The sequence below is a fragment of the Ostrea edulis genome, chromosome 6 (assembly GCF_947568905.1).
Source record: "Ostrea edulis chromosome 6, xbOstEdul1.1, whole genome shotgun sequence".
NCBI lineage: Eukaryota > Metazoa > Mollusca > Bivalvia > Ostreida > Ostreidae > Ostrea > Ostrea edulis.
In genome coordinates, this window is record NC_079169.1 from 45751370 (window position 1) to 45877500 (window position 126131).

A 126131-nucleotide genomic window follows, 5' to 3' on the forward strand; every position below is an offset into this window, starting at 1 on the left:
CAAATAAGTATGCAACTTGAAACTCTGTAGAGTACCAGATTAAAGACATTCGTTTATACCGACACACACACACACACACACACACACACACACACACACACACACACACACATATATATATATATATATATATATATATATATACATATACAGTACACGACACGAGTTTTATACACCCCACCGTGGAAAGACCACGGTGGAAAATCCACGGAGATACACCGTGTCCTCCGTGTTCCACGGTGTGTGTTATTTGCGAATACACACAGCTGCTAAAAGCTTTGTTCTAGCCAAGGGCCTTGCGGGAGATGTGAAAATGTGCCGCAGGCCAAATAATCAAGATAAGGGTGGAATTTTAAGAAAAGAAAAAAATGTCATTATTTTCCCTCCTGATACTTATATTGTTTTTCAGCATTTTGAGCAATCTAACGATACCAAACACTATATATTATGTTTTTAAGAAAACCTGGTTTTGAATTTTTTTCTTTAATAATTTTCTTTCTTCATTAAAATATTCTTAAATTCTATGTTTAAATAATGCGTACTTGCAGGCAATTCCTGTTTTGAATGCAAATTAGTATATTCAATAAATGAAAAACATACATGTACAACATGTGATAGGGATATTTAATAATTACCGATGTGCTCTCTCTCTCTCTCTCTCTCTCTCTCTCTCTCTCTCTCTCTGACAAATGCGCTGTTTAACATAATTATTTCCATCATATTGTGTTAATATGCATCTTGACAAATATAACTTGATCCAATATAGAAATTAGAGCATTGTCGATGATTAACAAATTGGAATTAATTTATTACGTAATTAATAGAAAGCAAAAATACAAACCATCGAATGATTTATTTTTAAAATCCCGAGTTAATTACATTTGACCGAGACTTATGTTCGATGTACTTTGATAAGAGGTTTTCATTTAAAAAAAATATTCATCGGGAGTGTCTGGATAATTCAATGATTTTTGTATAACAAGTATATACCATGCAAATTCCTAGGGTCTTTGTCACAGTGTAACTAAATTACGGTTAGCTAGTTTGGTTTTGACTTCTTATGAAAAATGTGAAATATATTGGGTCGGCGCGATATCAGATCTAGTCTAAGATCACGGGTATCTTGCGCCGACCCAATATATTTCACACTTTCCGCAAGCACTTCTGTTGATTTCAAATACACGGATTAGCTGACCCCCATTGTTCTACTGAGGCGAAAACCCCTTCGAATTTGCATGGAATGTACAAGTTATACACAGGTCATTGTTATAGTCATACATCACAGTACCGCAAACCCGACAAACATTTTTTTTTAATTTTGAATAAGTTATTGAATGACGAAGTATGACCAAACTGCAGATTAAACTTTATAGAGCCCCGTGTTAACATTACTTATATTTTTCAATGTATCAGTAGGGGTATGTTGCCGGTTAAGTTGTGTAAATTTCTTGACAAGCAATAAAACAACAACAAAAATGGTGCTTAAATTGTCCGATTACGAAAACCTTAAATTGGGAGAGAGAGAGAGAGAGAGAGAGAGAGAGAGAGAGAGAGAGAGAGAGAGAGAGAGAGAGAGTGTGTGTGGGGGGGGAGGGGGGGGGGGTAGTAGACTGAAACTGTCTCAATTCCCCCTTCCGACTTCAATTTCTTAAATCGTGCAGTGGGTAGGTCGCTACAAACTACAAGGCTAAATCCTTAACTTTCAAGTTTTCAAATTACACCCTCTCCGATTCTACGTGCTTGTAATCAATATTTAAGGATGTAAATCTGCAACTACATGCAGTTCATGAAAAAGACTAATATCAACATAAACAGAAATGACTTACCAATTATTTGCTTTTATTCATATACGCTATCGATTATTAAAATCTTTAATTTAATCTTTAGATGTATTAGATAATGAAAGCAACACACACACACACACACACACACACAGAGAGAGAGAGAGAGAGAGAGAGAGAGAGAGAGAGAGAGAGAGAGCGGGCATTGGCAATCATTGATTATAATATTTATGATTGTATGCAGATACGGGAAGTTTAATACCTTCAATATAAATCTTGAAAGTACAATTTCTTTCTGATTAATTATCCATTCCCTTTCATTCTGATATTGTTTTTTATTTCCCATTTTGTTTTCTTTACATGTTAAATTTTTCGGCTGGTCCGGGTTAGGACTAATGAATGAGACCCCCCCCCCCCTTCCAAAACGATGTTACTTGCTTAGCTGTCTATCTCCCTCTCAGTCAAAAATAAAATAAATACATGCTATATATACTGCAACATCATTGGATTTACTGGATAATTCTTCGATTTCACCTTCATAATACATGTTAATGCAAGCGGACTATCTAGCCCCCCCCCCCCCCCCCCCCCCCAATCTTCGCTAGCCGAGATTATTCGTCCACGAAGGCACAGTTGACTCAAAACCCATTGCTAGCGGAGATTAGATGAATTTTACCCCCGTATTATGTTATAACTGACCAAAACCTAGTACGTTTGTTTTACAACTTTCATTCAGAAGACCCGCAAGTTATTGAGTTACTAAATAAACGAGAAAAGGTCTGCATTTTTATTTTAATGGTTGTAAACTCTATACTTTGTGATATTTCAAGACTTCATGGATTGTACTCAACTCAATTTATTGGATCTCATCACCATTATGCAATGGTATACAAAAATATAAAGACAAAAAGCTGTTATATATACATTTAGTAAATAATACATGCGTGTAATAAAGTATTTTTCAAGTTAGAAAAAAACCCTTAAAAAACCGTGTTGTTATTAATGTGAAGTATGGGCATTCTAGGTAGGGGAGCACATCTTATTTTATTATTTTCTTAATGAAAGTACGGAGTTTTCTAAAGGTTTGTTTAAAAGTAAAGATATTCTTAATTTTATTTGTTTAGGTGATAAAAATTTGATTCTTTGCTCACATTGCTTCACAGTTGAGTACATAATGAAATTCATCTCCAATGTAAACATGTACATGTATATAGCTGACCTTAATCACACATTCCTAATTACAATGAAAACTTTACGTAAAAATAAACCATTGCTTATGGTACACATTTCTTTGAACTGCTATTTATCAAATTGAAATTACTGGCATGTGATTGTCGTTGTTCACGACCCTTCTTTTATTTGGTGAAACTGTGCTGCACGTGCCGTGAAACAATGTACCGACGAGTGGTAGGAATAACACAGGTGTTTATATACAGGATGTCGAGAATTTGGGCGTTTCATAAAAAGGTGTGAACGTCTGCAGGGAAGTCTACAATCGGATATGTACCGAAAACACCAACGTATCATTAAACAACAATTACAAGAATTGAATGATTGATAGCTAATTTCTAAATAAGTAATGGGGTGGGGGCTTGCTTGCTGGCTAAGCGAAAAGGTCTTTGGGGTGAATCATTTCGGAAATTATTTCTTTGTTTTATCACACGGAGGTACACGGTGGCATCGACGGAGGTACAGGTGACATCCACGGAGATGCGCGGTGGCATCCACGGAAATCCTCCGTGGACTTCAATGTCTAGCTCGCGCGGAAAAATAGGACTTCAAAGGTGCCGACAATTTTAAAGGTCCACCGTGTTTGGGGCAAATTTGTTCCACCGCGTTGCGTGGAACACGCATAAAACTCGTGTCATGTACTGTATATATATATATTATAACTATAGCATATGTATATATTGTATGTAAGAAAATATTTTCGTATACCATATTGGCCAATAATAAAGGCAGAAAAAAAAACATATCTATTTCAACGGCAAAAAATACATGATTTACGACAACACATACTGATACACGAATATCATATAGGTAAATATACTTATACATGCTGGTCTTGATTTCACGAATTGGCAATCCTGTAATTAAATATAGAGCTACCATGTGGCTGTTTGTTATAGATGCAAAATATTGCGCAATATGTCACATGGACATAATAAAAAGCAGCTGTACATATTACAACCAACGCAATCCAAATTTAGAAAGAAGGTCATTAGAAAAGGTTGATGTTTTCTTGTTATTCTTTATACAACACCGGGTAATTACATGAATTTGTTCAAGTTTAATTGTTTTAAAAGTATGTTTTACACGACAATGACATATCATGTGGTTCGGCATCACAAATTTGGTAAGAGCTTCTGGTAATTAACATGTTTTGTCGGTACAAGACTACGATTTTCAAAAACTTGACAGGTAGCAATTTTTATGAGTCGTGTCATTTTCATTAAAAGTGTGCATTTATAGCACTGGTTATGAGAAAGGTAATGCTACATTCTCCATAACCAGTTACGCCACTGTATCATTCTTCAAAGCAGGTTAGCGGCTTTCGGTCATGGTTAGTAAAAGCACACACCCCATTTAAAGAATAAGGTATTGGAATCGGTCACAAATACAAGTTTAAAAACTTTTAAACATTTCTCCTGACAATCAAAATTAAGGCGACACTTTTGTGAATACTAGTCCAAAAGACATTTCATACTGAAGTCTGTAGGCGAGAGTCGTGTGTCATGAGGTCAAAGAACTGTATATGATATGGATTACATGTACAGTAAAATATTTCTATCTCGAAGTCCGAGGGACCTCGAAAAAACTTCGAGATATCCGGGGGTTCGAGATATCCAAAATCGATCTGGGATATTTTTTTTGAAGGAGGATATTTGATGCATAGTATGGGATTTGCATTATAAACAAAACCCCGTTGCCGTTTCTTATAGTTTAATACAAGTTGATAAATTAATATTGTGGAATTTCAAAGACAAACATTTTTGGGTTTTTTTAATATATATAAACATCCAATTGAATTCACAATGTGTTTCAAAATTAAGATGATCGTGCCTGTATGCTTATTTTAAGTTTACTGATGTCCAGGCTCGACTGGGATGTATAGTTATTGCGCTGTAATGAAAGAACCTATCACGTAAGAAACAAAACAGACGGATTTTTAAAAAAATCAAACTTTTAAATGTTTATTAAATAAATTTTCGTGTTTTCTCTGTACTAGTTTTAATGATGAAGCGTGTACTATTAAATGCATTATCTATATTAAGAGCATTACCTTCAAGCGTACTTCGACGATTTCGTGCGTTTATCTAACCCACATGTTAATGATAGAGCGTGTGTCATTCAAAACACCACCCCCTGGAATCGGGTGTGTTAGTTCATAATTGGCGGTGAACTTTAGCCGTAATTTTCGAAGGCTTCACTAATCACCCAAGCTGTTGAACCATTTATTGCGACCTGGGTCTACCCGGAAAAGGCGAGCGTGGATTAGCGGTCATTAATTATAATTGATGTAGCCGCGGGTGTGAATGTGTGACTTAACGACGTCAGGTATGGTAAGCAGAGCATAAAATTGACTGCACTTCGAGATAAACCAGGTGAATTTAGGGTATGGGACCTTGAAAATACTTCGACATAAGCGGAGTATTCGAGATTACCGTTTTCGAAATATCAGAAGTTTTTTTTAATCATTTATATAGGGAAAACGGCCGGGACCGGCGGTCGACTTCGACTCAAGCTGGGTATTCGAGATAAACCATATTCGAGATACAGATATTTTACTGTATTTAAACACACACACACACACACACACACACACACACACACACACACACACACACACACACACACGTCATCGGTGTCTTTGTTTAAAACTCATTCAATTTTATTTTGTGAGATCCCTGAATCCTCTAAGGTGATATTCTCAGTTTGACGGCCATTACCTAGAATATTTTCGATATATAAAACATAAAATAGCTAAGCAAAGGTTTGGGGGAAAAGCTTTATACCATGTACAATTTTGTTTATCCAAATTAAGATGTGCTGTATGTTGTGTGGAAAAAATAAACCTTTGCAAAAAATGAACATTTTAAGTAAATTTGCGTCACTTCTGATGTTAGATATTCTAAATGGCCATACACAGTAAGCAAACATTGTGTGACACTCTATCCCTTTTATGAAAATGAGACAAGGTTTTACTTTCTAATTTTAAGTTTAAGGTTTAAATTCTACAGGGTCAAAAGAAAAACCGGTACATGTACCAATCTAATGAAAATAAGATCTGCTCACTTCAGTGTAACGGTTAGAGACGATTTTCTGACTCCAGTGTAACGGTTAGAGAAGATCTTCTCACTCCAGTGTAACGGTTAGAGAAGATTTTCTGACTCCAGTGTAACGGTTAGAGAAGATCTAATTTTAATTAGCTACATGTAGATTGCACTGGTACCTGCATCAAAATGAGTTGCTTCTTTAAAGTTTCTCGAGATCTGGAGGCCCTAATAAAATTAACAAAATACAATGTGTTAGATTATGAACAGTAGGTATACTGAAAATTGCTTTATATCATATTTGATGAAATGTAATACCGTTGAAGATATTAGAATTAAGTGACCATTGACACTCACAAAGCACTCCGGTGTAACATAATGTCCTTCCTCCCACGCCAATCGTTCCGTCCCGGTTATATCATAGTTCTTCCTCTGACTACACAGTGGGATTTTCTCCACGAAAATCTGGCTACTTAGCCCCCTTTTATATGTATAGCCAGGTTACCCCCAGGAAGGGGCCACTATATACACTGTAGTAGATCTACCCCGAGAAAGGATCACTATATAATAGATTTACCTCGTGAAGGGGCCACTATCTACCCCTGGAGGGGGCCACTATATAGTAGATTTACCCCTGGAGGGGGCCACTATAGAGTAGATTTACCCCTGGAGGGGGCCACTATATAGTAGATTTACTCCTGGAGGGGGCCACTATAGAGTAGATTTACCCCTGGAGGGGGCCACTATATAGTAGATTTACTCCTGGAGGGGGCCACTATATAGTAGATTTACTCCTGGAGGGGGCCACTATATAGTAGATCTACCTCGGGAAGGGGCCACTATATAGTAGATCTACCCCGGGAAGGGGCCACTATATAGTAGATCTACCCCGGGAAGGGGCCACTACATGTATATAGTAGATTTACCCCTTCAGGATAAGGTTATTATGTATCTTTCCGCAATAAATACAATACCTGCAAACACACTGCATATATCTGTGCTTCACAGATTCTATGCATTTCGTTCTATATCGTGAATAGAGTGAAACAGAATATGGATTTTCAAAATGCGAACACAAAGATGTTACCATGCCTATAACCGAATTTGACGGATGACATTTTCATATCATCACACTGAAAGTTGTGAAGAAAGTTTGTCGCAATAAGTCAGAGCTATGCATTGTAGTACTTACAAGTACACCCCATTTTCTTTATTTGCAAACGTAAATGGAACATTATACATTTACTTTTCTGTTCTGTCCGTAGGTAAGCTTCCAAGTAATCCTCAAAATGAAATTGGCTATATAACAAACTACAAATGACACGTCAGAGATTTGATAAGAGTACTTTTCTCATGTGGTCTTGAGAATAATAAAGAGAATGGAATGGACCCATGCCAACAGATTCCTTCTAATGAAGAAAAATAATCTGATTAACCAAATAATGGCAAATATGCCTTTCATGGGATTATCCCAACGGAACTTCTTAAAAATTCATTATCCGATTAGCGGTGATACTAGATATACATGGAGATATTGTAATTATGAGACAGAATCTAAAACAGACGTACAATATGATCACCAGTAAAGGCACCAGCAAGTATTGCAAGCTATACTCCCTCTACATATGTTTTATATACCTGGTACTTGTATATTTTGGTTCACTGGATAATGAGGTCAGAAACACCTGAACAGTGAACAACGTCTCGACCCTTCCTCAACAATGTACCTTCTGTTATAATTTGCTTTTGAAATGTAAAAAAGGTTGAATATCTGTTTGGCTTTCCAAATGCTAATTTATAAAATTCAAAACAAAACGTCGTTGGCGAAAGCCTACTGTGGAGGAAAGCGACTATGTAATTAATTCCCCGGGGGAAGAGCTACTATACAACCAGTTTTTCAGGGGATACTTGGGGAAAAGCATGCTATACAACAGTGGTAATATTTGCATGTTCTGTTTGTTTTGTCTGGTATTTTAATGACTTTTTTGTTAGTTTAAAGCTTGAGTAATTGTGCTTTCCACAAGTTTGTCCTTTAAATCTTTATATTAATTCTAAATCTGAAGTTTGCGGGTGAACTAAATATATTTTGATGGATGGAGTAATTTGAATATGTTGCACGGTGTCTCTACGGAAAATCTGGTCAAATGTATTAGAACTCTTTTCAAAATATTAAAGTCAAGACAGGTGGTATTTTGCAAAACAGAAAAAAAAAATGGAAATATTCATGAATTTGATTTATTCATTGTATTCAATTGTCTATAATGTACCTGCGTAATGAATTGTTCGAAAGTCAATAGAGTAAAACTGTCTCAATATGCGTTTATTTCAGCATTAGGGTATTCAAAGTCATTTCCCAGTATCTGTATATGTATTGATATTGATACTGGCTGAATAATGGTATTGATATTGATACTGACTCTAAATACATGATTCGTCATATCAGGCCTAAACTCCAATGTATCAAAACGATCAATAGCCTCCGTTTTTATGACAGCTGTGAAAAGACTATTTCTTGCAAATGGATGTGGTTCAGTCTATAAATTAAAGCAAGGAATTAGCCAGCTTTAGAATGGTTAATGTGTTATACATATTAAATATTCACTACTTTACAAACTACTACTGCAGTCATTGCAGTCAGGTCATTGTAATACCATTTCGTTCCATTGACGCCACCGCTTAACAAATTATTGCAGGTCGTCATTTACTTAGACTTCTCTAAACAATTATGTTAAGTACACAGTCCCGTCATCAGAGGAGAGGTTGTTAATATTCCACAGTGACAGAGGGTTTATAGTTCGTGAAGGATAATTTGTACATCTTTTACATAATGATTTTCTAAGTAGGCACGTTCTTTAAACTTACTGCCATAGTACTTCCTACCCCCCACCCTCCTGCGACAAGTGACATTAGATGACGTGGGTTGGAATATATCAAAAGGCATTGGAACTTCGAATTATATAAAGAATTTTATAGGTAGATACCAAAATTTAAAGATAAGGCACAAATGAAGAAACTAATATTTCTGAGATAGCAGTATAATCCCACTCTATGATCAAACTCTGTCAAACGTGGGGGCGTGGAATGGTGAAGTATCCTATCAGCTCTCATCGTCACAAGTCAAAGAGTTATTGATTCATTACGTCTCACAACCCCTGGACATCAGTCACCATTCACAACTTGGGTTCGAGACGGAGCATATCATTTGTATTGCCGCCTATAGCGTGGAGCCAATCAGAAAACGGTTTACATAGTCGATCGAAAACGAAACGAAACACGCATAACGACGGCAACTTGGTGTAGAATTTGTGGCCAATTACCAGTAGACAGATACTATCGATGGATTTTCGAAAATTTATTTTCTTGGAAGAAACAAACAGACGAAGTTTTAGATGCTTTTTCACTTAATACCTTTCCGTCAATAAACGCCATTTTTTAATTTCTGTATATGTTCTTAACCAAACTTGCATCTGAAACAAGGAATATCACTGGCTGATTTAATTTTAGGGTATTGCGTCATCCTCCGTCTCGACCCCATGTTATGAATGGTGACTGATGTCAAGGGTTATTGCAAGGTAACGAACCAATAACCCTTGACTTGTGAAGATGATCAGCTCTTTAATTGGAGATTGAGTAAATCGACATTTGCAAGAGGACGTCAAACACTAAACAAATACGAAGCCCACTTATACATACGCGCATATTTAAGAAACGCACCCCTTACGCGCGCGCACAACACAAAATCACTAATACATACATACACACACACACACACACACACACACACACACACACACACACACACACACATATACATATATATATATATATATATATATATATATATATATACTAATATCTAATATATAGATACATACACACACGGATATATCAAAACCCACACATACGCACAATTCAAACAAAAACAAGCCCAAACAGACAGACCACGACTCATGTTGAAAACTCATGCTACAATTCCTAGTCATTTATGTCCACAAAATCCTACATCCATAAAGTTTTATTATGTATTTAACATATAATCTATATGGAAGGCTTTGTATCTTTCTCTAAAACACAAAAAGTTAAAATTCAACCGAAAATATCATCTATAGTCAGTTCAGCCTAGAATCAATCGTATGCCTTTCTTCATTTCAGACAAGACTGGTATTTGTGGTGGCATATTTCTGCCATCACTTGTCAGATAATCAAGTCGACTTGTCATATAATTATGTCGACTTGTCAATTGGTTATGTCGACTTGTCGGAAACAAAATCGTCGTTCATATTTTCTCATCATCTTTTAATTCTGAAATGATATGGTGGCATGTTTCAGCCACCACCTGTCAGATAATTTGTTCACATTTTCTTTTAATCCTGATATTTTGGTAATGTCATTTCTTGACATTTACTTTTTACTTTTTGTCTTGATAACTAACAAGTTAGTAAAGTAATTATTTGACAGAAATACGCCACCATACTTCTCAAATACAAAAAAAAAAATTAAAAATCCACAGTTGAACGTTTTCAAAAGACTTAGATTTAAGAAAAAAGAATTTCTGATTATGTTCGTGTACACATAATAATGATACCTTAAATATGAATCTTAAATGATTTTTTTTTAAAAATAACCACTGAAAATTTCCTTGCTGATGAAAACTACTTCATCAGTCAAAAAATTACTATTATGTGTTTTTGCTTTTCGTGACTTTAAACTATGATATAAAATAAGGATTTTTTTCCTCAGTTTTATGGTTCTGCAGAGGAAAAATTTATACCTAAATTCAGCAAAATATTCGTTTGATTCTCCTTTGAATATAGAAGTTAATGTAAAAAAAAAATTCTTATACATTACCAATATCTATAATTGCAGTATTTTTGCCTTAAATACGTATACCTATACATATTGTAATGACAGACATTTCCTCATCAATGTGCTGCAATTAATAACAATGCGAGTATGAATCTTAATAAATATAGTACGTTTGTTTTAACGGCTGAGAATTCCGACAGAAATAAAACTAGAATGTAAATATAAAAATCAATTTCAACACTTTACGCCGGCACTTTTATGAAGCGCTACATGTGTAACAGGCTTCGTGAAATATGCCGGCGTGAAGCGTTGCAGTTCATACCCTCATGTGTTTTCTAAATTGAAATTTATTTTTTAAAATGAAATGTACATACCTGTATTATGTGTACAAACGTAGTTCTAATTCGTATAATTATCTTGTTTTGTGAAAGTTTCATGTAATTCCTATGACATAACATGCCTCGATGCAATTTCTAACAGGTTGCTCGTATTTCTATAAAAGAAGATTTATAGACATGTTAGTTTTTTTTAGTATTCTTTTACTTTTCATTTACATATAAACTGGTCGTTGAAATTCTATGACGGGATTAGGTTTTTAAAGATTTAGAATTGAATGTCAACTTTTTACATGTAATAGAGTGCAGAATCTAAATCTTAAAGATAGGCGCCAGCGCATTCAATTTACTTTTGAAACTTGTGCAACAGACAAGAATTTCATTTGTATTTTAAAATCCAACGAGTAATTGTGAACAATTCATCTTTTTAAGCAAGCATTAAATTCATCAACATTTACATTTCATGTCTCTTTTCAAGAAAGTTTTATTTAATTTCTTAATATTTATTAAAATTTATTCGTGTTTAAAAGATAAACATCATTTCTAATACGCCACGGAGTATAAATGAAGAAGTGAAACCTTTTTTTACAACAATTATGTAAATCCATGGTCTATTTTCATCTAAAGATAGTAGACATTGTCCTCCGACAAAAGATATAAATTTTCATTACCTCTGTGTCAATCCAGAGAGATGGAATTATGTATATCAGATCCGATGTAATGCAAATCCAATGCAATGCAGTCAGAGAACAAAAACTGAAGAATTTGTTTTAAGTCATATGCTGAATCTGCTCTGAAATATCTAACTAAACTAAAAAAAAAACCCCATTAAACAAAAGAAGACACACACACACACAAACTGCATATTTTTCAAACTTAAAAGAATGTAAGTCATATTCCAATTTACACAAGTACTCGTTTTCATTATATTTCATCATCTATATGGCAGATATACTATAGATGTATTTTCAAGTAATTCTGTCATAGATTAATAATGATTAATAGCTCCTTTAAGGTATCCATTTGACCGTCTTCCCAAGTCATAGGTTTGACATCTTATGGTGGATTACAAACAATTGGCTTGAGAACATTTCATTTGACAATCGCTAAGGAATTTAAAGTCTGCATTGTTTTCATTCTAGGTTTTGCAATGCATCTTTTCGCTTTTCAAGAAGTACACCCCCCCCCCCCCCCCGAAATTTCAATATTTTGTTTTGAAACATCCTACACTTTACAGTTATTAACATTTTCCTGGTCAACATGATGCTTTAGCTACATGTACCTGAGAAAGGTTGTGAATATCGCATTGACTGAAGAAATGCCAGTAATTGAATTTAGTACAAAGTAATTCAAAAAAATCGAAATTGGCTGCTAGAGCCCACGAAACGATACCTGGTAGGCCACACAGCTAGATTACAATACCTGTAAACAAAGATGGCCGACCAGGTATTCTGTCGTAGATAGTTTCACTGTTTTAGATTATTCAATAAAATAAGACAATTATTGGCATTTTATCACTTGCAAATGGTTTTTATATCTCTCAACTAACTCGATATGCAAGGGCATGTTCTGCGTATGATCAAGTTTTAAATCGAGGCAGGCTACTGACAAATAATTTGATGTTGCAGGGATTTCATCAGTTTCGTTTAAAGTCGTTATATTGATCTAGTTTGCAAATACAAGCTGTCACTGGATCGAATGTTGTCTGATGTGTTTCATATCAATTGTAAGGCCGTTCTTTACATACTGATTTTGACTACGAATTATTCCGTTTACCTGATCAAGATATAGGGCTCACGGCGGATGTGACCCCTCAACAGGGGATGTTTACTCCTTCCAAGGATCCAATCCCACCTTTGGGATGTCTAGGGGTTCACCCTTCTCTTAATTTTGTATTCTTTACAGACTTTTTCAAAAGGATTATTAAGATTTATGAGATTGATCACTGTTCGTTAAATCTTCACTTGTTCATTTTCTCGGTCAATACGATGCATTACTTGTAGCTACCTTTGAGGTACAATATCCACCTCGTCCTCTGGGTGAATATTGCTTTTTTTCAAGTATCTAAAGTTTATTCTACCATGGTTATTGCAACGATCAAAGGAATCCGCAGTCATTATTCTGTGATATACCTTCATACGTAATAACTAATTATGAGAAAATCGATACACTGTACTCATCTTGCTTGCACTTCGTATTTTGCTAATGCAACAATAAAGTTGATGACTGATAATTCAATATTTTGTAATCATAAAAATCAATCAATATATGTTGTAAAACAAATTCATAAATGACTGAAGAACATTTGTCATTCAATATAAATCAATCGTCTGTATTTCGAGAGCGATACACATGTAAACATGGCGATGTACAGATACGTTTTTCTTGAACTGTGTGTTCAAAGCATTTGATATAATCCGTTAACATCAAACTAAATACTTGAAATATTTTTTTTTCAAACTACATTTAGAATACCCCTACCATCTCACCTGTTTAGTCAGGGGGAAAAAAGTTGGCCGTTTCGGAAACTGCCATGACGTCAGGATGACCTATAATTCGTAGCTATAAAGGAAAACCACCGTCTGTATATTTCTGAGCCGTAGTAGATTCTTGTTTTCGTGTATGTTGCAGGATAAACTCCTTGGTCTCGAAATGTTGTTTGAAATATAAAAGTATCGACTAACGCCTCGGATTTTATATTTCAAAACATGTCTCGACTTCGGAGGTTATGCTACAACACACACGAAAACGCGATCATTATTTCTCAAGTCTGCACCTAAAAATGTCAGTAATTGTATACCATTACAGCTTGTGGATACCGAGTCTATTGCTGATGCAGACCTTGGGGATGTAGTATGTTTCTCAGTGCAAAGGAACTGCATTATTATATGTAAATCGGGTCGTACCAGACAAACCTCTTGGTTCAATGTAATGGTATTCGGTCAAAGCCCTATAAAAAGATCAGAATCATCTCCCTGGCGGTGGATTTTCAGAACTAGGGCAATCATTTACGACAGCTACCTTGTATGAAGTTTAGGGACTTTTAAAAGTCGATATCACTTAATACGTGTATTTCTAGCCTGCTATATAAAATTGAGTACACAAGAGTGCACCTATAATACTTTCTACATCATACATAAGGGGAGGGGGTACCAGGAACATTTCTCACTCCAGCTATCTTGATGGGTTTATAGTCTTTCGGATTGGTGTATATGTATACCGGTATATCTATCATCCATTCTCCTGAGGGATCAAAGCAATGTTCCGGTCCACATAGTTATAATGATTTATGTCCGTATGACAGGGTTTCGGAAAAGACTGACAAGCTAATCATATGGCCACTTTAGAAGACTTCACAATGCCACAGGCTACGTCAACTGCTCCAGATATCCGAGCGTTAAAGACATAACATATATTAAATTGTATCAAATAATGACCCATTTCTCCCCGGTCAGATCTGTGTTAAGGTTAACTTAGCTGCCAAGGGAAGTCAAAAGAACCATGACCGTTCACACGTTTTTGTCCTGCTACAAAATTCATATTTTTGTGGTGAGTTTGGAGATCAACTGTATACAAATGTTAAACACGGTACATGTACGTCTACTAATGTTAAACACGGTACATGTACGTCTACAAATGTTAAACACGGTACATGTACGTCTACTAATGTTAAACACGGTACATGTACGTCTACAAATGTTAAACACGGTACATGTACGTCTACAAATGTTAAACACGGTACATGTACGTCTACAAATGTTAAACACGGTACATGTACGTCTACAAATGTTAAACACGGTACATGTACGTCTACTAATGTTAAACACGGTACATGTACGTCTACAAATGTTAAACACGGTACATGTACGTCTACAAATGTTAAACACGGTACATGTACGTCTACAAATGTTAAACACGGTACATGTACGTCTACAAATGTTAAACACGGTACATGTACGTCTACAAATGTTAAACACGGTACATGTACGTCTACTAATGTTAAACACGGTACATGTACGTCTACAAATGTTAAACACGGTACATGTACGTCTACTAATGTTAAACACGGTACATGTACGTCTACAAATGTTAAACACGGTACATGTACGTCTACTAATGTTAAACACGGTACATGTACGTCTACAAATGTTAAACACGGTACATGTACGTCTACAAATGTTAAACACGGTACATGTACGTCTACAAATGTTAAACACGGTACATGTACGTCTACAAATGTTAAACACGGTACATGTACGTCTACTAATGTTAAACACGGTACATGTACGTCTACAAATGTTAAACACGGTACATGTACGTCTACAAATGTTAAACACGGTACATGTACGTCTACAAATGTTAAACACGGTACATGTACGTCTACAAATGTTAAACACGGTACATGTACGTCTACAAATGTTAAACACGGTACATGTACGTCTACAAATGTTAAACACGGTACATGTACGTCTACAAATGTTAAACACGGTACATGTACGTCTACTAATGTTAAACACGGTACATGTACGTCTACTAATGTTAAACACGGTACATGTACGTCTACAAATGTTAAACACGGTACATGTACGTCTACAAATGTTAAACACGGTACATGTACGTCTACAAATGTTAAACACGGTACATGTACGTCTACTAATGTTAAACACGGTACATGTACGTCTACTAACGTTGTTAACTTTATGTACCGGTATCTCCTAAATCAAACACATTTTGTTTAGTTTTCAATGATGAAGTATTAATGGTGCATTTTTATTTTTGTAAGCTCATACATGTACATGGTATCAAAGACACGTCATCTGTATTTGTTCACTACACACAAACTGCTGTTGTTTTCCTTCTTGTTATTAGCAATGAAGAACAAATGCAATTTTGTTATCACGAGGAAGAACATTTAAAACCTTGTTACTATTCATGTTCATTACAAAATGATTTATTTTTTGGTCATTTCAGCTTTTCCTTCTCGCATTGATTAGACTGTTACTTCCGCTAAAATTTAGACCTAAGAAGAACCTATTAAAAAATGCAAATAAACACCAAAAGTGTATTGATCATGAGATTTACATATTAGTATTTGTTTGATATATCAAAGTAAATTACATTCGGTTTTTTCCCCTTGGAAATCCAGTATTTGTTTGAGAACAAGGTTTAGAGCTTGTTGCTCTCTTATTTGCACAGTGAATTCCCAGCATTTATATCAGTCCTGGAAGAATATACACCTTTTCTTCAATGATAAAAAAGATGTGCCATCCGATGTTACATACATAGATTACGGAAATATCCGCGATCTCTGGAAAGTAAGAAGGATGTCCGTGATCTCTGGAAAGTAAGAAGGCAGCAGTCGTCACAACCGATCAGAATTATGTTCGGAAAGAAAATCGTGACATCAATTATTATTTGCTGCATTGTACAATAGTTTTATCCAACCGCTATAATGTCTGCTTATAAGGAAAAATCAAACAAAAGCTTAAATTTTGTTACATGTCACCTGCATCACATTTCCACGAAATACGATGACTATTCCCCGGCCATGTCTCTGTAAATTTTATTTTCAACTGCGTTCCACACATATACATGTATTTTTACTAGATATACAGAGGTAAATATTAATTTTTCCATAATGGATTTTGATGTATCTGTACATGTGCATGTACATTTCGATTTTTAAACAATTTCTTCACGAGGTTTACACAAGTACAAAACCAAGGCCTCTCAAAAGTGCTAGGCCAAAAACATTTGAATTTTGTTACCTGTCATAATATATAATTAGTAATTAGACAGGTAATAACCTTTTCCACTAATGAATTTCTATGTTGTTGTTAAGGTAGATTTTCATTAGGAGCAACTGGAGCAATCATTTAAAAACGTCAAAAGCTGATTGACAGAATTTTGATGATTCTTGTGGAAGGTATCTCCAGAAACACGTATCGGTAGAGGGCTTCCCTTTCAGTCGTCTAAGGTGCAAACCTTGCCCCAGGGGTTGCGTATGAATACATTAACAATGGAGATGTAACGACTTGAAAAGATTTATCCGACTTCACAATGTTTGCATTTCGTATAAGATCACCGTGAGGTAAGCATCGCTCTTTTCTTGAGTTTTTTTGTTTTACTTAATCATTTATAAAAACATATCATGTTAATAATGTTCTTAATACTAGATTCAAAATTGAATATTTTCAAACAATTTTAAATTTAGGTATTTAAAATTTATTTTTGAAACTCATTCATGTTGATATATTTTTTTATCACTTGCATTACTATATCGAATGTATTAAATTAATCCGAAATATTTTATATATTTTTATTTGTGAGTATCATTGTGCAAATAACAAATATTTGTCTTTGGCAGTTATATCAACATAATTTCTTAACATTTACGTTTAATTTAATCAAATTTTTTGACATCTTTTAATTGCAAATATTTAAGTTCAATTCATTCTTTCATATCATAAATATATATTAATTAAAAAGCAGGAAAATATACACTTCCAAAATATATTTAATATACTGATTTGAATATAATTTGAAACTGTATACTGCATATTTTCCTGCTTTTTATTTCAATTATTTTTTACTGTGATAGATATCAACTCTTTCTTTTATATATATATATATATATATATATATATATATATATATATATATATATATATATATATGTATACATGTATATGCTTATGCAAAGCTCTTTGAAAAGTTTACATTTGATTAGCTCTATCGAATGCTATCTACTCGATTGTTTAATGCTGCTAGGATGCATCAGTAATAAAGTTAAATTCAAAACTTTAAAAAAGATACAGCGCTGAGTTGTAAAAGCGATTTTCTGCAATTCAAATGACAGGTAAAATGAAAAATGAGATATTGCGATGAGGCCTGACAGTTTGCAATTTGGTTTCATAAATCATGGCTTAAAACCACAAAGCTGTTGGTTTCCGCTCTGTTACACGACGTTAACTTGCAGCGGAGAAACACGAGACGTGAAACTTAATAAATCTTAGAATTAATTTACAAATTATGCAAACCACACAAGTACCATTCGCGAGAATTTAAAAAAAAATTTGCTAGCATTCCTGTAAATTTACAGCAAGTTTTCCAATAAATTATATTTATTAGTATTCGTGGGGTAAAATTATCATTAATTTAAACCATTTTAAAAATATGATACCATTTGGTAATGAAACCCAAATCATTTACCATTTTGAGGTCAAACTTAAAAGACAAGATTGTCATCTCTTAGATGTCAAAATGCTAAATTACTGATTAAAATGGAAGAAAGTTCTTATCAGTTAATGATATGGTATTTCGTAATTATGATAATGATTACATATCCAAACGTCAATATAAATACGACATTGGTGTCATCACCGGTCTAAAGCTCATGTGTTACAAATCGTAAAACTTCACATGTTCTCAGTTTAGACTTTGAATTTAGACAGAATTCAAGGCAGTAAACAGTTATGTGACCAAAAGACTAAAATACATAGACAGATGTAGAAGTTCCGTATTGTTGTAAAAGACTAAAATACATAGACAGATGTAGAAGTTCCGTATTGTTGTCCATACGACTGTGAATCCAATGTTCGGCCCAAGCGACTCCACAAAAAGGCCAGGAGTCGCGTTGTCTCGAGCCTTCCGTCTTGAAGAGCAACGTTCACAACTTTCGCTCGAGCAACGTTCACAACTTTCGCTCATTGAAATTTATAATTAACTTGATATGCACCTGCGATTATCAATTGTACAAGATCAAGACCACAAACATTAATTTTTGCGATGAAATATTAATTTTTCTTGTTGCACTTGGCGATATGCCGAAAGTATTGCTTGGTATTGGAAAATGGTTCAATGCAGACGGCATACTAAATCAAATTAATGAACCTTTGAATTCTAATTACCAAAACCTCACGAAGGTGTTCAGGAATTTCAAAAAGAAGTTTACAAGTATCCTTTTCATTAAATCATTTTCACGGCGGCAAACTGTCAAAAGTTCGACTATATTCTTAAAAATTTCAAATAAAAGTTTGGCATATTATTTTAAAAAATGCATATTAAGATACATGTACGTAATATATTGTTCTTGATGTTGAGCAATACCTTTCTCCAAAATATACAGCCATCATATCCTACTAGCGACCACAAGTTGTTGATTATTACAGGGATTTCTACAAGGTCAATTACTATAACAATCACACCCAAGTTATTGATACTGCGGTAATCTATGCAATAAATAAATTAAAAAAAACAAACAACCGGAGTCCTCTGCAATACTTTACAGAAAACCAATCTGTAGGCCACAGACTTAATTAATATTTTTAACCTAGTAAAATAAACAACTCTGTGGTCTATAAATGTCATTCGAACATATCAAAACTCGAGTTTGGTTACTGTGATAAGAAGTTTGATTAGCGATATGACGTATTTTTAAAGGGCTGGAGAATTTCCAATTACTATCAGAAGAACTTCTAAAACCTTTGGTCACAAATATGCAATACTAAAATACTTCCGGCATAATTCCTCCTCCATAAACTATATGTAAAAAAGAAAACAAAGTATATTAGAATTAGAAAGGATGTACCCCTACTCCTACAATGCATTCATTTCCGAATCGCTGTGCTTTGAACAATGAATTACCATATATTTTTGCTCTTAACCAACTGTTTTTCTTTCTTTTAGAAATGTATTCACTCCTTGCATTCAGCTTGGTGCTGACGTCACTAGTACAGTGGAGTAGCCAGCATGGATTGCTCCTGTCCCCTCCTCAAAGAGGAAGTCTGTGGCGATACGGATACGACACGCCCCCAAACTACGACGACAACGGGCTCTTCTGTGGCGGATTAGAGGTACCTTTTCTTTCTTTCACAAAATGAGACCCCATTCACGTCAGAATTCGTGTCTCATCCGACAAGCGTAATCTATGAAATACTATGTAGACACCATTCGTTTAATTATTTACTAACTTCTACTTTTATTCTAGGAATATATAAATACTGGCGGGAAATGCGGAGTGTGTGGAGACGCTTATAATGGTCCCCGTGAACACGAAGCCGGCGGAAAATATGCTAAAGGAATCATCGTAGAACAGATTCCCGCAGGAGCAAGAGAAATGAAAACAATCATTCAGATCACAAGTTATCACAAAGGATACTTCGAGTTCCGGATCTGTTCGCACAATGATATACGTCGTCCTGTCTCCCAGCAATGTCTGGACGAACATCTTATGACCATAAAAGAAGGAACCCCAGAAAGTGGTTTCACTAGATTCTACCCCTTAAATCCCAAGGAGACTGGACAAGACAAGTACGAGATGACTTTAGCGATTCCAGGAGGAATGCGATGTGAACAGTGTGTATTACAGTGGACGTACAACACAGGTATGTTCACGTGTATTGTGACATAATTTTTGCCTGTTACGTGGCACACTCAATTCTATATCTATATAATTCAATTTCATTATATATAGTCATGTACAACTACACTCACGCTTAATCTCTATTTCTTGGTTTTTTAGGGAACAGCTGGGGTACTGACAAAAACGGGACAAGTTGTCTGGGTTGCGGACTGCAGGAAGTTTTCAGGAATTGTGCCGATATTAGTATCGGAGGTACACAAACCGTGGAGGCCGCACAGACGGCCCTCATTAAATCACAGACGAACGGAAGCAAAAGGAAACTAAAACATGAAATTAAACCCGAATTGCTACATCACGTCCACGAGGCCATTGAAAATAGCAAAGTAGCTAAAATCATGCATAAACATGAAAGAAAACCTATCGTGAAAAATAGGCCTCTTCCTTCTCCTGTATTTTCGACAAAAACTCCATCAACAACATCTTCTATCCCACACACGACATTCTCCGCAAAAGCTCTCGTGCAGAACAGGAACTTGTTCATGCCTGCTACAGGGCTGTCCTACCTGTCTCAAATTCAGAACAAATTAAGAAATAAATTCAAATGGTTGAAACAAATTCCATTTCATCACGCCCGATTACTTTCCAGAAAAACACCAGACCCTCGATTCACATTAGCCAGCAAAATAAAGTTCATGCCCGAGACTACAATGCAAGAACAGCGTACAACGGCTCTTGCATTCAACCCGTCACCTGAAATCGGACTCTACTCGTATTATACGACACGGCGAGTACCTGTGCCTCGAATGTACGAAGTCAAATACAATTATCTTCCCAAAAATACTTTCAACCTGTATGCCAATCCGTCTATGTCTTTGTTAGCACCTGGCGGAAAACCCAGAAAGGTCTCCGTACCAGCAGTCGCTCCCACTGCTGCTACAATAGCTTTCACAAAATCATCTCCGAAAACAACGACGCAAAGAGTAGTAACCCCAGGGCCTTCACCGACAACCACCCAGGCCCCCAAACCCACAACGATTGATCCTTTGGATGTTTCGCAATGGGGTAAAGAAACTGTAACCAGACTGCCCAAAAAATATCAAAATTACTACAGAAAATACAAAGCAGCTAAGTCAATGTTCGATCTCTTCAAAAGGAAGCCTGCACAAGTTTTGAGCATGTCAAAATACAGGAGATTTAAAAAACGACGAAATGGACAACGGCGGCTCCACAGGACACTGAGCCGTGATGTAAAACGTCTAACCTCTCGGCTGGAGAGAGCGGGGAAACGGCTACTGAGATCGTAGTGACCGCATCTCGCCACCACTCCATCATTTCATAGAAATCCGTTCATATTATTTATTACTTCCTTGTTAAATGTTATTGTGTATGTTACAAACTGAGAAAACCAGACATAAACATAGTGTTATAACCTCAGGAACGCTGGAGGATTCCTCAGCAGAACAAGACTTGCACACAATTATTGTTGCAAAGTCTGCATGTAATGAATGACCTGTGTATTTTATGTGCCAAAACAACACATCATTGTTGTACATGTATTTACCTATCAGTATTCATGAAGCCACAATTTTGTCCAGCATTGTGCACAAAAAAATGCTGTACAGTAAACAGAGCTTGAACATCCTGCATATTATAGAGAAAGGAACTGCATAGGGGATTTAATGTATCAATTAAATTTCCATAAAAGATTTGTACACTTAAGTTTTTAAAAAATATATTTTCTTGACTTTGATTTGACAAAATTTGTCTCTGTCATATATGTGTATGTACTGATTCCAACTGATTTGTTTAATATTTAAACAGCCACAAGTAACGTGATACTGTTTATTCTGTAAAAAGAATACAAAATATGCAAAATACAAAATAAAACAATATCAAATGGTTTTATTCTTTTATATTGATGAACCAGCAGAAACGAAGGACCTAGAACACAGAGAACACCGTTCTTATATACAATGGCAACTGTCTGTTACCCTGCCCATAATGCCATTTATGAAGTTATGAATTGTTTTCTAACAAGAGGAATCACAAAGCACAAGAAATCCTCACACTTCCATGACATCCATGAGATCAACAAATATTGCGTAGGACAATCTCACTACTTCGATGTGGATATCTTTCCTTCCCAAAGCCGATAACAAGCTGCAAATTCGCAGCTTTGCTTGCAGAGCATTTTCATTTGCTTGATTTAAATGTCCCAGAGCTTCGTCTAGAAGATTGGTTGAACACGTTAGTCGAAACCATTGAAAGTGCTTTAATTTGGCTAGAGATTTGCATATTTGCAGTATGCTTTCCTCTGTAAGCACATTTCCAGCAATGTCTAAGTATTGAAGTCTTTCCAAATTCTGAGGTAGTTTTTCACAGAAACTTGGAATTGAAGCATCCTGAAAGTGATTTTGGGCCAAATTGAGCAGTTTTACTTTCTTGAAACAAAACACAACCTTGAACAAGTTGATGGATGAAATCCGGTCATTATCATATATTGAGAACTGACAAATTTTGCTCAAGTTCAGTTCCTGCAGTGACAATGCATGTTTTGAATTGCCCAAGCATTCTAAGTCGTGGTCATTCAAATCACAATTTCGGAGACTGAGGAATTCCAAAGGAAGTCTTAATGCATCTAAAATCTCTCCCAAACATCCAAGAAGATAATTGAAACTCAGATCCAGTCTGACTAGATTTTCAAAGCCAGACAGAGTCCTCGCCATTATGGCCCTACCAATAGTCCTACTTCTCGTCTTCCCTTCTTGTAAGTATATATTACAGTCCTGAAGGTCAAGTGAACGCAATTTGGAAAATTTCTTTAGATTTTGAGAGACCATGAAAAATATTCCTTCCTCCAACTGCCTGAGTGACAGACCCTCAAGTGTCTAGAAAAAATGTAAAACAAAAAGAAATGGTCAAAAGTCATGTTTTGATCATCATTTAGTCATGAAATCATCTAAAATCCTTATTCCCTTAAGTGACTACAATGAAAATATAAGTACTGCTTAAATGTGATATGTGATGCTGATCACACTTTGTACACTTGATTAGAATCAGACTAATCCATTAGATGTCATTGGGTGACATAGTTCAATCTCATACATGCAATTATCCACCTACACTCTCATTTCCCACAAATATGCACTGACCCTATAAAACATACTTACCATTAAAATATTTTGAATAATTATAATTTAACAACATTCAAAAGTCATGCAATGTCACACAGGCAATTTGCATTTAAATGACATGTCAGTTATTCATATCTCAATATTAAATTTCTCAAGATAAAAATCTAAAAAAGTAAAAGAAACAAAACAAAAAATGCTTACATTAATGTCTTGTCCTTTCAATACAATAAATGGAGCAAGTGAATCCATCACTTCATCGCCTATTCCCAGATCTGACCTGAATAATGAGAAAAACATTGAAACACATATACATGTATGTAAAGCCAAAAATTTCATGACTTTTTGTTTTATGTTAGCAGCCTAACCTCAAACTTAGCAAACCAACCCAAATCTTAGCAACCTAGCCATAAAGTTCAATTCTCCATGGCTTTGTTTTCAAGTTTTTTTCTTTTTTATCCAAATATATGTTACTTACTGGTATTTTCGATATTTATTTCGTTATGAGTGTGTTTTAGAAACTTTACACACTGCTTTTGGAAAACGAAAATGATAGGAAAATACAGGTGTACAAAGTACAAGCATGTATGTATAGTTCATATCAAGTACTCATTTGTATACAAAGAAAGATAACTCCTGAATGGGGTGAATACTGACTTGATATGGATGTTGGAGACGGTGATGACAACAGGGGTCACAGATCTCAGACAATTACAGATTAAGTAGTCCATAAAGAATGTGTTGCTGGCTGTAAACTGTATATTGTCTATTTTCACAACCATCTTCTCTCCTAAAAAATCAAATGAAAAAAAAAACACATCACAAATGTGGAACTATCTGGATATTAAATGTATCTTTAAAGATAACCATTACCATTTGTGCTGAATACTGTCTTCATTATTGATTGAGTAATGTATCTATAAAGATACCCATCAACAAGTACATTGTATTTGTTCTAAATACTGTTTTCATTTTTTATTCGATGCAGTAGGAATGTACGTGCTAGAATATTTCTTAATAATTAATTAAAGGAAACTGGTTTCATTCAAATCTAAAGATAATGCACACAAACAGAGAGGGAGAGCCATAGAATATTCTGCTTAGATTCAATCTTTAAATGTCAAAACGCCTATGTGCCTTATCGGTCACCTGAAACGAACCTTGAAACTATTACGTTTTGTACTCCTGCCTTGAAAATGCTACATAATAATTTTGGTGTGAATTCACCATGACATTTCAGGAAGAAATTCAAAACTTCAAATATTATTATCAATATTATCTTATTTTCATTTCATTTCAAAGTAAACTCTCTCTCTCTCTCTCTCTCTAAAGGAGCAGATATACATGTATTTTGCAAAAACAAAAATATAGCATTTATCATTTTCAAACAAGCATTTCCATGTTGACCATCTTTTTACAAAAGAATCACTACTACATGTACATTTTTCCCCAATAGAATATTAATTATTAATTCAGATATGCTACAATGTCATTGAATAAAATGGTGTCGTTTTTTCTAAATGTTTGATAAGTATATTTCTTGACTAATACAATAATAATGTTTCATCGTACATCTTTCTCCAAAGTTCTGAGTATGATATTTCATTAAAACGAATTCATAAATAAGTTAAGTTAATATCATGTTTAATGTTGAAAAAATAAAATAAAATAAGATATATACCAATAGATATAGTGTTCAAGATCAACAAGAGGTACTGTGAGCAATGCTCACTAAGAATACCCCCCGCTTACCCCAATCTCCCAAAGGGTGTTGGTAATAGGTAAAACTTCAGTATTATGATCCAAAAGGTATCTAGGAACACAGCATCTCCATGCGATGAAAAAAGCCATTAAAGAATTTAAATGGAAACCATATTGCTACTTCGATGTCCAGTGTGCATGACCTTTTGACCCCAAAATTGATAGGGAACATCTTCATCCCATGGGTAGTCCATATGTATGATATGGTGAATGTAGGTGGAAAGGATAACGCTTTAGAGCCCGGAAACCATATTGCTACTTCAATGTCCAGTGCGTTTGACCTTTGACCTTTTCACCCCAAAATCGATAGGGAACATCTTCATCCCATGGGTAGTCCATATGTATGATACGGGGACTGTAGGTGGAAAGGATAACGCTTTAGAGCCTGGAAACCATATTGCTACTTCGATGTCCAGTGCGCTTGACTTTTGACCTTTTGACCCCAAAATCGATAGGGAACATCTTCATCCCATGGGTAGTCCATATGTATGATATGGTGACTGTAGGTGGAAAGGATAACGCTTTAGAGCCCGGAAACCATATTGCTACTTCGATGTCCACTGCGCTTGACCTTTGACCTTTTGACCCCAAAATCGATAGGGAACATCTTCATCCCATGGGTAGTCCATATGTATGATATGGTGACTGTAGGTGGAAAGGATAACCCTTTAGAGCCCGGAAACCATATTACTACTTCGATGTCCAGTGCGCTTGACCTTTGACCTTTTGACCCCAAAATCGATAGGGAACATCTTCATCCCATGGGTAGTCCATATATATGATATGGTGACGGTAGGTGGAAAGGATAATGCTTTAGAGTCCGGAAACCATTGCGTCTACAGACGGACGGACGGACAGACAGACGGACAACCCGATTCCAGTATACCCCCCCCGCAACTTGTTGCGGGGGGTATAATTACCTCACTATCTAACATATTCACTGCTAATTATAATATTAATTAATTCCAATTTATCGACCAATGAAAAAAGGACTATCCCAAAATTATGTCAACTTTCCATCCTCCCATTGCCGATTTTTTATGATTTGAGAAGCAGTAGACAATGTTTGATTATAACCGATAGATGGACTTTATTTGCAGCTCACCACGATGATGTGAGAGGTAATGCCTTTAATACAGAGGGTAAGGATACAATTATCATATCATACCGAACTTCTCGCCAAAAATTGCAAGCGATGCAGCTGATAATAAAGAAAACTAAGACGGTGGCGTGATATACCTTGTCAATATTTTGTTTATAGGAAGATGATTTTTCAAATTAAAGATATTTAAAACATTGAGTGCCTGTGATTGAGTACTGTAGACATATTTAATTGCATGGAGTCATAATTTTGCAGATCAACAGTTTTGGTTTGATCTGTGGGTACGAAATTCTGCTGAGTTGCATATGGCTTACTAATTAGCTTACATACTTCAAGTCCACTGGTATGAAATTACACGGATTTTATGTGACCATGGACTTAGCAAAAATAAATACCACGTATAAAAATGTACAATTACAGTACATCATATAATAGATAAAATCTACCTCTTGGAATATGAATCAGCAGTTGTGAATCTTGCACCATTTCATGTGACAAAATGTCGTTTAGCATTCTTGGGAGCAGTTCTTCCATATATCGACTAAATTCAACATCTGAAGTATAAGAAAATGGCAAACATCAGTTACAGCACGTGCCTATAGAAGTGTCATAATACAAGTGAAAGATACTCAGGTAAATATATGATTCTATTTAAGCCTGATTTTCTTATACAGCTACATCTACACATTTATTATTACTGATTTTAGCTCAACTGAGCTGAAAGTTCAAGTGAGCTTTTGTTCATCGTTCCATCTATCTGTAAACTTTTTGACTTCTCAAGAACCATAAAATCAATTTCAACCAAACTTCAATTTTTTTTAAAAAGAATAATGAACAACACCTCCTTTCAAAGGGGAGATAATTAAAAAAAAATATACTCAAAATATGTTTGGGTGTTAAAAAATCTTCTAAACCATTCACAGAAAAGCCAAAACTTGTACAGAAATTTCCTTATATAATGAAGTTTGTTTGAGTCAGGACAGGGCCACACTAGAGTTTCAAAGTTTTACATACATGTATGAACCTATCATGGAATGATTCATTTAAAATCTTCTCCTCATAAACCACAAGGGTAGTTTGTCAGATTAATATGCATGTAACCTTGTGTAGTGTGAATTCAATGTCGTTCACATCATGTCCCCAGGGTTAGGATGGGGCCACAGAAAGGGTTCAATGTTCTACATAAGAATATCTAAGGAAAACTGGAAAGACATTAAAATCCTCTCAAAAACCACAAGGATACAATATGTCAATCAATATGTAAGCATCCTCATGTAGTCTATATAATTAAGTTTCTGTACATCATGACCTTCTGGAATTTGACTGGGCCAAAGATTTACATAGGAATACAGTAAAACATGTGTATAACAAAATGCTGGGTACAGACAATTCTTACTCATTATTTGTTATATCCAATAACTTCATAATATGTTTTAAAACTACAGGGGTTGGAAATCACTTCATTGTAAGCATGAATTCATTGTAAACATGTTCGCTGAAATCATGTTTTACTGTATATGGGAATTAAAAAAAATAAATCTCAAGAATCAACAAAGTTTTGTATGTTTGATTGATATGCCAGCAGCTTCATGTAGCGTATATGAAAATCTATTCCTATCAGGTTCCCCGGGGTATAAATTTAAAAAGAACTGTTAGAAAATCTGATTCTAAAATTACAAGGGTACAATATATAATGTAGATTCACAATCATTTATGCCATGGATCTAATTCAACCACAGGCTAAGTGGGCGTTGTTAGTAGAAATAATGCTGTTTTCTAGATACAGTCATTCACTACTACAATAAAACACTTTTTCTCTGTAATTCTTTTTTCATGACACCCTAGCTACTTTAAGTTGTATATAGTGTACATCAATTGATTTGAGAAGATAAAAGAAAATGTAATGAATTACTCAATGCTATGGATTGTATTTGGTAATGGAATTACACAATTCATATTTTTTCCACATGGAATATGACATAATCATTTTCTTTCTCCTTTTATTTGTACACATTGTGATCGCACCCTGGTCACAGAAGTCAAATGTGAATACTTGCATTCAAGGTATAAAAATAACTTCTACTCGATTTTTATACGATATTTAAAGTAATCTGGATAAGTTTATGCTTTATAAACCACAAATCAGTTTATCAAAAAAATGTAAACAGTCTCAACTTGTACTTTCAGTTAATTTTTAAAATGCATTCAAAGTAATATTACAAATATTTATAGAAAATCTTTTATTTTTACATAATGTGGACAAATATTGCTTGCAACAAAATAGAACCAAGGGAGCTAAATGCTTGTGACATTAATCCCTGGACTAGATTTTACATGACTTAGTCAACTCAATTCACATGATATCAGAAAAAAAATGTTGATGAAGTGAAATGGACCAATCAAACTTGCTTAAAAGTGAAATTGAACTAGTTGAATTCAACGACATATATCAGGAAAAGTCATATTCCTATAAACGTGTAAACATTTCAACTCTTCCTAATTTTGAGCACCCTATCTCCAGGAGGCATGGAAGGGAGCTGGTCATCTACGCCCTGCCCTAAGCTTGGCTGAATATGGTCATTGGTTCAAAAGTTACCAGATCTAAGAAAAACTCACATTTTTATTTTTAGGATAAGCCACTAAAACAAGCTAAAGTAAGTGAATTTCACGACCCATGTCTTTAGACAATTTGTTGGCCTATTGGGATATGTATACATGTTCATTTGTCAATCTGATGAATATCAGATTTTTTATCTTCTCCGGAAATATTATGTCACTACATAATATTACTGGAGTGGATCAGTCCGATTGGTACATTTGTATAGATCAACATAGAGTTACACAACATACACGTACCTGCTGCTTTCGCTATTATCTTTGCAAGTTTCTTTGGTTTTAACTGATGTTTCTTCAATGATAATATAGGCCACATCTGCACAATCAACTTGCTAAATGTTGCATCTGAAAACATAACATTGAAACATTACCATGAAATTGCATTCATTGCCACTCCCAAGGTTACATCAAGTACAAATATACTGTAAACAAGAATGACTTACATACAATGAGGAACAACTGAGCCACAGTCCTGACCTTTGAACTGCGGTACAACTGATTAAGGCTCCTTCCATACATTAATACACTGAAGATTCATTATAAAAAGCCAGTACTTAATTTCATGAAATAACTTTTCGATGTCAATTTGCAAGAAAGCTAAATTGCAAGTGTTTTACACAAAAGGACTTGAAAATCACACGACTTCTGAATAAATTTCATGCTCTTTTTACTTAATCCAATGTAGCATTGTTTAGTGCGTGTGCCTTCGCTGAACACACATTTAGTGCACTCATAAAAAAAGTGAACATAAGCGTATATATATACACAAAAGTATATAGCTTCCAGTACCCAAATTGAATGAATATGAGTTGCTCTACAATTAAAATACTATTACACAAATCGTCGTTCAAATCGTAGCATCCGCCACATTGAATCGCCTAAAATTTATTGAAACTTTTGGAGAAAGTCAATTTAACTTTTCAAATGAAAATCATATGGTGAAATAATCTGCATCATTTTGACATGACATTGCCTTCTTGTTCATGACATTGCATAAAGTAACATCAAAATAGCATGTTATTGTAAACTTAATTGAGTCTAGAGGTCAGGTGCACTAAATATGTGCTATATATATAGTGTTAAATCTAAAGCAAACTAGCATGGCGCTGCACCATGCCCTTTTTAATTGCACCATGCCCTTTTTTCTCTATAATTTTTTTAAAAATATTTGCTAATATAAACATTTGTTCTTTATTTCACAAGGTTGATTGAAAAGTTTAAAATAAAGGCAGCAGATATTAACTTTTAAGGAGGCTAAATGATTATTCTATCAATACCATAATATGATACAATGAAAGTGCCCCAAAATTGTCTTGTCGCGATGAAAAGTGCCCTTTTGAACTTATGATATGTGTACCCTCTCTAGATTTAACACTAATATACGTACATTCTAATTGCACCAATACAAATCTATTTACGGATTATCATTCCCTAACTACAACATGATGAAATTTCCTCTTACTTAGCTTGAAACCTCGCAAGTCCAGAACTTTTATTCTACAGGCTTTGGTTCTCTCTATTATTCCTTTGAAGACCATGAGATCAAGTCCCATCTCCTCTGTAAAAATGTCTTTGTTTTCTGGATGCACAACATCACCAAAACTAGATCATCGAAAAGAAATTGCTTATTACGGTAAAATTAACTAAAGCTGTCTTAATGAATGAGAAAAATTCATTCCAAGGGTCATTAACTAAAGCATTCTTATGCCTCGTTCACACGAAGAATTTAATTCGCATTAAACGTAAGTTAATGCGAATTAAATCTGAACCGCGTTCACACGGAGATTTTAATGCGCATTAGTTTACTTCAAATTAAAATTGACGTCGCGATTTAATGCGAATTAAATTTACTTCGCATTAGCTCCGTGTGAACGCTAAGCGAAGCTAATTCGAATTAAATGTAGACGCATGCGTAATGGCCAATTTGGGTCGCATGCATCATACCCGTGGTCAGCTATATATATATTAATGTTAGTTTTGTACGAAAAACTAAGCAAAATGATAATAATCACTAAAAACAGGTACAAACAGCATGTCATTAGATAATGTCAGACGTAAATCTGTACTCTGCATAGGCATACTGAGTAATACATGTGGAGGGAATTGTTTTTAAATACGACAACAATGTTTTAAAATAGTGATAATATGACTTTCTTTTTTACATTTTTTTAAAACATATGCCGCTCATTGTTAATTTTTATACCATATGACGTCATAGTAGACTTATAATACGTATTAGTAATTAAAAATTACGTCATAACAGAGTCAGCGGAACGGTGAAAAAGACGTTCCGAAGTTTTAAAATTGGGCCCATGAAGAAACAATATATATTGTCTAGATTGAATGCTGGTTGTCGGAGGAAATAACAAGTAATTTCTTGGGAACATATAAATAAACACGACAAAAAACTCCTTATGTGTAGATCAGAATTATGTATGTAGGCCTAAATTGTAAACATGTAGTATACTACATGTAGGCCTATATATCGTTTTGAACAAAGAATTCTGTATCTACACAATATTCATTAAAATATCTATAAAAATAATTTTCAATAACATAGTCTATTCTTTAATTTATTTCGCACACCCTTTAATAGAGATGCATACGAATTTAATGCGCATTAGTTTACTTCACATTAAATATTACCGCCATGTGAACGCTATTTAATTCGAATTAATTTAATGCACATTATTTTACTTCGCATCAAATTTGATGCGAAGTAAAATTTAATGCGCATCCGTGTGAATGAGGCATTAAATAACCACAGGAAAGGACAAATTTCATACATGTTTTACATTTTCTACTTACATTAATCATGTTAATATAGAATATGGCTCAGGACAAGACACAAATATATCAAAAGCAAACTTTGTCTCAGGAACAAGTTATATTTTTCATGTTTAACATCAAAAATGAAAATTCTTTTTTTCCAAAAAATGTGAACCAGTCTCTGATGCTATAAATAATCATGCATACTTGACAAAAGAATGTTACATGTATGATTGTCTAATGTTACATGTATGATTGTCTAATATGTTACATGTATGATTGTCTAATGTTACATGTATGATTGCCTAATGTTACATGTATGATTGTCTAATGTTATATGTATGATTGTCTAATGTTACATGTATGATTGTCTAATATGTTACATGTATGATTGTCTAATATGTTACATGCATGATTGTCTAATGTTACATGTATGATTGTCTAATATGTTACATGTATGATTGTCTAATGTTACATGTATGATTGTCTAATGTTAGATGTATGATTGTCTAATGTTACATGTATGATTGTCTAATATGTTACATGTATGATTGTCTAATGTTACATGCATGATTGTCTAATGTTACATGTATGATTGTCTAATATGTTACATGCATGATTGTCTAATGTTACATGTATGATTGTCTAATATGTTACATGTATGATTGTCTGTTACATGTATGATTGTCTAATGTTACATGTATGATTGTCTAATGTTACATGTATGATTGTCTAATGTTACATGTATGATTGTCTAATGTTACATGTATGATTGTCTAATATGTTACATGTATGATTGTCTAATATGTTACATGCATGATTGTCTAATGTTACATGTATGATTGTCTAATATGTTACATGTATGATTGTCTAATGTTACATGTATGATTGTCTAATGTTAGATGTATGATTGTCTAATGTTACATGTATGATTGTCTAATATGTTACATGTATGATTGTCTAATGTTACATGCATGATTGTCTAATGTTACATGTATGATTGTCTAATATGTTACATGCATGATTGTCTAATGTTACATGTATGATTGTCTAATATGTTACATGTATGATTGTCTGTTACATGTATGATTGTCTAATGTTACATGTATGATTGTCTAATGTTACATGTATGATTGTCTAATGTTACATGTATGATTGTCTAATATGTTACATGTATGATTGTCTAATGTTACATGCATGATTGTCTAATGTTACATGCATGATTGTCTAATATGTTACATGCATGATTGTCTAATGTTACATGTATGATTGTCTAATATGTTACATGTATGATTGTCTGTTACATGTATGATTGTCTAATGTTACATGTATGATTGTCTAATGTTACATGTATGATTGTCTAATATGTTACATGTATGATTGTCTAATATGTTACATGTATGATTGTCTAATGTTACATGTATGATTGTCTAATGTTACATGTATGATTGTCTAATATGTTACATGCATGATTGTCTAATGTTACATGTATGATTGTCTAATATGTTACATGTACATGTATGATTGTCTGTTACATGTATGATTGTCTAATGTTACATGTATGATTGTCTAATATGTTACATGCATGATTGTCTAATGTTACATGCATGATTGTCTAATGTTACATGTATGATTGTCTAATGTTACATGTATGATTGTCTAATGTTACATGTATGATTGTCTAATGTTACATGTATGACTGTCTAATATGTTACATGCATGATTGTCTAATGTTACATGTATGATTGTCTAATGTTACATGTACATGTATGATTGTCTAATGTTACATGTATGATTGTCTAATATGTTATATGCATGATTGTCTAATGTTACATGTATGATTGTCTAATGTTACATGTATGATTGTCTAATGTTACATGTATGATTGTCTAATATGTTACATGTATGATTGTCTAATGTTACATGTATGATTGTCTGTTACATGTATGATTGTCTAATGTTACATGTATGATAGTCTAATGTTACATGTATGATTGTCTGATGTTACATGTATGATTGTCTAAGGCTTTTTATTCTAAAGATATGGTTCATATAAGAATTTTACACTGTTTATCCCATAGGACATTAGTCATGAATCACATTACAGAATCAAGTCCGAGGCAACCATACATGCATTATTGTTGTTACAAAGTTTTAGCCCTTCTCCTTGATCTTGATCCTAGATCTTGGCTAGGGTCTTGACACCCACCCCCTTCCTCCAAGGTCATAAGCAACATCTACTGCTTCTTTATTCTAAAGTCATGGCCTTCTCATGACTTGCAAAACATATTGTATAATGACAAATACATCTGATAAAGTAAATTATGTGTTTTATAAAATGTAAAGACTAAAAAATCTCTAAACTGATGGATAATACATTAATAATTCAGACCAAACGCATTGCTACTTATAGATGAAAATGCTACTTTAAAAAATATATTAAACATCAAAATGAAAGTTATTGTGGATCTGTTTCTTTGATAAACATTTGAATTGGAAACTTTGCTATTGATAATGAGAACTAATTTACATGTACATGTGCCATGAAAAGCTTTACCATAATACAGGCAAAGGCCAGTTAGACATCAGTGTAATCACAGCATTGGGAGCCACAACATCAATGGCTATTTCCAACAGCAGAGGAGCGAGGTGGTTGGGTATGCATGATAAAGCCTCCTTGATGAGATCTACATGGCAACTGTTAATTTTCTGACAACATAATTTCAATAAAGAAGGTACTCCGAGCTTTTTCTTGGGTTGTCGTAAATGTCTACAAAGATCCAGATTGGCATAGTTGACCCTATCCAAAGCTTTATACATCTTCACTCTGTAAAAGATGAGAATCACTTTGTTCTATCAATACTCAAATTATTTTTTTCATAAATCCAATTGTAATACTTACTTCATTTCCTATTCATAAGTGCCATTATACTGATTTAAATAAACATAAACTTTTCATACATAAACATGAAGCAACATTATTGATGACATTGTAGCAAACATTTCTAAGAAATTTCTTCCTCATAACAGGATATCCTTTCCAGGTCAGGTAATCCTCTTTAGTACTTGTCTTTGGCTTATTACAGAAGAATGGGTATATCAAAGATTTCATGATGTTACTTACAGCAAGCACCATAGTTGCCAACCTTCAACATGTAAAAAGTGGGTCATGATCCTCTTTGGAAAGCAAAAAATCTGGTCATAATGCATAACGGCATTCATGACATATCTACTAGGATTAAGTGTTATATTTCAAAAATATTTACATCAGAAATGTGTGTATTGTGTACTATTTTATTGAAGAGAAGCATTGTAACTGATAGTGGCACATTTTGTGAAGTTTTGGCAACTTTTCTGGCCCAGCTGTGGTTTTTGAGAATATTTTTAAAGATTTTCCCTATATATTTGTATGTAAAACTTTGATCCTCTATTGTGGCCCTACCCTACCCTCGGGGGCCATAATGTTAAAAAAAAACTTGAATCTGCACTATATCAGGAAACTTTCATGTAAATGTAAACTTTTCTGGCCCAGTAGTTCTTGAGAAAAAGATTTTTAAAGATTTTCTCTATATATTCGTATGTAAAACTTTGATCCCCTACTGTGACCCCAATCTTCCCCCGGGGGCCGTGATTTTAACAAACTTGAATTTGCTCTATGTCAGGAAACCTTCATGTAAATTTCAGCTCTTCTGGTCTAGTGGTTCTTGAGAAGATTTTTAAATGACCCACCCTATTTTTGCATTTATGTGATTATCTCCCATTTGAATGGGGAATGGCCCTTCATTTGAACAAACTTGAAAGCTCTTCACCCAAGGATGCTTTTTGTCAAGTTTGGTTGAAATTGGCCCTTTGGTCTGGAGAAGAAGTCGAAAATGTGAAAAGTTTATACAGACAGACGGGTGGACAGACTGATGACGGACAATGGGTGATCAGAAAAGCTCACTTGAGCTAAAAAGACGGGAAGATCTAAAGTGTAGTTAACTTGAATCTATATTTATTTACCATATGTGAATGCTGAAATATTTCAGCATTACGTTAAAGATTAGGATTCTATACAATATGATATTCTTCTAATCATTTCAAAATTTTGGATATCGGTCACTATCTTACTATCAAAAAATCGCTAAAACGCATCAAAGATGTGTATGGCCGAGTTACATTTTGGAAAATTATGCACGCTTGCATTCACAAAGTAAAAACATGCACATATTTAATATAATTTATAAGTATGAAGCTCTGAATGGCCGCAATAGGTATTTAGTGTGATAATGATCTTGACCTTTGGATTTCAAAAGCAACATGAATCTTGAATATCATCAGGATTTCAAGTCTGATAAACATGCACCAGCAAGTACATGTATAAAGGTTAGAGGCAAGCTCAAATCTACAGTATATAGTGAAAAAGAGACCTTCACCTTTGACCTCAAAATAGGAACCTTCCTCTTTTGGATGTGATCAAAATATGCAAGTCTGACAAAGACGCACCAAGTAGTATGAAAGTTAGAGACTGGACAAGCTCAAATCTATGGCATTTAGTGACAATTAAAGTGACCTTGACCTTTTGACCTCAAAATAGATAGGAACCTTCCTCTTTTGGATGTGATTATGTTAGGTAAGTTTCACAAAGATGCACCAAAAAGAGGAGACAAGATTCGCAGTCTAAGACAAGGCTGTGCCCAGTCCTACTAAGACAGCGAATCTTGTTTCAGGGGTGGAATTTTCCTATCCCATAAGTTTATAATGAAGGATAATTTTTCTCACATTTTATCCAGTTTAGTGCATAAATTCATGAGCTTTGAGAAAATTCTAAATTATCAAAATCCTCATTTGAACTCCTGAATCAATGCAAAAACATACAGAAAACCAGAAAACAGCCAGAAAGAGCATACCTGAAGATGGTTTACACTGTAAGTGTAAACTTAAAAACTCAAGGTTGTCCAGCAGAAAGCTATATCAAATTGAAATTTAAAGAAAGCAATACAAAATATTTTACGTCACCATGTTACGTAAATCATAGAAAATATTTGACATCACGATCAATGAGTGACAAAAAAATCTCACATGGCTGTCTGACATGGGTAAACTCGATCTCACACAGGTGATAATGTGAGACAGAAAAATCTCACTGGATTACGAAAGTGTCTCAAATTAGATAAATCATTCTAAGAAACTTGCAGCTGAAGTGACTATGATATACTAACTCGAAACTCCTCCTTTGTGTGAAGTGTAGAGAATTCATCCGAGGATTGTCGATTGTATGCATCGCTAAAGACAATTCCTTCTTACAGACATTTGTGAATTGTGTTACTTCCTAGCGCACCTTAACATAACCAAAACACCCTGGACGCATTTTGAGCCCTGCCCTTAAAATATTGTATGGGGTGGAACCCACTCCGACTTTCTTGGGAAAAAATTCTGGATCCACATATATATATATATATATATATATATGCAGTTGCACTCCCAATAAACAGGTCCAGTCCAAAGACTATTTCTACCTATGTAGCTACTTATAGCTACCTAGGTATTTAAACCTACTCCAGGTAGCTATTTTTACCTACTTTTTCCTTCACTTGCACTTTGTGTGGCCAAACACAGGACCAGCTACCAAATTTCTTGATTCACTTACACTGATGATGAATTCCACAAACATATTGGACAAAAATGATTACTTTCTAACCTTTCAAATTTGCATCAATAACTACACCCAGCTGTTCCATTTTCTAGGAGCTTAGGATCAAAGCTACGTGATAAGATATCTAGAATGTCTTACAAATCTGTATCAATTTTAAAGTTTACCTTCATGCATTTTTACATTAAAGGTTTTTGGGGTGATTTTTTTTATCAATTTCCTCTACATCCTCCACCCTCGTAAAGTATTCAAATTTACACTCCAAATTTTGCCATGCACATGCACAACATGATACATAAAACAACTGACCTGTTTAAAAGTTGCACCTTAATTATTATTGATTTATATTGTAACAGGAAGGGAGAAAATGCAATGGACCAGACCAGAATTCGAACCCGGGCCCCCTGAATCAATAGTCAGGTGCTCTACCAACAGAACTATCTGGCCACCGTCGATCGATCCCAGCTGACCAAAACATTCCTCACTCCTTTAAATTTCTTCACACCTGAAGACTTCAACCCGGTATCTTTATCCCCTGGCAGGCATTTTCACATGTCAGTTCCAGGGGCCGGTCTATGGCACCAAATGTAACAGGAAGGGAGAAAATGTAACGGACCAGACTAGGATTCGAACCCGGGCCCCCTGAATCTCTAGTCAGGTGCTCTACCAACTGAGCTATCTGGCCACTGGCGATCGATCCCGGCTGACCATAACATTCCTCCCTCCTTTAAATTTCTTCACACCTGAAGACTTCAACCCGGTATCTTTATCCCCTGGCAGGCATTTTCATTTGTCAGTTCCTGGGACTGGTCTATGGCACCAAATGTAACAGGAAGGGAAAAAATGTAATGGACCAGACTGGGATTCGAACCCGGGCCCCCAGAATCTCTAGTCAGGTGCTCTACCAACTGAACTATCCAATCTAATTAAAATCAGACTTCTTAGATTCGCGCTGTATACTCTGCGTAACATCTGACATATCCCAACTAGGGGTCATGTTCATCTGAACTTTATGCTAGCCAATCAACGCGTCGCCAATGAAATCGTCAATGTTCACAATTCAAGGAAAATGGATGCGTTTGTTTGGTTTAAAAGAAAACACATCGCAGCTAGATGTGAAGTCACAATGCACCGTTTATGTCGACTGGCGTTATATTCCTCGCATTAATTAAGTGAACCATCTTGAAAACTAATCAAATCGTACCGTACCATCCCTATTCATACATAAATCGCATTTCACAATTAATTTAATTTGAGTGTATTTTACATCGTATGATTTGTTGTTTGAATGAACGGAAAGGATTAGACATTATTGCGAAGAGTTTAAAATTCCTTATGTGAGAATAAACAATTTTTTAGTGTGAAATAAACTTTGTAGTAGAGAGATTATTTACGAAAAGCCGGGAACTGCCTAAATAACCATCATTGTCTGATAATTCTCTTGAATATTCCAAGCATGTGTTTTAGTGTAAGCCTCTTTTGATAACATTTACTACCTTTAGCAGGTTCAGTCCAAAAACTATTTCTATATGTGGACAGGTAGATAGAAATAGTTTTTGGACTGAACCTGTTAAAGGCAGCAAATATTATCAAAAGAGGCTTACACTAAAACACATCACATGTAATGATATGTTTTTTTTAAACCGTGCCCATGCAACATAGTTAGGTTTATACGATACATTTTTTTTTTTTTTTAATGTCATATAAAATATATCAACATGGTCAATAACTTGGAGCGTTAGAGCATTGTTAATTGGTATCATGTCCATTTCAAATTATTTAAAGGGCAAAAGAAAGAAAGGGTATGAAATTCAACACTAGTAATGCTTTAAATCTAGTACACTGAGATAAGTTATATGATGGTGCCTTATTAGTTACAAATCAGAAAGTAAACAAAGAAAGGAAAACAACAGAAGTTGTTGAATTAATTTGATTAATGATTAAAAATAGAATATTTGATACAAAAGTTAATCGACTTACTCTATTTCCCGCGTAACATTTCCATGAAAATGTAGATTTTTTCATTCGCAGTTTCTCGTTCTCTATTTGCAAACTCTTTCGTTTTAGAAGGAAGATTTGGTCGTCTGAGCATAAAAGACAGAACTGTACCCCAAAACATAAATATTCCGGAAAACTTAGACGGGGAATAAATTACGTTTGAACATATATATTTTGGTGTGTAAATACAAAAGGGGGAAAAGAAGAATAAGAGACAAGTTCTGAGCAGTTTACGATTTCTTATCCTAATATAGAAAAAAGTTCTTAGCAGCTTACGATTTTTTATCCCAATATAATTACACACAAAATACCATTATGACGACTACACTACATGATCAGTACATGGATGAACCATCAAAATCTGTCAAAATCAGCAGAAAAAAAATAAATAATAAAATTATAGTCTAAATCCTATGAAAGATTTTTGTTGCCACTGAGAAACAAATGAATATTGTAATATGTAGATAAACCTCTTCTTTCGCTTACTTTGTTATAAAAATAATATTAATACAGTATAATATTGAGGGTAGTGTTCATTACTTTTTATATTGTCCTGCTTTAATTCCGAGTGGAAAAAATGAGCTGCTAAATTGTGTACCATTCAAATATTCTAATTGGAGTATACATTTTTTCATTAGAGGTCGATAATCCACATCCCTCACCCGAGTGACCTTGGTCCATATTTAAAGATTTTCCCTAGATATATTCGCATGTAAAACTTTGATTCCTTATTTTGGCCCCACCCTACACCCCAGGGGCCATAATTTTTACAAATTTGAAATTTGAATCTGCACTATGTCAGGAACCTGCCTTGTAAATTTACAGTTGACTAGCCTAGTTGTTCTTGGGAAGATCAGTGGCGTAGCTTCCATTGAGGCAACCGAGGCAGCTGCCTCGGTAAAAAAAAACAAAAAACCACCACCTTTTACGTTGTTAAAATGTCGATAGCTTCAGCCCAGACCCCCTGCCTCGGTAATATTCGAACCCAAGCTACGCCTATGAAGATTTTTAAAGATTGTTCAGGACTATATATTTACATTTGCCAATGCACTTCCTTCGTAGATGAATGACAATACTAATGTAATTTACATTCAATTTCTTGTAATATGAAGTCAGTCGCGTAATCGGTTGTTGTTGTTGTTGTTTTTACTTGCGTATGAATACAATCACCGCTTCAAAAGTCAAGTACTTTAACCTGACTTTTTCATGCAATGCAGAGGCGGATTTGGAGCCCCCCCCCCCCCCCCCCCCCCAAATTTAAAAAATAAAAATAGTGTGAGTATATTTCAAGATTGGCACCTAAAATACCTGAGTATTTTGGCTAATACTTGACTTGTACATGTGCCCCCTCTCCCTTTTAGGAAATCCTGGATCCGCCACTGCAATGACATCATAACAGAAACAATCCCCTGCATATGGTGTTTATATCGATACGCAAGAGCTTGTCCTGCGTAAGGTCAGTGTTTAAATCGAGGCAAGCTCCTGACAAACAAGTTGATGGTACAGGGGTTTCAACAGTCTCGATTAAAGCACAGGGACTAAGCCCGTTTTGGGCCCGAACTCTGTGATACCATAAATATAGAGTTCGGGCCCAAAACGGGCTTAGCCCCTGTGGATTAAAGTCAGCATTTCGCAAATCTTATGGTCGTTATAACGATCTAGTTTGCCAATACAACCTATCATTGGGTCAAATGCTGTCTGACGTGTTTCATACCGATTGTTAGACCGTTCTTGGCACACTGATTTTGACTACGCATAACTCCGTTTACCTGATCAGGATATATATAGGGCTCACGGCGGGTGTGACCGGTCGACAGGGGATGCCTCCTAAGCACCTGATCCCACCTCTGGTGTGTCCAGGGATCCGTGTTTGCTCAACTATATTTTTTCTATTGCTTATAGGTCTCTGTTCGTTATCTTCACCTTTCATCATAACAGAAACAAACGCATCAGGATGTTTAAATACAGGGTTTATTTTGTAAACAGATTATAATGAAAGGTGAAGATAACGAACAGTGCCCAATCTCATAGAGACCCTGAAGCGTTCTACTTTACCATTTTCCCGTGCGCTCACCATACCATCACCGCGCGCTCACCATACCATCACCGCGCGCTCACCGTTCAAAGTTTTGCGTTCACCTTTCACCAACCGCTTCCGTTCAACATTCACAAAGCGTTAAAATTCACTGTACGTTCAGCGTTCGTTCAGCGTTCAGTCTTTGCAATGTCATTCGGAACACTAAAGTGAAAGGATCGATTTTGATAGAGAGACAAACATGAAAAAAGGTCGCCTGCGTAAGAGTAGAAGGAAACTTTCTTATTTTATCAGAAATTTGATAGTTCAGTACAAAATGTCTGGATTATCAACTGTAAAAATTCAAAGAAAACTCCAAAATAGTTTCCCGAGATAGCGCATTGATGCGTTTGATTCAATATTCATGATTTATTATGAAAAGGCCAAGCATTCTAAATATTATAGAATGTGATTCGAAACATGCATTTTCTCTGCTTTTCTATATATACATGTGCCTGTATCTGTATGTGTAATACTGTACACATGAAAGCTTTTTGTTTGTGTATGATTGCTGCGTGAATTGATGTGAAATTTGCGATCATTCAGTACTTTTACAAAAATGCACTATGCTTTGTTTAGATTGAATAGTTCAGAACTGTAGAACATGTAATTTCCCGACTCTGGTATATTTTATCATTTATCCATTGATTAAATTTATACATGTATATTTTCTTTTTTTTCTTACCTGATTATGAAAAAGTACAATCAAAGGGAAAACATCCGAAACATTCCGAATGAATAGTTTGTATTGCGTTCACCGTTCGCTGGCCGTTCACATTGCGCTACGTTCGCGTTATACGTTCGCTCACCGTTCCCCAAATTGCATTCAGTGTTCGCTCTGCGTGCGTTCACCGTTTGCTCTGTGTGCGTTTACCATTCAAGTGGGAAAGAAGGACGTTTCAGGGACTGTAAACTCCTACAAGCAATACAAAATACAGAGTTGGGCAAACACGGACCCCTGGATATACCAGAGATAGGATTAGGTGATATATTTCATCAATTAATAAAACAGACACATTAAACAAACATGTACCGTTCAGCTGTTTCATTTTAAACAGTTTTAAATACCATCTGCAACTATGCATGGCTTATACTGCAACCTTTGCAACATGGCGAATTTATAAGATACCTTTGATATTGGAGGCGAAAAAAAGAGGCAGAGTAAATTATAAGCCTATTCACTTTATGGTGATAACCTGTTGTTTCTGGGCAACCTCCATCACGACTATGATTCGGCATGTTCGAGGCTCGAAAAATATGTTCATGTCAGTGTACCGGTGCGAGTCTTCATCAAAATCGTAGAACATAAATCTCTCAAGTGAACAAAAAACTTTCAGTTCGTTTTTATTTTATCTTACACACAATAAAAGTAAAAAAAGAAAGAAAAGAAAGAAAAAAAGACGCACCTCACCTGCACTTCGTCTTAATCTGTCCTACTGCCTCGGAGCGTCTCCCACGAGTCCTAACGATGAACAAGCCGTTGTTTCCTTCCAAAAATCTGACTATGAGCTTAACGTTAACTTGACCCATCATATCCTCCATCAATTCTCTCAGATCTTTTGAATTTCAATCGAAATCTGTGTTCAACAATTGTTTTCAATTTCAAGTATATGTAGGCTAAGACAACGGGGAAGTTTCTACATCGCTGATCGCGAACAAATCACACCGCGAATGTACAGTATAGTTTACTCCGCTCTTCTTGTCTTCAATTCAGTTTGACTTTACGCTCTAAATTACCTTTAATTTACACGTGTTTCGTCTTTTTAAAAATCTTCTATATTAAATATTTATACATGTCTCTTTTTTTCAGATATCGTTCCTAATTATTCATTCGATAAAGTTCTAACGAACTGTGTAGTACTATCGTTATTTCGGTCATCTGCTACATAATCATGGAAGTTCAGTAAGAACAAAAATCAACATAGAAAATATGAATATAAGAAATACAATATCATGTTTGAGTGTTATGGAGATATGACATGAAGTTGGTCACGTGATCAAATCCCATATACGCCCTTCGGGCGTTATAGTAGATTTGATCACGAACAGGTACTACCTTTATGTCCTATCCCAATAACACTCAAAAATGATATCTTAATTTCTCAATAAAATTTTGATTCCCTATTGTGGCCCTACCCCACACCCAGGGGTCATGATTTTAACAAAATTGAATTTGCACTATGTCAAAAAGCTGTCAGTATATTTGAACTTTTCTGACCCAGTGGTTCTTGAGAAGAAGATTTTTTAAATGACTCAACCCTTATGGAGCGCCAAATTAACATAAACTCAAATAATTGAAGATATCTTCAATTATTTGAAGATATCATCAATTCATTTGATGCGCGCAACAATTGAATTAAAAATCTCTTCAAATAATTAATGATATCTTCAATTCTGAATTATTGCGCGCATTGATTGAATTGATGATAGCATTAATTCTTCAGCTGAATTGATGCGCGTTTTAATTGAATTAATGATCTCTTCGAATGAATTAATGATATCAACAATTGAATTGATGCGGGCTACAATTCAGTTGAAGAGAACAATAATTGATATAATGCGCGCATTAAATCAATTGATGAGAGCAATAATTGAAAGGATGCGCGCATTAATTCATTTGCGCATTAACTCAATTATTGCTCTCTTCAATTGAATTAATGATATCTTTAATTCATTTGAAGAGAGAATTCTTTTAGAGAGAGCAACTATATAATTAAAAATATCTTCAATTCAACATATCCACAATTGAATTAATGATATCTTTAATTTAATTGTTGCTCTCTTTAAAAGAACTGATGCGCGCATTAATTCCTTATACAAAAGCACTGTAAATGAATTAAAGATATCTTCAATTGAATGAAAGAGATCATCAAATTATTTATACCGAGCTCTAAATTAATTATTGCGAGCAATATTTTTACTAAATTTATGCTCTCAACAAATGAATTGAAGAGAGCAATAATTGTAATAATTAATGCGCGCATCAAATCTATTATTGCTCTCATTAATTGAATTAATGTGCGCATAATTGAATTGAAGAGAGCAATAATTGAATTAATGCGCGCATTAAATCAATTATTGCTCTCATTAATTCAATTGATGCGCGCATTAATTCAATTGATGAGAGCAATAATTGAATTGAAACGCGCATTAATTCATTTGATGAGAGCAATAATTGATTTAATGCGCGCATTAATTCAATTAAAAGAGAGCAATAATAGAATTGATGATATCTTCAAATAATTGAAGATATCTTCAATTATTTGAGTTTATGTTAATTTGGCGCTCCTTAAAGGACACATTGCATGTTTTTAAACTTTTTAATTTTTTCAGCAAAATTAATTCATTTCATGCCTAAAACTACTTTACATGTGTTTTAAATGAAAAAGTTTGCGTAGTTTTCGAGTTTGAAAGCGATGAAATTCAAATCTTGCGATATGCATATTTTCTTCGATATTTTACGCGCCATTATCTGTGACGTCATATGCGACCTCGAGCGAGAAGATTTGAAAACAGTTGATAGCCATTTCATAAACAGATTAGATTTAATTGACAAACAAACAATTATCACATTAACAGCTTATAAATAACACTACATTAGGGTGTTTTGTGCCGTTTAAGGGTGTACTTGTTGTCAGTAGAGAGGATTTGGACGGGGTTTTTTCAATTTTCGAAGGAAGGTATGAGGGACAAGACGTGAATATTTTTTGTCGGCACAACGACTTTGCCATAAAAACCCCCAGTAGAATTTGTCCCTGTACTTTTTCAAACAAGCACTTGGACAAAGACATAGATAAACTGTGAGAAAATTGTTCTATCGAAGCTACGCACTGTTACATATAGGCCTACGGCATATGCTTTCCATTCTGCTCTCGAATTCAATACACACTCGCACCAACTGACCTTCACCTTGTAACAACATATAGGCAGAACTTTGCTAGCAGTGTCTACCAAGTGGTAGTTTTAAAAAAGAAATTTAAAGATAAAAGATAATTGAACTTTCAATTATAAATAATAAAATATAATATTTCCCGACTTTGAATTGAATTATAATGCTTTCATTTTTTTTTTTAAGGAACGCGTACGTGTTTACGACAACAGCACGCCGCGCTCCCACTTCTTAAGTAACAACGTGTTGATAACAAAAATAATGATTAGGCCTAATAAAATTGCTTTAATAAAATAATTTAAAAGTATTGTGATTTTCACAATAAGTTGATCATTATTATTATTATTTTTTTTTTTTTTTCGAAATGCACCCGTGACAGTAAGCCTAGTTGTCAATGATATATAGGCTAATCGTATCATAATTTAGGCCTATCTAACTTCTCCAAAAATAAATTTAATAATTATTGCACTGTTTATTTTAGAAAAGCAACAACGCTAATTACAGTTGTTTACAGAAATGACATTACCAAATTGTGTTTAGACAGTGATCCCATGTAAACACTATTTACTCGCAAATTTATGCAGATTTCATACTCGCTTTTCTCACTACATTTGGGTCGCTATTTGCATGCACTGGTGGCCAAAAGATATAAGACTCAGGAAATTTGTCAGCATCGAAATAAATGTTATCCATGGTAAATAAATTAGGCCCCTAAAACCCGAGTTTTTAAAAATATCTAACACTACTTTTACAACAAGTTGATCGACGAAGGTCGCATATGACGTCACTGTACCACGTGACTACCTATCTAATTAACTAGGCTTTTTGAAATCGGGGCTTAAATTTAAGTCCGTATTGTGGCTAATTATCGCAATACTTCAGCGAACGAACTATTACAATTAATTTCTATAAGCATAAGGAAGACAAAATGCATATAATTCTGTATACTTTGAAAACACGAGATGTGTCCTTTAAACCCTAGTTTTGCATATTTGTTATTATATCCGCTTTAATGGGACATAGTCCTTCATTTCAGCAAACCTGAATCCTCATTACCCAACGATGATTTGTACAAAGTTTGATTGAAATTGATCCTCTGGTTCTGAAGAAGGATTTTTTTTTTTAAATTGTCAGTGTATTTTCGATATTTCGCTATTATCTCCCCTTTAAGAAGGGTACTTCCCCTCATTTGTACAAACTTGAATTCACTTTATCCAAAGATACTTTATGCCAAGTTTGGTTGAAATTGGCCAAGTGGTTATGGAGAAAAAGATGAAAATATGAAAAGTTTAAGACAACGACAGACAACGGAAAGTTTTGATCGGAAAAAACTCCCATGAACCTTCGACTCAGGTCAGGTAAAACTTGTGCAAAATCTGTACTTTTCGTATCAAAAAGTCTTAGTAAATATGATATTTAAATACGATATTGGAATAACTTGACTCCTCTTTGTAATGCACTCTTCTTTAAGTGAGAGAAGCTGAGAGTCAGCGTCATTCCTGAAGCAAGATAAGGCTCTTTCTCGAGCACAGAATATAGAATTACATGCAACAAGTATAAACATAAAAACTGCTTGGGGTCTGCAGCAATACCTAGCCCAGTAGCTCAGTAGGTTAGAACACCGATTGGTGAACTGTAGGTCGCAGGTTCGAGTACAGCAGGGGTTTTAATTTTTTTCCAGATTACCTTCTACTAAAACTGTATTTTTTGACAAAATAAAGTAAATTTGAAAATTTTCAACTTCAAAATATTGTTGTACCTATCCTCCACTTTTCATCTACATCAAATTTCTCTGGTGTAGCATACCTGTAAACAATATTTTACTATTGTATGTCTAAAATTTCGTCTGCTACAACTTCACCTTGGTCATCGGTGATGCGGAATTGTACCTACATGTACTGCTAGACGATGACATTAGGCTTTAGCAAAAAGGTCATTCACAGGATGTCGTCAAAGTGCATTAAATCCTACACACCACACTGCTTCTATGCCACAACATCCATAGGTGATTGATGTCGGTTTCCAAGTTTATGTCGGGACATCGAAGCGAGGCGTCATTAAAAACCTATTACAGAAATTTATCGAGTCAAAAGAAGCGTTCAGTGAGCTCATGTTTGTCAACAATTACATATCCAAATCCAAACCGTACCTTACCTTCGTGCAGTTCCACATTCTCTGTGATGTTCAGTTCTTTCCGGAGATTCATCTGAGCTGCGTCCTCTGTCCTGTCTATAAATGATTTGCCTACACCTGACGAGTGCCGCCCTGTTCTTCATGTTCCTCCATCTCTGTCTTCTGTTAACTCCGTAATATCCACAGAATATCTTTCAAAGTCGGTCTTCAACGTCTTCACTTTTCAAAAGTGAAAGCGCATCACAACTGTAAGTGTAACATTGCGCACCCCCGTTTAAATCATAATTCCCCCACCCCCTATAATTAGACATATGAAAGAGTTTTCCATTATATACTCCCGAGTTAATGTATAAGTACATGTATAAGTTGATATACTTGCTTTCTAGCGTCTTAATAATTAAAACAGTTCTTCATTTTATGGAACTTTGTTTTGTGTTGTCGTCATTTTGAACATCTATGACGCTTCGTTGTGGACGTCAACAATTTGAAATGTATTGAAACGTGTTGTTAACACAATTCAGCAATATTACCGACCAAAAATGTAAATATAAGTAATAAGGTATCATTTTAAATTATTTATCGGGATATAAATACGAGTTGGTACAAGATCAAATTTTCCATAAAGCCGTTCGGGCTTTATGGAATTTGATCACGTGACAAACCCGCATTTAATCCCAATACATATTTTAAAATGATACCTTATTTCTTAATAAAGACATTATTCTATTGCATGTAGATCTAGATCTAAATCGATACGGTATTTGTGATTTCAAAAAATACATAAATTGTTTTAATTAAATTGATAACGTTACAGGTATATAGTACTTGTAATTAGATATCATATGCTCTTTACAGAAAAAAACCCCATAAAGATAATGACCCAAAGGATTATAAAAGTCGATGTTTATTCGTGATTTTTATGTTTACAATATTCACTGAAATCCCCTCGTGTACCCCATTTGTGTTTTCTGGTTGAAACATGAAAATATATCGTATTTGAATTTATTTTCATAAAATAATTTTGCAAAAACGATTTGTAATACTATAAGTATGTAAATAGTACGCTGGACGAAACTAAAAGTGTATCACAATCGAAAGAAATAACAATTTTAACTGTCGTGTGCTATTTACCTCATCGTCCGTTGTGTTGTATCCGGGTCTTCAAATAGCATTCGGGAATTGTCGGAAACGCTCGCGATAAGTAATTAGGTAGGTTGATGGGCATCCAAACGGTAATTTTACCCGTAAAATACCGGTAGAGAACAAGTTATTCGCAATGTTGATGCTTTTTTATTCAGTTTTACAACTGATTGAATGTTCTCATGCAATTTAAAACTTGGAAAATAATATCAAAACCATAGATACTATCACTTTAAATAACTATGGGAAAATCCACAATTTCAATGCTACGAGCGAATGTATGATGTAAATTGTGTATATAAATGCGTGTATTAAAAAAATATTTATGACGAAATCGGCGTGCCATTATCCCGACATTTATGTAAACAAACTTGTCCGATTACTTGACCGTGATTGGATCGTTGACGTACAGTGTTGTAATGTAATTTTTCGGATTTGGGATTCAACAGAATAACTTGAGGTAGGTTTATTGGAAAATATTTTGTTAACATGGTAAGTATCCATTTAGTCGTCCGAATAAATATTATAGTTTTAAGTTTTCAAAAGGTCATCAACAATTGATTAAAGTTCATTTTGGCCGAGGAAGGAAAATATTCCTTACTACTTTTGAAACTTTCAAATTCTTGATAAGAAAAATGTCGAAACATAATTCCCCCAATATTATCATACTTTGAATAGATAGTTTACAATGAAATTTTATTCAAGTCAACTGCTAATCGGCGATAATGTGCGAAGTTCGTGTCATTTTTATACATTTCTTTGTACATGCCTGTACATACCGGTGTTGTATAGTAGCCTTTTCCCCATGCCATCTTTTCCCCGGAAAAATGGCTATATAGTAGTTTTTCCTCCCAGAAAAATGACTATATAGTAGATCTTCCCCCACGGAAATATGGCTATATAGTAGGACCCCCACCCCCACGGAAAACCTACTATATAGTAGATCCCCCCCTTCTTTTCATTCCGGCTACGTTTACGGCGGACCATTCCCATACATATTCTTTCCATAGATGTTTTGCACCCTCGGTGCCGCCATATTTAATTACCATGAGTGTCAACGGTCATAGGGAAAAAAACGACCTAATCATGGAAGCAATCTTTTGACAAATCAACGATGTATTGCTTTTCCCCCTAACGTTTATAATGATTTATCTCTTATATTATGATACAATTTGTTTACATAATAGGTATAAAGAGGATCAAAGGTTTACTTTAGCATATCTTTTATGGAAAAGTTCCTTTCTAGAATTTCTATGATAAACTATTTATTGGCACCAAAGTTGCTTTTCATACCCATGTTTGAAGATTCCATTTCATAATACATGTAAAACAATTATTTTTACACTTAAAAATCTTAATTCTGAATTGCACAAAAATGTGAAATTTCGATAATACCCCTCTACCGACTACTGGACCCATTGTATTGTGATGTTTTAGGGGGGGGGGGAGGTATTTATTATTAGTGGTAATTTTACAAAGAGAATATATTATATGCATTTCAACAAATCGCGGCAGTATTATTCAGGCACGTCGTAGCGTCCCTTTTCAAGGGTGGGGGGGGGGATATAAAATATAAATATTGACAACTACTACGATCTATACAGATAATATTTTTTAAAAGAAAATTTTACAAAAAAAGGGGGCGAGATTATACGCACGGCGGCCGACGACAAATTTTGAAAAACACTTGTAGTCTACATAGTTAGTGAAAGTCAGGAATAATTGAAGACTTAACCACCCCCCTCTCTCCTTACTCGTCAAATACACCCCGATCTCCTTACATTCGTCTAATACAAACCCTCCTTTCTTAGAATCGTCTAATACACCCCCCCCCCCCCCCCCCCATCCTCCTATTCCTTACACTCGTCTTATACACCCCTTTCTCCTTACACTCTTAAAAAGAAGGCAGTGGTTTAAATCAGACTACTGAAAATGGATTGACTAACAGTTGGGTATTGGGTGGTGACCCACCACCTAAATTAACTAAAAGTGAACTTTGAACTGGTCATTTGTCAAAGTTAGAGATAAATTAAATAATTGTGTAGACATCTCGTTTGATTTTTTTTTTAATTGTCAGAAGGCTTCAAGCTTATAAGATTTAAAAGCATACAAATCAAACATATCTCTAACTCTGTCTCATGGGCAAATAGAAGAAATTTATAATTGGGAAAGAGTATCGTGCGGATAGGAGCTCTAATTATAAGTGCGACCGTCGTGCGAATAGTGAAAATTATTGGCACGACAGTCATACTGATAGAAACTTTAAAAAAAACCTCTTAAAACTTTCTTCAATCCAAACTTCAAAATCCTTAATATTGTGTGAGGGGTGACTTAATGCATTGGTTCAAGCTTAATTACATGTACTACTCAGTACTGCATACCACAGGAGAGAGAGAGAGAGAGAGAGAGAGAGAGAGAGAGAGAGATAAGCCGATAAATCAAACCACTTTGTCATTTTAAAAGAAAAGAAAAAAAGACACATTGTCAATAAAACTATTGAACTGTTATCACTTCTCTATGCAATGTACTACTTCACTGGGTTAATTTTAGAGAGCTAATGACTGCATCGCAAGTGAAAGTAGCAAGCAGACATAAACAACCTATACTTCACCAGCTCAAATTAAACAAATGTGAATGAAACATTCTAATCTGCAACTCTTAGTGGTAACTTTAAAGTGTGTTTTTTACGAATGTTATATTTTTATCATCTTACATGCTTAAACAAAGTATGTCTCACCCGTAAAATGTTGGTGAGCAGCCGTCGTCGTTCGCTGTTTCATATTGACAAAGGACCCGGATGTAAGATCCCCCCCCTATGACCTTTTGACCTAGCGTGACGTTAGAGTGTGCAAAACATCATTCTGTTCATTTCTTTTATATCCTAAATGGATATTTAATTTCCGAATTCCCTTGATTGGGATTTTTGGAAATATATATGAATTCAACAAACATCGTTTCATTCAGTCGAATGTTATGTAAAACAATGATTTACGTACATGTATATTTAGAATATAAAATTAGAATAGTTCGTGCTTTTAAAATAGCACATATTTAGGCAACTCAAAATTTGTTAATTAAACGGATTAGTATTTATCGTTCGAGAAATCAAAATTGACTCTCTCCAATTGATTAACACAAAAACCTTTTCATACAGATAGTGGAGTAAACTTAAATTTTACAATTCTCTTGGTTGCCTACCCCTGATTCCAAATTGCCACTACTAAGGAATCAACTCGCTCTCTCGTTAGACATGGTTCTTTACACCTCATTAGGGGGAAGTAGGATTTTTCAATTGAATTAGATGATTTTGAGAGGAAACTTTTCCCCCAACTGTTCTCGGGTCATTGGTGGATTAATAGATGTAAACATGTTATCGATATAATTGTAATTATTCCAGGTGGTGCAACTCAGTCCCAGCTGTACTGTCAGTACATTGATTTATACATATTTGTTTACAAACTTTCTCCATAGATGAATTTATTTTGAATCTGACAGATGGGCAACGTCATTATATTTCATTCCTATACGAAGAATAATCTGGAAAAGTTTTGATTTTTGGTAAGCATTCCTAAATTAAAACGTTTTTAGCTCGCTCAACTGAGCTTTTCTGATCACCTCTTGTCCGTCGTCTGTCCGTCTGTAACCTTCCCACATTTTCGACTTCTTCGGACCAATTTCAACCAAACTTGGCACAAAGCTACTCGGGGTAATGGGGATTCAAGGTTATTCAAATGAAGGGCCACAATAACAGCGAAATAGTAAAAATGCATTGACGACTTTTAAAAATATTCTTTTCCAAAAACCACTTGGCCAATTTCAACCAAACTTGGCACAAAGCATTCTTAGATTAAATCTGTTTAAATGAAGGGTCATAGGGCCCCCACAGGGGAATATAATATTCAAATAATGAATTTTTGTTGTTGTTACCTTTGATTTTTTTCTGAATCAAAGTACTAGGATAATGATAGTTTTGCTCAAGCTTGTTCATTGCTAGGACCTGCTGCTCAGGTGAGTAATGTTGCTTATGGGCCTCTCGTTACTTTTTAAGTTTCATATAACAATTTTATAAAATTGTAAGATAGAATTATTGAAGTGTTAAAACCCCAGCCCTGCACATACATTCATGTGCGTTTCTCTCTGATTTGTGGATTTTATTTTGTTAATATTCTTTTACAAATAAAATGAAAAAGCGATTATTCTTCAATGTTTCAAACTCATTTCTAGAATGCAACTGGAAATTCTATAAATATTCACCTAAAGGTGAATATAAGAGATTCACTAATTTTCTCCCTAATTTGTCTCCTTGTAAAATGCTGATACCTTGCTACTTGAGGAGCCGTTTTTGGAACATAAATTACGTAACTGTTCTCTGATACAGTTTAAAGTCTTAAATGAACTCAGTATAACATCTTATAAATACCATTTATAATAAACATTTTTAGGTCACCTGGGTCACTCAGGTGACCTAATGCTATTGGTCTGCGTCAGTCGTCGTCCATTGTCCATCGTCCGTCCAGCGTTAACAACGTCTCAAAAACCACTGGACCAATCTTTACCCAATTTGATATGTAACATCTGTAGGAGAAGGGAACAAGACAATGTAAATTTCATGACCCATCATCCCAACGGGCCTTAATGTTGGGGGTAAAAACTGTAAAATTTATGCAATTCTTTAAAACTTTTCTCTCTTCCTAGGCATATAGCAGACTAACTGAATATATAGTAATGATGAGCCAGAAAACCTGAGTCTACCAAAATTGTAAATTTCATGACCCCAGGGCAGGGGTTCCTGTGTTAGGGCGTGGCCATATTAGTCATATAGTGACAATTCCTTCAAAAATCTTTACTACTAGGCAAATAATAGACAAACTGAGCATATAGTAATGAAGTAATGATGGGCAAGGAAACCCCTAACAAAATTGTAAATTTCATGATAAAACAAATTTTTTATTTTGTACGTACATGTAAACCAGGTTGCAGTTTCAGGATGGGAGGGGGGGGGGGGGGAGGTAAAAATGGTCAAAGAGAGTTAATGTTTATAATGCTTAAAACCTTATGTCTAGTTCTTTTGATGTTATATGAAAACTAGATAAATAAAAAGATGAAAGATGAGGTGATCAAGATGCTGCCTACCGAATAATACTTCTGGGGAAAGACTTTGCTTTGTCTGAAATTCCGTCTATTAATCTGCCAAAATATATTGAGATATTGAACACTGAATGTTTTTGTAGAGAGGTTACATAATGCAGTCTACCAAATATTTCAATTGTAAAGGCTTTGGGGGATTGTGCATATAAGAGCCTTTTAGACATGTCCATGCTTGGGCTCAGGTGACCGTCAAGGCCTATTGACCTATTGTTAATTCAAGATATCGATACAATTAAGACTGCAGAACATAATTGAACATAAAAATTTATTCTGATACATGGTAAGTGGGCTTACTCTTTGACTTTTTATGAATTTATATATAATTTCGTATGTTTTGTACTTTCACAGTAATACCGTAAAGTATATCTCTAAACTGTATACATGTATCTGTGAAAATACATGTATCTACGTTCAAACTATCGGCAACATACACTCTTCGATATTCAGATCTATGCAATATCAATATTTGTTGTACAAAACCTGATTGACTTTCCATAATCTGTTTTCTAAAATCAAAACCAAAAACGTGAGGGGGTAACCCTGCTATGGGGGAAGATCTACTATATAGTAAACTTTCCCCCTAGGTGGAAAGGCTACTATATAGCCATTTTTCCGGGGGTAAAGCTACTATGGGGGAAAGGCTGCTATACAACACCGGTCGGGATTTGGTCAAGTGACCAACCCAGGGACTGCAAATGTTTTAAAAGTTGATATTATCAAAGTCACATTTGGAACTGACCGAAGCTGACAGTAAATTTCCAGACATGAATTATTATTATTTTTTCAGACATGAATTATTAATAAGCACTGATCCGAGATTTGGTGAAAGAGTTAGTCCAAATATATTCAGCCAAGCCGAATGTCAGTTGATATTATATTAACCTATGCTTTTAAGAATAAAGAGAGATCAAAGAATACATTTAAAAAATATTTTATATACTTTTTTTAAATACTTTTTATTTAACTTTGAAATATACAGTTTCTTTTTTCCGCTAGTATTAATATTTTAGATTCATCTACATGTATATTCATCTTTAACGGTCCGGTTGGTTTTGAAAGTCTTTCTCGAATTCCGCTACCACTGTGTTATCTCAGTCTGCATATGAAATAGCAAATAATTAAAAAAAAAACAAAAAAACATTCAACTTCTGTTCGTACATCTCGGATATAGATGGTAAACCTTCAATATAAATGCATTAAGAAAATCCTGCAGACCATAAAAGTACAAGGCAAACAAAAAGGCTGACATGTCTAACACTATTTTCGCACTGAAAATACTCGGACATTTCATTATCATTAAGAATTCTGGATTTAATTTGTCTGTACATATTTTAAAAAATATCATACCCCTATCCGGGGTTGAACTCACGACCAGGGGAACTAAATCTCCTAGCAGTGCGTGATAAGCGCGCTAGTCCGCTCGACCATCTGCACACGTAGGCAAGGGGGGAAAAAAGACTTGCTTTCGATCACGATGGAATTCGTGACACGCTATACGATCATTGAGAATGGAAATGGTGCATATAATATGAGAGAGAGAGAGAGAGAGAGAGAGAGAGAGAGAGAGAGAGAGAGAGAGAGAGTAATGCTTAGACATGTGACGTACATGTAGCAACATCGTAATGTTCTTTTGTTGAATCAGGAAGATGCTGGGACTGTCCATTGTGAACGTACAGACGGTCTTCGTTGCTTTTGTCGTTGGACTTTTGGTATACTACATCAGAAAATGGGCCCTCTATCGACTACCCCCGGGGCCGTGGTCTTTCCCTCTAGTCGGCAACTATGAAGGTACTTGATCGAATATTCAATTCTTGGAATTTTACGCAACGTATACATGTAGAAACACTATCACTGTATGTACAATACTATTAAGGTAATTCCACCCTTCTAGAATTATAGGTTCATTGAATTGATAAATGCTGTGAACGTGTAGGCCTACTTAATTATTAGTACGTTGTATTTTAACAATTCGATCCTTGTGTACTGATAAAACAAACTTTCACTGAAAGATACAAGTTGTAATGATGAATGTACATGTATAGACTACAATTGGTCCGGTTTTTATTTTCTGAGGCTTTCATTCATTCCCATTACGATTTAATGAACTCGTGGAAATTAAGTTTGGAGATACTTTACAGTGTATATTGATTCTGTTATAAGTACAATACGTGTATCTATCTGCACACAATTTGTTTTTTTAGTACGCAACACAGATCGTGAGCAATTATTTTTTCCCCGAGAAATACGAGTTTATGGGAACCTACAGTACCCTATTAAACACTGCAAATCCCACTTCGTATGCTCTCACTCCCATGTTTTCTTTGTCACAGTGTATTCCAAACCGTTATTGCACAGAACATTTCTCAAACTGTCCAAGAAATACGGCCCAGTATTTCGCTTGTCGTTTGGTAAGTCTTTCAAAAGGATGAAATAGATGGTATTGTTTTGTCAAAATCCAAAAATCTGCTATAATAAATGCTACTGTGTTATAAGTTATGAATTATGTGAGTTTAGTCATTCGGAAAGTGTGGATGAGAGACCTTCCCTATATTAAATGCAATGTATTTTAATTACACAGGTCACGTTCCGTTCGTGATTTTAAACAATTATGAAGTTGTGATGGAGGCAATGGTAAAGAAGAAAACTGATTTTGCAGGACGACCTTCCTCCACAACGTGTGAGTATTTACTATTGTCAAAACAAGAGCGAAAGATCTTCTATCCTTATCTTTTTTATCCTGCATGTTGAGGGGGTCCATATTAAATATCATTTTGTGGGAACTGTTCAATTGTGTGTTTAAATCGTGAATGAAAGGTGGAGATTACGAACAATGAACAGTCTCATAATTCCTATGAGCAATACAAAATAGAGATTCGGGCAAACACGGACCCCTGGATATACCAGAGGTGGGGTCAGCTGCCTAGGAAGAGTATGCATCCCCTGTCGACCGATCACACCCGCCGTGAGACATCTATCTTGATCAGGTAAATGTAATTATCCGTGGTCAAAATCAATGTGTTTAGAACGGCCTAACTGTCGGTATGTTTAGAACGGCCTTACAGTCGGTATGAAACACGTGAATGTAAAACTTCTGTGTAGAGTTTATTTAATGACTGTGATGTTGGGTATTCTGTAGAATCAATGCTTTATCTATTGACTTTCAGTTTCTCTCTTCTCTGAGGGATATAAGGACATTGCTCTGGCTACGTACTCCCCCATGTGGCAGTATCACAGACGGATAGCTACGAAAGCTCTCAGGTACATGCATCATTTATATACTACTCAAAATTTGATAAGGATCATAGATATTTTTCTGTTTAAAAATTAATAACTGCATAACTGGCAATATTGTGTTCAAGTGAAATAAAAAACGTTTTCAACAAACTTGCACGTGCATTTCATGCCATGGGAAATGCGTTTCTCATCACAGTTTATGCTTTTGCTACCATTGCACGATTTTCACTCAGGCATCGATGTCTGATTCTTTCTAAAATTTCAAACTCACTTGAGTGTTTACACTACGTTTATCAACACAATGCCCCCTCAACGTGTAAGGCGTCGCCTGACGACAGAACAACTGGGCAGATGTATTGGAATGCTTGACGCGGGCTATTCACAACGTGACGTTGCAAATGCACTAAACGTCAGCCAGAGCGTTGTAAACAGGGCCTGGAACCGACAGCAAACTTTTGGTACAGCAGCACACCGACATGGGGGTGGTCGTCAGAGGTCGACAACCCAACGCCAAGACCATTTTGTGGCTCTTCAGGCACGACGCCATCCCTTCTGGACAGCAACCATCCTACGTAACGACCTCCTGAACGCCTCGGGGATGAATGTGTCCACTCAGACGATATGGAATCGGCTTCACAATGCAGGTCTTAACTCGAGAAGGGCATGTGTTCGAGTCCCTCTGACTGTACGACACCGGCGGGAGCGATTGGACTGGGCTGAAGATCATGTCACTTGTACACAGAACGATTGGGTTCAAGTTCTGTTCACCGATGAGTCCAGGTATTGTTTGGACTTTACAGACAGGAGACACCGAGTGTGGCGACGACAACTTGAACGTTTCCATGATGCCAACATCAGTGAACATGACCGTTATGGTGGTGGTTCCATCATGGTCTGGGGTGGAATCAGCAGGGATGGAAAAACAGATCTTCATGTCCTGGAGAGAGGAACAATGACGAGGGTGCGGTATCGGGATGAGATCCTCGATGTTTACGTCAGACCCTACGCTGGTGCTGTTGGCCCTGAATTCATCCTGATGGATTATAACGCATGTCCTCATCACGCCAGGGTGGTGGAGCAGTACCTTCAGCAGGAGACAATTGTCCGTATGGACTGGCCAGCGCGCTCGCCGGACTTGAACCCGATTGAGCATGTATGGAACATGCTGCAGGTTGCCCTTTCACGCCGTAGAGCACAACCCACGACTTTGGCAGAGCTCGGAAACGCCCTCGTGGAAGAGTGGAACAACCTTCCCATTGGAAACATCCGGATGCTTATTGACAGCATGGCTCGACGTTGTTAAGCCGTCATTGATGCAAGGGGAGGCCATACCCGGTATTGACACTTCATCGACTAAGTGTAATGATGGACTATCCCCAAAATCTGTGTAATTCTTTCTCTGGTTTGCTGTTTACTTTTTGTAATGAAATGCCTTTTGGTGTTGTTATCAGATTTCAAGCATTCCGTATTGATAAAAGTTCATGCCGTTCATGAATTTTCATTCATAACCTGAGTAAACACGTTTCTGAGTCAAATTTGTCTTTTGTTATGTTAGTGGTAAATTACACACATATAACCTAGTGATCCTTATCAAATTTTGAGTAGTATATGTAGGGCACTCGAAGACCTATTTTCAACAATATAATAATGTTGCTGAGACCATGCCATTTACCTAATTTATACTAACTCATTAATAATTTTTGAAGCAAACTAATTTTACTAATAATTTCAATTAACTCAAATACATGTACCAATCAACTTTGAAAATAGCACTATTGCGATCTTTGTTTTGTTTTGACTAAAGAAATAAGGACTATCGCGATTTTTTGCATCAATAAAAAGAAACTGTGCATTAACTATTATCTGAAAAAAATAATAAACAAGATGTGTTTGTGAAACACAAATATCCCCGATAATGGCCAATTCCAAAGATGGCCAACGTCACAAGGACAAATATCTTGGTACCAGTAAAAAAAGATCTTGTCACAAGAAATGCTCATATACAATATGAAAGCTCTAATATTTACCATTTAGAGGTTATGACCAATGTAAAAATAGAATAAAAGTAGGTCAAATGTCAAGGTCAAAAAGTTTAGTACCAACGGAAAGGTCCTGTCACAAGGAATACTCATGTGAAATATCAAAGCTTCAAAATTTATTAGCAAGGTTAAAGTTTTCAAAAAGTAGGTCAAACTCCAAGGTCAAGGTCACATATATATATTAGCGGAAAAAAAGAAACTGTGAATTATAAAATTTATTATAATTTTTTCTATATTTATTGTTTATATTTATAAAATCTAAACAGTCGATAAAGGAGATAACTCTTAAGGTTGAAATATACTCTCTATTGATTGTAAATCGCTGTGATATTCATTGTTACTATTTTGTCTTTTAGGGCCATTTTTTTATAATGGACATTTTGTAATCAACATTATGTAATCATCGTCATCATCCTTATTCGTTTTACCATGCAATAAATGACTGCATTGTGAACCCTAAGCCAGGAGTTGGTTATTTCTATCTTACAACCACCACACCTGCAACATATATATATATATATATATACATTATATATATATATATATATCTTCTCTATGTATCTAATAGTATTTATTTTTGCCATGACGATATGTTCAATTCAGATCCTGCAGACCTTTGTGTGAGAGAGAACGTTCGCAAAACTCAATATGTTTTGTAGATAAATTCGAAAGTCAATATTGCTGAATCAAAGTCTCTCTCGAGATATACGTTATTCACTCACATATCATCTATTCCAGAAATTACCTACAAGGCGACCTCCTGGAGAAACTCACACAAGATAACATGACAAAAGTGATGAACATGATGGCAGCAGAGAAAGGGCCATTTGAACCCAAGTCTCACCTAGACAACATAGTCTTCTACCAACTCTATACATTCTGCTTTGGAGAAAAGTAAGGTTTTTTTTAGCTCACCTGAGCTGAAAGTTCAAGTGAGCTATTCTGATCGCCTGTTGTCCGTCGTCTCTCCGTCTGTAAACTTTTTACATTTTCGACTTCTTCTCCAGAACCACTGGGCCAATTACAACTAAACTTGGTCAAAAGCATCCCTGTGGGTGCAGGGCTTTTAAATTTGTTCAAATGAAGGGCCATGCCCCTTTCAAAGGGGAGATAATCACAAAAGTGGATTGGGGTCATTTAAAAATCTTCTTCTCAAGAACCACAAGACCAAAAGAGCTGGAATTTACATGAAAGCTTCCTGACAATGCAGATTCATGTTTGTGGACATCATGGCCCCCGGGGGTTGGATGGGCCACAATAGGGGATCAAAGTTTTACATAAAAATATATATAGGGAAAATCTTTAAAAATCTTCTCAAAAACCACTGGGCCACAAGAGCTGAAATATACCTGAAAGCTTCCTGACATAGTACTGATTCAAGTTTGTTAAAATCATGGCCCCGGGGGTATGACGAGGCGACAATAGGGGATCAAACTTTTACATAGAAATATTTTGGGAAAATCTTTAAAAATCTTCTCAAAACCTACTTGGCCAGGGAAGTGAAAATTTACATGAACGCTTCCTGACGTAGTGCAGCTTCAATGTATTAAAATCATGACCCCGAGAGTAAGATGAGGTGACAATATGGGATCAAAGTTTTACATACAAATAAATAGAGAAACTTTTGAAAAATCTTCTTCTCAAGAACCACTGAGTCAGAAAAGCTGAGATTTGCATGAAAGCTTCCTGACATAGTGCAGATTCAAGTTTGTTAAACTTATGACCCCTGGGGTCCTTTCATAAGGATGGGGCCACAATAGGGGATCAAAGTTTTACATAAATAATGAATAGAAACAAATCTTAAAAAAATTTTCTCCTTAAGAACCATTGGGCTAAAGAAGTTTACATTTGCACAAAAGCTTCCTGACGTGGTGCAGATTGAAGTTTGTAAACATCATGTTCCCCGGGGGTACGATGTGGCCACAGTAGGGGATCAAAATTTTACATACAAATATATAGAAAAAATCATTAAAAATCTTCTGAAACATCACGGGCCAGAAAAGTTTACATTTACATGAAAGCTTCATGACATAGGTGCAGATTCAATTTTGTAAAAAAAAAAAAAAAAAAAAAAAAAAAAAAAAAAATTAAAAATAAAAAAAAATCATGGCCCACGGGAGTAGATTGGGGCCACAATAGGGATAAAAGTTTTACATGCGAATATATAGGAAAAATCTTTAAATATGAGCCAAGGTGACTCAGGAGAGCGATGTGGCACACGAGCCTCTTGTTTATATTTCTTGTTTAATCTACATGGTTTTAAATTTCTTGTTTAATCTACATGGTTTTAAATTCATGATTAAATGTGTTTTAGGTATATTGTTTTTCAGTGTAATAACTATTAAATCTTTGTAATCCTGGCAAAATGTTGGCGAATTCGCTGCTTTACCGCATGGAGTCCTTAGAATTAGAAGACTATTTATAGATAATTGTGCATTTACAAAGATCGCTTCATTGTATAGATTCTTATTTCAAAGTTTACATCATATATAAACACTTACGAGTGTATCTAAAAATATTATTTCAAAGCTGTTCAGAAATGCTCTATTCTGTCAGTTTATAGAGAGCATCAAAGTTCCTTACATTATTCCCTTATATATCTCTTATTATGTAATCAATAACCATTTTCTGCAAAACGTTAAAAAAAAAAAAACCAACAACTTTGCTTCAATAATGCCAACGAATTCTATTTAGTTTTTGAGATATTTCTAAAAAAAAAAAAAATAATAATACTTTTTGACTCCTTTTTGAGATCGTCAGATGCGTGTTGCACTTATTTACATGTGTTATCCTACATCGTTAAACAAAATGTTGATAGGTTTACAGATAATTGGAGTATTTAATTTTAAGGATCAACCCTTCAATTCCATGAAAAAGGTCGCAAGAAAAAAAAAAGATAGCACATTGTTAAGAATAACCTTCTGAGCTAGGTCTATAATACAAACTATTTGTGTTTAAGAGATAAAGAACATAAATTAAACTGACTTCCGGACATTTTCCCCAATAAACCCCTTATTATTGCAGATCGTCACAACAAATGTCTTTGTCTGAGTAATGCTTAATAAATTATTCTAAGTTTTTTTAAATTTTTTTTTATTTATTTATTTATTTTTTTATTTTTAGATATTTAGAAAGTACTTTTGACCCCCCCCCCCCTCGGTCCCTTATTTGAAGGGAAAAACCCTTAAATCTTATATTGTCGAATAAACCTCGTCATTATCTACAAATTCTGATCTACTAGTATATGACTTTTTTAATTATTTCTATATAAAACGATATTGAGAAACAAGTGTTTTAAAATCTGTAAAAATTGTGGCGCTTTTTCAAGCCCTACCGAGACCTTACCGTTAATTTTTTTTCTTTTCTTTTTTTCTTTCTGCATTAGAAAGTTGGTATTCAATTCGGCACACCTATGAACTCAACTGTACAGTCGCTGTAAATTCCAACTTGATATCTTGAATGATTTCCGAGAACACCTGGGAACAAACTGACCCTCTACATATTTTAAACACGCCAATATCTTACGTAATAAGTGGTGTAATCAAAATCGAAATAATTCCTATTGAGTTCAAATGAATATCTACATGTATCATCCCTTAAAATTTTACGAAAACCGGCCAACGCATATCCGATAAATCTTGTTCATCAATACTGTATTCATTGTTTGATTGTATATTGTGTAAAGTCCCCCTCGAGAATTTTTAACTCATATGGAGATGTCCACAAATATTGTAAGGAAAAAACAACAAAAAACTTTACAGTAACAAGATAGTCTTCCGTTGGAAACTGGAGACCTTACTTAATAACTTACTTAATAATAAACGGAGCAAAACAATACGTCCTCCGACAATATTTATATTGGAGCTTGATAATAATGATAAGAAGAAGAAAGTAAATACAATGTTTTCAAACTTCATTTGGGGAACATAACGAGGAAGTGAAGGGACCCACACCTGATTTCATTACAACATAACGAGGAAGTGAAGGGACCCACACCTGATTTCATTACAACATAACGAGGAAGTGAAGGGACCCACACCTGATTTCATTACAACATAACGAGGAAGTGAAGGGACCCACACCTGATTTCAGTACAACATAACGAGGAGGTGAAGGGACCCACACCTGATTTCTTTACAACATAACGAGGAAGTGAAGGGACCCACACCTGAATTCTTTACAACATAACGAGGAAGTGAAGGGACCCACACCTGAATTCTTTACAACAAAACGAGGAGGTGAAGGGACCCACACCTGAATTCTTTACAATATATTCGTTCGCCGGTGCGTGATGGCCTAGGGAAGTTGAACAAAGTGTAACAACTAAATATGAAATACGCAATTTTTTTCAAGCGTATGAGAATTTAACTACATTCTCTATCCGTGGCAGAGTGGTTAGAGTATCGCGCTCAAAATCACACGGCCTCTCACCTCTGTCGGCGCGGGTTCGAATGGTAAGTGAGAAAGTTTCCCAGTTTACTTACAAAAGGTCGGTGGTCTCTTCCCAGTTACATTGTATCTGGGTTCTCTCTTCCACCAATAAAAACTGGACGCCACCAGATAACTGAAAAATTGTTCTGTGTGGCGGAAAACATCAATCAATCAATGTATCCTTGAAACGACTAGTATATTCTTATTCATGTTTTTAAATGATAGAATTTTTTTTGTTTCTTAAAAGGAAGGACATAGGTGATCCAGAAGTTAGGTTTCTGATAAGAGAGCGAGACTTGGTGAACAAAACTGTGGGAAATGGTATCCGAGAGGATTTGTTGCCATTCCTAAAGGATATATATCCGTCTAAACGTTACACTATCCTAAAAAAAGCAGCCAACAAAATTTTTGATTTTCTCTACATGAAGTTTGAGGAACACAAGGACACATTTGATTCCAGTAAGTTCTGTAAAATCATTTATTTTCGTGGACTTTTGACGTGTTGTTGTTGTTGTTGTTGTTGTTTTTTGTTTTTGGTTGCTGAATTGTCGTTTTTTGGTTTTGCCGTCTTTTTGCGAAGGGTTGAATTTAGTGGTCATCAAATAAAAATAGAATCAATTAAAAAAAAACCCACAAAATTAAGTGATTCCATATAAGCAATGATTAGAGTAAGGAGGAAGGTAATCTTTAGAAATTTAGAAAATAAAAAGTAAAAAAAAAACAAAAAAAAAAAACAAAGAAAAAAAAAAACCGCGTTATTTTTTTTTTCCCTTTCATTTCTTCATTTCAAAAGACAACATCCGTGACCTGACGGACCATCTACTGATGGCGAGATCTGAGGTAGAACGGACAGGCGATGAAGAATCCCTGCAGAAGTTAACAGACACCTACCTGTTACAGACTATATCCGACATATTTTTCGGTAAGTTACAATTAACAGATGTAAATATACAGGAATGTAAAGCTCCGTTTCTATATCCGAAGTATTATTGTTCAATTGACCATCCACAATGTACGTTTGTTGTGTATTTGCATATTTTGAAATAGAGGAAAAGTTACATCAGAAATTCAGATTTTGTCTAGCCATGCGTTGTTAGAATGCATTCGATATTGAAAATACTGTTATCTTTAACATTTCAAGTTCATGTGTACAGTTATCAGTTCTCTGAATGTTAATCTCATTTCTGTATGTTGTTATAGCCGGTGTAGACACAACCAGAATAACACTAGAATGGTTCCTATGTTTCATATCTGGACTTCCAGAAATACAGGCCAAATGTCAAAAGGAAATCGAACAAAATATAGGTATAAAATGCATTCATTTCTCTATTTAATCAATATCTCAAATTCCTTCTGTTTAATTATACATGTATGTATTCATTTTACAAGGAGCAAAATGTCATTAGTTTTCATTTAAGAAATAAGATATCATTTTTGAATGTTGTTGGGATATGACATGAAGTTGGTCACGTGATCAAATCCTATAACGCCCGAAGGGCGTTATAGTAGATTTGATCACGTACCAACTTCATGTCATGTCCCAATAACATTCAAAAATGATATCTTATTTCTTATATTTATATTTTCTATTTTGATTTGTGTTCTTACCGAGCTTCCATGATTATGTAGCAGATGACCAAAATAACGATCGTGGAACACAAAATATAGTTCGTAAGAGTTTTAGCGAATAAAAAATTAGGAACAATATCAAAGAGAATATAAGATATAGATATTTAATTGAAAATGTTAAAAAAAGACGAAACATGTGTAAAAATAAAGGTAATTTAGAGCGTAAAGTTAACTGAAATGACAAGAAGATCGGAGTACACTACATCCGTGGTGTGATTTGGTCGCGATCAGCGATGGAGAAACTGGCGTCGGTCTAGCTTACTAAGTTGAAAACGCGCAATTGTTGATCACAGATTTCGATAGAAATTCAAAGGATCTGAGAGAATTGATGGTGGATATGATGAGTCAAGTTAACGTTACGTTAAGCTCTTAGTCAGGTTTTTGGAAAGAAAAAAACGGTATGTTCATCGTTAGGACTCGCGGTTGTAGCCATGCAGGAGACGATTCAAGACAGTAGGACAGATTTAGACCAAGTACAGGTAGGTTGCGTCTTTTATTTACCTTCAGTGTGTGTAAAATAAAATAAAAACGAACTGACTGAGTTTTTGTTCACTTGAGAGATTTCTGTTGTAGGATTTTAATAAAGACTCGCACCGGTACCCTGACATGAACATGTAAAATTTTCGAGCCTCGAAACCAGCCTCGCTTATAATCATGCCGAGTCATAGCCGTGATGGAAGTTGCCAGGAAACAACAGGTTAACTTATCATCATGAAGAAAATACATGTAGTAGCAACAACCACCCATTTTTTAAAAATTACCCAAAACAATAAACATCAGGTGTAATTACCAATTTTGAGTATGCTGATTTCAAATCTGGATTCCTTTTACTCCAATTTCTTATAGAAAATGAGGTATAGTGTCTTAAACACCCCTACCGTCAGGTTGCCTAAAACGGAAAATGTTTCATTTCGCATCAAAAAGTGACCCAACTTTATTTCTTGAAACCCCATTACCCAAAACAATAAAAAGCAGGTGTAATTACCAATTTTGAGTATGCTGAATCCAATTCTAAATTCCTTTTACTCCACTTCCTTACAGAAAATGAGGTATAGTGTCTTAAACACCCCTACCGTCAGGTTGTCAAAAATTGAAAATGTTCCATTTCACATTAAAAAGTGACCTGAAAGTTATTTCTTGAAATAAGGCATACAACAGAAAATGAAAACAATTAATACTGAATTGTTCCATGAACATTCTTAGTTGTTTTGGAAAGAATATATCTCACCTCTGGACTTCACAGATACAGGAAAGGAAGAGGAATACGGAGCGGATCAACGATCTTAAATTTAATCAGATTGGGCCATAGCCTAATGAACTGATGAACAGGAGCAAAACTAAAATTAATAGGAAAACTGATTTATTAAACATCAGCAAGTCTTTTCCGAGAACTTCTGGTAGAGCTGTCGGGAGGGGGTGGTGGGGGCTGAGTTGCATCATTATCAGAATTTACCGAAACAGTGGACTCTCTGGCCAGTCTGAGGGCTGAGCTAGTTGCATCAGAACTGACAGAAGCAGAACTCGCTGGCCAGTCGGGGGGCTGAGTGGTATCAGAATCTATTATTTATTTATTTTTATTTTTTCAAAATTCAGAAATTTAAAAACTGCATGATCAGATTTTTTTGTAACACTAATAATTAATGTCCCTTTATTGCGATGACTCTTCAAGTACAAACCATGATATTAAAAAAAAATGAAATGAAATGATAGATAAATAAATAAATAAAATATTTGTAAGTTACTTTATTTATCTGTAAGTAAGCCACTAATTAAGTGTAACTGGTGGCAGTGCAACTTGCAAGTGAAAATTGCATCATCTGTAGCTTATGACCCCTTTTGCCTTGCCTTGTAATTAATATTGTTGAAAATTTGGCAAATAGCACTTTTAACCCCCCAGTCCATACCCCACTTTTCTTTAAACGTTAAAAATCCAGCTAATTCAGTGAGGAAGAAATGTCACCACCATATTTCGAATTTCCTCTAGACTATATCAAATTAAATACCGCACTGCCATCAGTCACAGATTGACACTGGTAGGGGTATGGGGACCTGGTCTGTGAGTGTGATGGAAAAGATTCTGATGAAAATAAAGATTCACTCATCATTAAGAAATGTATAAACATTGTATTATTGTATACCACCGGTACGTTGTGAGTACGTTAATAATGGGAGTTATCTTTCCTTGGATATCTAAATCAATCAAATACTATATGAACACGGGCAATTATCGTCCATGTTTGACCTCAGTATAATTTATTTATGCATAAAATGTATTAATATGTCACTCTTTGTTGCGTATTTCACCGTTAAGTAAATGTTTACATATATTCGCTCTGCTTAATCGCTTCAATCTCAAAGGGATTTTCTGGAATGTGCCTAATCACGTGAGATACGCTAAATATAGCTATTTTAGATCCGAACGATCAACTTCGCATCATTCGTAGGCTCTAGGTTTATCCATACTAGCCCGTAAAAAATAGGGTGGAACCTCGTCCCACTTTTCCTGTAGAAATAAAAATAGAACATGACGCGCCACCTAGCGAACGTGGTTGTTGCTACATCATGTAGGCTTATAACTCTGCCTACATGTTTTCGCTTTCAATATCATAGAACTTTATTTTATGAATTCGCCATGCAGAAGTTGCAGACGGTATTTAAAACTGTATAAAATGAAACAACAGAACGATATATGTTTAATGTTTCCCTTTTATAAATTGATGAAATTCTTGTTTGCTTACAAAAATAAACTGTATAAATATCCTGCTGCGTTTATTTCTGTTATGATGTCATTGAAGTGGCGGATCTAGGGTTTACCTAAGGGTGTGTGTGAATGTCAAGTATTAGCCAAAATGCTTAGCCATTTTGGGTGCCAATCTGGAATTTTACTCACAATATTTCTATTATTTAAATTTGTGGCGAGAGGGGGGGGGGTCTAAATCCCCCATTGCATTGCATAAGCAAGAAGCCAGGTGAAAATACAAGGAACTGACTTTTGAAGCGGTGATTGTATTCATACGCAAGAACAAACTGATCACATGACCAATTTCATATCACACGAAATTGAACATCAATTTCATTAGTACTGTCATATAAGGAAGTGCATTGGCAAATGTAAATATTGGTTCTTGAATAAATGACTGACCCCACTGATCCGGGTGAAAACTCTCCAGCTTGAGATCATATAATTCTAGTTCGGAAAAGCAAGAAATCCACCCCAAATGCAGATAAAAATATCTAAAACCCCAGGCTGTTTTGTGTACATGCTTTGTTATACAAAATGTCATTGGACACTGGTTAGAGGAAAATGACCAATGGCACAAAAGTCAAAACGCTTGATTAAAAGAAGTCACGGACTGTGAGATTCTTGGGGCTCAATACTACGGTTTTGCGACTAAATATGGATTTCTTTAGAATGCTTTATCAGGATCAGTAGGATGTGTTGAATCCATGAGTTTAGACAGTTCAAACGATATCAGGCTAGACAAGTTCAAAATAAATGCGACTTCATTTCACATATCCTATTCTGTAATAACACAGCAGCGGTCGACCTTTTGAATAATTAGTACGAAGCTCGGTGCAATTTGACTACAGAATTAGAAATTAATATTGATAATGAAGAGAAAGAGAGAAAAAACCAACAATCGCAAATTGATTTTGTTGGGGAAACACTGCACTGAAGGAATTTGGGTTACCTGACATAGCGCACACAGGCGGCTATTATACGTTCATCTGTGGTATATGTTTAAAGTCAGAAGAGGGTAATCTGCTTCAAGAATTCCACGGTTATGATACTTTATAACCCCAATATACTTTTCATATACTTCCCATGTTTATGCAGCAGTATTCCACTATCACCTACATATGATGTTTATATCTCTCATTTTGTTCGATACCCAAGAGCTTGTTCTACGTATGACCGGTTTCTAAATCGAGGCAGGTTACTGATCAATAGACTCGTTTAAAGTAAGCTTTTCGCAAATTCTATGGTCCTTATAATGATATAATTCACCAACATAACCTGTCATTGGGTGAAATGTTGTCTGACGTGTTTCATACCTATTGATAGACCATTCTTTACATGCTGAATTTGACTACGGATAACTCCGTTTACTTGAACAAGATATAGGGCTCACGGCGGGTGTGACAGGTCGACAGGGGATGCTCACTCCTTTTAGGCACCTTTTCCCACCTGTGATCGGTGTTTGCCCTAAGCTACTCCTAATGTTGTATTCTTTGTGGGAGTTATAATGAGATTGATCACTGTTTGTTATGTTCACCGCTTCATATTTCAAAATCTATCCACACAATTTTTTATTTTGGAATTAACCACATTTTCCTTAAAGGGAGACGTTGTCCATCAATAGTGGACAGACAGTGTTTGCCTTACACTGAGGCGTGTCTATACGAAACAATGAGAGCAGGAGTGATAATTGGACTAGGTCTTCCTCATCTTACCATATGCGATACCAACGTTGGTATGTATAGTCGATAACGTCAATTCATAGACGTGTCTCTGGTGTATTTTAGATATATATATTTAAATCGATTTTAATCTTTCTATATACATGTATATCAAAGAATTGATTTGATACTAGTGTGCTTTCATAGTAAACTGAATTCATTATATTAAGTTTTATTGGGAGTAAGAAGTAGATTCTTTCGATTTGTAAAAGGTGGATATGACGTTCCCAAAGACACAGTAGTTTTTATCAACCATTATGCTCTGCATCAGGATCAGAGTTACTGGAAAGATCCAGAGAAATTTGATCCACTTCGATACTTAGACGAAAATGGTAAAATGGATCCCAAAAAACTTGACAGTTGGCTGCCTTTTTCTGCCGGAAGAAGGGCGTGTCTAGGAGAGTCTGTGGCAAAACCGGAAATCCTGATGATGTGTGTGCATCTTCTACAACGCTTCCACATTTCATTACCGGAGGGTGTAAAACCAAATTTCGTTGGTGAACATCGTAATATATTTGGAACAGAAAGTCCTGGTGACTTTAAAATTGTTGTTACAGAACGTTCTTAGATTTAAACAAAATATTCCTCTGTTAGAACTTTCTTTAACAGATTGTTTAATATCAACTGTTATAGGGTTAGTTTTCTCGTTTCTTTTTTATGAATATATATATATATATATATATATATATATATATATATATTACAGGAATGACTCAAATTTACATTGCTGTTTTATGTGAAAATTGTGGATCAGTTGATTTGATAGAGCCTTTTCAAATTCTTCATAATATATAGCTTATGATAAAGAATAATTTAATTTTCATAAATCTAGTGCAATCTTACATGGAGCAAATTCATGGAATTATTTTGAATAACGAAATACAATGTATCCCATTAAAGGAAGTTTAAAGTTTGAAATATCCGCTTTTGTTTCAAGATGTGTGTACATCTACACTGTATAGTTTCAGTCACTCATGGACTCAATAACTTGAACATTCATCTATATTGATAAATTACAGCGTTAAAAGAAAATTTATCCTTTTTTGAATTTTGAAAAGGATAAAAAGACTGATATAGGATCTCCCATGGTTTGTAGTTTGATATGATTTATATTAAATTAGTTGTGGGCTTTCTATCCCAGAGCCTTGACAAGGGGATGGAAAACACACAACGATCAAATGAAACCTCATACCATGTACCATAGGAGATTCTTTTTATCACATGTTAACCCCCTCCTGGTATTCATTTACGTTACTGTACTGTTAGGAATTTTACTTCCTGAAATACTGTAAACAAACTATATATAATTGACGTTTTTGTGACGTCACAAACGGCGTAGGTCACTAGGAAAATAGTGTGATGTGATGAAAGTTTATGTAATGGGTGATATCCACTGGATAATTGAGTAAACATAAACATGTGATAATATATAAATATTGCATGTAGTTAAGGGTAACATTGAAAATTTTCACCACGAGAAAACCATTGTCAACCGAAGCATGTCATATTTCAATAGAGGTGTTTCGCGATGTACCCATTTCCTTTTATGACACCGGATTATGTATCAATGATAGGGTATTTGTAGCAAATGTTTTCATAGCAATACTGGGTCTGGTGATTTTATTTGATATTCATTTTATTACTATTTCTGCAGATTTTCTTTATATCAAGGACCTGGGTCTATCCAATTGAAAAAAAAGAAGATAAATTTGCTTGAAATCAGGAAAAGTGTTTTATACAAAGAAGTAGGGAAAACAGTGCAGTAAGGTATAATTGGACTTGTTATGACTTTCAATTTGTCAAAGCTTACCCCATTTACATAATTAGAGAAAGAAATTATGTTTACTTAACGATTTTGAGGGAAATTTCAATATGTGGGCCCTTGGAGGAGAATTATGAAAAATAAGGCTACCTAAATTGTTTCTATGTTTTCATTGTTGGGGAATTGTAGGACAAACAATTCGGAGAAATACCTGCCTTTCAGCATTGGAAATGACCATGGGTCTTATTTCGGTCCCGCACAGACCCCAAAAAATATAACATTACTGTAATATTTTTGCTGACTTAAATATCAATATATTTTTCACAAACTTTTGAAGTTTGCTAGTTTTTTGTTTCCATGGAGCAAAGAGTGATTACCCCGCATGTGTTAAACTTTCCAACGTTGTATAGACGCGATATGGATTAATTAACTTGTTATTTTACTCTTGCATATTATCAAAATGGCTAAAATTCAATTTCCGTGTCAACTGAATGCAAGAACAAGGTTTCTTTATAATGGAGTTATATTCGTTGGTGGTAATTTGGTTGAAATATATCATTCATCTTAAAGTAGTGTAGTAGTTCCGTGGCCAAAATGAATAGCACGTTCGGTGGACATGAACATAGAACTGTGATGAAGACAAAACTTCGGCGACCATTTTTCTGCATTTGCTTTGCTTTACTTTAAATGAAAAGTTTTGACAAGGCAAAAAGTAAAAACACACACAAGAAATAGCGTTACTAATATAATACATGTTTATAGATAGCACTGTACTATGCGAAAAAAGCAAGTATTCAAAGTGTACAAAGGTAACAGGAAGTATAGTGATTTACATTGTTGTTGTATGATCCAATGATTGCATACTTTGTGATTCACTGAGATTCAACAATCTAGGAAAATTAAACATAATGTTCACCTGCACATACATTTGAGGTGAATTTAATATTTGATTTCTTCATCATCGGCAAAACGGATCAAGTACAGTGTATGGTAAGATTTAATGTTGGTTTTCGATGTTTTAATGATAAACAGACTCTCACATCTTTGATTATGGTCACTTTCGACTAGTTGCTGCAGTCTAGCTGTATATAAAGATGGCGGACCAGGTGCATGTCTAGGTTCATGGATTTTTTTTAATCATTCAATCAAATAATTAAACAATTTTAGTTACCCCCAAAGTACAACATGCACATTATCCTTCGGTCGCTATGAATATTATATTTTTCAGGTAGCGAACGCATCATACTGACCTTAAAACGTCAAATATTGCATGATACACATTAATGATTTTTACATTCATCAAGTAAATGTATATGATACATGTACAATGAATGTATATGATACATGTACAAACTTCACTATAAAACTCGAGCATATAATGTTAAATCATTATGTATACATTCTCTCTAAACTGCTATTAATGAAGGTACCTGCAATTTGATACCGGATTTTCCCATGCAAAGAAATAACAGTCCTTAAAACATTATGTTGACACAAGCATCACTCGAAACATCCGTGCATGCAAAGCGAAATTCTTCAAGAAGGGACAACTCTCAGATTGTAAAAATCGAGGTAAGCTCCCGACAAACAAGTTGATGGTACAGGGGTTTCAACAGTCTCGATTGAAGTCAGCATTTCGCAAATTCTAGGGTCGTTATAACGATCTAGTTCGTCAATACAACCTCGCATTGGGTCAAATGCTATCTGACGTGTTTCATACCGATTGTTAAGCCGTTCTTGGCACACTGATTTTGACTGCGGATAACTCCGTTTACCTGATCAGGATATAGGGCTCACGGCGGGTGTGACCGGTCAACAGGGATGCTTATTCCTCCTAGGCACCTGATCCCACCTCTGGTGTGTTCAGGGGTCCGTGTATGTCCAACTATCAATTTTGTATTGCTTATAGGAGTTATGAGATTGATCACTGTTCCTTATCTTCACCTTGCATTGTAAAATGCCAATAATCTGAACGGAAGTAGGTATAACCAGAAACCATGCTCAAGTAATCTCTCTTTAATGTTAAATACCAAACAAAAACAACAAAAGCAAAACAAGTAAGTGACCGATGTCAATAAAGCTATGTTGAATTTTCATATACAAAGTCCGTTTCCCCTTTTGTTGATAAACTTTGTCGTATCCTTTATATTCACACCTGTGCTGAGTTCTTTCCATCTGTAAAATTCAAAATAATAGAATAATAGTGTATATTGTATTAGGATGGAAATGAATCTTTGCATAGAAACAGCTGAACCTTTAGTATAGTATTAGTAGTTGTATTTTTGCATGTATTTTTTCTGCTCAGGTAGAAAATGGGTCTAAGAAGCAATTGACAAACAGTGCCCTCCGCACACAAAAAGTTTGCTTAAGGTATTCGATCCAGAAAATCCCCATATTTCGCCCAATAATTAATTGTTATGTAATACATATGGGTATCATAGTGAAAGATAATTAACATACACAGTGTTATTTTGCAATTTCAAAATTGACAAAACAGATAAGAAATATTTGTTATAGAGATTAACATTAATCCCTATGAGAAAAACACATTTCTGACATATAAAGTCAATTATAAAAAAACATTCCTATTACCATGGTCTTTCTAAATATGCAAAGAAAAGTAAATGTCACCCTACAAATTATGAAAATATTTAAATTTTTCTATATTTCTACAAGGGAAGATAACTCTGACAAAAACAAGAGATGTTTGTAAAACACATATCCCCCCCCCCATGGTGCAAAATTGAAAAGGGTTATACACACACCTCATTTAATTGATAGTATTATCATCAATTCAAAATATTGAGCAGACAATATCTTCCTATGTCAAGAGTGAATTGACCATGTGACCTAAAATTCAATAGGGGTCATCTACTCCTTATGCTGTACCAGTGTACCAAGTTTGGTATGTGTCAATCAAGCAAATAATTCTTAAAATATAGGAGACAATATATTACTATGTCCAGTTCAACTATTGACTTTTGACGTCAAAATCAATATGGGTCATCCTCTCCTGAAGATGTACCAGTGTACTAAGTTTGATGTCTGTCAAGTAAAAGGGTTATCAAGATATTGAGTGGACAGTATATTACTATGTCCAGTTTGATCCTTGACCTTTGACCATGTGACCTCAAAATCAATAGGGGTCATCTTCTCTTGGATATACACCAGTGTACTATTTAAACTTTGATGTCTGTCAAGCAAAGGGTTCTGAAGATATTGAGCAGACAGTATACTCTAATGTCCAGGTTGACCCTTGACCTTTAAACATGTGACCTCAAAATCAATAGGGATCATCTTCTCCTGAAGATGTACCAGTGTACTAAGTTTGATGTCTGTCAAGCAAAGGGTTCTCAAGATATTGAATGGACAGTATATTTCTATGTCCAGTTTGACCCTTGCACATATGACCTCAAAATCATTAGGGGTCATCTTCTCCTGAAGACGTACCAGTGTAACAAGTTTGATGTCTGTCAGGCAAAGGGTTCTCAAGATATTGAACGGACAATATATTCCTATGTCCAGTGTGACCCTTGACCTTTGCCCATGTGACCTCAAAATATATAGGGGTCATCTTCTACTGAAGATGTATAAGTGTACCAAGTTTGATGTTTGTCAAGAAGAGGGTTCTCAAGATACTGAGCAGACAGTATATTCCCACGTCTAGTTTGACCCTTGACCTTTGACAATGTGACCTCAAAATCAATAAGAGTCATCTTCTCCTGCAGATCTACCAGTGTACTAAGTTTGATGTCTGTCAAGAAAAGGGTTCTCAAGATATTGAGCAGACATTATATTCCTATGTCCAGTTTGACCCTTGACCTTTGACCATGTGACCTCAAAATCAATAAGGGTCATCTTCTTCTGAAGACATACTGGTGTACAAGTTTGACGTCTGTCAAGCAAAGGTTTCTCAAGATATTGAACGGACAGTATATTCCTATTTCCAGTTTGACCCTTGACCTTTGACCATGTGACCTCAAAATCAATAGGGGTCAACTTCTCCTGAAGACGTACCAGTGTAACAAGTTTGATGTCTGTCAGGCAAAGGATTCTCAAGATATTGAACGGACAATATATTCCTATGTCCAGTGTGACCCTTGACCTTTGTCCACGTGACCTCAAAATCAATAGGGGTCATCTTCTCTTGAAGACATACTAGTGTACCAAGTTTGATGTCTGTCAAGCAAAGGTTTCTCAAGATATTGAACGGACAGTATATTCCTATGTCCAGTTTGACCCTTGACCTTTGACCATGTGACCTCAAAATCAATAGGGGTCAACTTCTCCTGAAGATGTACTGGTGTACCAAGTTTGATGTCTGTCAAGCAAAGGGTTCTCTAGACATTGAATGGTCAGTATATTCCTATGCCCAGTTTGACCCTTGACCTTTGACCATATGGCCTCAAAATCAATAGGGGTTATCTACTCCTTAGGATGTACCAGTGTGCCAAGTTTGATGTCTTTCAAGCAAAGGGTTCTCGAGATATTGAGCGGACATTATATTCCTATGTCCAGAGTATATTTACCCTTGACCTTTTGACCTGAAAAACAATAGGGGTCATCTTCCACTCATAACCAACCCACATATGAAATATCATTATCATCAAGTGAATGGTTCTCAAGATATTGAGCGGACAACATGTGGTCTACAGACCGACCGACCGACAGTTGCAAAACAATATGCCCCCTCTTTTTCAAAGGGGGGCATAAAAATAATTCACTATAAATAAATATGCCACCATGTACTCTCTCTCTCTCTCTCTCTCTCTCTCTCTCTCTCTCTCTGCCATCTTTATCGCACTAAAAATTCAGGAAGAATAATAATGTTCATGATAATGTTAACCATCGTCAAATGACATTTACCGTTCCTGTAGATAGTGCTATACTGGAGGACGTGGTTTTAAAAAACATAGAGAAATAATCATGATATTTAAATCGTTTCTTGGCGGTCAATCACATTCAAATATCGCATATGATGTCAAGCACAATCACTTAACATAGACCGGATATATAAAATTACATAATAGCATGACAGGGGTTTTGAGAACGTTATGAAGAATGCTTCTCATCCAATCATACATAGCCTTGTATATGTTCCAACCTTTTTTCATCTTTAACAATGTGCATGGCATTTAGCATGCAGTTGTATCACAATTCAGTGTGTCCCGTACATGTAAACACCGAGCATGGGCCTAAATTTTGAAGCCCTTCACCGGCAATGGTGACGTCTCCATATGAGTGAAATATTCTTGAGAAGGACGTTAAACAATATTCAGTCAATCAATCAATTAATAAAGGAGAAGGTACGCTCAGCATATTTTGGCCTAGTAAAATCAAGAAAAATAAAGTAGATGATACACTTTTACCTATCGAAATCCTTTGGGGACAAAACACTCTTTAAATATTCAAACGAAATGGCGCCAAAACGTCACATAGTAGAATAATACACTCCCGATTTTACCCGGATCGCTATTTTGTAACGAAAACTTCAAAATTTTAATAAAAATTATTACATTTGTCAATAATTTAATTCTTATTGTATCCTTGTCTCTGATTGGTCAAATTCCAATTGAGGAACACAGGTTATTTTTGTATAACCTGGTTTGGTCAGCTGGTTTGGTATGGGGACACACCCCCTTGACAACCAGATGTCAGAACTATTTTTTTTTTCTCTCTCTAAACTTCTATGGAATAGAAAGTCAACGTGCACAATAAGATACTTCGGTTTGATACACATGTTGTTTTCTCGTTGTCAATATTAGCATCTAGGCCTACTTGTACGCAAATCACTTTTGTTAAACATCTTTCTCTGTATGTATGGTCGAATAATACTATTGATAGATTAAAACAAATATATTATATTCGAATTAATGATTTTCCAAGTAAGCATTACCCTGTTCATTTTGAAATACATTTCTCACTGGGGGAAAAGAAGGGGGGTGCGTTGTTTCATTCCTTGATCCGTCTTTCAACAAAGCAAGCAAAAATTCATACGTCACATTTTATCACATGACGTCAGACACATTGACATGTGGATGCTATATTTGTTACTTGCTTACATATTTTCTTGTGTCGGATTTACTATTAGCGATAACATTATGTACAAGTATTTATTTCGATTTACTGTGGAGATTAGGCGCGTTAACTGTATATTTTCATTTGCCTCAAAATGAGCAATCGAGCTCGAGTCTACGAAATCTCCAACGGTATAGAAAAACTACTTACAACAAATGCTCATTTTTATACAAACCTTAATATTGCATACAAGGGTAAGTTTTCATTTTGTAGAAGTTTTCACAGAGTTGAAAGCCGTAAATTATTGCATTTTCTGATATTTGAAGATTTATTTTGGGTAGGCCTAAACAATGCAATTTCCCGTATTTTCTCAATCTGTCGGAGATGAGCGACTTCAAAGTCGATCTCTATCTCTAAAGGGCAGCGAAATACTCATTACATGGATAGTCTACACATATTTTCTATCATGATAAACTTCACTTTCGATACAATATTTTGATAAATGGCTAGGCTCCGTAGAACTAAGATTAAAGATGGCGACCTTTGGCTTCGCAGCTAGATCTAGACGCTTCGTGTCGCTGTTGCTAAGTAAATCATTGCGCGGCTTGGTTGACTTGTATTTTTCCGAGTGTATGTACATTTTGATAAACGAAGGTTAGCATCTTTGTCTCTTGCATTAAATTATAAGGAATGACTTTAATTCTGGGGCAAGTTATACAAGTATAACCTGGTTTGGGTCAGTTTACGCTTTTTTATAATCCGCTTCGCGGATTATAAAGCGTAAACTGACCCAAACCAGGTTATACTCGTATAACTTGCCCCAGAATTAAAGTCATTCCTTAAATATTTTGATATGTACACATACAAGGCGATGGTTGATATCTGTGCGTGTTAAAAGGAATACTTTGATTAATAATATTAAAAAGGGTCTTTCATCAATCGCTTTCCCTGTGCACATGATGAAATTTTAAAATCTAATATTTAATTCCGGAAAAAAAATCCGCATCACACACATTTGATACTAAGATTACATATATGCGCGACAAATAATAAATTAAGGTTTGTGTTACCTTTTTTTAGTACATATATTATATAAAGAAGTATAAAACTGTATAATAACCTTTTTAGTAATACGGGACTTTCGAGATACGGATCCACTCTGACTTTTATAGGGCATGTCACTTCCGGATTACAATAACAACTAAGTAAACAAACATGGACTATTTCAATTGCTATCAATTTCCTGCATTTAAATGCTATCTTTGAAAGAAAGGAATCACTACAACCATTTTATAGGAAAATACAATTGATTAAATTATGCGAGTCGGCGCGGGAAATAAATTTAGGGAATATCTTGAGGATATCGGTAAAACTTCACGCCTTGCATCCAATGGTACGCGTCTAAATGCGCCTTTTCCCTTTCATCTAATTTACACCCAGGTACTAAGCACCAATAATGACTTGGATCGTCATCGTGGGACTGCGCATAGCTCTTTACGGACCGTCTGTTAGCGAAACACCATATGTATCGATGTCAACTTTGCCCTACAATTGGCTATTATCACGTGACCGTGGTGTATAAACGTCAAATATAATTGGTCGTTCCGGCATATCCCGAAAGTTCCGTATTCGTGTGATCATTATAACATGTAATTCGGATTTTCAATTTTCTTAATGTTTTTATCTAAAACGATAGTGACATATAGTCGACTGTAAAAATATCGCTTGTTACATGAACAACACTCATGTAAAAATTTTTTGTAATACGACAAGGATAATTATTCTCGACCAACAAAAGTTATATTTATATCAATACCATGTAAAAGGTCCTCTAGATAAGTATTTACGAGTCAAAATCAGTAAGCATCAAACATTTTGTAAAAAATGAGGAAAATGACAAAAATGAATTTTGATGAAACTCATACAAAATGTTCATAATGCATACTCAAATAAAAAAATTCAACCCAAAATTCATTTTTCACATTGTTACCATGGACACCACGTGCCTTTTAGACAGCATGTTATGTATTTAAGTGTAACTCTAGTATTTCTCTTTATGCAAACACATATTTATTACTGGTGATCGTGAAACACTTTTGATTGAATTTTTTATTCAAACATACACTGATTTATGTAAATCAACATTGGCAATTGAAATTCATTTCACCCCTTGATAATTATATTGGTTTTCTGGGGCTAATTTTGCTTTCAAAAAGCAGTGAATTTCATAGACGTTTAAAAAAATATACAACCATGTCAAGGTGTACTAACTTATTTTACATATAATATTGCATTTGTTCTACAATTATCAAGAAAAAAATCTGTTGGCAAGTTACAAGTTTATCCATAAAAACAGTTTATTCCCGTGATATATTGCCAATTTTACTGTCAAATTACCTCCCCTGATAACTCTTCAGATTCAGGAGGTAAAAACAGTATTGTTTACATTATCTCAAAATTTAATGACCCTTCCTATATTTGCATTTTTTCTTTTTATTACGGTGAATAGCAACTAATACAGGTTATTTATATTCAGATATATTTTTTTTTTCACTATTGGTTAATTTATTCAATTAATATACTTTTAGAATACAACTGAATTAATTAGACCCAGTGTATTATGCAGTGACAGTCTTGAGTAGTGAAACGATTGAAATGAGCTAGTTAGCTATTTTGTGATGAAAAATATAATTTAGGCCTATATGCAAGATCTATAGTGAATTCACATGCTGTAGCACATGAAAGGAATAATATTAAATATTTTGGGGAAGGGGTGTTTTACAATTTTAAACAATATGGCAGTTGACTTAAAGCTAAGTGCATGTGGATATACAATCTTTTTCTGGAGTAGTTATTATCACATGCTAGTATCTTAGATCTGGAAGTGCATAAGAATAGGTAAGTATACTTATTTTCTACCAAGTTGGGGGTGGTGGTGGTGGTGTCCGGACCCATTCCCTAGGCTTCTAACATAGCCTCTTCCAATGAAATAAGGGTGTTTAAAAGAACAACAATGGAAATGTTTTGCACTTTTACGAAGATCACACAACAAAATGAAAAACAAATCATATATACAATATTCTTAGTTTTATGTTATAATCCCCATATTGAACAAAATCCCTATTTTTAACGTTTACAAGGATTAAATATATCGGCGCCTTGTAAATGAAATAATTAATGTATATTCAAGTTTGATACACGTTACCCCTTTTTATTGAAAATTAACAATACATTGCATGACATCCATTGAAAAACTGATCATAATTATTTGATGTCAAGCCTACTACTGTATCTTTTCATAACCATAAGTACAATTTCCCTATCCTTGTGAGTAAAGAAGCTGCATTGATTTAATAGATTAGTTGATTTATCATACATTCTTCATACTAAATGAAAAAAGGAAATATTCATATCTAGGCTAGTAATCAGTCATAAAAAATAATACTTTGTTAAATACCACTCTGATTCCACGCACAAGTACTCTGAAGTTGAAATGAAAAATATGCTAGAGTTCCTCATTGACAATATCTTCGTGGTCTTTGGTAATCAGATCTTCCAACAGTATGTTGGTCCCATGGGCACGAATTGTGCCCCTTTGTCAGCTGACCTGTTTTTATATTCCTATGAAGCAGAATTTATTCAAAAACTTCTACGTGAGAAGAAACAAGAGGCCCACAGGTCTTATCGATCACCTGGATACTAGTGAAAAAGTATCACTACTTTCATGGGCTATGAAATCTAGAAAAGTTCCTGTTTTGAATATCTAAGTTAAATTCTAATGTTCAACAACAGTATAAAACAAGGTGTGTTCTTAAAACTTCACTGCCCTCAAAAGTGCATACACTCAGTCTGATGAAAGGCTTTAAATAATAGGTGTATTAACATTAAAACATCAAAATATATGACTAATTTGGGCTCATCCTAAAGTCATAACCCTGGGTTGTGTAATTCACCATTTTTGTACATCCTTTTCTGCTATTTCTAAGTATGCATTTAAATTTTATACAATATCAGCAAACTTACACATAAATAATATATATATACTAAGTTTGCCCCCACCCTGGGGTCAAAACTCTTACTCTAGGGAAAATAAAATTTACAATTTCGGTAAAAGAGTAACTGCTCTATCCATTTAGTTTCAATTTAGTATCAAAAGCACTAAAGAAAATGTTATTTAAGTGTTTTACACATGAACACTATATAACAAGTTTGACCCCGCCTTGGGGTAAGAACCCCTACCCCGGGGAGCATGAAATTTACAATTTTGGAAGGGGCCTTCCTGCTCCACATCACTATGCATTTATTTAGTTTTTCTTACATGTGTGTGGTCATTGAGAAGAAGATTTTTGAAAAGTGGTCAATTTTGGGGCAGTTTTTACCCTGCTCCAAAGGCCCCAGGGGTGCAGGAATTCTAAAATTTACGATTTATGTTCCCTTTGTTCCAAATATGTTTCATACCAAATTTGAAAAGAATTGGAATGATAGTTATCAAAAAGTTAAAAATGTCTATTGTTCACAGATTTAATAACTGACCATTTTGGCCCCACCCTGGTACCAAAACCCCTACCCCTGGAATAATCAAATTTACAATTTTGTTAAAGGAATACCTGTTCTTCCTAAACATCTATTTACTTTCAATTTAGTATCAATAGTATTAAAGAAGATGTAATTTAAGTGTTTTCCACATAAACACTATATCACAAGTTTGGCCCCTACCCCGGGGATCATGAAATTTACAATTGTGGTAGAGGCCGTCCTGTTCTACATCACTATGCATTGTTTTTCTTACATGTGTGTGGTTCTTGAGAAGAAGGTTTTTGAAAATTGGTCAATTTTAGGTAGTTTTTGCCCCGCTCCTAGGGCCCCAGGGGTGCTAGAGTCCTGAAATTTACAATTTATGCCCCCCCTGTCCCATTGATGCTTGATACCAAATTTGAAAAGAATTGGACTGGTAGTTATTAAGAAGTTAAAAATGTTCAATTGTTAACGCACGACGGAGGAAAAACCAATTGCAATAGGTCACCTGAGTTTACCTAAAAATATCTTGCTGTGTCCTTCAATTCGACATTTAGATATATCATATGTCGATTCGATATATCCCTGTGAGCTCGAAATAAAAAAAAAACACCACAGAGTCGTCCACTTCTGCTTCATAATACATATTTTATTGAAAAAAGATATTAACGGCAAACTGATAACTCAACTGTATGACAAACGGGATGATTTCAGCTTCTCCATCGTCCACTTCCCATATATATGTAGTAATATTCCATTATCACCTGCATATGGTGTTTATATTTCCCAACTGATTCGATATACAAGAGCTTGTTCTGCTTATGGTCAGTTTTTAAATCGAGGCAAGCTACTGATAAACAAGTTGATGATACAGGATATTCAACAGTAAGTCTCGATTAAATTCAATATTTCGCATATTCTATGGTTGTTATAACGATCTAGTTCGTCAATACCACCTATCATTGGGTCAAATGCTGTCTGACGTACTTCATACCGATTGTTAAACCGTTCTTGTCACACTGATTTAGACTACGGATAACTCTGTTTACCTGATCAGGATATAGGGCTCACAGCAGGTGTGACCTGTCGACAGGGGATGCTTACTCATCCTAGGAACCTGATCCCACCTTTGGTGTGTCCAGGGGTCCGTGTTTGCCCAACTATCTATTTTGTATTCCTTATAGGAGTTATGAGATTGATCACTGTTCGTTATCTTCACCTTTCATAGTAAGGCGTGAAACAATATTGTTTACATACGGGAGTGGGACAAATATACATCACTACGTAAGAGAATCTGCTCAATAAGTTTATCTTACGCTGTTTGATCACCCTAATTCAGCTGATACACAAACTAAGTAAGTGGTAAGTATTTAGGGAGTAATTAAATATATGGAATTCTTATTATATCACGTTATTTCGTTGGTCGTAAGTATCATTGGATATTATTTGCAAATATGACATTGTTTTTATGTTTTCACTTCAGTAAACATTTCTTTCGATAGTATTTTGTATTTCCCACATTCGAATACTAGTATTTAAACAGAAGCCGCTTTTAATACACTGTCTTCCTCACTGACTGTGGAGCCATTGTTCTACTTAGGCATTCAAAGTTCCACTAAATGCACCTCCTACACAGAAGAGCTCGTATCTCGAAACTGGCGTATTGTCATTTCTTGAATCTCTTAATTGCAAATCAGATTGTGTCAACTCCCACATTAATTGTTCATTTCTTGTAAATCATGAAGTATGTTAACTCTTGAATTATTCAATTTCTGCAAATCTTGTTAATTAATATTCCATGCCTTGCCTTATTCAACTCTTGCAAATCATGGTAGTGATTCATTTCTTAATTTTTTTCAACTCTCGCAAATGACCAATGATTCATCTGTTGAATTCACTCATGTTTTCAATCCACTTTCCCCTAATAATCAATAACTGTGTGCACCTCTCAATATTAATTTTAGGTCACCTGTGTCACTCAACTGACCTATTGCTATTCTGCGTCCGTCGTCGTGACACTTACGTTGTGCGATAACAAATACATGTATATGAACATTTTAAACTTCTTGATAACTAGCTTTCCAGTTCTTTTCAAATTGATATACAGCATCGTTGGGACGTACAAGGAGAAATACATTGTAAATCTCAGGATTCGGATACCCACAGCACCTCAGGAGAGTGGCAAAAACTGTAAAATTGACCATTTTTCAACAACCTTCTTTTCTGCAACCGTACATGTAAGAAAAACCTGAATGCAGGGTCGTGTAAAGCAGGAAGGTTTCTACCAACATGGTAAATTTCATGATCCCCGGGATAGAGGTACTGACTCTAGGACGGAACCAAACGTGACATATAGTGTTTATTTGTAAGACATGTGAATAACAACTTCTTTAAAGGGACTGATTTACGATTTTCCGCAAAATTTAGTTTTTCACTTTTAATGATCAAAATTTACTGTCTAATGTGTTGAAAATGTTCCACAAAAAGCCACTAAGGTTATATTTACATTAATTATCACAGAAGCTCATTTTAGAGAGTTTATCATTTGTTTTCCAATCAAATATTGGGGTATTTTAATTGTTTACAAAGTTTTCAAAAAGAAAAATGGATCTCTATCTAAGTTTATCATAAATATCACATCTCAAGTATTCTTTAGTTAAAATGTTTCATCTCAAAGTTAAAATGACTGTGCTTCTTATTACAAAATTAATATTTCAGTGGTTTGTTTGTAAATATAAACAGACTCGAGTCTTTGTTTCCATAATATAGAGTTAAGGCTAAATTATTGCTTTTATTTTTGCATTCAGAAGGTGAAAATTGTGGCTGTCAAAATTAAATGAGTTATATTTTTAATATTTAACATAAAAAATGAAAAATAATTGTTTTAAAAAATCATGAACTAGTCCCTTTAATGCTTTATGTATTGTTTTTAAATGGACACTTAGAAGGAGAAGGTAACACGATAACAAAATTGTAAAGAACAAGGGATGTTATTGGCTATATACCGCCGAATTTTTTCGCATTTACAACTTTCATACCATGCTTAAGGATAAGCCACTCGGATCACCTCGGTCGATTCCATCATGTCTTGATGTAGGGCACCGGAATCTGCCGAACTTTGCCAAATGAGGATATACGGGACGATGGTCACGTGATGGTTGCGAATTTATTATAAATTTTGAACCGGACGCAGCGTAGTTAAAGTTTCCCGAGAAAAATCCCAATGCTGTATAAACTGGTACCCTGTTGACCTCGCTTCTGTCGTCAATCGTAACTACTCGGCTATTTCCGTAACCGAAAATTACCGGTTACGGAAAAAGACGAGCGCGTGATCCGATTGTTCTGTCGTGTGTAGCACTATTCTCCTTCAACTAGACACTCGGCTGTCTCCGCAAATCTCCGACGAGATATTTACGGAGAAAGCAGAGCGTCTGGTTGCTAGTCAGGTTCCCGAGACCACTCTGCATTTATTATATTTATAATAAATGCAGAGGGGTCTCGGAAACCTGACTACTGGTTGCACGAGACTAGTGCAGCACCAATCAGCGGAGAACCAGTTTAAATGCTGTACAGACACACTATAGGACGTCACAATAAAAAAGTACGTCACGACTTTGTATCGCGGGGAAAATGTCATCATATCTTGTAGTAATTTGCTACCGCTACTGTCATGTGTAAATCTGTTGATTGAATTCTTGTCGATTGGTAATTTTTATTTCTATTTGATATTAATTACAAGGCTCCCTTTTCATATATACATTGTATATATTATGCATTTAGTATGCACTACAGTAATTTTGATAGTATAGCCTATAAGTCACCGAAATCGCCCAGGAAGTTCTACATGTATGCAATTTGCATCTAGGCATTTACAAAAAGAAAGTCAATCGTGCGTAAACAATTACTCGGTGCAAGTGTAAGATGATCGTTTGCTGATATTTACTAGAACTGGACACACATTTCTCCGAATATTGCTTGGGAATATTCGCACTATTCTGGTGCTTTTATAATCGATCGCTGTTTGCGAACAAAAAAATACCCCCATAACGAAAATCGACACTTTTGGTCAAATATTAACGTCCATGCTAGGAATGTTTAATTTTCCCAGGCATTTTCATGTAAATCTAAGTACGCTTTATCTCTTTAAATATTTTATATTTCAAATCATTTTTACTAACTTTACGAAACACTGCTACGGAAATGGTAACTGATGTAAAAAACATGACACACGTCCGAATGTATGCGAGAAGCAGACGTGAAAAAGGTGCAAAGTCACAACATTTGTAAAATTCACAATATAGGTCTTACTTTAGTCTGATTGAATTTGGTATAAAGCATCTTTGGAACAAGAGGGACATAAATGTAAACTACAGGACTCATGCAGCCTTAGGGGCGGTGCAAATACTGGCAATAATTGCCAATTTTTCAAAAATCTTTTTTACAACCTCACATGTGTAAGAAAAATTAAATGCATAGAGATATCGAGCAGGAAGGCCCCTATCAAAATTGTAAATTTCATGATCCCCGGGGTAGACGTTCTGACTCCAGGGTGGGGCCAAAGTTGTTATATAAGTGTATATGTGCAAAACATGTAAATTATATCTGCTTTAATGCTATTGATACTAAATTGAAAATAGATATTTAGGAGTAGGTATTCCTTTACCAAAATTGTAACTTTCATGGTTCAGGGGGATAAGGGTTTGGTTTTTGGAGCCCACATTATTATAGTATAAAAACTAAACGCAGTTTTAGGAAAAGCAGAAAAGGGTGTACCAAACACAGGTGAATTTCGCCATTCCAGGGCTTTGATTCTAGATTGGGTCCAAATTAGTCATAGTCATTTAATTTTAATACATATACATGTATATCATGTAAAACCTTTCATCAGTATATGCATTTAAGTTTTAAGAACACATGTTGTTTTATACTGTTGCTGAATATCAGAATTTAAATTAGATATTCAGAATTTTAAAAATAGATTCCATAGCTCTTTGGACTAGTGATAATTTTGACGAATTCTCAGATGACCAATAAGTCCTGTCTCTTATAGGAAATTCCAACGTTCTTTATTGTGAAGTAGAATAAATACAAGGGACACAATGATCCTGAAACGATTACATTAGATACATCAATGGACTTTACTCAGTATTTGTCCCAAACTATAACTAAACGAATTGAGTTTCAGAAAGAAGAAAAGATAAATCACAAAAAGTTTCTAACAATTTCAGCCTGTATTAGGATGGAATCCACTTAGATAATGCGTTATCTCGTGTCCAACTGAAACGACTGATGGAAAATATCATTTTATGTCTTTTAAGTTTTGACATTATATTGTGTTGGGACATCATATGTGAGAAAAATCTCTGTAGGTACTACTAGGTAGGGGTAGACCCAATCAAAGAGTCTATACCTAGTTCTAGTAGATGAAAAGGTAATGACAACGAACAGTGATCAATCTCACAACTCCTATAAAAAAAATCAAAATTAAGAGTAGGGCAAACACGAACCCCTGGTCATACCTGAGGTGGGATCAGGTGCCTATGAGGAGTAAGCATGGAGCGATTACACATGCTGTGAGTTCTATATCTTGATCAGGTAAACGGAGTAATCAGCAGTCAAATTCAGTGTGTAAAAAAAGGCCTAACCATTGGTATGAAACAAGCCGAACGGCGATGACCCGATGACAGGTTGTATTGTTAAATTAGATAGCTGATAACAACTATAGAACTTGGAAAATCTTTATTTCAAACGAGATTGATGAAATCCCCGTAAAATCAACTTATTCATCAGTAGCTTGCCTGATTTAAAACTGATCATACGCAAAACAAGGTCTTGTGTATCGAATCAATGGGATAATGCTACATATGTATTGGAAGTTGACGATGGAGAAGGTGAAGTCATCCTGTTTGTCATAAAGTTGAATTACTAGTTTACCGTTATAGCATCTATGTTCAATGAAAATATCTAAAGTACGAAGCAGATGTGGAGATTTCCGTGGTGTCTTTTATGTCGAGTTCGCTATGATATATCAAATCGACATATGAATGAAAATGAGTATTGTTAATAGATAAAATGTCATCGATATATCTAAATATCGAATTGAAGGGCAGAGGATTTTCTTCTGCTTTTGAATAAACTCTTCATCGTAAGAATATAAAAAAGGTCAGCTTATAAAGGAGAACAATTCGTGCCCATGGGAATTTCAACAGACTGTTTGAAGACCGGGCCCAGTTTCATAAAACTAGCTTAAGACTAAGATCTGTCTTAAAGTAATTCCACTCTCCTGTGATGTCATCAGATTTTGCAAAATCAATGATTTATTTAGATTTATGCATGACAAGAACATGAATTTTGTTGGAGTCTTTTCCAATAGTTATTGTAAAAAACCTTGTTAAAAATGAAACATTTCAAAAGTCTAAGTTATAGATGAATAATCAATGATACGTTTCAAAATATTGAATCCAAGGACAATAACTCTGTTTCAATTGATTTCTTTATCAAGTCTGTTATGCGATAGATTTCCTTTATTTTTCACAGACATTTTGCATATTTTTGTGAAGATACAGTTCCATGAAATTGTTATGAATGCTACTATATCCTCATAACAAGTTTGTATGAAATTTTAATAACGCTGCTTAAGGAAAATTGCAATTTTCTGATGGTGATATATGATTCTGTTTATGTACGTCTCACATCTTAAAAAGTGTGATGACCTATGTATTTCATTTGATAATTTGTTAGTTTTAACTCTAATGAATGGAAATAAATAAGTATTTTAAACTTGTATCAGATAAAACTGCGAGTATGGAGTTACCTTAAGACCAAAATTTGTCATAATTAGATCCATCATAGCTGTTTCACAAAACTGTCATATCTTAAGATAATCTTAGATTGTAGAGTTCAAATTTTAGGGAAAAAATTAAAAAAATTGAAAACGTTATTTATTAATATTTTTTAAATCTACAGATAAAATCTTCAAAACACATCACAGTTAGAAAAGAAATATATTATAAATTTAAATTGAAACGAAATAACAATTTTTTTTTTTTTTTTTTTTTTTTTTTTTTTTTTTTTTTTTTTTTTTAGATATAATCATTATATTCAAACTGGAGAGAAAAAAGTACTGACCCCGATCAAAATTGAAAGAAATGACTAAAATAATCATATTGTTGCTAATTGTATGCACGAAATTAGTTTTCTTTATAAAGTTGCTTTATTTGTAAACCATTTTTAAAAAAATAATCTCATAATTTTTTAGAAAACATACATATTATTATTTGGAATAAAATATCCTCGGATACTCCCGCATAATTCTCACCAATGGTGCCAGGGGCCCATTGGATTGAATGTATTCTATTATGATTATTATTTTATATAAGACATAAATTTAATTTATATGAAAATACATAATATTGCTAAATGTATGATAACAAATATTTTTCGAAGTCATAGAAATATCATATACAACGTTGATGTAGATATATCAACAGTAGAATAACATAGAAATTACTCAAGGAATAATATATAAACAATGTAGTCCTAAGTTGACCGTATAGTTATAATGATGAATATTTAAGGATAGTATATACTGGTCTCTTCACATTTGTAAACCATTTTACATCAAGAGAATGTAGTATTATAAATACAATGTTCTCTATGGCTACTTTTTTATAATTCCGATCGAGCCTGGTTCAAATTAGAAAATTTCTAATATTTCGGAATTTTTACTATTTCATTTCAATTTCTTTTTAAAATATATTTTTCTGATATATCGTTTTTCTAAATGACATGTTTTTCGAAGATTTTATCCGCAAATTTAAAAAAAATACTAGCAAATAACGTTTTAAATTTTCATAAATATTTTCTTATTTAAAATATCAGAATGTCTATCTGAGTCGTTTAGGCATGTTTTCTTAAATATTCATATTATGCATCAAATCACAGTGAAATTTGGACTCTAGAGTATCTTATTTGCAAACAAAGTACCTTTATTATCATTTCGGGATAAATCACAACAATTCATATAAAATACTTGAGAGCTAGTATCACTTTTTAAATGGTGAAATCATACTTCATAAGAGTTTTTTTTAACAAGACATTAAATACAAATTTAGTGTAATGAGCAACCTTAAAAGCCAATCAACAACAGCAGTCAGAAATTTGTAGGAAAACACAGAATGTCAACAAGTCATGTGAGTTTTATTTTTATTTTATTATTCAATATGAATTTTCAAACTATCAAAAAATATTCTGTGCTTTGGTGCTCATGGTTTGATTTTCATAAAACTGCAAACTATTCTAACGATTGGGTCTCTTGTTAACGCTTATTACGAAGGGGTACTACACTCCATTGCACTTTTTATTACGTAAAATACCTCTTCATAATCAATAGTTGACATGAAAGTATTATGGTTGTCCCCTACGATATAGAATACATATCATTTGGTTTTACTTACATCTGATCATTAATATTTCCTGTACAGTGAGAAAATTAAATGAAGGTTTTTCATCAGATCAATGTCAATAACATATCAATTAAGTAATAGAAAATTAAAATGAATGAATATTGTCCATTTTTGTAGATTTCCCAGATGATCTGAGGAAGCAAAGACTATGGTATGCAGGGAATAATAACTTAATCGGACCTACATCAGCCAATGTCCCTTTCATTGTGGTTGGTTCCTGTGATTTATCTTGTTTTCATGGAAAAACAACGCACAAAACACCACAAAAGGTCATTTTCTGTAGTTATTCCATCCATGGAATTCACAAACGGGAAGTCAATCAACACATGGATTGTTTGCAATGTAAATGATTACCGTCAGCAAGTAGACTCAAGTACATTATTTATTTAAACTCATCAAGTAAAGAAGAGTATTTAATTACACGCTTACATATCTCTAGAAATCAGTTAACCATAAGTACAGCAGAAAGAGAAAGAGAAAGCAGCCAACACAAAAGCAAAATTGTACTTCCAAATTTGTGATTCAAGAAGTTGTCCTATTTAAAGATTTTACGGTTTGCATTAATGTTTCACGTAGGAAGTGACATTAAACTTCCTGTCGACAGGGGATGCTTTCTCCTCCTAGGCACTTGATACCACCTCTGGTGTGTCCAAGGGTCTGTGTTTGCCCAACTATCTATTTTGTATTTGCTTATGGGAGTTCTGAGATTGATCGCAGTTCATTATCTTCACCTTTCATTATTAGTCAAACATAGGTATTTTCTGTTGGGGATCCGAATTAGAATAGGTCCTCAGTACCCCTTGCTTGTTGAAAGAGGCGACTAAATGGGGCGGTCGTTCGGATGATTATGCAAAAGCGAAGTCCCCTGTTACGACAGGTGTGGCACGATAAAGATCCCTTACTGCTCAAATATGCCGTAAGCGCCGGGCATAGGCATTAATTTTACAAGTTATTAGATAACCTTATCAGGGCTGTGTTTTACATAAGAAAACAATAAAACATTGAAAATTTAAAGGATAGAGAACATATAGATATTTTAATGCGATCAAGATGAGCTCAGAACGTATAATAGGTATGTATACATGCGTGTGGATTATAGCAAGTGCAAATATTGTGTTTACAAAAGAGTTTGCTAATCATTGTGCAGCTATTGTTCCAAAATCTTTAAGTGTATTCTGACAAAATCATTATTCATTACAGGAACCCCAGTCCAAACACAGTGTGTAAAACTTTCAAATATTATCAAGGAGCCAGGAAATGTTCATTCAACAGAATTCATTCTTCACCAACAAAATGAACATCAACATCACCTTATGGGACCGGTATAATTTAATGTAATAAGATGATGATTTAATCCTATTATTATTGCCATTCACGGTGAAGGTACAGTGCCATATTTTACGCTCATCAGTCTTGTCCCGTTGACTTTGTTTACATTTGTTTTAGCGAGCCATTTTTCAACGTGATCATCGTTTAAATGATGACTTTGTTTATTTGATCACTTATAAGGGTTTTTATAATTACCGAGTGAATCTCATCCATCTTTCTGTGGACTCTGTATGCCGTATTTCTGCTGTAAATCATTATTTACCGCTCTCAAACTTTCTCGTGTGCTGCCTGTATTGACGTCCGACAGGCTGATTCACTCCGGACTCTGACTGCCTGCATTGTGTTCCGGTGCTTGATTTTAATATATTACTACTTATTGTGTATTATTTATATATAAAAAGTAGTAAGCAGATGCTGACCAACCTTTTTGTATGAATTTTATCCCGATAAAACCGCTTATCTGTCTTATTTTTTCATGTAATCCGAGTCCTAAATTTTTGTATCTCACTTTCGTTTTCTTCGATATTCCTACGCGCATTATTCACAGGGCGATTAAATTCGAAATGTTAGAAGTCTAATAAATACTACGATAGTGCACAATTTCCAAATGTGAATTTTAGTTATCAATTATGGCTTTATTTAATTAATTACATCCGGACAAGGCTTTGTATATATCTTATATGGTTTTATTGTCATTAAAATTCACATGTCCGGAATTTATGATAGTCCTGTCTGGAATGTCCGTATCCGAACAATTATTTGATTGGATAACTTTTGTCCGGACAATAAGGACACACAGTGATTGGTTGGACAAGTCTATATAAGGAAGCTCAGTCTCAGTATCCATCATCTTTTCCTATACAACACATCTCATTAAGCAGAACAATCAAGGTAGATAAAAAATGAACTTGGTAGTTGATGACACTAATTTCTATAAGGACTTTATTCGTCCGGACAGTCCGTATCATTATTCAGTCATGAATTTAGATTTCACTAAGTAGGAAATTATTATAGTTCTTAATAATATTTTAGTCTATTGAAGACTTTGTGTTACGAAGTTTAACTTGGATGATTAGTTGTCCGTAATGTTGTCCGGAACGTTTTACAGCGTTTAAGAATCACTTGTTTGGATTCTAGTTCATAAGAGTCAAGTTGTATAGATTAGATGTCAGAGTTTATGACCGCAGGAGTAGTAAGGGGTTCAAGTCTGTTATATCACAGTTAAACTTTTGACTGTCCGGATCGACACTTTTAATATTTCCTTTTGATAAACTATTTAAAGTATCTATAGTAAATAACCAAAGAATAATTTCAGTCTGCATGTTTATTAAGCTGAGAGCGTTAGTCCGCGGAGATACACGTTTTAGGATTTCTCAGCCTAGATGTCACGAGTCATTCCCCTTTGGTCATGCATTGTTGAAGGGTCAGCATCTCGGTCTATGTGTTGTTGTTCTATCCTGACATATTGTTATTTGGAGTTGTGAGCCATCTTGAATAAATTGTTGGTTGTTTTAATTTGTATATGGTGTTTATTTCTTTCTTTCTTTGTGACAAGGAACCGCTCGACTTGTTACAAACTGGTGTCAGAAGTGGGATTTTACATATATTTGTAATTTCCAGGATACGGACTCTCGTCTGATTATTGGGGATCTTGGTTTCTGGTTGATTTTCTAAGTTGATGGTGTTTGTTCTCTCTTATAAGTGTCTACTTGTGTTGAGAGTTCTTTGATGTAAAGTATGGCATCCCCTGATCCTGAAGTTATGGCTAACAAACTGGTGGACTATGAAGATGCAGACAACTCTATTGTTGATCATGAAGATGACATTGATATTGAATTTAATAGACGTGGCTCAGGTGATTGGAGACCACATGGAACCCGAGGTTTGAACTTGAAACCAGAGCCTTTCAACGGCAGTGACGATTGGCAGGAGTATATCTCCCATTTTGAAGTGTGTGCTGAACTTGGAAGATGGAATGATCACGAGAAGGTCCTGGTCCTAGCAGTATGTTTACGAGGCCCTGCCCGCACATTCTACATAAGTCTCCCTGCAGAGTTCAGACAGCCGTACAATATATTAATTACCAAGCTTGAGCAGAGATTTGGGAGCTCTCGACAGCAGAACCGGTGGCTCTCCAAATTTGAATCCAGGCGACGTAAACCAACAGAATCTATAGCTACCTTGGCTGATGATATTCGACAGATGTCCCAGAAAGCTTACCCAAACCTCGATGCTTTGGCTCAGGAACCTCTTTCCATTAACCAACTTTACAAAAGCATATCCCTCGAGATGAAATGCCGTTGCATTGACAAAGATTGTCAAACGATTGCTGACGCAGTAGAAGTCATTGAGCGATATGAAGCTGATTTGGAGGACGGAGAAAAACGTAAACAACCTGTCAGAGCCCTAGGTAGCGATGATAAGGCACCCAGGAAGACACAGGGCAGTCCCAGTGTGTCCCAGACAGAGATATCGGAAACCTTGAAAGCTATACTGTCAAGGCTTGAGAAATTAGAGTCTGGTCAGTCATCGAGATTTAATGGCAGACAGAATCCACATACGAGAGCCTGTTTCATTTGCCAAGCCCCAGATCATTTTATGAGGGAATGTCCTAGGAATCAGCAAAATCAGAATACTGGCAAATCGCGTTGCTCCAATATGCCTGGCTCATACAACCAGGGAAACTTCAGACCGTCGACTCAATAGGTCGGAGTTCGATGGACGGAGTACATAAACGACCTACGGAATTTATTGAATGGGATGAATTAATCAGATTAGGTCATGTTGGTACATGCAATAAAAAATGGGATGATGGTCTTTATGTAACGGGGTTGGTGGGTGGATTACAAATTAATTTTCTAGTAGAAACAGGATCAACAGCAACTATCCTTTCTAAAACCTTATTCGACTCTCTTGATCCTCAACAGGAACTATCCTTGAGAAGAGATGACCGAACTTTGGTTGATGTCAATAACCATGAAATTACCATTTACGGACTTGTAGAAGTTCCAGTTAAATTCGATTCCCTGCAGTTTTCCATCTCTTGTGTTGTCTGTGACATCTTGAACGAGGGCATTCTTGGACAGGACTTTCTGATGAAGTATGTGCTACGACTTGACCTGAAAAAGATGACTCTTTGCACGAGTAAAGGCGACATCCAGTGTTGGCTTGGTGGAGAGGCTTGCATGGTCTGCAGGGTCACAGTAAAGGAGACTGTTACCATTCAACCTGAAACAGCATCCATTGTTCCTATCACAGTGCCTCAGAGAGCATTTATCAGAGTTTGGTCTTGTCGAAACACCTGAAACCAGTTCCTTGCACCAAAGACACCTTGCACTTATTTCCGGCATTATCAACAACCACTCTAAGAACCAGTTTGCAGTTGTACAAAATTTCAATGATTTTCCAGTTACTCTTTACCCAAATATGAGCCTTGGCACTTGCGAATCATACTACGAGAGACATCATGCCAACTCGTGTTGCAGGATAAGTCAACATCCTGAGAGTACCAATGATGATATCCCAGCCAAACTACCTGAAAACCTTACTGACCTTCTGGAACGCAGCTCTCAACATCTAACGAAAGAGGAAGCAAAGGAACTGGAGACTCTCCTGATGAAATATAAAGGTGTCTTCTCTCAGTCCTCGGATGACATAGGCAGAACAGACCTTGTCCAGCACATAATCAATACAGGCCTATTCGACAGCCCCGACGACTTCCCTTTGGTAAACGCGAGATTGAGAAACAAGAACTAGAAAAGATGCTGCACAGAAATGTTATTGAACCTTCAAACAGTGCATGGTCCTCCCCTATTGTTTTAGTAACCAAGATGGTTCTACAAGATTTTGTGTCGATTATCGCAAACTGAACGACGTCACTGTTAAAGATGCTTACCCCCTTCCACGTATTGACGAGTGTCTGGATTCGTTGTCTGGTTCAAAATGGTTCAGTTGTATGGACCTGAATTCTGGTTTTTTGGTAAATTGGTATGGCTCCTGAAGACAAACACAAGACTGCTTTCTCCACCAGTCAAGGTCTCTATCAATTTACTGTTATGCCCTTTGGTCTTGCCAATTCTCCTTCAACTTTCGAAAGACTTTATGGAAGATGTGTTCCGTGGACTTCAATGGCGCGAATGCCTTATCTATATAGATGATATCATTGTACCTGGAAAAACAGTAGCAGATGCCCTGCAGAGATTAGAACGTGTTTTCGTGAGGCTCCAAACAGCCAATCTCAAGTTAAAACCCTTTAAATGTAACCTGTTTCAAAAGAAAATCAACGTATTAGGACACATTGTTTCCGAGGAGGGAGTTCACACTGACCCTGACAAAACAAAAGCAGTTCAAGAATGGCCTGAGCCAACCAGTGTCAAGGAGATACGAAGTTTTTTAGGATTATGCTCGTACTATAGGAGATTCGTCAAATCATTTGCAGACATCGCAAGAGCTTGTCAGAAAAACAAGAAGTTTGAGTGAACAGCAAATTGTGCCAAAGCTTTTCAGAGACTCAAAGAGGCTCCCATGTCACCACCAATCCTAACCTATCCAGTTCCTAATCAAAACTTCATTTTAGACACAGATGCTAGAAACATGGCTGTTGGTGCAGTACTATCACAATTGGATGATGGCTTGGAGAGAGTTGTAGCTTACTATAGTAAAGCGCTGAGTAGACAAGAGCAATCCTATTGCATTACACGGAAGGAGCTGTTGGCCGTCATAAGTGCACTTAAGCATTTTCATCCCTACCTTTATGGTCAACCTGTATTGCTTCGAACAGATAATGCTGCAGTCAACTGGATGAGGAATCTAAAGATCCCTACAGGCCAGGTTGCCAGATGGTTGCAAGAACTCGGAACATATAACCTCACAGTTGTCCATCGCCCTGGTGCCAAACACAACAATGCAGATGCCTTGTCCAGAAAACCATGTACAGCATGTAAACGCCAACAGGACATAAATACAGAAACAGACCAAGAAGAAAATTTAGCCAGTGGAGTAGACCATGAGTTAAATCATGTGTGCATTATTACCAGAAACCAAACTAAGAAATCTGTACCAATCCCCTATCAGAATACAGTGGTACTATCGGGTTGGGAACCAAGTGAGATACGCCTGTTGCAGCTTCAAGACCAGAATATTTCGCCAATCATGACTCCTCTCGATGATTCTTCTGAACGGCCTGCCTGGAATGATATTTCACACCTATCTGGCACTGCGAAAACATTGTGGAGACAATGGGACAGATTGGAAATCCATGATGGAATGCTATACAGAAAATGGGAATCTGATGACAAAGAAACCAGAACTCATTTAGCTGTACCATTAACAAAGCAGTCTGAAGTAATCAAGTATTACCACGACATTCCGTCTGCTGGTCATCTTGGCATTGAGAAGACCCTGGAAAGAATCAAAAATAAATTTTATTGGTCCAACCTTAAAGAATCTGTAGAAAAATACATAAGAACCTGTTCTAGATGTTCTGCCAGAAAGAACCCTGTTGACAAAAGACTTGCACCCCTTAGACAGTATTTAGTTGGTGAGCCGATGGAAAGGATTGAAATTGACATCATGGGTCCTCTTCCTCTATCCCTCAAAGGCAGCAAGTATGTACTAGTTGTCTGCGACTGTTTCACCAAGTGGACAGAGGCCTATGCAATACCAAACCAGGAGGCAAAGACAGTTGTTAAAGCCTTAGTCAATGAATTCCTTTGTCGCTTTGCCACTCCCCTCCAGATTCATTCTGACCAAGGGCGCAACTTTGAATCTCGGCTTTTCCAGCAGATGTGTCAACTTTTTCATATAGACAAAACCAGAACCACAAGTATGAGGCCCCAGAGTAATGGAAATATTGAACGTTTTAACCGTACCTTAGCAACAATGCTTACCATGTATTGTGAAAAAGAACAGAACAAATGGGACGAGTATCTACCCCAAGTAATGATGGCGTACCGTTCCTCAGTTCACAGTAGTACACACTTTACGCCAAATATGATGGTATTCGGTAGGAATATCACCATGCCTCTTGAAGCTGTAACATGTTGCCCAACCAAAGAAACAGAGTCTGACACCCATGAGTACATATCTGATCTTCAAGCAAAACTTCACTCTGTCCATGAACTTGCAAGACAGAACCTGAAAACAAGTGCAGAACATCAGAAACGTTATTATGACATGAAAACAAGTAAAAAGTCCCTTGACATTGGTCAGCTGGTGTGGTTATATGAACCTTTACAGAAAAAGGGAGTTTGCAAGAAGTTGTCTTGTCCTTGGAGTGGTCCCTGCATTGTCCTTGAGAAAATTGATGATACAACGTATCGGGTCAAAATAAGTCCTAGAAAAGAAGCAAAATTATATCATATAGATCGCCTATCGGTATACAGGGGGAGGGATGTGCCAGCATGGATAAGGAGGTTGCAGAGTGAAAATGGGATCTCATCTGTGCAGTAATAGCGTAATGTTCTGGAAGGAATGTTTAGTATCCATTGTACCTGTGGGAGAAATTGTGTTTCTCTGCTACCGGGGCTTTGTGTAATTCCTGTTGAGTCATTACAAGGGTAGATTTGGGAGCAGATCTTTTCTTTAAGTTTTGTGTTTCTATTATTATGAGGTGAGGAGGATGCTTGTGTCTATGGTGGCACTGTGTGAAGGGTCGCGCCCTTGGTGTTGATGATGTTGTTGTTGTTGTGTGAGGATGCATAACTGGCCTCACAGCGGGGTTAAGGTGTCCCGAGTAAAATAACAAGTAACTAGTACTTATTGTAACGGGGACCGTTACAGATGTTCCCCAAACATTCCCCCATTTAGTAAGTGGTGACATTTATATCAGTACAAGTTGTTTTGACCATTGCAAAGTGTGTAGCATGTGAATATATAATTATCTTATAACGTTCAGTCCATTTCATACTAGTTCAAATCAGTTATAAAGATCTGAGAGTTTTGTGCACGTACGTGCATGCACGTGCAGATAAATAATTCGACCATCTCGATACATCAGAAGTCATACTATATGTGTACAAGAGAAGTTTCACAACTGTTCAATGAAAAAGGAGAAATTAACGGCAACTCAAAACTACAAAGACCGAAATCGATGCACGTGCATACACGTGCGCGTGAGTACCACACAGCAATTTTGTTGATGCTATTCAATAGACATTTGAACAATATACTTACTATATGAATTTGGTATCGATTGCTTCACTCATAAGAAAGTTATTGGGATTTCAAAATCGTCCAATCAGAATTAAGCGCACGTGCATGCGCGTGCAGGGAAGTTATTTTGAGACTATTAATAAATTGAGAGGCCCGAAACATACCTGCAACCTAATTTTCAAACCTATTCATTCCAATCTCAAAATGTTATAGACCAATAATTAAATTTAGACGTCAAAAATTACAATGCACGCGCATTCACGCGCACGCGATTTTGATAATGGAAAATTTGTTGACACCATTTCATAGACATTCATATCATAGATCCTCAGGGTAAATTTGAATTCATTTCAGTTTTTAATTCAATAGTTATGACCATTTTAGTACCCGAAAAATGAAAGAAAAGATATGCACGTGCATACACGGGCACGTGAGTATGACTCAGCATCAATGTTGATGCCATTCAATAGACATTTGATAGATATACTTACAGTATGAATTTCATATTGTTTCCATCATTTATAAGAAAGTTATGGCGATTTGAAAATCGTCCAATCAGAATTAAGCACACGTGCATGCACGTGCCGGATAGTTATTATGACTGTTTTCTTTTGTTAAGAATATCAAGATACATATACAATACAAGTTTGAAAAGATTTTGACAAAAAACAAAAAAGTTATGGTCATTGAAAGAATTGAATATTCAAATGTCAATGCACGTGCGTGCGCATGCGCGTTTTCAATTTTTTTAACACAGATTTGTAGATTTTTCTAATCTTCACCTATCCTGTAAATATCATCAAATTGTCTTAATTGACATGAAAGTTATAAATGGTTTTGTATTATCCAATCAAATTGAAGCACACGTGCATGCGCGTGCAGAATTGAAATTTTGACGATGTGAAACGGTTAAAGGTCTCAAGTTATAGCTGCAATATAAATATCAAACGATTTCATTGAAAAATAAAAAAGTTAGACGCATTCCAAAGTTTGTAAACAAAAAATCCAATGCACGTGCATGCACATGCATGCATTTTCAGACAAAAGGACGTTCGTTCCGCACATCTACAAAGAGTATTCTATCATCCTAAAAAGGTTTCGTCTTGATCCCTTGAGTAGTTTCTGAGAACACTCGTGGACAAAAAAGGGTGACAAGAATAAAGAAAGAATAATAATAATAATAACTAGTACTGATTGTAACGGGGACCGTTACAGATGTTCCCCAAACATTCCCCCATTTAGCAAGTGGTGTCATTTATTTCAGTACAAGTGGTTTTGACCTTTGCAAACTGTGAAACATGTGAATATATAACTATCTTATAACGTTCAGTCCTTTTCATGCTAATACAAATCAGTTGTAAAGATCTGAGAGTTTTGTGCACGTACACGTACGTGCATGCACGTGCATATACATAATTCGACCATCTCGATACATTAGAAGTCTGACTATATGAGTACAAGAGAAGTTTCACAACTGTTCAATGAAAAACGAGAAATTAACGGCAACTCAAAACTACAAAGACCGAAATCAATACACGTGCATACACATGCGCGTGAGTACCACACAACAATTTTGTTGATGCTAATCAATAGAGATTTCAACAATATACTTACTATATGAATTTGGTATCGATTGCTTCACTCATAAGAGAGTTATTGGGATTTCAAAATCGTCCAATCAGAATTAAGCACACGTGCATGCGCGTGCAGGGAAGTGATTTTGAGACTATTAGTAAATTGAGAGGCCCAAAACATACCTACAACCTAATTTTCAAGCCTATTCATTGCAATCTCAAAATGTTATAGACCAATACTTAAATTTAGACGTCAAAAATTACAATGCACGCGCATTCACGCACACGCGATTTTGATAATGGAAAATTTGTTGACAACATTTCATAGACATTCATATCATAGATCCTCAGGGTAAATTTGAATTCATTTCAGTTTTTAATTCAATAGTTATGACCATTTTAGTACCCGAAAAATGAAAGAAAAGCTATGCACGTGCATACACGCGCACGTGAGTATGACTCAGCATCAATGTTGATGTCATTCAATAGACATTTGATAGATATACTTACAGTATAAATTTCATATTGTTTCCATCATTTATAAGAAAGTTATGGCGATTTGAAAATCGTCCAATCACAATTTAGCACACGTGCATGCACGTGCCGGATGGTAATTATGACTGTACACTTTTGTTAAGAATATCAAGATACATATACAATGCAAGTTTGAAAAGATTTTGACAAAAAACAAAAAAGTTATGGTCATTGAAAGAATTGAACATTTAAAAGACAATACACGTGCGTGCGCATGCGCGTTTTCAATTTTTATTACATCGAGCTGTAGGTATTTTGCATGTCTACCAATCCTGTAAATATCATTAAATTTCCTTAATTGGTATGAATGTTATAAACGGTTTTGTATTATCCAATCAAATTGAAGCACACGTGCATGCGCGTGCAGAATTGAAATTTTGACGATCCCAAACAGTTAAGGGTCTCAAGTTATACCTACCATATAAATAGGAAACGATTTCATCGAAAAATAAAAAAGTTAGACTGATTCCAAAGTTGGTAAACAAAAAATCCAATGCACATGCATGCACATGCATGCATTTTCAGACAAAATGACATTCGTTCCGCACATCTACATATGTTATACTATCATCCTAAAAAGGTTTCATATTGATCCCTTGAGTAGTTTCTGAGAACACTCGTGGACAAAAAAGTCCCAAGAAGAAAGAAAGAATAATAATAATAATAACTAGTACTTATTGTAACGGGAACCGTTACACATGTTCCCCAAACATTACCCCATTAAGGAAGCGGTGCCATTTATTTCAGTACAAGTGGTTTTGACCATGGCAAACTGTCTAGCATGTGACTATATAACTATTTCATAACGTACAGTCCATTTCATGCTAGTACATATCAGTTATAAAGATCTGAAAATTTTGTGCACGTGCACGTACGTGCATGCACGTGCTGATAAGTAATTTGACCATCTCGATACATTACAAGTCTTACCATATGAGTACAAGAGAAGTTTCACAACAGTTCAATGAAAATCGAGAAATTAACAACAACTCAAAACTACAAAGACCGAGATCAATGCACGTGCATACACGTGCGCGTGAGTACCACACAACAATTTTGTTGATGCTATTCAATAGACATTTGAACAATATACTTACTATATGAATTTGGTATCGATTGCTTCACTCTTAAGAAAGTTATTGGGATTTCAAAATCGTCCAATCAGAATTAAGCGCACGTGCATGCGCGTGCAGGGAAGTGATTTTGAGACTATTAATAAATTGATAGGCCCAAAACATACCTGCAACCTAATTTTCAAACCTATTCATTGCAATCTCAAAATGTTATAGACCAATACTCAAATTTAGACGTCAAAAATTACAATCCACGCGCATTCACGCGCACGCGATTTTGATAATGGAAAATTTGTTGACACCATTTCACAGACATTCATATCATAGATCCTCAGGGTAAATTTGAATTCATTTCAGTTTTTAATTCAATAGTTATGACCATTTTAGTACCCGAAAAATGAAAGAAAAGCTATGCACGTGCATACACGGGCACGTGGGTATGACTCGGCATCAATGTTGATGTCATTCAATAGACATTTGATAGATATACATACAGTATAAATTTCATATTGTTTCCATCATTTATAAGAAAGTTATGGCGATTTGAAAATCGTCCAATCAGAATTTAGCACACGTGCATGCACGTGCCGGATGGTAATTATGACTATAAACTTTTGTTAAGAATATCAAGATACATATACAATACAAGTTTGAAAAGATTTTGACAAAAAACAAAAAAGTTAGGGCCATTGAAAGAATTGAACCTTCAAAAGACAATGCACCTGCGTGCGCATGCGCGTTTGCAATTTTTATTACATCGATCTGTAGATATTTAAAATGTCTACCTATCCTGTAAATATCATTAAATTTCCTTAATTGGTATGAATGTTATAAACGGTTTTGTATTATCCAATCAAATTGAAGCACACGTGCATGCGCGTGCAAAATTGAAATTTTGACGATGCCAAACAGTTAAGGGTCCCAAGTTATACCTACGATATAAATAGCAAACGATTTCATTGAAAAATAAAAAAGTTAGACTCATTCCAAAGTTTGTAAACAAAAAATCCAATGCACGTGCATGCACATGCATGCATTTTCATGCAAAATGACATTCGTTCCGCACATCTACATATGCTATACTATCATCCTAAAAAGGTTTCATATTGATCCCTTGAGTAGTTTCTGAGAACACTCGTGGACAAAAAAGTCCCAAGAAGAAAGAAAGAATAATAATAATAACTAGTTCTAATTGTAACGGGGACCGTTACAGATGTTCCCCAAACCTCCCCCAATTCAAAAGTGATGTCCTTGTGAATCTATAGCAAAAAATCATTTTATTTTAGCCTTTAATTACATGTAGTACGTTCAATATGGTCATTTCAGTACCAAGAAATGAAAGAAAGCGTTGCACGTGCATACACGCGCACGCGTGTATGATTTCGAATTTTTGTTGATGTCGTTCAACAGGCATTTGTATCATATACCCACAGTATGAATTTCATAACGTTTCCACCAAATATAAGGAAGTTATAGCGATTTTAAAATCGTCCAATCAGAAATCAGCACACGTGCATGCACGTGCTGAGCAGTAATTCTAACCACAGCAATTTGTAAGGAGTACCAAGATACATCTAAACCCCTAATATGAATAGAATTTGATGAAAAACAAAAACGTTATCGTCCTTTAAAAATTGAACATTTAAAAAACGTTGCACGCGCATGCGCGTGTGCGTTGGCATTTTTTGTTACACCAACATATAGATACACATATTGTCTACATATGCTGTGAATATCATCTCATTCGCTTCATAAATAAGATAGTTACAAACGTTTTAGCATTATCCAATCAAAATGAAGCGCACGTGCATGCGCGTGCAAATTGGTAATTTTGACCATGTAAATCAGTTAAGGGTCTCAATATCTACCTATGATATGAATTTCAAGCCATTTCAATGAACAACAAAAAAGTTAGACTGATTCCAAAGTTAGCGTACAAATTTTGTAATGCACGTGCACGCGCATGCGTGCGCGTGCTGGCAAAATAACTATTATTTTTCATATGTACAAATGATATACTATCATCCTATTTAGGTTTTATATCGCTTCCTTCAATATTCTGATTTTCCATTTTTTGTACCAAAATTGCAATGCACGTGCGCGCGCGTGCATGCACGTGCAAACAAAATGACTATCACTATGCACATCTACAAACGCTATACTATCATCCTGGAAAGTTTCATATCGATCCCTTTTGTAGTTTCTGAGAACACTACCGGACAAAAAAGTACCGGAGAAAAAGAATAATAACTAGTTCTAATTGTAACGGGGACCGTTACATATGTTCCCCAAACTTCCCCCAATTAAAAAGCGATGTCCTTGTGAATCTATAGCAAAAAATCATTTTATTTTAGCCTTTAATTACATGTAGTACGTTCAGTATGGTCATTTCAGTACCAAAAAAATGAAAGAAAGCGTTGCACGCGCATACACGCGCACGCGTGTATTATTCCGAATTTTGGTTGATGTCGTTCAACAGGCATGTGTATCATATGCCCACAGTGTGAATTTCATAACGTTTCCACCAAATATAAGGAAGTTATAGCGATTTTAAAATCGTCCAATCAGAATTCAGCACACGTGCATGCACGTGCTGAGCAGTAATTCTAACCACAGCAATTTGTAAGGAGTACCAAGACACATCTAAACCATTAATATCAATAGAATTTGATGAAAAACAAAAACGTTATTGTCCTTTAAAAACTGAACATTTGAAAAACATTGCACGCGCATGCACGTGTTAGTTGGCCTTTTTTATTACACCAATATATAGATACACGTATTGTCTACATATGCTGTGAATATCATCTCATTCGCTTCATAAATAAGATAGTTACAAACGTTTTAGCATTATCCAATCAAAATGAAGCGCACGTGCATGCGCGTGCAAATTGGTAATTTTGACCATGAAAATCAGTTAAGGGTCTCAATATCTACCTATGATATGAATATCAAGCCATTTCAATGAACAACAAAAAAGTTAGACTGATTCCAAAGTTAGTGTACAAATTTTGTAATGCACGTGCACGCGCATGCGTGCGCGTGAAGACAAAATAACTATCATTTTTCATATCTACAAATGATATACTATCATCCTATTTAGGTTTCATATCGATCCCTTTAATATTCTGATTTTCCATTTTTTGTACCAAAATTGCAGTGCGCGTGCGCGCGCGTGCATGCACGTGCAGACAAAATGACTATCACTATGCACATCTACAAACGCTATACTATTATCCTGGAAAGTTTCATATCGATCCCTTTTGTAGTTTTTGAGAACACTACCGGACAAAAAAGTACCGGAGAAAAAGAATAATAAAAATAATAATAATAATAATAATAATAATAATAAGAAACAGAGTAAAAACAATATGTTCCCAAACTTTGTTTGGGGAACATAATAATAACTAGAAACTCATTACTAGTAATGAGTAGGTCTTCCGTTAGACCACTTCCGGTAAAGAGCTTTCTATTCCTACGAAAACCATTTAAATGTATCAGAAAATGTGCCTTAACAATGAATGAGAAATGTATTATCGAATTTTTTACTCCTTTCTCGTCACTTCCGGTGACGACCGGAAGTACTATTCAGATGCGTTTTCCTATAAATGACAGCGACTCTTTACTTCTATATTCTCTGAAAATTTCACGTCTCTATCTGAAAGAGTTCTCAACAAAAAGAAGTAGACTAAAGAAAGAAAAAGTAGTAAGTTACTACCGACCGGAAGTCAATTTTGAAAAACAAAATTATTAAAACTTTAGAAGTTGATACTTTTATTGTGACATGTGAAAATCATATGAAAGACTTCAAATATGAGCGAGATTTTAGGGGACAAAGAGATGAAATGTAAAACGGTATTTTATCAAGAAACCGGAAGTAGTTATTTTGACTACCGACGGAGTCAATATTCTTTTGACACTTTCAAAAAGACTTAATAAACTAGTATAGGTTTCAATTTAAAAGAAAAAGTTTGAAATTTGCAATTCTTTCAATCACTTCCGGTGACGACAGGAAGTGACGGTCGACATGTTCAACCCTCTACTGCACGCCTGCAAACGGAGATTTATCATCCCTGATTAATTGATGAACCTATATTTTACCTTTTCCAAGAAAAATGCTGGATAAAATTCCTTTTGAGAAACAGAAAATCGGCCATATTATCCGACCGGAAGTGAATTTTGTAAAAAAAAAAATAATTATAGCAAGGTCATTTCATAAGACATTATTCCTGAAAGTGACAAGAAAATATATCCAGCCATCTCTGAGAAATCACTCGAAGAAATCGGAAAATCGACAATTTTTCAAATACTTCCGGTATAGACCGGAAGTGACGGACAAAAACATTGAATGTATGTGTACAATGGACTAATGTTAGTTGATCAACTCTACAAGTTTCAAGCGTCTATCTATATTCATTATTGAGAAACTGAAATAACAAGGTTTGAATATGTCCACCCCATATCTCACGACCGGAAGTGAGATTTACAAAAATATTTAAATATACTCTAGACATTTATAGTGTCTATAACATATGTAAAATTCAAATCAGTAACTTCTTTTATGACCGAAATTTATGGAACTGAAAAATGAGAGAATGAATAGTCTTTCTTTGATATAACCGGAAGTTGGAGATTCAACTTCCGGTGGGGTCAACATTTTTTGAGAATTAGAACGAGACCTAGTAAACCGATATAGCTTTCAATTTGAAAGAAAAAAGTTTGAAATTTATGATTCCTTAATCACTTCCGGTGACGACCGGAAGTGACGGCCGATATTCTTAACCCCCTACTGCACGCCTACAAAGTGAGATCTATTCACTCTGAAAATTTGGTGACTCTATCTTTTACTGTTTCTGAGAAAAACGCTAGACAACGAAAACAGCTAATAAGCCGTATTTGCCGACCGGAAGTGAATTTTACAAAAATATTTGACGTTCCTCTAGACATTTATAGTGACTATAATATCTGTAAAACTCAACTCATTACCTAGTTTCATGTCCGAGATTTATGGCACTGAAAAATGAGAGAATGAATAGTCTTTCTTTGATATAACCGGAAGTTGGAGATTCAACTTCCGGTGGGGTCAACATTTTTTGACAATTAGTACGAGATATAGTAAACCGAAATAGGTTTCAATTTGAAAGAAAAAAGTTTGAAATTTATGATTCCTTTAATCACTTCCGGTGACGACCGGAAGTGACGGCGACAAAAAATATTACGTGCATGCACCATAGAGAATATAGATTTATCATCACTGAAAGTTTCATTCGATTATCTTTAGTGGTTTTCAAGTTTACCCCCGGACAAAGTTTCTTTCAAAAACCGGAAAATCGGACGTATCTGACGAACGGAAGTGAATTTTGAAAAAATGAAAAAAGTGCCTCGAGGTACCATCGTTGTCTATAATCTGTGAAAGTTTCAGGAAAATCCATCCAACGGTCTCGGAGACGAAAGGGAAAAAAAATAAATAATAATAACTAGTACTTATTGTAACGGGGACCGTTACAGATGTTCCCCAAACATTCCCCCATTTAGTAAGTGGTGACATTTCTTTCAGTACAAGTTGTTTTGACCATTGCAAACTGTGTAGCATGTGAATATATAACTATCTTATAACGTTCAGTCCATTTCATACTAGTTCAAATCAGTTATAAAGATCTGAGAGTTTTGTGCACGTGCACGTACGTGCATACACGTGCAGATAAATAATTCGACCATTTCGATACATCAGAAGTCATACTATATGTGTACAAGAGAAGTTTCACAACTGTTCAATGAAAAAGGAGAAATTAATGGCAACTCAAAACTACAAAGACCGAAATCAATGCACGTGCATACACGTGCGCGTGAGTACCACACAGCAATTTTGTTGATGCTATTCAATAGACATTTGAACAATATACTTACTATATGAATTTGGTATCGATTGCTTCACTCATAAGAAAGTTATTGGGATTTCAAAATCGTCCAATCAGAATTAAGCGCACGTGCATGCGCGTGCAGGGAAGTGATTTTGAGACTATTAATAAATTGAGAGGCCCGAAACATACCTGCAACCTAATTTTCAAACCTATTCATTGCAATCTCAAAATGTTATAGACCAATAATTAAATTTAGACGTCAAAAGTTACAATGCACGCGCATTCACGCGCACGCAAGTTTGATAATGGAGAATTTGTTGACACCATTTCATAGACATTCATATCATAGATCCTCAGGGTAAATTTGAATTCATTTCCGTTTTTAATTCAATAATTATGACCATTTTAGTACCCGAAAAATGAAAGAAAAGATATGCACGTGCATACACGGGCACGTGAGTATGACTCAGCATCAATGTTGATGTCATTCAATAGACATTTGATAGATATACTTACAGTATGAATTTCATATTGTTTCCATTATTTACAAGAATGTTACGGCGATTTGAAAATCGTCCAATCAGAATTAAGCACACGTGCATGCACGTGCCGGATAGTTATTTTGACTCCTTTCGTTTGTTAAGAATATGAAGATACATACGCAATACAAGTTTGAAAAGACTTTGACAAAAAACAAAAAAGTTATGGTCATTGAAAGAATTGAATATTCAAATGTCAATGCACGTGCGTGCGCATGCGCGTTTTCAAATTTTATAACACAGATTTGTAGATATTTATAATCTTTAAATATCCTGCAAATATCATTGAATTGTCTTAATTTACATGAAAGTTATAAACGGTTTTGTCTTATCCAATCAAATTGAAGCACACGTGCATGCGCGTGCAGAATTGAAATTTTGACGATGCCAAACGGTTAAGGGTCTCAAGTTATACCTGCAACATAAATATCAAACGATTTCATTGAAAAATAAAAAAGTTAGACGCATTCAAAAATTTGTAAACAAAAAATCCAATGCACGTGCATGCAGATGCATGCATTTTCAGACAAAATGACGTTCGTTCCGCACATCTACATAGAGTATTCTATCATCCTAAATAGGTTTCGTCTTGATCCCTTCAGTAGTTTCTGAGAACACTCGTGGACAAAAAAGTGTGACAAGAATAAAGAAAGAATAATAATAATAATAAGAAACAGAGTAAAACCAATATGTTCCCAAACTTTGTTTGGGGAACATAACTAGTACTTATTGTAACGGGGACCGTTACAGATGTTCCCCAAACATTCCCCCATTTAGTAAGTGGTGACATTTATTTCAGTACAAGTGGTTTTGACCATTGCAAACTGTGAAACATGTGAATATATAACTATCTTATAACGTTCAGTCCATTTCATACTAGTTCAAATCAGTTATAAAGATCTGAGAGTTTTGTGCACGTGCACGTACGTGCATATAAATAATTCGACCATCTCGATACATTCAAGTCTGACTATATGAGTACAAAAGAAGTTTCACAACTGTTCAATGAAAAACGAGAAATTAACGGCAACTCAAAACTACAAAGACCGAAATCAATGCACGTGCATACACGTGCGCGTGAATACCACACAACAATTTTGTTGATGCTATTCAATAGACATTTGAACAATATACTTGCTATATGAATTTGGTATCGATTGCTTCACTCATAAGAGAGTTATTGGGATTTCAAAATCGTCCAATCAGAATTAAACGCACGTGCATGCGCGTGCAGGGAAGTGATTTTGAGACTATTAGTAAATTGAGAGGCCCAAAACATACCTACAACCTAATTTTCAAACCTATTCATTGCAATCTAAAAATGTTATAGACCAATACTTAAATTTTGACGTCAAAAATTACAATGCACGCGCATTCACGCGCACGCGATTTTGATAATGGAAAATTTGTTGACATCATTTCATAGACATTCATATCATAGATCCTCAGGGTAAATTTGAATTCATTTCAGTTTTTAATTCAATAGTTATGACCATTTTAGTACCCGAAAAATGAAAGAAAAGCTATGCACGTGCATACACGCGCACGTGAGTATGACTCAGCATCAATGTTGATGTCATTCAATAGACATTTGATAGATATACTTACAGTATAAATTTCATATTGTTTCCATCATTTATAAGAAAGTTATGGCGATTTGAAAATCGTCCAATCAGAATTTACCACATGTGCATGCACGTGCCGGATGGTAATTATGACTGTACACTTTTGTTAAGAATATCAAGATACATATACAATACAAGTTTGAAAAGATTTTGACAAAAAACAAAAAAGTTAGGGTCATTGAAAGAATTGAACCTTCAAAAAACAATGCACGTGCGTGCGCATGCGCGTTTGCAATTTTTATTACATTGAGCTGTAGATATCTGGCATGTCTACCTATCCTGTAAATATCATTAAATTTCCTTAATTGGTATGAATGTTATAAACGGTTTTGTATTATGCAATCAAATTGAAGCACACGTGCATGCGCGTGCAGAATTGAAATTTTGACGATGCCAAACAGTTAAGGGTCCCAAGTTATACCTACGATATAAATAGCAAACGATTTCATTGAAAAGTAAAAAAGTTAGACTCATTCCAAAGTTTGTAAACAAAAAATCCAATGCACGTGCATGCACATGCATGCATTTTCAGACAAAATGACATTCGTTCCGCACATCTACATATGCTATACTATCATCCTAAAAAGGTTTCATATTGATCCCTTGAGTAGTTTCTGAGAACACTCGTGGACAAAAAAGTCCCAAGAAGAAAGAAAGAAGAATAATAATAATAATAATAAGAAACCGAGTAAAACCAATATGTTCCCAAACTTCGTTTGGGGAACATAATAAGAAACAGAGTAAAACCAATATGTTCCCAAACTTCGTTTGGGGAACATAATAATAAGAAACAGAGTAAAACCAATATGTTCCCAAACTTCGTTTGGGGAACATAATAACTAGTACTTATTGTAACGAGGACCGTTACAGATGTTCCCCAAACTTTCCCCCATTCAGCAAGTGGTGTCATTTATTTCAGTACAAGTGGTTTTGACCATTGCAAACTGTGAAACATGTGAATATATAACTATTTTATAACGTTCAGTCCATTTCATGCTAATACAAATCAGTTATAAAGATCTGAGAGTTTTATGCACGTGCACATACGTGCATATAAATAATTCGACCATCTCGATACATCAGAAGTCATACTATATGTGTAGAAGAGAAGTTTCACAACTGTTCAATGAAAAAGGAGAAATTAACGCAACTCAAAACTACAAAGACCGAAATCAATGCACGTGCATACACGTGCGCGTGAGTATCACACAGCAATTTTGTTAATGCTATTCAATAGACATTTGAACAATATACTTACTATATGAATTTGGTATCGATTGTTTCACTCATAAGAAAGTTATTGGGATTTCAAAATCGTCCAATCAGAATTAAGCGCACGTGCATGCGCGTGCAGGGAAGTTATTTTGAGACTATTAATAAATTGAGAGGCCCGAAACATACCTGCAACCTAATTTTCAAACCTATTCATTGCAATCTCAAAATGTTATAGACCAATAATTAAATTTAGACGTCAAAAATTACAATGCACGCGCATTCACGCGCACGCAATTTTGATAATGGAGAATTTGTTGACACCATTTCATAGACATTCATATCATAGATCCTCAGGGTAAATTTGAATTCATTTCCGTTTTTAATTCAATTGTTAAGACCATTTTAGTACCCGAAAAATGAAAGAAAAGATATGCACGTGCATACACGGGCACGTGAGTATGACTCAGCATCAATGTTGATGTCATTCAATAGACATTTGATAGATATACTTACAGTATGAATTTCATATTGTTTCCATCACTTATAAGAAAGTTATGGCGATTTGAAAATCGTCCAATCAGAATTAGGTACACGTGCATGCACGTGCCGGATAGTTATTTTGACTGTTTTCCTTTGTTAAGAATATCAAGATACATATACAATACAAGTTTGAAAAGATTTTGACAAAAAACAAAAAAGTTATTGTCATTGAAAGAATTCAATATTCAAATGTCAATGCACGTGCGTGCGCATGCGTGTTTTCAAATGTTATAACCTAGATTTGTAGATATTTATAATCTTTACATATCCTGCAAATATCATTAAATTGTCTTAATTTACATGAAAGTTATAAACGGTTTTGTATTATCGAATCAAATTGAAGCACACGTGCATGCGCGTACAGAATTGAATTTTTGACGATGCCAAACGCTTAAGGGTCTCAAGTTATACTTGCAATATAAATATCAAACGATTTCATTGAAAAATAAAAAAGTTAGACGAATTCCAAAGTTTGTAAACAAAAAATCCAATGCACGTGCATGCACATGCATGCATTTTCAGACAAAATGACCTTCGTTCCGCACATCTACATAGAGTATTCTATCATCCTAAAAATATTTCATCTTGATCCCTTCAGTAGTTTCTGAGAACACTCGTGGACAAAAAAGTGTGACAAGAATAAAGAAAGAATAATAATAATAATAATAACTAGTACTGATTGTAACGGGGACCGTTACAGATGTTCCCCAAACATTCCCCCATTTAGCAAGTGGTGTCATTTATTTCAGTACAAGTGGTTTTGACCATGGCAAACTGTCTAGCATGTGAATATATAACTATTTCATAACGTACAGTCCATTTCATGCTAGTACATATCAGTTATAAAGATCTGAGAATTTTGTGCACGTGCACGTACGGCATGCACGTTCTGATAAGTAATTTGACCATCTCGATACATTAGAAGTCTTACCATATGAGTACAAGAGAAGTTTCACAACAGTTCAATGAAAATCGAGAAATTAACAACAACTCAAAACTACAAAGACCGAGATCAATGCACGTGCATACACGTGCGCGTGAGTACCACACAACAATTTTGTTGATGCTATTCAATAGACATTTGAACAATATACTTACTATATGAATTTGGTATCGATCGCTTCACTCTTAAGAAAGTTATTGGGATTTCAAAATCGTCCAATCAGAATTAAGCGCACGTGCATGCGCGTGCAGGGAAGTGATTTTGAGACTATTAATAAATTGACAGGCCCAAAACATACCTGCAACCTAATTTTCAAACCTATTCATTGCAATCTCAAAATGTTATAGACAAATACTCAAATTTAGACGTCAAAAATTACAATGCACGCGCATTCACGCGCACACGATTTTGATAATGGAAAATTTGTTGACACCATTTCACAGACATTCATATCATAGATCCTCAGGGTAAATTTGAATTCATTTCAGTTTTTAATTCAATAGTTATGACCATTTTAGTACCCGAAAAATGAAAGAAAAGCTATGCACGTGCATACATGCGCACGTGAGTATGACTGAGCATCAATGTTGATGTCATTCAATAGGCATTTGATAGATATACTTACAGTATAAATTTCATATTGTTTCAATTATTTACAAGAAAGTTATGGCGATTTGAAAATCGTCCAATCAGAATTTAGCACACGTGCATGCACGTGCCGGATGGTAATTATGACTATACACTTTTGTTAAGAATATCAAGATACATATACAATACAAGTTTGAAAAGATTTTGACAAAAAACAAAAAAGTTATGGTCATTGAAAGAATTGAACATTCAAAAGACAATACACGTGCGTGCGCATGCGCGTTTGCAATTTTTATTACATCGATCTGTAGATATTTGACATGTCTACCTATCCTGTAAATATCATTAAATTTCCTTAATTGGCATGAAAGTTATAAACGGTTTTGTATTATCCAATCAAATTGAAGCACACGTGCATGCGCGTGCAGAATTGAAATTTTGACGATGCCAAACAGTTAAGGGTCCAAAGTTATACCTACAATATAAATAGCAAACGATTTCATTGAAAAATAAAAAAGTTAGACTGATTCCAAAGTTTGTAAACAAAAAATCCAATGCACGTGCATGCACATGCATGCATTTTCAGACAAAATGACGTTCGTTCCGCACATCTACAAAGAGTATTCTATCATCCTAAAAAGGTTTCGTCTTGATCCCTTCAGTAGTTTCTGAGAACACCCGTGGACAAAAAAGGGTGACAAGAATAAAGAAAGAATAATAATAATAATAAGAAGAAGAAACAGAGTAAAACCAATATGTTCCCAAACTTTGTTTGGGGAACATAATAACTAGTACTTATTGTAACGGGGACCGTTACAGATGTTCCCCAAACATTCCCCCATTCAGCAAGTGGTGTCATTTATTTCAGTACAAGTGGTTTTGACCATTGCAAACTGTGAAACATGTGAATATATAACTATTTTATAACGTTCAGTCCATTTCATGCTAATACAAATCAGTTATAAAGATCTGAGAGTTTTATGCACGTGCACGTACGTGCATATAAATAATTCGACCATCTCGATACATTAGAAGTCTTACTATATGAGTACAAGAGAAGTTTTACAACTGTTCAATGAAAAACGAGAAAACAACGGCAACTCAAATCTACAAAGACCGAAATCAATGCACGTGCATACACGTGCGTGTGAGTACCACACAGCAATTTTGTTGATACTATTCAATAGACATTTGAACAATATACTTACCATATGAATTTGGTATCGATTGCTTCACTCATAAGAGAGTTATTGGGATTTCAAAATCGTCCAATCAGAATTAAGCGCACGTGCATGCACGTGCAGGGAAGTGATTTTGAGACTATTAGTAAATTGAGAGGCCCAAAACATACCTACAACCTAATTTTCAAACCTATTCATTGCAATCCCAAAATGTTATACACCAATACTTAAATTTAGACATAAAAAATTACAATGCACGCGCATTCACGCACACGCGATTTTGATAATGGAAAATTTGTTGACATCATTTCATAGACATTCATATCATAGATCCTCAGGGTAAATTTGAATTCATTTCAGTTTTTAATTCAATAGTTATGACCATTTTAGTACCCCAAAAATGAAAGAAAAGCTATGCACGTGCATACACGCGCACGTGAGTGTGACTCAACATCAATGTTGATGTCATTCAATAGACATTTGATAGATATACTTACAGTATAAATTTCATATTGTTTCCATCATTTATAAGAAAGTTATGGCGATTTGAAAATCGTCCAATCAGAATTTAGCACACGTGCATGCACGTGCCGGATGGTAATTATGACTATAAACTTTTGTTAAGAATATCAAAATACATATACAATACAGGTTTGAAAAGATTTTGACAAAAAACAAAAAAGTTATGGTCATTGAAAGAATTGAACCTTCAAAAGACAATGCACGTGCGTGCGCATGCGCGTTTGCTATTTTTATTACATCGATCTGTAGATATTTGACATGTCTACCTATCCTGTAAATATCATTAAATTTCCTTCATTGGTATGAATGTTATAAACGGTTTTGTATTATCCAATCAAATTGAAGCACACGTGCATGTGCGTGCAGAATTGAAATTTTGACGATGCCAAACAGTTAAGGGTCCCAAGTTATACCTACGATATAAATAGCAAACAATTTCATTGAAAAATAAAAAAGTTAGACGCATTCCAAAGTTTGTAAACAAAAAATCCAATGCACGTGCATGCACATGCATGCATTTTCAGAAAAATGACATTCGTTCCGCACATCTACATATGCTATACTATCATCCTAAAAAGGTTTCATATTGATCCCTTGAGTAGTTTCTGAGAACACTCGTGGACAAAAAAGTCCCAAGAAGAAAGAAAGAAAAAAAATAATAATAACTAGACACGATCTCGTTGCGAGCAACGAGTAGGTCTTCCGTCCGATTTGTTGATGCACTCGGAGTTAAAAAAGAAAAAGAAAAGACAAATGAGTCCCAATTTAGTTTCCGACTTTAAGACACTTTAGATATAATCAATTTTTCATATCATAAGCTTCTGAAGCAAAGTTGCGGTGAAATTCGTTTGAAATTCGACTCTCCAGGCGAGCCATAAGGCCCACGGGCCTATTTCTTGATGTCATTTGTTAGCCCTCTATAGACTCAACAACTTTAGTTCTATATGTCTTTACAAAATATTTACCTGTAAAAAGTTATTCAGATCAACCGATATTGACAAAAAATTGACTCTACAGGCGAGCCATTAGGACCATAGGCCTATTTCTTGATATCAATCGATAGATCTCGATAAACTGAACAACTTTTGTTCAATATGTCCTTACAAAATATTTACCAGTTACAAGTTTTTGAAATCGACTGATATCGACAAAAATCGACTCTACAGGCGAGCCATGAGGCCCACAGACCCATTTTTTGATATTGATCGATAGGTTATGACACATTGAACAACTTTTGTTCAATAATGCTTTTCAAAATATATGTCGTTTTAAAGATATGAGGCGTCAAATATTTACGATTTTGGCCCTTAAAATCTCTAATTACGTAACATATGACCTACTTTTTGATTTGATAAGATCACGCTCGTTGAGATGAACATTTCCGCTTCTACAACTTATTATAAAATATTAATAGTTTCTGAGATATTCTCAAAAACATTTGGATCCTTCTGAACCCCTAATTTAAAGGGCCAGCCCCTTTTGCTTGATATCGTAAGAAAGGCCTTGTCATTTGAAACATTTTTTGCTCAACAAGTATTTAGAAATTCTTTACCGTTCTCGAGTTATCTCTACAAGAAATATTTAGGGGCCAAACTGTAGCTCCCTAACGGGGCCACATTTGATAAGATCACGCTCGTTGAGATGAACATTTCCGCTTCTACAACTTATTATAAAATATTAATAGTTTCTGAGATATTCTCAAAAACATTTGGATCCTTCTGAACCCCTAATTTAAAGGGCCAGCCCCTTTTGCTTGATATCGTAAGAAAGGCCTTGTCATTTGAAACATTTTTTGCTCAACAAGTATTTAGAAATTCTTTACCGTTCTCGAGTTATCTCTACAAGAAATATTTAGGGGCCAAACTGTAGCTCCCTAACGGGGCCACATAGGGAAAAAACGAAATGTACATATTGTTTAGATTATCATTCTGAACAACTTTTGTTCAATAATGCTTTTCAAAATATTTGTCGTTTTCAAGATATGAGGCGTCAATTATTTATGATTTTGGCCCTTAAAATCCCTTATTACGTAACATATGACCTACTTTTTGATTTGATAAGAACAAGCTCGTTTAGATGAACATTTCCGCTTCAATGACTTATTACAAAATATTAATAGTTTCTGAGATATTCTCATAAACCTTTCGACCCTTCTGGGCCCCTAATTTAAAGGGTCAGCCCCTTTTGCTTGATATCGTAAGAAAGGTCATGACATTTCAAACATTTTTTGTTCAACAAGTATTTAGAAATTCTTTACCGTTCTCGAGTTATTTCTAGAAGTAATTTTTAGGGGCCAAACTGTAGCTCCCTAACGGGGCCACATAGGGTAAAAACGAAATATGCATATTGTTCAGATCATCATTCTGAACAACTTTTGTTCTTTATTGCTTTTCAAAATATTTGTCGTTTTCGAGATACAAGGGGTAAAAAATTTATGGTTTTGGCCCTTAAAATCCCTTATTACGTAACATATGACCTAAATTTTTATATGAATAGATTTGGATTGTTGAGATGAACATTTTTTGTTCTTTGACTTATACCAAAATATTAACGATTTTTGAGATATTTGATCTAGACTTTGAGCCCTTCTAGATCCCTTATTTAAGGGGCTAGCCCCTAAATCTTGATATTTTCGAAAAGATCTCGTAAATGTGCACAACTTTTGTTTTACATGTCTTAACAAAATATTTGGATTGTTGAGATGAACATTTTTTGTTCTTTGACTTATACCAAAATATTAACGATTTTTGAGATATTTGATCTAGACTTTGAGCCCTTCTAGATCCCTTATTTAAGGGGCTAGCCCCTAAATCTTGATATTTTCGAAAAGATCTCGTAAATGTGCACAACTTTTGTTCTACATGTCTTAACAAAATATTTGCAAGAAAAAAGATATTGGAGATCAAAGGTCAAAAATCGTCGAAATCGGCGAAAAATTTTGGCATCCATTTTTTCAGGTCCAGGCGAGCGTTTAGGCAAATCGCCTCCGGTAAAATCGAATCTCCCACAAATCTTCTAAAATGTTTACTCTATCTTGTGTAGAAATTTCAAGACTCTAGCTTCAAAACTAACGGAGGAGATGTGTGGACAACAAGGCCCTTCAAAAAGTCACTAAAAGAGAGATAACTCCTGACCGGAAGTGACGTCAAGCACGAAATTTTGCAAGCAAAGTGTCGTCACCAAAAGACATCTTTCCTGAAAATTTCGTGAAAATCGATCGAGAAATGGCTGAGAAAAACGCGTGTACTACCAAGGAAAATAATAATAATAATAATGAAGAAGAAGAACGCGAACAATAATAGTAAGGTCTTCCGCAGGAGACGGAAGACCTTAATAAGAAACAGAGTAAAACCAATATGTTCCCAAACTTCGTTTGGGGAACATAATAATAATAAGAAACAGAGTAAAACCAATATGTTCCCAAACTTCGTTTGGGGAACATAATAAGAAACAGAGTAAAACCAATATGTTCCCAAACTTTGTTTGGGGAACATAATAAGAAACAGAGTAAAACCAATATGTTCCCAAACTTTGTTTGGGGAACATAATAACAGCATATTCATATAAAAGTAAAATTCTTTCAAGCGTCGCATATTTTTTGTAAAAATCGTTTGTCAATACATTAACAAACATCGTATCACGTGGGGAAATCCTTTGCTTACCTATTACGTCGTCATACAAGTGACGTAGAGCTATTTTTATCCGCTAGACTTTTAGTTGTTTATCACCTCATTCCAGGTGAAAGATGCACTCAAATCATTTGCAGCTTGGGCTTGATATGTCGACATTGATATGGTAAATTTAAAGAGTGATACGGATCGGTACAATATCCTCTCAAATATAGCAATTTCCATAATCTCAACTCAAATGTTGGGCATTTTCCACATTCACATCCAAATCGTATCTAAACGAGGCAAAATATTGTACCTTCCGTATCAAAATCCTAAATCTGCAACTAGTAACCTTTCTGAATATGCCTAGGTCGAAATGAAATATCGTCATCTTTCACCTGGAACGAGTCGATATGTACATGCGTTGGTTTTCTTTATTCCAAATGACTATACACATCGGGGGCGATATCAAGGTCACAAAGTGATGTAAAGATTACTTTACAGTCTTTCGTGCACATACTATATATAAATATATGAGACTTATATATTATCGAAGAAATTGGGGGGGGGGGGGGGGGGATCATCTGACAATCAGATTAAAACACATACAGCTTGAACACTAGATAACGGCAATAAATAGCGATAAAATATTATGACATTTTCCCCGCGATACAACTATAGACCTGTACGTCGTGACGTACTTTTATATTGTGACGTCATATAGTATGAAGTGCACCGAGGTACATTTTATGATGTTTGTTTTAACTTTACTCGGGTCACCTTAACCCTGCTGCGCTGATCACCCAGGGTGTGCTCCTGTGGTTTTTATTAGTGACCATGAAGAATCCTTGAAGAGGATGTTGGGTCTGTATTTTGTTTTCCTTTTTTTTTTTACTTGGTGATATGTGATCTACGGGATCACATGGTGTTGCATCTCCTCTGTAGTGGTGTCTGCTATCTGCCTTAGGTCTGTTGTTGTAAAATGTATTTTTCTTTTCCTTGTCCTGCTGGCCATTCCAATATGTACAAGACCGTTAATTATTTTTTTGGAAAGGGGTGGATTTAACATTATGTATTTTTTTAAATCATCCAGATGTGTATCACTTGGTCCTTACTCTCTTGGCTTGGAAAACAATTTCAAGTCCTAATAAGTCTTCCCATTTTCAGCATCAACATGTCCTCCATTGAGACTTCATATAGCTGTTGGCTGTGTCCTGAGAGTTTCAAGAGCAACCGGGACAGAAAAAATCACATGATTTCTAGAACCCATGAGTGCATGAGGGTGATCTGGTCCCTTTGCGACATTAAAGGGAAGAGGGAGCGTACTTTTAGGCGGATCACAGAGCTGAAAGTTCACGTTATGGATTCTCACAATGAGGAAGCTCTGCGGTTGGATCCATTGACAGAGTTCTTCTCTGAGGGTAATGGATATTGGTTCACCATCTCCCCGGAGAACTACAGAAGGCTTGTCAAGCCGAACTCCTTCAGGAGTGCTGCCGCTGTAAGAGCCAGGACTACTGTGGTGGACTGGATCCGAAGGAACAATCTTAGCAGGCGGAGGTTACAGAACTTTGAAAGAGGATGGGATGCTGTACGAGACTCTGTCACTCCGGAATTTCTGCCCGGATTATGAAGAGCAGGATGTTTCTTCATTGCCACCACCAGCGAAGAGAGCTAAGGCCTACTCCCCATCTCGGCCAGAGATCTCCAGTAATTACACTCTTCGATCAATTGAAATGGACAACGGCTCCATCTGGAGACTGCGGATTCCAGAATTCTCAGCGTACAACTAACTACAGAGGCAGCTAGGGACCCAAAGGTTTTCTCTTTTGTGATGCGAAGATCTCAGCTGGTGAGGAGGGATCCTTTCTTCCAGGTACCTTCCCTTTTTATCCCTGTCGCTTCTGCAACGACCAGGAAGGATATTTGCAAAGTCATTGGAGTGGATCAAATTCACCTTAAATCGATCAGTGAGGGTTCATCTCCTCCCACCTATGTTCCTTCTAAATTGTCATTGGCTACAGATGTTTCCAGCCCTGCTGCCCCAGTCATCACCACAGAGTCAACCAGTGAGCCTCCTGCTGCCCCTCCTGCTGCTGCCCCAGTCGTCACCACAGAGTCAACCAGTGAGCCTCCTGCTGCCCCTCCTATCCCAACTGCTAGTGCCGCGAGTCCTGTCGTCCACCGTCTTCCAGTTTGTGATCCCGCCACCTCTTCCTCTGTCCCTGTTGTACCGACTCCTGAACTTCCTCCAGCTACGGATGTTGATTGTCTACCTACATCTCCCAGCCTTGAGCCTTTGACCATCAGATTGCCACTTGCCATTTGCCAGCCCGATGTGAATGATTCAATAAACAACGCATTGTCAGACATCCCTGGTTCCCCAGTCCCTCCAGTTCCTCTGTCAGCTTCTTCCCCAAGAGTTTCTGATCAAAGCATGTCTGAAGTAAATCTTCTTAGTACGTCAAAGGAGACTGTAACACCAACCCATGACAACAAGAAGGCCTGGGATCTCTTGGAATTTGGAGTTATGCCACTCCTGCCACCAATGCGAAGAAACTGGAGTGGAACCCGACAGATCTTGCTGAAGTATAATGGCGCTGAGTTGCAGTGGCCACCCACGGACTGGGAGAACCTCACTTCTGATAAGAAGCTCCAGGCCTGGGAGTATGCCGCTTTAACTCTGGAGACTGGTGGAAATTTAGATTCATTGGTGTCCCTCGATTCACGTAGTAATTTATTAGCAAAATACAATATGCTGTGCCTACCCGGATCCTCGCGCCCTACAATGGTCTCAGGAACAGAATCTTCCCGAAAAGTGCGCTTTTATAATTATCAACGCATATTGGAGATTATTAAGGCTTAGGAAATATCGTCTGAGGACCAGCAGTATCTAAAAATGATGGAAGCAGCATCAAAGTGTCGATCAATTGAAACAGACTCTTTCGTGATCCAGCTGCAAGAAAATAACATTCCTTTAAAGTTGTAAATTATACCCATGTATCACATATAATGTCAATGTACAAAATTCAGGAGAATTTTAATTTTTTTTTGAGGGGGTGGTGTAATAAGATGATGATTTAATCCTATTATTATTGCCATTCACGGTGAAGGTACAGTGCCATATTTTACGCTCATCAGTCTTGTCCCGTTGACTTTGTTTACATTTGTTTCAGCGAGCCATTTTTCAACGTGATCATCGTTTAAATGATGACTTTGTTTATTTGATCACTTATAAGGGTTTTTATAATTACCGAGTGAATCTCATCCATCTTTCTGTGGACTCTGTATGCCGTATTTCTGCTGTAAATCATTATTTACCGCTCTCAAACTTTCTCGTGTGCTGCCTGTATTGACGTCCGACAGGCCGATTCACTCCGGACTCTGACTGCCTGCATTGTGTTCCGGTGCTTGATTTTAATATATTACTACTTATTGTGTATTATTTATATATAAAAAGTTGTAAGCAGATGCTGACCAACCTTTTTGTATGAATTTTATCCCGATAAAACCGCTTATCTGTCTTATTTTTTCATGTAATCCGAGTCCTAAATTTTTGTATCTCACTTTCGTTTTCTTCGATATTCCTACGCGCATTATTCACAGGGCGATTAAATTCGAAATGTTAGAAGTCTAATAAATACTACGATAGTGAACAATTTCCAAATATGAATTTTAGTCATCAATTATGGCTTTATTTAATTAATTACATCCGGACAAGGCTTTGTATATATCTTATATGGTTTTATTGTCATTAAAATTCACATGTCCGGAATTTATGATAGTCCTGTCTGGAATGTCCGTATCCGAACAATTATTTGATTGGATAACTTTTGTCCGGACAATAAGGACACACAGTGATTGGTTGGACAAGTCTATATAAGGAAGCTCAGTCTCAGTATCCATCATCTTTTCCTAGAGAACACATCTCATTAAGCAGAACAATCACGGTAGATAAAAAATGAACTTGGTAGTTGATGACGCTAATTTCTATAAGGAGTTTATTCGTCCAGACAGTCCGTATCATTATTCAGTCATGAATTTAAATTTCACTAAGTAGGAAATTATTATAGTTCTTATTAATATTTTAGTCTGTTGAAGACTTTGTGTTACGAAGTTTAACTTGGATGATTAGTTGTCCGTAATGTTGTCCGGAACGTTTTACAGCGTTTAAGAATCACTTGTTTGGATTCTAGTTCATAAAAGTCAAGTTGTATAGATTAGATGTCAGAGTTTATGACCGCAGGAGTAGTAATTAAGTTACTGTTATATTCACTTTAGGTTTTAGCTGGTGATGTAGGAGTTAAAGACAGGTAGTAAAACAAAGGGGGGGGGGGGAGGGGGGGGGGTCAAGTCTGTTATATCACAGTTAAACTTTCGACTGTCCGGATCGACATTTTTAATATTTCCTTTTGATAAACTATTTAAAGTATCTATAGTAAATAACCAAAGCATAATTTCAGTCTGCATGTTTATTAAGCTGAGAGCGTTAGTCCGCGGAGATACACGTTTTAGGATTTCTCAGCCTAGATGTCAAGAGTCATTCCCCTTTGGTCATGCATTGTTGAAGGGTCAGCATCTCGGTCTATGTGTTGTTGTTCTATCCTGACATATTGTTATTTGGAGTTGTGAGCCATCTTAAATAAATTGTTGGTTGTTTTAACTTGTATATGGTGTTTATTTCTTTCTTTCTTTGTGACAAGGAACCGCTCGACTTGTTACATTAATTTAATTTAATCATATTCAAGTTCATAGTATACTGTGTAAAAGTCTGTAGTCTAAGGATAGTATACTGATAAGAAATATGACGTTTTACACAGATTGCAAGTGTCACTAGAATCTTATCTAAGGATGTATCAAATAAGATACATGAATTGGCTAGTTCAGGTGTTGAGAAATCCAGAATGTGCAGAGGGAGAATGTGAAATGTGTGGAAACCCGTCCTTTTAAGAAAAGACTAACATTCTTAAAACAGCAATATTTCCCAAATAATAAAACTGTTTACAATCATATCCAACTGGCACTTGCAAAGAATAGGTAATTAACTATTCAGATTAAAAAAAAAAAAGAAAGGAGGAAAAAGAATTAATTGAAAATATCAAAACATTGGAAGAAAATGTTTGTGACAGTAATATTGATGAACTGTCTAGTAAAAAAACAAGATCTAGAAAACATTAGAAAACACAAGTTACAAGGTAATTATGTAAGAAGTAGAGCCAAATGGGTTGAAGAAGGCGAAAAACCATCAAAATATTTTTGTGCTTTGGAATCCAGAAATTTTACGAGCAAAATAATCCCTAGATTGGAGAATAATGAAGGGAGGGTAATATATGAACAATCTGAAATCTTAAGGGAAACAAAAACTTTTTATGAACAATTATACAAGAAAACTGAAGTAAATAATAGTTTTGATTTTAACAATGAGCCAAGCTTTAAAGATATTCCGAAACTTTCTAATAAAGAATCAGAATCAATAGAAGGGGAAATTACTATTGAAGAAGTCTCCAATACTCTTTACAAAATGAAATCTAATAAATCCCCAGGATCTGATGGTTTTTCTGCCGAATTCTTCAAAATGTTTTGGAAATATATTGGTATTTTTGTTGTAAGGTCTATCAATTATGGATATACAAGTAGTATTTTGTCAGTTACACAAAGACATGGTATCATTACATTGCTACCGAAAGGTGACAAGCCAAGACAGTATCTGAAGAACTGGAGGCCTATCACTCTGTTAAATACTGTTTATAAAATTTCATCAGGTACAGTGGCTAGTAGAGTAAAACGGTATCTAGATAAAATAATCAACCCTGATCAAACAGGTTTTATTCCCAACAGGTATATTGGAGAAAATACAAGGCTTATCTATGATATTATGCATTACACTGAGGAAGAAAATATACCTGTTTATTATTACTTATCGATTTTGAAAAAGCTTTTGATACAGTGTCTTGGGAATTTATTCAAAAAGCACTAACTTTCTTTAACTTTGGCAACTCTATTCGGAACTGGGTATCATTATTTTGTACATATATTACATCTGCAGTAAATCAAGGTGGTAATCTCTCTGAAAAAATCAATATTCAGAGAGGGTGTAGACAAGGTGACCCTTTGTCACCGTATATTTTTTTAATTTGTGCAGAAATATTAGCTATTCAGATTAGATTAAACAAAAGTATTAAAGGTATTACTGTAAACAATGTAGAAAAGAAGATTTCCCAGTTGGCTGATGACACTTCACTTATTCTTGATGGCAGTAAAGAATCTCTCTTAGAAACATTGGAAACACTGCAACAATTTTCATAAATGTCTGGACTTTATATTAAGTTTGACAAAACCCATATAGTATGGATTGGATCAAAAAGATTTAGTAATGAAATTTTACTGCCTAACTACAGGCTTAAGTGGGGTACTACAAGATTTAAACTACTAGGAATACATTTTGATGTGGATCTAAAGAAAATGATGCAATTAAACTATGAACCAAAATGTGTACAGATTAAATATTTACTTAAACATTGGGAGAAATTTTTTTTGACTCCCATTGGAAAAATCACAGTTATTAAGACATTGGCTTTGTCCTTATTAAACCATATCTTGATGTCAATTCCAAATCCCTCTGAGTTATATTGTAAAAATTTAGAAAAATTATTTTTTTCTTTCATATGGAATAATTCAACTCACAGAGTAAAAAAAGAAGTAATAGTTAAAAAATATGAAGATGGAGGATTGAAAATGGTAAATCTAATGTCTTTTATAGCTTCTATGAAATGATTTTGGGTAAGACATCTTATTTTTTCCAGCAGAGGTATGGGAATGTTTATTCCCAATTTTGAGTTGAACAAATTCATTAACTGTGGGGTTGAATACATCACCACTCTTTTAAAAACACTGAAAAATAAATTTTGGATTGATGTATTCAAGTCGTACATTACATTACATAGTATTATTGATGAGTCCACTGTTGCTGCTGATTCACCTCTATTTCATAACCCACAGATTCATATTGGTGGAAAACCATTTTTTAATAAACAAATGTTTGACAGCAACATCAAACTGATTAATGATATTATTAATGAAGATGGTTCACTTTTTAGTTTTAAACATTTTTGTGATATTTATACAAAGATTAGGATAATTTTTTTTTTAGAATACAACAGCATTATCCATGCAGTAAGAGCATGGATAAAAATCTCAGACCCTGGAAAAAACATCATGAAGCTCACAAGTCCATTAATTATGACAAATACTTACACAATTTTGAAATGTTACAAATCAATTTTTTTTTATGAAATTCTTAATAAAAATAACTCGGTCTCAGCTGGCAAAAAGAAATG

At 35.2% G+C, this 126131-nt stretch overlaps 4 protein-coding genes across 8 annotated transcripts; 3 read left to right on the forward strand and 1 right to left on the reverse strand.

Annotated features, from left to right (window-relative positions):
* Positions 1-17262: 17262 nt before the first annotated feature.
* On the forward strand, positions 17263-22896 carry LOC125646837 (uncharacterized). Of its 2 annotated transcripts, XM_056139723.1 has the most exons (4): positions 17263-17287; positions 19885-20051; positions 20186-20582; positions 20720-22896. In XM_056139723.1, the coding sequence occupies exons 2-4, from the start codon at positions 19887-19889 to the stop codon at positions 21862-21864; spliced, it is 1707 nt and encodes a 568-aa protein (XP_055995698.1). In that variant the 5' UTR covers positions 17263-17287; positions 19885-19886; the 3' UTR covers positions 21865-22896. The 2 variants fall into 2 exon arrangements, with proteins under 2 accessions (XP_055995698.1, XP_048729350.2); XM_048873393.2 differs by lacking the exon at positions 17263-17287 and having other exon boundaries at positions 19488-20051.
* LOC125646836 (uncharacterized) lies at positions 22389-49072 on the reverse strand. 3 transcript variants are annotated; one of them, XM_048873392.2, is made up of 9 exons: positions 47687-49072; positions 47426-47597; positions 34497-34766; positions 30633-30772; positions 29411-29515; positions 27001-27108; positions 24349-24481; positions 23896-23971; positions 22389-23448 (listed from the first exon to the last, which is right to left on the reverse strand). In XM_048873392.2, the coding sequence occupies exons 3-9, from the start codon at positions 34757-34759 to the stop codon at positions 22624-22626; spliced, it is 1650 nt and encodes a 549-aa protein (XP_048729349.2). In that variant the 5' UTR covers positions 34760-34766; positions 47426-47597; positions 47687-49072; the 3' UTR covers positions 22389-22623. The 3 variants fall into 3 exon arrangements, with proteins under 3 accessions (XP_048729349.2, XP_048729347.2, XP_048729348.2); XM_048873390.2 differs by lacking the exons at positions 47426-47597; positions 47687-49072 and adding an exon at positions 43055-43323; XM_048873391.2 differs by lacking the exons at positions 47426-47597; positions 47687-49072 and adding an exon at positions 39552-39680.
* A 76-nt stretch (positions 49073-49148) lies between these two features.
* Positions 49149-71828, forward strand: LOC125646838 (steroid 17-alpha-hydroxylase/17,20 lyase-like). 2 transcript variants are annotated; one of them, XM_056139766.1, is made up of 12 exons: positions 49149-49265; positions 52301-52363; positions 55596-55741; positions 56284-56361; positions 56532-56630; positions 57118-57211; positions 59965-60120; positions 63905-64116; positions 64451-64579; positions 64858-64962; positions 69630-69761; positions 69960-71828. In XM_056139766.1, the coding sequence occupies exons 3-12, from the start codon at positions 55600-55602 to the stop codon at positions 70313-70315; spliced, it is 1503 nt and encodes a 500-aa protein (XP_055995741.1). In that variant the 5' UTR covers positions 49149-49265; positions 52301-52363; positions 55596-55599; the 3' UTR covers positions 70316-71828. The 2 variants fall into 2 exon arrangements, with proteins under 2 accessions (XP_055995741.1, XP_055995740.1); XM_056139765.1 differs by lacking the exon at positions 52301-52363 and having other exon boundaries at positions 49157-49265.
* Positions 71829-93573: 21745 nt separating this feature from the next.
* LOC130047282 (uncharacterized) lies at positions 93574-94542 on the forward strand. Its single transcript, XM_056141915.1, has one exon. The coding sequence runs from the start codon at positions 93574-93576 to the stop codon at positions 94540-94542; it is 969 nt and encodes a 322-aa protein (XP_055997890.1).
* The last annotated feature ends 31589 nt before the right edge of the window (positions 94543-126131 follow it).

What these genes read in the sequence shown, in the direction of transcription:
- LOC125646837 (XM_048873393.2), top strand. Translation starts at nt 19,800, where the DNA reads ATGCATTCATTTCCGAATCGCTGTGCTTTGAACAATGAATTACCATAT. An exon ending in TCTTCTGTGGCGGATTAGAG is followed by an intron (nt 20,052 to 20,185) that starts GTACCTTTTCTT and finishes CTTTTATTCTAG; the next exon opens with GAATATATAAATACTGGCGG. An exon ending in ACAGTGGACGTACAACACAG is followed by an intron (nt 20,583 to 20,719) that starts GTATGTTCACGT and finishes TTGGTTTTTTAG; the next exon opens with GGAACAGCTGGGGTACTGAC.
- LOC125646836 (XM_048873390.2), bottom strand. Translation starts at nt 43,185, where the DNA reads ATGGAGGATATGATGGGTCAAGTTAACGTTAAGCTCATAGTCAGATTT. An exon ending in TGGCCTTTGCCTGTATTATG is followed by an intron (nt 30,773 to 34,496) that starts GTAAAGCTTTTC and finishes TCGATGATCTAG; the next exon opens with TTTTGGTGATGTTGTGCATC. An exon ending in CTTGCGAGGTTTCAAGCTAA is followed by an intron (nt 29,516 to 30,632) that starts GTAAGAGGAAAT and finishes TTATGTTTTCAG; the next exon opens with ATGCAACATTTAGCAAGTTG.
- LOC125646838 (XM_056139766.1), top strand. Translation starts at nt 55,600, where the DNA reads ATGCTGGGACTGTCCATTGTGAACGTACAGACGGTCTTCGTTGCTTTT. An exon ending in AGTATTTCGCTTGTCGTTTG is followed by an intron (nt 56,362 to 56,531) that starts GTAAGTCTTTCA and finishes TTAATTACACAG; the next exon opens with GTCACGTTCCGTTCGTGATT. An exon ending in ATAGCTACGAAAGCTCTCAG is followed by an intron (nt 57,212 to 59,964) that starts GTACATGCATCA and finishes CATCTATTCCAG; the next exon opens with AAATTACCTACAAGGCGACC.
- LOC130047282 (XM_056141915.1), top strand. Translation starts at nt 93,574, where the DNA reads ATGGCATCCCCTGATCCTGAAGTTATGGCTAACAAACTGGTGGACTAT.